The sequence below is a fragment of the Leuresthes tenuis genome, unplaced genomic scaffold, assembly GCF_036924035.1.
Source record: "Leuresthes tenuis unplaced genomic scaffold, fLeuTen1.0.hap1 SCAF_19, whole genome shotgun sequence".
In the NCBI taxonomy this organism is placed as follows: domain Eukaryota; kingdom Metazoa; phylum Chordata; class Actinopteri; order Atheriniformes; family Atherinopsidae; genus Leuresthes; species Leuresthes tenuis.
In genome coordinates this window covers 14,444,360-14,588,538 of record NW_027325373.1, presented here as the reverse complement: position 1 = coordinate 14,588,538, position 144,179 = coordinate 14,444,360, and the positions used below count along the sequence as shown (strand labels likewise).

Sequence of the window (144,179 nt, the reverse complement as noted above, 5' to 3'; positions counted from 1 at the left end):
TTTTTATTCATCACTTTCGTACAACTATGGATTTCCCAATGCCAAAGCCTTCTCTTAATCTTGTTAAATCTGAATTAGTGAGAATTTGTCTGCTCAATGTATCTAATCTAAAACGATCAGATATTCTAAATAAACTGAAAAGCAAAAAACGGCTTAAACTTGAGAACTGTGCTGAGAAGCTCTGCAGTGAGACACAGTAAGTGTGTTTCCAGATTTCCAAAGCTACCCACAATCATTACATTTGATTCCAGAAAAAGATCAAACAGAGCTGAAGGGAACCCGCACGGGGCACACATGAGGAAAAGCTCCTCACCAGAGGTCTATGAAAAGAAATGTTTTTGCATTTCAACCATTCCAAAAGATCAGTCCACATTTCCATCAGTGGATCTCCTATAGAGCACAATAAGTGTGCGAACTGAAAATAGGGTGCAAGACTTTTTGCCGCATTTGTTACAGCTGTGCATGAGAAACAAAGTTAGAGCATGACTTGTTTTATGGGTATCCGCTGTGGCACCAACCAGCATTGCCACACTGTCTCTACACAATAAAACAAAGTGGGAGTAAGTTACAACAAAGGATTTGGTCTCTGACGTTGTTACAAACATGGACATACCGAATTTCCAAAGAAGCTATATAATGTTGACGTAGCTACAATCCACCTGGATGACCCTTCATGTAAGTTTCCCTCTGACCTCTCAGATAAGTTGTATGGCTGTTCTGACTAAATAGAAAGTATTTTTCTCCTAATACTCATGTCTGCATATTTTTTAAACAAAATGGCATTTTTACTGCTACTGTTGGCTTTTAACTTTCAACTTTCTTCTTCCATTTAAAAACCAAGTACACTTTATGAGTGCAACAAAAGCACTTTGTGGGAAATCTTTAAAAGAACCACTAATTTTCGCCAAGTTTGTAAATGAAGGGCCTAAATTCCAGCATCTAGATACAGGTAGGAAATAATTCTACAAAAGCAATAGTTTCTGCTTTTGGGAGCTATGCTCATTAGCTTTGTTCCTGTTTGACTTGGCCAAGCGACAAGCCAGGATACATATTTTTTGTAAAATAGTTTGTAACATTTGTAATGTTAAGACATTCTATCTCACATGATTTAAAGAGATGTAACATAACATTTGAAGTAGTACGATGCCTCATTACTGTTGGCCATCAGCATGTATTTTCACCTTTGGACAGACAGAAATTCTCCATTCTTTAAAAAGCAAGCAAGAAAGAAAGCTTATTTAGCAAAATACTGAATTATTCCCTTAAGCTGCGTAGCTTAAGATAAGAGTATAAACAAAAAATATCATGCATGGACACAAACTCACACACAAGCTAACTGTTGAAGAGAATACTACGGTCCTGAATTCTGCGCTGGCTCGTCATTAGAGTTAACTCAAATGAACAGCCACTTCAGTAACAATGAAGCAACAGTGGAGGCAAGCTAATGAAACACTGAGCTGTTTCCAGCGTGCAAGTCTGACCCAGACTTCACTCACACCCACCAGCATACTTTCCCCTTACATCAGCAAACAAGAGAACTGCAAAGCTTTTTTATTATTCATAAAACAAGAGAATATAAGCTGTCACTGGCATTGTAGACAATAACGTGAAACTTCTTTTTTAAACTGCGTATTACAAACTCATAAAATCCCCACTTTTTATTCAATACAGCATGTCTAGACTATATTTTTATTATCATTATTGCCAGTAGCTAATTAGGATTTTATTGTGCAAGTCAATTGGGGTTTTGGTCTGCCTTTGTTTTTCTAAGTTTTTGTCATTCCTCGTGTCTCTGGGGGAATGCCAGTCAGCCAGTTTGTCAGCCACCCACTCAGATTCAGAGCTGATGAAGGAACCACAAGGAACCGGGAACCGTCTGCATGTCTCCCTGACTGCGACACCGAGAGGAGCTGAGCTGTGTGTCAAACACGCAGAAAGACAGGGATGAAATGAAGCTCTTTATCAAGAGTCATAAAAAATGCAGACCTTTTGAAACATGCGAGTGCACCGCAAGCTGGACCTCCTCACCCTCATATTCACCCATATCTTTACTGCAGTGAGAAGAGGCCTCAAAAATCTTAAATGATGAAGTCCACTATGCAAAGATCATTTTTATTAAGATGACTCAAGATCCCTGTTAATGGTTAATATGGCCTATTCTGACATGGTTACAGTTGCAAGGATCTTTGCCTGTTCCAGCATACAAAATCCAGAGGAATAGTCTGAACAAGTTTCCAGTTCTGTATGTGCTCATAAATCCAATTAATAGAGTTTCAAATGCTGTTACTTTTTAAAAAAAAAGTTAATTTAGAGCACAACAAAATTGTATAAGAATGTTTATATCTTATATACTGGATAAGAGGAGTGGACACTCCTCAGTGACAAAGGATTTATTAGTATTAATTTGTTTTTACTAGTAAGACATACAGAGTATATGCACCCAAGTCACTGTTCCATCTGGACAGCCGTGTTGTATGGTTTGCCCTGAGTAACCCCCCTAGCCATGGAATTAGGAGATCATAAAGTGAATATCAGCTAAATTTAGGATTGTTGGATTGCTGTAAAAGGTCTCATCATGGGTTTCAGAAACCTGGATGTGCTAACTGGAGTGCACTGTTAGGAACTATATTAATGATATGAATAACAAAGTTTCCCATAAAAATGGATCAAAACTGGGATAACTGTGTGCATATAAACACACACTGTTTGAAATATGTCCACCATTATCACATGAATTCTTAGATTTCATGCATATGAGCATTCGTGGTCCCCAGAGTCTTCTGGTTTTGGATTCTTGTAGCTCCACCCTCAGCTTAATATGTTTGATCTCGAGTGAAATTAAATAGCAACAATTAGGTGAACAGATCAAAAATAGAAGTAACTAAAGATCATTTCTGAGGTGTCATAATCTTAGAAATGCCAACAAAGTTTTTTGAAACAGTGGGCTGATGTTTTTATGTTGATTTGGCTGTTTTTAGCAGGAGTGAAATGCCTTCAGACTCATTAACCTCGATGACAGTAAATGTTTTCACACCATATTATAGCTGACTTCCCCCATGTGATTCTATTTTGTAAATGTAGTTTTCCTGCCATCAAAAAAGTGAGTGAGGGATAAAAAGAAAGGGCAGAAAAACTGAAACTGAAAGCGGCCCACAAGCTATATACATAGGACAGATGTGGTGCTGGTGAAGATTCTTATAATAGAGGTGGTGGTTGGTGTCAGGTTTCTCTCCTCCTCCTCCTCCTCCCGAGCCCCTGTTCTTGTTCACTCCCTGGCTCCCTTCGGCTTATAGCTCTTAATTTACCACCCCAAACCTCACATTTACAACACGATTACCCCTGAGGACGTCAGCAGCTCCACTGCGCAGCTGTTGGTGGAGGTGTCCAAAGAAAAGAGATGGATGGAGGGGGGAGTGGAGGACAGAGGTGCAAACAGAAGACGATACCCTGCGCATGCTTACTCGCAGTTTGCCACATATTGACTGTCAGTGTCTCATCTAGGCAGTTTGCTACCTTATGACAGAGAGGTAAACAGCAGGTGTTATATATGGGATGCCTGGGGGGTATGAACTAAGAAGGGATTACCTAAAATAGGGAACAGTGGATTGAATGACACAACAAGAAACTTGAAGCATTTTTTGCTGGCCCTCACACACACGCACACACACAGAAACAGCCCACTGAAAGGGACTTTCATATCTCTTGTTCTTACATTTGTTTTAGCTAGTAGGTGAAGCCCCAGCACACAATGTCCTCTTGTTTCTGTTAGTGGATACACAAACAAATTATTGGCATTTTTTAACCTCAAGAGAGCCATGAGGCTGCAATAAACTCCAAATATTTCATCATCATGTTGAAGATAGAAATTACAGACTTCATTTTGCAGCTCAGGGGTTTGGTAGAGAACAAGCATCTTAAAAAGAACACATACTGAACCTCAAGGCTCTATCCTTTAACCTTTAAGGCAGGGTACACCCTGGACAGGGCCAACACAGACACAAGACTAGCAGCCAAGCTCACATTCATTCTTAGGGTCAGTTTAGAAACACCAGCTAAGACATCTTTTTTTGTTTTGGGACTCATGAAGGAAGCTGGAGGAAACCCATGCAGGCACAGGGAGAGCATGCAAACTTGTGGAGATTCCAATCTGGAACGTTCTTGCTGTAAAGCAACAATACTAACCACCACACCACCAAGCCACACTCATAGCTTCACTCTGGGCATATTCACATTCCAATTGGAGGAAGAGCTTAGGAATTTCTCTTTAACATGTCTGGCCATAATTTCAAATGGATCACAAGTATTTAGACAGTTTAAGTCATATGAAGATATACTTTATCCCTTTATCATTTCTTCATGATTTAATCAGTAAAAAGGTCCAGAGTTGATTCCATGTACTACTTAACACAGGCAGAACAGGCCACCCTAAAGTCATCTACATGGTTTCCGCATCAACAAGTGCAAACCTATTGGCATCTTTATAGATGCTCATGCAATCCTGTTCATACTACATTTTTGATCAGCTGCACAAACCTTCCCATGCATACGATACGTAATTGAGCTACGGTACATTGTAGAGGGCTGGATAATAGTTAGCCTCCTTTTGCCCTCAGAAGAAGCATCCATGTTGTTGTTCTGCTCCCTGTCATCTTTATTGAGGTCGGTGCTGTACATTCAGAAAAAAAGTAAAGTAATGTGACCTGAAGTTCCACAGAAAAAAGCAGTACAACAGTGGTAGATGATAGCAGGATCCTTTCCATGGTAATAAAGAAAACAACCTTCACAACATAAAGCCAGGTGGAAAACACTCTCATCTACGTAGACACCTTATTATCATAGTCTACCATAAAAAGAAGAATTAACAGAGGAAATATAGAAGGTTTGCCACAATGTACAAACTATTCATACACCTCAAAATGAGGCAACAGATTTAACTTTATTACTACAAAAATATCTTAAAAATTCAAATCAGTTCTGAAAAAAATGATCAAATTAAAACAGAGACTTTGTTGCTCAAACCATGTCAATGTCTAGATATTCTCCAGTATAAGTGCATAATCAGAGGATGGTTGAGACTGTTTGAAATCAGATTCTTCACATTTGATTGGATGGCTTAAATGTAGGTGTGGTTAAGACTCTTTGATTCCATTCATTGGATCAGGAGGAGCTTAATTTGATTGATAAGCAAACTACACCTCAGCTACATTCTTTGAAAATGTTAACAAACTATTTGCCAGCTGATATCTTAATGCATACCTCCCATATGACATCACTCTGGGTAGCAACACTTATTCTAATTATTTGAGTATTTATGTATGCTTTCACTATCAAGCAACATAAATATTTGAAGTTTTACAGCAAAAGAAAAAGCTAGAGATAGCAACATAGCTGGAACACAGTGCGATATATACGGAGAAGAATTTATACAGAGACACATTTCAGAAACCTCGTGTTCTGCAACCAAATGCCAAACTTAAGTATGCACAATGTTTGGTTGGCTGAACCACAACAGCTAACTGATTGTGTGTTTTGCAGATATCAGTGTGCCTCAGATGTGATGAGAGGTTAAACCCAAACAGACATTTCCACTGGCAGAGAAATGATCTGTGCTTCTCCTATGTGGAGCTTTCTCTTTCTCTCCACACACACACACACATATGCACCACACACTGCATGCCAAGCAATAATCTGATGGGCAGAGCTGCACACAGATGGTTTGATTCATATTCCTGCTGTTGGCCACTGATCTTAAACAGGTGCTACCTGACCTTCATTCCATTGCTGCTCTGCCTTCATTCCCTCCACCGTATTTCCTTTGCCTAAAATCACAGTGAGTGTACTCCTCCCAGCCTGGCTATTTTTACTCCCAGTGGTGTTAACAGTGAAGTGCTGTAATACTTGATGCCCTTACTTTGCCAGTATTTTAATCAGAGGCCAATTCCTGTTTTGTATAAACTCGACTTGAAGACATTGTCTCCCAGACTACGATTTGGTGCCGTCAGTTATTATGTTCAGTTACTGTAATGAGATCCTCTTTCCACTGTGGTAACCAGCATTACTTTATACCTATCAAAGTAGACTTGTTAATGTTGATCAAAACATTACTATACTGCACTTAAGTGGCTATCTGGGCACAGACACACTGAGGCGTGTGCCCACTTTGCCTAATGACCCATGGTGTGATGATTGTTTGTCTTTCTCTCTAGGGGGAAACGATTGATTGCACAAATATTTTTTCTGGAAACGAATCTGATTGAAATTAAAAGGCCAAGTATTTCAGACTCCTTGAGTTCTGTGGTTTCTTCATGCTGAACAAATCAACACGTAGCTACCCTTATCTAACCTATGCTGATATGATTCAAAGTGGCACTAAAAAAAGTCTGCTCGTTCAATTAGTGGGCTTGCGGGAAAGCGGATACCCTCTATTTATTTGGCCAAACATTGCAAACAGATGAAACACGGTCCTGCCATCAGGCGCTGCTTTGCTGATGTTCTGTGAAGTTTTTAATTATGTTAGAAATTTATGTTCTGAGAAAGCGGATCATTCAGATTAGGTTTGTTTCCCAGGCCTGAGTGAACGGCATGCACAACCTCTCCCACTTCACACACACATGTTTGCATGCATATTTACTCATGTGAGAATGAACTCCCAGCACATCTTTATGCTGTGTTTTCTAATGTGATTCACAGAATTTAAGTTGACAACGAAGGGTTTAAGCCCCTTCCTATTTGAGTCATAGATTGTTTTGAGAATTTCACCAAGCCACTATGGTGTGAAAAAGACGTTAATCCCGCCTCAAGGCCTAAAATAATATCTCTCTCCCTGCTGAATGCAGACATGCACAAAGAGAAAAGAGGATGGTGGTAACCCAAGCCTTAGAGTGGTGTGACTGGTTAGAGTGTTGACTGTGAGAGGCCAAGATTGCATCCTGCGTTTCCTGTGGAAAAGAGTGAATTCTCCTTGCAGGTGTCACATATCTCTGGATCCAGTAATGCTATTGTTACCTATTTATCCCTGGGGCTGTATTTATTTTTACAAGCAAATGAAAACTTTACTAAATATCTTTATATTCGCATTCATTATATTTTATATGGTGCCTATGACTGTGGTGTACTTGAAAGTTATCAAGCTAACCATCAAGCTAATCATCCTACTTGTGATCAGAAAGAATGCTCTGAAAGAAAGTAACACAAAGCAGCAGGTGTGGGACTATGTGGCTCTATATATTCTGCCCAAGCTCTGACATTTCCCAAGGTAAGCATCAGTAGCTTGGATTTCCAACCGTCTGCTTGACCTGTGTGTGCAATGACTTTATTGTGTGAAAGAGAAGTGGAGGATGGGTAGGGTGGGGATAAAGGTTTCAGAATATAAGTGCTGCCAAGGGATGAGAAGAACAAACAAGCGTTACACATATTTCTTGAAAAGTACCAGAAGACATCATCTTCCTGGAAATTGTATTGTTTGGGTGGCACATGTCTCATGCAAATCCTCACACTTTCACTATCAACCCGATAAGGAGGATTGCTCTTCCAGTAGGTTAGTCATAACAAACCTGACAGCTGGCTGTGCAGCCAACTATCATAGCAATTATCTTTAATACTTCCAAATGCATAATGTGCTTAAGTGTTGGGTTAATCTAAAGGGAAAGATGCCAGTAAGATATGGTTCTAATATTTGAATGGGTAACAATGAAATGTAAGCTGAAACCAATTGCATCAGAATATATCAGATTTACCATGATTTTGATAACATGAACTGGAAAACTTTCATTTTATGCTTTATTAGTGCTTTATTACAATTTCTGGGGGATACTATTACATATATGAAAAGAAAATTCCCAGAAAGAGTTGCATGAAATTCTGTGGGCTGCAAGTTTGATGATTGCGATGATATGTGGAAATGATCTGCCCTACCTCTGTTACCCACTTATCATGTCCATTTACAGAAACTTTACCAGAAAACATGTAATATGTTCAGTGAAGTAGTGTCATAGTAAAGGCACAGAAATCGTGAGATCATATTGTTTTACACTGACTGTTGTTTTGTACAGGACAACTTAAAGACAACCTATTACCATGTATATATCAATATCTATCCATTGTGAATGCTATATGAGGCTACTGGTTTTTAATTTGGTTTCCTGTATGGTTTTGTTTAAATTTACTGTTAGAAGATAATGGTTTGGCATGAAATAACATTAAACGTAAACATGGCCAGCGCATTACAGTGTGACTCCAAAGGGCCTTGACAAAGCATTCCTATGTGATGAGTGAGAGTGAGTTGAATGCCAAAAAAAAACAGTTGTGAGGTGCTCTTGATCATAAAACACAAATCATATATAGGCACACTGACAGAGACACAGAAAGTAAACCAGTAAACCAATACTCTCTTCAAGCAATAGTCATTTACATGTCATTTGAAAATGTATTTTATGTTTTAATCATTCCTGAAAGCATACTAAATATGACTCAGACCCAGGATTTACTCTTCCTTTGCTGATAATACAGACAAAGCATGAAGCAGATGTTGCATTTACATGCTGAGACATGTGCAGAGACAATCTGACAGTCATTATTTAGCTTATATTTCACTTAATATAGCTCCTTTCAGTGGCACTGTATATTAGCAGCTTGTGGTTTGAGGATATATACGCTCACAAAGCTTTGAAGGGAAGAAAAATTCTTCTCTCTGATGTGTTTTAAGCTGTTTGGTTCAGCTTTTACCCCCTCTGGCCTGTAATTAGCCCTGGGGAAATCTGGTAGCATTCTCACAACAAAACACAATGTTGTGCATTGCTTGTGAGAACACATTGCTCTGCCACTGGACCTCACCTTTTAACTGTAAAGAATAGAGAAACAGGGTGGAACAAGATAACACTTAAAATAGACAGATGACTTGCCACACACCAAGTTGGAACTTAGCCCATGTGAATATCTAGCAGCCTCTTCTTCTGTTCACAACAAAGCATGCTGATGGCACTTGAGAGAGAGCAAGCAAATATGCTTACTCAGTTTGCCTCTATTGCCCCTGAACTGTTCCGGTGTTAGCTGCCAAATGGACAGCATGATTTTATCATTACGACTTGTTTCCCCCTGTCTCCCTTTGTTTCTCATATCGAGGCAGAAACCATAGCTGTTTACATACATCTTCACTGTGCATTTAATGAGAAAACCTAGCAAACGCTCCAGAATCTGCACTTATTCCAAAGAAGGAGATTATTTCAGGAAAAATATTTACATGAGATGGAGTGAGTCAAGCGCAAAAAAGGAAGAGCGTTCGGATCCAAAATGTCACAAACATCTGTTTCTCGATGATGCAATAGTAGAGGGTTAGCAGCTGAATGAAGCAGCTTTATTTATTTTTTTATGAAATGGACAAAAAACCTTCAATTTGAGGTCGCACATGGAAGTCAGGCATGGACAGGTTGCACCCAAACCTGAAAGGGATATCATAATATCAAGTAGTACAGATGAATCATCAGCAAGACAGAAGCATGCTTCTTTTACACGCCCTGGTATTCAGGGCAGTCCTTTGTGTGATCTTACTGATATAAAGCATGCTGCGATGCATTTACATGCAGGAAACAAGTTTGACGCCATGGTCACATGGCAAGATGCCCAGCATTTCCAGATCCGCATTCGTGCCATGATGCCAAAAAGAAGACTCCCCACCCCTTGTTCTGGTCTGAGTCAGCAGAGAAGGGAGGGTGCCGTGCAGATTTAGTCCATGTTCGTGTGAACAGGGCAGAGTAGACATGTTGGAGTGGTTGGAGACATAATTTTATACACAAAAAATGCAAGAGCTGAGCTGTATTTTAGGCAACTTTAATGACATAGTCAGCAAGACAGAGCGAAAAGTAGTTAAGAGGTAAGTGCATAATCATAGAAAAGTGTGGGTTTCATTTCTATTGTAATACAATAGAATAGAAGTCACTTTCATATAATTAAAAATGATAATAATCTGGTCTGGCAGAAACATAAGTATGAAATCAGCAAAAATTTCGGAAGAAAAATAAATTATAGGCGCATTCATATTTTTACACTTTTAGCAGAAGTAGCATGCAGGATGAAATATTTGATATTGCCAAAAGATTGTAAATATCAAACTCAAAATAACTGAATCAGATTACATGTTCCCTGTTAAACATTGCATATACAGTAATAGGACTCCTTTAAATGTTTTATATCACATTTAAAAAAAAAAAGCCTTGTCTGGACCTCACTTCACTTCTCTCTCTGCATGAAATTTGGAAACAGTGACACTAACATAATTTTATAACAGTATTTATTGCACCCGCTGAGACGTGCGTTATATGTCGCCTGTGTTTTGGGGGCAGAATGTCACTCGGCGCTTTTAAAAACAGCTGCTTGGCCTTTCACGGGCAACACAGGGCCGATGTATTTTCTGCGGCGTTTCAAAGCATTGTTTGGAGATATTAAATTTTTATCAGTCGTATTCTGGAACAGCTCAAGGAAAAATAACTGCTCAGGGTGTGTTACTGGGTTCACTGGTAATTTATGGACATACAAGTGTTGAACACTTCAGCTGCTTTGTGTTTATTGATGAATATCTGGAAACGAGGGTTGATCGGTGAAGATGTGTTTACACAGTGTGAAAACAATCACATCTGAGATGGAAATGAGCAAAAACATGCTTTTACAAGCCGTGAGAAACTTTTCTATTTCATTTTGCAATGTTAGAATTAATTTGCACTATAAAGTGTTGGGGTGGTCAGCACTGTCACAGCAAGAGGGTTCCTGGGTCATGTTTGCATCTTCTCCCTGTAAATGGTTCTCTGAGGGTATTCAAGCCTCCTCCCACTGTCCAAAAAGATGCATGTTGGGTTAATTATTGGATCTAAATTGACCCTTGGAGTGAGTGTGGGAGTGCATGGTTGTTTGTCTAGTTTGTCTCTTTGTTGACCCTGCGATGGACTGACGGCTTGTCCAGGGCTTGCCTAACCTAAGCTAGCCACCCTATGACCCATAATTGGATTAATTGGGTTTTGAAAATAGATGAATGGATAGACTGCATTTATCAGTAACACAAATGAATTAAGCATTTCTCTCACGGAAGCAGGTTTATTACAAAAGGTGTACAATGACTTTGCACTTGTTTTAGAATATGAATATGGGCTCATATGGTTGTTTAATGAATAGCTTGGCATTTTGGAAAAATGCTCATTCCTTCATACTCAGAGCTATATCACACGATTGATACCACTTTTGTTTAAACATTTAACTTGAAGCTATTGCATTCGAGTCAACTGGCTTAGCAAGAACGGAAGTGGGGAGACAGCTAGCCTGGCTGTGTCAGAAAATGACAAAATCTGAAAATAAGCTAAAATTCACCAACTGAAATCACAGAATATTAATGGACTAGTTTGTGGTTTTGAAGAAATGTATCATGCTCATGCTAAGCTAAGCTTGATTTCTTTTGGTTATTTTTTTTTTTCGTTTTTAAAAGCCTTTCTAAGCGAGTCTAAGCAAAAAGGAAAATAATTATTTTTACAAACCCCAATGAAGAAATATTCCTCTCTTAAGATGTAAACACAATCTGTATTTAATTGAAACTTTGGACTGAAAAAGGCTTTACATTGTACAGATGAAAAATTACCTTTAAATAGCCCTTCACTTCATAAAATAAATAGATATAAAATCACATGCATCAGACTTTTGATTTACTTTTAATCAGTTATGTCCAGTTATGTCTGACAGTGCTGAAACAGTTAAATAAAAACTTTATGCCTTAAATTCCTAACGTGCACACACTGAAATCATTGATGGCTGTAGACCTTTTAAAGACCTCCTTCTCTAACTGCAAAGTTTTTGTGTCTCTTAAGATGTTGAAATAGCCTTGGCATGCTGCAACCTCTTTGGATTTGCTTTGTTGTCTGGATAGATTTTACATTTAACTGTCTAAAACGACGTGTTAGAAGAACAGCAGTACAAGTTTCCAGTGAAAAGGAAGCACTTTGACAAGAATCATCAGCAATCAACTGGGATTTATCACAGTGTTGTGCATTGCTTGTGAGAACACATTGCTCTGCCACTGGACCTCACCTTTTAACTGTAAAGAATAGAGAAACAGGGTGGAACAAGATAACACTTAAAATAGACAGATGACTTGCCACATACCAAGTTGGAACTTAGCCCATGTGAATATCTAGCAGCCTCTTCTTCTGTTCACAACAAAGCATGCTGATGGCACTTGAGAGAAGCACTTTGACAAGAATCATCAGCAATCAACTGGGATTTAAAATTAGTGTTGGAACAACTTATGATTTGTGTTCATATCCTTTGCACCCTTCATGAATGATTGACCCATGACACTTAACTTTTTCATGAATTGATGTGAAACTGCAAAGTCAAGCAAGTTACTGGAAGAAGTAGTGAATGAATGAATAAGGAAGTGATTTTTTTCACTGCAGCGTTCACACATTTAGGGATCAGTCAGAGCATATAGTTCTATTGACCTGTGCAGCTTTACAGTGGGGGAGTGCAAAGACATCAGAACTGGTAAAAAAATGATACTTCCTATGTCTTTTCTTAAAAACCGTCTGTCCTTATCCTCCATTGAGGTCAAGGATAGGCAGGGCATAAAAGTTAGAGCATAAAGATAAGGATACTTATCTAAAAAGAATAGAAAAAAGAGAGAACAGGAGACAATACATGCAAATAACACATTTCTATAGATTTTGCATTGGTTAGCAATCTTCAGATAGGTATGTTCAATAGAGAAAAATATGGGAAAAAAACAGAGACTCAGCATTTTTATTACTTCACTGTACATAAATAATGTATTTGATAGTTCCTGTTTGACTTTGCTCTTTTTTTTACGTATTAGGCACACAATTGTCATTGAAATACTGTCCAAATGTTATCTTTTACCATGGGTCTAATGTATGCTGTAGGATCATCAACTACACTTTAAGGTCATAAATATTTAGCAATAAATCAGGCAGTAGGTGCTATAATTACCTTTGACTTTGTCAAATTGTGACTAAAAACAAGGTTACTGAGGTTACTTTTTACAACCACAACGGATGTAAAAAGTAACCTCTATAACCTTGTTTTTATCTTATGTGTTCTTCTTGATTGTGGTACCTGTACTATCATCGAGGAATTCTCCATTATATGTTATAAGGTGAGTGTGCAGATATGTTGTGCTACCTTTTAATCAATGCTTTATAAACTTTTATCCAATGTTTCTTCATTCTTTTAAAATCCAAATGATTTCAGTACACATGTTATGTTTGTGTTTAAATTGTGGTGGACACTGCTGTCACAGCTAGATATGAGCGGGGCATTTGTTAAGCGGGCCAGCTGATAGTGTGTTTAAATCGTAGCTGGTATGCGTTGGAGTACTAATGCTGCAGATGTTGACATAGAATTATCATATTGACTCTACGTCAAACTAACTTTTCAATTCAAAATCAGCCCTTAGATTGTTTTACGAAACATTCTATTCAATCCAGGTCTGTTTTGCTTTATATTTACCAATGTAATTATATATTAAAGGTTAAAATCAGGTTTTTGATTTGTATTGGTCTTTACACCACTGCAAACAACAACAACATGACTAGTCCACATATACTAACTGACTGTATTTGAATTTATGTTAATGAATAAAAGACATATGAATTGTTGTCTTGAGAGTAGTTATAACTGATAAATACTGTGTCCGTTGCTATGTACATTGTAGTGTTATTAACCATTTATTTAACATTTACTGATGTTTAAAAAGGCATGATTAAATAACTTAATGTGGTTTCAATAATGTAATTAACAGGGTAAGAAGGACCAGAAGAAAAGCTGAGGCACAGCAGGGGAATATGTGCCACAGTCTGATATTATAAAGATCATATTTGGCAAAAACCCTTAGAGTGTGTCATATGTGGACATTTGATAACTTGTCACAAACTGTTCCATGATTAAATCGGTTCTTTTAGAAACCATCATTACCAACAACACATGTCAGATCTTTTCAGTTTTCTACCACAAAGCTCTGAACAACATAACAGCTGAGGTAAAGGAAAATTGACAGACTTGTTATGGGGAGCCTGAGCTTTTACTTTTACTTACTTTTACTAATTTGAACAGACACGGTATCAGACTGGAGTTGAAATATTGTTTCTGTCAGATTACAGCATAGTTGTGTGGCTATTTCAATTATCTGTAAATGTTTGTGATTTATTGGATCTCTGTCATGTCTCCACCTGAATGTCACAGGACTGCATATTTTTTGTTTTATATCATATTGGTCCTCATATGTGTCCAGCAGTCTGAGGTCAGCGCTGTTTGTTAGAGAGATAGAGAGATGGTGAACAAGAGGAGAGAGAGAAGCAGATGCTTTCTCAGGAGGAGGGTTGAGCTGCCCACCTCCTCTCCCCCCTTATTTAATTTTAAGAGCATATGGACACTAAAGAAAGACTGCAGAACCCCAGGACATGCTGGAGAGGATAAACAAAGTGAAAGTGATGGAGGAAGAAACAAAGAAAGCGAGGTGAAAGAGTGCTAAAGACAAACAGAGAGAGGTGTGAGAGGGAAGTTTTAAATAAACATGTTTTCCTGAAATTAAAGCTGGAACGAGAAGGAGTGATGGAAAATAGCGAGCATAGCTTTGTCCACGAGACAGCAGGCAGCTGAGGCAGGGTGCGGTGAGGATCTCCTTGACTTAGTTTGCACCCTTCTTCAGTCTGAATCTAATCATTGTCAAGCTGTTGAAAGTCTCTGGGGCTTATCACTTTAATAAAACCATGTGCTTTGATTGGGAGATGCAGCATTTAGTTTCCATTGACAGTTTGCTCCAATAAGGGATTTAGCAGTGTCGATTTCTTGACAAACTTTCTCTAAGAGCCCTTAAATCCTTTTAAATCTCGTTTGATGCAAAAGGACAAGACAAGTAAGGCTGGTGTCTTGTTTAAAAATTCATGACTTGTGACATAAACGAATAGCTTTCAATTCAGATGAATTACATAGACTGAAGTTTTCAATCCACCCAACATGTGTTTGGCTCAAATGTATTGAAAATTGGAAGTGATATCTTTCAAAGTCAGCTATCATATGCTGCAGTTTTCAAATCATCCACATCTTCACTACAACTTTTCTATCTTTCCCATTTCACTATGTTAAATTGAGTCACGCATCTTCCAATAATTGGAGGATCAATAGACATTCATTTCTTATGACTTTTTATCAGTGATTGCCGTTTATGAAGATATTATTTGCATGTATCAGGTTGACATGAAATTGTCATTAACCGACTCTATTCAAGACAGAAAACACCACTCATCCAATTATTTTTCCTCAATATCATAGCTTAATGAGTTACCCATTGTCATAAAAGAACAGCAGCAAAAAAATCCACCACTGTGTCCTGCTTGATTTGCGTTTACTCTCTGGTTTAACACAGTGTTTCCCTCAGTTTGCTTACAAAACTCCGCAGCAAGTCGTAAAATCTTAAAGATTTTTTTCATTTTCATCACAACAATAAGTCCTGACAGGGGAACGAAAGGGGATATGTATTTTTATAGTACGCAAATTAAATACTGTCCCTTCTTTGTTTGCCTCTCTTACTGGCATTTTGTTAGAAATATGGCCCAATGTCGCATTTAAAGATTGTACTTCCAAAAGAATTCTCACTCTGCATCATACAAATGGTTTGGCTCGTATTCAGCAGCCCAGTCACACAAGAAAATGTGTTATGAATGCATTTCTCAAAAAATAGGCGCGTCATCATTTAATGTGGAAAATTGTGAGATGGCAGCATACATGTAGGCTGTTGATATATGAAGGCACATGTCCACATCACATTGTCATAATGGTGATGTATGCATATAAAATTGTGAAACTGTCCTCTGCCCAAATACGTCACTATGGGGCGACTTCCAGTGGTCATGAGATCAACTGTATGGCTGACAGTTGTTTATGAAAGAATCTATTTTCTAGCCCTTACTATGATGTTTCAAATTAAAAAAAAAAAAACATAAACCAACTAATGTTATTGCCTCAACCAGGAAATGACAAATGCATTTTATCATTAGTGCTGTTGTGTTAGTAACTAAAAGTAATGCAGTGAAGAGTGAAGAAGAAGTTGTCAAGTGTTGGTCTTGATTTAACCCCCATTTAAGCCCCTATAGCGTGCCTCGTCAGTGGGAGGTCTTGTTGGAAAATGTGTGAGCACTTGCCTTTCTTGTAAGTTAACAAATCAGCAGTATGCAACAGTGTGGTGAGTCATCACATAGTGAGAATATGGATGGACGTTGAACTGATCACGTAGACAAAAGGAAAATGAAAGTGGAAAATGTTTTAAAACTGCAAAAGTTCGTGCAGTGGATGAACAAAGACAAAATGTTTTTCCCTAGTTTCAGGCGGAATTTTCTTTTCCAGATCATTTACTTAAAAATACTCCTGAATACTGTAAAAATACACAAATGCAAGTAGAAATGTTTGCATTTGAAATGATCCAACATCAGTACAGTTATTCATAAACTAGAAAAAGAACTGTAGAATAATAAAAATACTATAGAGTTTTTGCTTGTATTTGGGTTTTTTTTCAGCCTGACAGTGCCAGCATGCTTGATGAGAATGAAAATATCTTACTGAATACAAATCTTTGTAAAGGAGTATTTTGACAAGCATTCACTTGGTTATTTTTTTCTTTTCTTTTTCTTTTTTCTTGTTTTTTTCTTCCGAAGTCTCGATAAGACACCGATCTCCAGAGACAGACCAAGATCCTGACCTGAATGACCTGGATTCAATATTGAAAGTCCCTAAAACGTAAATCTTCCACATGAACACATAATGTAGTTGGCGTTTTGACAGTTAGATAACGATTGTCATCCCAAAAGTACTATATTCAAATACATGTTTTTCTGGGGAATGTATGTGTAAGTTACTGTAGGTGAAAGGACGTTCTGAGAGAAATTCTGGAGTTGCTTATTACACCCCAGATGTTGCCTCATGTGGTACTGATGAGCTCATTTCACTGGCCAAATGACAAATCAAGCTCCTTTTCACTCGCAACAATATAGCATCTCAAGTGATTGCCTCAGGTCAATGAGAGTATTATTTGTCTGATGAGACTTTTTAACCTTTGACCTCAGCAGGCATATCATAAGAGCAGCATACGTTCATTTCACAAGAGGTATGACTCCTCTGAGCTGTGTCAAGGTGACGCACGGAGCCAAGAATGTGCTGATTTCAGATGTGGCGAATGGCAACCATGATGACTGTCAAATTGTTGCAGCGTTGTTATTGAAAACATGTTTCTCTCTGCTGGAGAGACTCGATCCATTTCTGAGAATGCCAGTAAACCACAGCAAAAGTCCAAATGAACAATTAATAGATCTGATGGCTGATTTAAAAGCTTGTGTTGACTCAGATCACCACTTGGATCAGGCAGTGGTGGCATATGAACATGTGACAAAATGACTAATTCCTATGATCCCTCAGTTTCAGCTTTTCAGATAAAGCAACATTCAAACCATTGTTTTATGGAACAATTAACTACAAACCCAGCTGGGACTTTATGTTGGCCCACAATTATATTTGTGCTGTCTGGAATTTGGTACTTAACCAGAATTGATAGCAGGAGTTTGTGAAATTCTTGTGGTTAAAAGCCTCATAGAAAATCATTGTTTGCAAATGCTAATTTATTTAGCCGGAGACATCGTGTCTAATGCAGTGTAACCAGTTCAGATGGTGTGCATTGCTCTGAACTGTTGCAGCTTATTTGAAATTAGGAATGTTTTCCTTCAATGGCAGTAAAATAGTTTTCACAATCTTATTGGAAAACTCACTTTATAAATGTCACAATGCGTCTTTGTTATATCAACATTGTAGCAGGGTTTTCAAAGGATTCCTTAGGGATCCATCTGACTGGCCACCATCAATCTTTCTCTGTCAAGGGAGAAAATTTGGAGGTACTTAGCACATTACATCATGATAGCAATCATAACTTTGCTTAGGCCGAATGTTTGTGGGCAAGTCACTGATCCTGTAAAGTGTTTTCGATAGAAATCCTAAACAAAAGCAGTATTAGTCAACCTGTAATTTTCTGCTATTGTTAATTATGATATTGTTATAACTGGCAAAATCATACAGTTATATATACATGCCTACATCAGTGCATATATGTAGATAGTTGTGTGTGTCTACATGTGTACATATGATTAGTGTGTTTTTCATATTTTCTCATTGCAAAACTTTTGACACAATTCAGTGCCTAAATTTGTGTATCTACTAAAGCGTGGGGTTGCTTTGCCTCTCCAGCCTGCATGTAGCTATTTACCCATGATTTAATAGAATTCTGTGGTTTTCAAAACAAATAAAAAACCCAAAAAATGTCTGAGAAAAGAGGAGAAGAAGACAATGCTGGACAGTGTGATTTTGTTGTGCTATATCTCTAATTGATGCGGCATGTATTGTCAATATCAACAGCCTGATGTGAGTCTTTGTACAGCAGTATTTTGAGACAAACGTACACTGTTTTTCTTAAGATAGGAACATATTCACTGTTAAATTATGTTCTAAAAGTGTATCTTAATGTTTCTGATGTTTTTGCAGCTGATAGTTTGGACATAACCAAAATTAATTCAGTTTCCTTTGACAGTGCTAACAATTATTTTTGGCTCACAAACTGGATATCAAGACTATAATAAAGCTTCTGATATATAAAGGTTTTTTTTTCATGATATTTGAATGAATAAGATGGTCTGCGTTTGTGTTCCTGCTTCTCTAAGGCTTAAGCGCACCTACTTTTAGTGGTAAATGCAAGTCAAAAGGATCATAGTGACGATGCTCAAACATTGATGCTTAACTTGCAAACTTTTGTTATGGTCACAATCATAGATTGTGAATAAAAGAGGAAAGCTGTCTTGATCTCACTCATTGTTTTATGAACCACTATTTTAAAGCCTCCAAAGCTGTATGTCTACAACCTGTGTACACACACACCATCCCAGTCAGGTGGAGGTTATATCAGAACAAAAAAAGTTACTTATTACGCTGATAATAAGCCATAATAAGAGTGGGCAATCTTCTATATTCTTTTTTTTTCACTGGATAAAAAAATATATAAACACAGACGTTTAACACAGATTTCTCCAGGTTTTGTTTTGGGTGCAGTTTCTTTTAGTATGTGATGTTTTCTCCTCTTATTTGACACTCAGAAGTTTCCTAAGGTTATATATTGCATATGCAAACGTTACTGAAATGGTTCTCCATTTCATTTTAAAACTGTGTACATTATTTATTGTCAAGCTCTGCCTCAAAAGAGAAAAGCTCAGAGGTATCACCAGAAGCACAGTCTTCATTTTCACAGACTGTATTTTCTCCTTTGGATTTGTACCTCCTCTTTTGCCTCTGACTTTTCATAAAGAAGGTGTTGAAAACACAAGAGCGACTCTGTGACTGTTTAATCTCTCCATCGTTGCACATGCTGAGAGTATGTATGCCAACAACATCATATGAATGCTATATTCATCCACAACGATGGTGACTGTGGAAATGTTGCAAGCTGAAAGGGGCAAATGAATAGCTCTGTGACATTTAATTGGGTGTGTGCCCTTCATCATTCATGTAGTTCAGTGAAGAGTTAGACCCACCGCACAAGAATCGATAGTTACTCTTTTGGGTATCCAAAGTGAATTTTACTGTATATAATAGCGGGTTGCTTATATTTTATTTATTGTTATATTTATATTTTAAGTCAATTACTGCTGAAACATCTTATTCCTCCGGAAGCAAATGATCCTATAAAACTAAATAGTATATACAGTGTTTTCACTTAGGGAGGTGATTTATAATTTCCACATTATTAACAAACCAGAGAACAGTTGTGTATGCAAACTGTGAAGAAGACTGTTTACTACACTCCAACTATTCGGATGATGTGCACATGATCCAATAAAGTGAAATGAGAACAAGTCAGAAATTCCAGTGATTGCATGTTGTTGACATAAATCATGTGAAGATTACTTCCCAGCAACAAAAATTATAGCATCAGGGATAAGAGTAGGGTTATGGTTGGACAAATAAAAGGGTTTGGTTTCGACTATGTTCAAGCTTGAGAAGCTATATTTCCGGTTAAAAGCAAGGTTAAGATTTTGAAAACACTGTGTAAGAAATACGTTTCATGAAACTCAAGTTTCTCTCACAGCAGAAAACTTCTCAGTTTGAGCTGGGAATTAAACTCAGGTCACCAGAGGCCACATCCACCCGTCTACCAGCCCAACCGCAACACCCTCACTTTCCACCATGCTTGTGCAATGTGAAAAACCACTGGCTGTTTCCTTCACATAACCCTAATGTGGTGGGAAATGTACAACTGTCACTGGTCTTGAACGTGAAAATATTTGCATTGAGAAACTTGCCGTACTCACTCCGTGAGCATTTCAGGGTAGTGCTGCGTGATAGGAGCAGTTCACACGAAAGTCAAATCAAAACATAAAGTGAAAGGTTTTATTTAGTGATGAATAAGGCATATCTATGATTGCAAAATTACCCACCTCCCCGGCTTTCCAGCTCTACTCTGTGCCTCTCGGTTAAGAGCAGCACTGACAGAATTCCTAATTAGAGCCAGATATGAGCTGCCAAATTCTTCTCAATGGTTTAGTGAGCACTGATGTCAGAGATGCAGTGGTGGTGAAAGTTGAAGCCAGTGTCTAAGAAGTTTGCTTTTTACAATATGAAAAGGTTGATGGAAAGTATGGCTTTAATTAATGTCCCTTATTTATTTTTGACATTTTAAAAAGTCAGCTTGAATATGCATGGCTGTTTATATTTCGAGATTCATTGTCTTTCTTTTTTATCAGAAAGTTAATAAAGATCCAATTAACTTGTCACCATTTGGTGTTCAGACACTTTTATGCCAAATGGAATCCATCAATTAAAATAATTACTTGTAAGTTACTTGGTCTTAGGAATTTGGGAAGATGAAATATCTTGACTTTTACAGCTTGTTTCCTCTGAATATGAATATCACATTTAACAGTTTGGAATTTTATCAGCACATCAAATACAGTTTTACCCTTTGCTTATGATTAAACCTGCTTGAGGTGAAGTCAGAGATACGCTCAAAGCTATTAAAATGACATATAGGCTGCAAACTCTTTGCAACAACAAAGGAGAAAAATGTCTGACAAAGAAGGCTTTTTACAGTTTTAACTGGCATGAAGACTAATAGGATCAGTTTTATTAGTGTTGTCTTTCGGCCACAAGTGGTTTAGATTTTGTGGAGGTCAGAGTTCATCGTTCATCTTAATCAGTCTGTAATAAGTATCAGCATGAACTCTCACCTCCGTCATCTCTAGCCTATTGCTCTCGGTGCTCCAAAGTTTTTCTCATTAAATTGCAGTTCTTAAAAGGTCCTTCTTCAATTTTGTGGCGATTTCTATACTTCCAAGTTTAAAGTCAAGCAGAAATGTCTCAGATATTAGGACAGGATTGCATAAGAAAAATTGGATGAAGGATGAAATCAGGGTGCAGAACTTTCAAATAGTAAAAGTGAGACGATATTCTAGCTGCAACAAATTCTAGCTGTGTTTTCATTTGAAAATGGTAAAAAATGGAGACTCGTGGAAAATAAAAGTCAACAAGGACTGTTTGGAGCATTTGTGAGACAGAGGTCGCATCAAGACAGAGCAAACATGACACCCTCAGGAGAAACAAGTTGGACAGACCCCCCAGACATCTGTGTATTCAGAAAATGTGATTAGGTGTCAATTAGGAGAGAAACATTTTGACACATGTCTTATATTTGAAGTGAGAAGAATCAGATATCAGCAGCAGAGGAAGGTGGGGATTGTATGGATGATATATAATACGTTGCTGATCTTAGGTCCACAAGGTGCCTTTAAGTTTATGGTGAGTTTTAGCCTGAGATTTCAAGTAAATCATATCTCCTCTTTAACTGTGCTTTTCTTCTAAAGAGTCCCGGAGTATAATGCTGGAGTATAATGTAAGTTTTTCAGTTTAACAGCTTCTCCCAAGCTATCTTAGAAAAATAGTATAAGACTGGGCTGTAATTTTCTCTGGGAGTCAGTCCACAGCATAACACATTTTGGTGAGAAAGTACACTTACAAGACTGCCATGACCTCACATCTCTACATATGTGCATAAAGTCAGTAATATATCCAGGTTTCCTACGTCACTGCATAGCTCTGTGAAACCACTAAAGCAGAGCTGTGCGTCTTGTTTTGGTAAACACTCCTCTAGAAACCATCCCGATCAGAATATGGCTCAGTGTCTGCTGCCAGAATTAATATGCGGTTAATGACATGGTTTGGCAAGCTGCCCAGCTCTATTGATCAAATGTTGATTCTTCCAGTCTCTCGCCCTAATGTAAAACATTTGTCACCCATGATTTCCTCTGTCCAACTCAGCTGAAAACTGTACAGTAAATGCAATATTGTCCCTTTGGCAGCTGCAGGGTTCTCAAGCAGAAAGAGAATATTTCAGATCACCAGATTTGCATCGGATTTACATACTTTAGTCCTCTACACCCTTAAGTGGGTTAAAAGCCATTGGCCTAGAGCCTTTTGCTGAGAAGGGGGCTTAAGTTATTCAGTAACATATGCAGCATATTCTCAAGTAACTATTTTTGTAGATTTCTGCAGGGCCAGGTAAGCTCAAAGAACTGCCAAAAACAACAGAAAAATACAGTTCACTGTTCACATAGAGTGCCTACATAAAGAGTATTTTCCTTGGTAAAAGTGGGCAACACATGACAACATCTGGAGGTGATCTACACAGAATTTCCCAAATGTTGCACGAATTGCTCTGAATGAAGCAATTAATCTGAACTCTGAAAAATCTGAAAATAAAGATCTGTCACAGACTTTGAGGTTGCAGGCTCATCCAGCTGTCTCTGTTTCTGTGTGTCTCTCCATCCCTGGGATGGGCTCCAGGTGTGTTGTAACACTGCGGTTGTTTCCAGGAGATACACACTGTGCTCAGGCGCCAGTGTGTTGCGGTTCCTCGTGATAAGTTTTCATGAACTGATGAATTAAAAGATCAGGAGCCAATTTAAGTACTAAGTACAATTCTGTTATTAAGGCAGAATCGGTTTCTGTTAATCAGGACAGCTGCATTATTTTTCTCCTCTAAAGTGCCAGTACATAAAAAAAGGTAATCCTTTTAACCTTGTCTACATTTCCATAGGTTTATTTATTTCTTTTACATTTTAGAAGACGCACCATTAGTCAACACCATGCCTGGAACTGCAGTAGAGTCTCCAGTGGAGTTTGAGAAACACATAAAAAAATCAGGGTTTCATATGTAACAAATTTGCAGTGTGGAACTCATCAGAATCAAAACACTTCAATTGTCTTTACCCTTGTGTATCCATGTCCAGGAAAAAATGAAATGTTATCAGTCAATAATGTTTAATTCTTGTGAAAAGAAGCATTTTGCAGGATTTAGCAAAGATGCTGTTGTATGTACCTCTTGCCTGGTTACAGGAAGTTAAACAGATTGTATGACGGGTGGTAGGGCTCCTCAGCGAAACTGGCACGGCACCCATAATAAATCTCCAGCAGGGAGGGCAGAGAGGCACAAACGATTATGCCTGCAGTCTTCACTATTCTGCTCAGCTGCTGCTGTTCGGCAGACTTGCAGGTGCCAAACCAGGAAGTGAGTCGATAAGTCACGGCGATTTCATTGGTTCCCCTCAAGATGGCGGAGAGGTCTTTGACGGGGAGATATGCCTCCTGTTAAGCATTTCTAAGGCTAAAGTGTTGACAGTAGCAGCCAAGTCATCTGCAAACGTACACACCAAGAAACTTGATATTGTTGACCTTCTACACAGCACCCTCAGTGAACAGGGGCATGGGATTGGTGAACCTGAAAATCTACTTTGTTTAGTTTAACTTTTTCTACACAGGTATGACAGTGGCTTTTTTCTTTTTCTTGTTGTTTTTTTTTCAGCTAAGCCCAGTTCACTACCTGAGCAAAACACTGAAAATGTCTGGAATGAACTGGAACTCTGGAACAAGGTTTCAGTAACATTAACAACTCATTCTTACATAGTTTAACTTGAAAGCAACCCTGCAGCCTGCAGTCTACCTGTCAGGCTGCTCCTCCATGTGCATGAGAATGTGTATGCACATTTCTGCCTTTGTGTGTACAGTTGTGGACATAAAACTACTCAAAGTTTTATGTATCTAGCCATTGTAAATCAACAAAGTCAATAAAACCATTTTCTTCTTTCTCTTCTCTCCTTATATCTTGAATCTCTTGAGCAGGTTAAATAACACGTGTGACTTATTGTTAGAACACTGCTAATAACTCTCCAGTTTACTATTTTGAGTGGACAAAAAAAAACATTCTGTGGTCTGGCGAATACAACAAGCAGGCTTATTGTATTTCCAAATGTTCCTAGATATTGCTTATCCATGGAGTTCTATTTTGATTCACAGTTGTGAAACTTATAATTTCTGTGTTTTGGGGATGTTTTTACAGGTGAAAACTAATAACAAGAAGCCTCACGTTTAAGGGGGTAAAGTCTAAGGGAATAAAAAATAAAAAAGATGAAATAAGAGATCCACTGGTGTGGATGAAAAAAAAAGAGTTAAAGTACACACAGCACTCAAAAAGTTTAAATCAAACTGTGATACTTGTTAAATATCAGCATTTTATTAGCTGTAAGAAGTTCAGAACCTTCTAATGTTGTCTCTTACTGATATGATATATACAGCAATAGAATACATTCATCACTGGATTAAGGTCAGTTATGAACTTTCAAATCCAAAATCTATGAAAAAAGGCAACCATGAAATGATATTGGAAGTATTGGATGATATATAATTTAGTTATCTAAAAGACCACAGTGAGTTGCACCATTGGCTCATCGTTATGCTGAGGATAGACATGCTGCATCTAAAAAAAATTTAAAAGTACTCAAATCCAGCCTCGCCTCTTTCCTAATCTCTGCACATATTCACCTATCCTGGTTTACCCTGTGTTTACCCACCTCACACTACTTCTGTAATTACATATTTATCCCCTCTCTCTGTATTCTCAGCCGCTTCGCATTCCTTTTTCCTTTTCCTCTGAAAACCCTGTGATATTTACCTCACAGCTGAAATATTGACAAACATTTTTATGAATCTGCCCAGAGAATGCTTTATTAACACAGCCAAGTGGCTAAAGAAATCCAAGCTCCGTCTGGCTTAGATTGAGCATTTGCGTCTTTCAGCCTCGCCTCTCCCTCTACACACATTCAGCCACGCACACACAGGCGTGTGCAAAGGATGAAGGAATTCTTACAGTCCAGCTGCGTCCCATCCGAGGCTCGTCTGCCACTGCCAAAGGATGATGATGCTGACGATGAGGTTGCGCTCTACAGCATGCCAGCGTTGGTCCCATGATGACATCACAGTCTGATGTCAAGCTGATGGGTGTGGTGATTAGACAGCCAGCTGAGAAGGGTATGTGTATTTGTGCTCGAGTACATGTGTGTGTGTGCATGTTAGGGCAGGGTGAAAGTATGCAGTGTCCTCTGGGGGTTTTCTGCAGTAAGAGTTTTGGATGGACACTCACTATTACGTTTGTACTTCAGGAGAATGAGACTGAGCAAGAGGGGTAGAGGGAAGTGAAGGGGGAGGAGGAGAAAAGAAAAATGAAGGAAGGAAAGCGGATTAGATAAGTGATTTGGAGGTGGAAATGGTGACCGAGACTGAACTTGGAGATAAGAAAAGAGCGTAGCCATTCACTTCGTGACATTATGCTTGTGCAAAGTGACGCTTTTATTTCCTTATGCTCCATTTATCCTATTTGATTTAGTTTCTTTATAGGTTGTATTGACCATGTCATTTGTCGAGATATGTGAAAATGCAGCATCTCTGGCAAGATATAATAGTCAGTGGTTCCATGAGCTAACGTCCCAAGATGTTTTCAGTCCTAACTCATCACAGTTTGCTTCTTCGGGAGCCCTTGAATCATATCTGCATGCCCTGAGTACCCCCTAAACATGACAGTCTTTGTGCGTAGTAGTGATCGACATCAGTATTTTGCTGGATGAGGTCTTTTTCTGTAAAAGTCCACACAAGGAGGTTAGAAGGCCATTAGGAGGCCATTTTTAATCCAGCATATCCAACTTGAGGCACACTTTGACAACATTCCCCATGGTACAGTCATCTCTTTTTTAAACAAACTTCTCCTCTATTTTATTGGTTACTGGGGTAAAGAATCCCGCAACACTCACACCATCAACAAAGAAAAAATTTGGCTGTGCTTTAACTTTAGGTGTTGAGGGACTTCTCTTCACTATTTCAGTACTTTTCAGTACTTCCCTGCACGTTGAAAAGGACACATCTGAGCATAAAAAAGTGACTTAGGGCTCCATACCAACACTATATCACCCACTGCATACTTAGACTTGAGTGCATATGTGCATTTACACGGTGAAGAATGACTGTAAGGGGTGTTCTATGAGTACTTGTATTGTGTAGTCATAAAAACAGAAATATTGAATGTGGAATACCATATACACCTCATGCTCTGGGAACGTTGTATGGCTTTGTAGCAGAGGGGAAGGGACCACCCACCAATTTTCAGACAACAAGATGAGGAAAAGTATCAGTGCTGATGACGATGCTAGTGCTAGTCAGTTTACCAACAACAGCAGATCACTGTCAGACAGTGATGTTACATGAGTTGTGTATGTTTGTAGTATGTGTGGTCACTATTCTGCAAGTAAGTACAGACTATGTGCAACATGGACATCTACGAACAGAGGTATCTGAAATGAGACGGTACAGGAATCTGTGACGAATCAATTGAACATCAACATACAGCTCTGACAATCCTGACAAGCTCTTTTTCATGATATTCACCATCTTAGTTTCCTGTGCCTGAATGAAACATTTCTAATTGATCACTTAGGCTTTACAAACATCTGCATATTAATATGCAGAATCTATTGGCAGGGGATCACATTGCTGGTTCCACAGGCTTTCTGGATCTCATTAGTAGACCAAGTACTGATAACCACATATTTGATTTGACTGTGGTTGCATCCTTATAAACATTTTATAATGAGACAAAGACCCAGAAAACACAGGCCCTGTAAGAATCTGAAAACCATTGATTGTTTAGCTTTTTATTAGGTTTCACATTCATTCTACACACTGCTACATAAAACAAAGTATCTTTGCCAAGATATCATTATCTTTGGACTAGATATCAATTGATATCATTTGGTTGGGGTTAGATAAAAAAAAATGTTCCATTTTCCCCTTCACTTGCAGTTTCTCTTTTGACTTCTAAGTTGCGTTCATGAACAAACCCCACATAGGCACGTTTTAAGGAGGAGGGGAGTCTCAAGAAACAGTGCTAACCCTTATGCTCTGACTCGAGCGTGGCTAAAGAACGAAAGTAATACAGGAGGAGTCAATAGAAGTGGGAAATATATTCAGAATTTACACTGGAAGATGAGTATGTTTGTCCAGCTGAATGGTATACAGGTCATTAAACAAATATGCAAACAAGCTGTAGTCAACTAAATTATTCAGCTCAAAGAAAATTCAGAACACTTTAAACAGCACGCGTGATAGCATGTGTAAACTAATCTCAGTCGTTTCCCATCAGTGACACAAGAGAAGTACTGTAGGTTTTACCTCAAGCTTGTTTTTCCTGCTCTTGTCTTTTCAGAGAGGTAAAACTGGTGTCTTGGACTTTGTATGGCCTCCTTGTGGCAGCAAATTGCTAGACAAACCTCCCACGCAGTCCAGAAACGATAAGGGCATATCAGCAGATTCAGCTGCTCATAATTTTATGTTGTGAAAGCAGTTATAGAGATACATAGTTACATGGGAATGACAGCACATGAAATAAAATGTATGATGGAAGGGGTAGGTTATGTGAAAATATCAATAGTATCAGGCAAACATGTTTCGTCATAATAAAGGAAAGGACAAAAGTCTTTATCAGATAAGAGGTAGCGATGACTCATATGTGGGTGAAAGTAGGACAGTCTAAGAATGAGAGACACAGATATCCAGGAGTGGGATGTTGCCATGGAGTTCACGTTGAAATCACCACCTCACCTGTGTATTTCCCATTGAGGAATACAAGGTGTGGCTATTGTATCATAAGACTGATGCTGTGTTTAACTTTTAATGAGGAAAGACTTGTGTTTCCGCTCCCTTTACTTGCAGTCTGATATGCTAGTCAGGGTCTTCTTGTTTTAGTTGTCCCAGAAACTCCATGCGCTCAAAAAACATGTTTACCTGGGTAAAGACTTTATTCTAGGTAAAGAAAATAAGTCCCATGGGGAATTAGTGTGGGTGGTAAAGGATGTTTTACAGTGCTGGGTGTACTGAAAGACTGCCCAAAAGGATGAAAGCATTCTCCCACAGTGGTGGTTTCTGGAATCTGTTTGTCATACACCTTTACTGGGAAGAACAAGATTTGAAATGCACATTTTCTTCCTTGATTCCTCTAACAGCCATACTTTGCATGTATGGGTGCTTGTGTATTAGCTCACTTAGCTTTGCAATTTTGATAGTTGGCGCCATTGCTAGAACTGGATCAGTCATTTAGAAAATAAAAACTTTAACAAATAGCACAAATCCGATGCAGACAATGCACAATAGCAATGAGTTGTGGATGTTGTGGATGAGACGTCTATCAGTGAGTCTGCTAGGACCAGGTATACAGACAAAACATGACTATGACAGCCCTGCTTTTATTCGCAGAGCTGTGCTAACCAGCCATGGAAGTGAGAATGTTCAACAAACTAAGAGCAGGTAAACCTTCCACACTCATTTATTGATAAATGTAATGTAATGGGACTCTCTTTTATCTTAATTACAAGTAGGTATTGTTTGTGTAATTCATTTCTGACACTGTCATTCCTTTCTGAAAAGATTACAAATATCTGAAATATAGTTTTTGGTATGAGAAATTTGTGATGCTTACAGTTCATTTAGTGTTTTTTTGTTGAAATACATTCTTGACAAACAAATAACTCTTCTAAAGTACAATTTCTACTCAGTAGAACTGAATTGTACCTCCATTATAATCTATCACAGTTAAAAAGCGGAAACACATTTAAATAAACAAGCAAGAAAGTAGCAATGAACTCACATGATATGATAAACATTTTCTAATCGGTATCTTTTATAACTTGATACCTATGGCTGCTTAGCTGACAGTACAGTGACATGTTTGTTCATTTTTTTAGGGTTTGTTTTGCTGGAATGACGCAACTTCATATATGGCCCAACAAAGCCAGGAGGTTTTTTTTATAGACATGTAATTTACTTTTATAAGCCCAGCTTTGGTAGCGTAGAGTCAGAGATGAAGAAAGAAAATGTTTGAGAAATGCTGCACAGCAAGACGATAAAAGATTATATGAGAAACTCTTGAAAATGCAGCTCTTAAATGTGTGTCTTTGCAGTTTATGCATTTACACTCTTGGTTACGTGTTCAGTAATGGATAACACTGAAACTGACATGCTCCGGTAAAAATGCAGATTTTCTGATACAGAGCAGTCTGTGGGTATTTGGACTGTGATATGTGATATCAGGCTTTCATGGTTTTGGCTCAAGTCCTGCATTTAAGTAATGAAATGAAACAATGATCCTGAGGTTGAGGTTAAGTGTTAATAGTGTTTTGGGAGTTCAAATCCTAACTGGAAGAACCGTGTAGGAATAGTCACACACTTTAACTTTGCTAGTTTTCACTTAATTTAAACGTTTTTTTTATTTATTATTATTTGTACTCAAGTTAAATAAAAGTTAAGCGGTGACAGACATTTTGTCTACAACCATCTGCCTTTTTGGATTTATGATATGTGATGTTCCAGTGTAATAAACACTAACAAAGACACTGATAATACAGCAATAGAGTGCTTGAGTAATCATGGATTTAGTTGAGTGTCTACTGAAAACTAAGCATGAAAGCTTTATGAAAACTTTGAAGGTTTTAACATACAACCTGTTCACATGGTGAAGGACTCAGACTGTTGCACTGACCGCCAAGGCAGACAGGTAGTGAGGTCTACAGTGGTTGACTGCTGGCCAAGAGGGTGTGGGTCCTCTTCCTCTGCCAGCTCTATGTCAGATCTCTGGCAGTGTCCATGTCCTCTAGTGGGTGGGGAGATTCTGTGTTGTCTGGTGATGAAGTGTCCCATCACGGCAGAAGAATGAGGGAGGGGAAGAGACTTTGTGCGGATGCTGTCTGAGGTGGGTTTGTAAAGCATCATTAGGTGTATCTTGAAGGTACTTGTGTTTGTATATGTGTAACCAGACAGGCAAATGGGTATGTGTGCATCCCTCCCTGTGTGTATCCCTCCAGCTGACAGAGGCTTCCTGTTGTAGTAATTGTCTTTTTATAGCTAGACTGAAGCGCCCCTTGGCCCGGTGAGTGCTTCAAAGTTACCTTAAGAAGAAAAGCAGTAAATTACAGCAACGGAAAGTGTAGAGAGAGAAGTAAGGACAAAAAGCTTTGAGGTGAATTTAGGAATGTTGTATATGTCATAAGGCACTGAGGCCAATCAGGAAAAGACCTCAATCAGCCTGAAGTGGCAGCAGTCGCTCATGGTGTTTCATAACTTTTCCTTCATTTAGTCCCTGTTGAACTTCACTTATCTGAGCTGTGGCCCTCGTAAAAGGAGCCCTGCATTGTTGCTGAACAGAATAGTAACAAGATTAGACCTGGCTTGGCTTTGTGTGCGCGGTAACTCCACCTCTATGGCATTCATAACACAGACCTGGGTCACAGTAAAGAGAGAGAAAGGATGAAATAAAGCAACGGCAGCACTCTTATCCAGTGCTCCCCTCCCTTCTCCCTTCCTTCCTGCGAAATCAGATCTGAGCTCTGGCCTGTCTCTCCACCCGGCCCCCCGAGAGGGAAAGGGGGATCTATCTGTCCTCGGCGCTTCCTCCGCAGCCTCGCCAGCATGGGTGGCGCTGGGATTGTTGCGTAACTACAGTTTGATAGCACAATGTTGTGAGGTATTCGGCCCTTGTCCGATATCATGCCTTGTTACCTCCGTCGATTCAGGCTCAAGCTCCAGTCTGCTCCCTCCTCTCCTGAGTGCGGGCTGTGCTGTAGGGACATAAGGTGTGAGGTTACGTTGTGGCAGGTTTTTTGCAATTCAAGATGTCACATTGCCCGATTTAGTATACTGCAACCTATAGTGTGTGCTTTGGGCCTCAATGAGAGCATAACTCTTTGTTACACTATTTTATTTAGGTCTGACTGAAATTGTCCCAGAAGGACAAATGTTACATTATGATACCTTCCCACAGCTCAGTCTTTACCCTCAATCTCTGGCAATATAAAACTGTGTCTTTGTGCTTATCAATCAAAGCATCAGCAAACTCAAACAGGAAATGTCTTTTTAATGACCATGCTGCCCTTGTACCGTAACGCTATGCTAGCCAATTAGCTGCCAATACTTACGTGCTTGTGTGTATTCTAGAAATGGACCTTGGCCCTGAGCACATTTATTAGATTTGTTTAGACAGTGAAGGGGACTATGTCACAAAAGATCTCTTTTAGAAGCTGCTCAGGTGCATTTTGCATCGGCATTCAGCAGCTCTGTCTCATTAAACTGAGATGAGGCTAGCATTCAGTGGTCAACTTTAATGTTTCCTAGTTCAGAAATTAGAACATTTTGCTCTGCAGCGTGCCACCGCATCAAGTGGAGACCCAGTGGCGCATTGAAATGCTGATAAGCATCAAATTGCTCCTGTCAGCGACAAAAACTGTCTCTGTTTCTCACATTTTGTGGCTCAGGCTTCGGTCCTCTAAAGAAGGGTGCCTTTTGAAAAGGGGCTTGAATAAGACACATTATGAAAAGTGAACAGAAAAAAAGCCATTACAGCAGTTAGTTAAGGAATGACAAATCCTTTAACACTTATCTTAATATTTACTGTGTAAGTGGAGGGTTTGTTTAGTTTCTTTGCCACATTTTCAGACTCAAAAGACCCCTTTTACTGAGATCCTAAAAACAAAGTACATGTCTGTTGATGAAGATTCTCTGTCATCCAGGTCATAGTAATCGTAAGAGCTTGAATAAGGGCAACTGGACTTCTTCTTGGATCTTGAAGATGCAAGAAGTCCTCCGCCTGATGACATCTCTATAGAGCATTTGTTCATGCAAAATTAATCCTTTAGTAGTTCTGAGAGCAACTGCATGAGCATTGTAAAAGTGGACATCCATGAAGGGGATGGTTATGTTGTAAAACTAATGAATTAGACAATACCACATGATCATTTTCAAATGTGTCTTGCCGTGTTATTGATGGAACGTAACTCAGAAGTGGTATGAACAATTTAGAACTATTTAGAAATTACAACCAAGGTCATTCCCACCCACAGCTACACAGTGATGTTTTATATAAAAAAAAATTAAATTCTGCTCAATTCAATTCAATGAGAGCCCAAACTCTGGACAACTGACATCCTATATCAAGCAGGAAGGTATATCATATACAAAACAATGAATAACTAAGAAAACTTGTGACAGCTTAATCTATTTATATTGTATCAATTTTCCAAATGATGAATTCCTATTACTTTCTAAACTCACTGAAGATGCTTGATCAGCACACTCTCTAACCTGACTGTGCTATAGTTTTTTTCCTGTTCTGTCACTGTTACACAGCCAGTGTGCACAGTTCAAGATACAAGGCTTCTCCTATCTGTGGGCAGAGAGTGTGTACACCACGATCAGCACGCACTTTATCGTCAAGGGAATATTTACCCTCTGGCCTGGTGCCCTAGCTTCTCTCTCACAATTACACATGGTTTCTCCGTGCTCACTGAACATATCCCAACAGTGGACAGTGCCTCACTTTGATCCATACCTAAGTCAAATTTTCACATTCTTTTTTCTTTTTAATTTTAAACTTTAATCAGCTTGTATTTGACCATATAGACAAGCTGATAGAATGAGAAATGTGATATTTTATGAGGCCAACTGTAATAGCTGGCAGAGTCGAATGTGACATTAAAAGTTAGGCAACACCCACATTATGGTTTAATGGAGTTGTAATGGTGACATAATACTATAGAGACTCCAAATTCAATGGAAAATCCCCCTCAACAAAGATCTTTCTTTGACCCAGAGTTGAGTTACTACTTTCTTCACACCTGCTGCTTGCATTCAGAATCTCACTCACACTCTCCTTATCCCTCTCTTGTCTTTATGTTCTTCGACTGCCTGTCCAGATCTATGCTTGCTTCTTTTATTGTCTCAGCTTCAGGCTTTTTCTTCCATTCTCATTTAATAATGATAATAATGACGATAATAAAAACACTGCACCATAAAAGAGAAGAGAAACTCAGCTGCCGAATATTTCCACGGACATGCATTATCTACATAAAAATGTAAGCCTCACTGCTACAGTGAGTTGTTCTCTGTTTCTGAACATAGTTGTCATTTCAACAACTTGGCACAGAGGACAAGCACTACAACAACGGCAACAGTGATGATGATGTAGGCAATAATAATGGTGAGAGTAATGGAATACTACTCTATGGTCTGTAGCAACTGCTTACGCACATATCAGAATGAGTCACAGGGACGGGAGGGTCCGTCCTCCCTCTGCAACTTTGTGGTGAGATATTTAAACTGTGAGGAGAAAAAAAACTGGTTTGACAGACAGTTTCACAATCTGGATTCCTCTGTTATGGAACGCAGGGAAAGTGGTGCTGGATGTGTTGATGGCATGCATGCACTTAAATGCACTGCATGAAAAAAATGAAAAATGAAACGGGATGGGCGGGCAAGAAACAGTGAAGAAGAGAGGAAAAGAAAGCTATTATGCTTTTTGAATCGCTATTTTCTGTCCATTCACCCTTCATAAAATGAGCGTGGTCGTGTTTTACAGAAATGTGAAACGACCGCAGTCTCTCTACTCTAGATTATCTGCTGGAGGATGTATTACAAAACTTTAGTAGAACAGTTGGATTGAACATGTCATCAGTGGTTTTTAAGGGACAGTCTTGAAAGTTTTGAAATTTTTTACTTATTACATTATCAATTCCTATCCCTGACAAGGTAGTTTCAGTGCTAAAATGTTAACAAACTAGTTGAAGTTCATTAAAGGTTTAAATATATCCACCCATCTATTTTCTATATCTGTTTAATCCAATTCAGGGTTACGGGAGGGCTGGAGCCTATCCCAGCATTCATTGGGCGAGAGGCAGGGTACATCCCAGACAAGTCGCCATAGAGACAAATGAGACAAAGAACCATCCACGCTCACACTCACACTCACTCCTAGGGACAATTTACAGTCACCAATCAACCCAACATACATTATTTTGAAATACCTGCAGAGAACACATGCAAACACAGTGAGAACATGCAAACTCCACACAGAAAGGCCCCAGCGGGGATTGAAACCAGGAACCCTCTTGCTGTGAGGCGTCACACCACAGAGCAGCCCTTAATAGAAAATAAAAATGAAAAAAAAAACTTAAACATCTGTTTTGCACATTACTTAGTGTACACGAGATTGGAACAGCTAAACGAAGGAACAATGGTCTCTCCCTGATATCAATCTTTGGTCTATTAGAGGAACATTTTCTGGTTGATGAGGCATATGCACATCCATGTTTCTGGAGCTTTTGTAGAGAAACACTGATTATAGGTTCTTGTGTCTCCTGGAGACATAAAGGGGAAAAGTTTTACAGTGGTGGGTGCTATAAAACTGAGCTCTCTAGATTTTTCTAGAACAGTTTTGTTGTCCACACCTAATCCTCTTGTGACAGTAAAATAAAGCAACAATAGCCCAAATGACAAAACAACAGTAGATCTTTCATAGTTGAATGTCTTGTATTATTGTACCCCACTACCAACACTATCTCTTCCTTCTGATTAAAGTGGACTTTGATAATCTTCAATCATTTCTGCTGATCACCATGGACCGTTCCCACCACAATAAAGCTGCTCACAGCATTTCCACTGACATTTATTCCATGCCACCACCACGACATGCAGTGGTGTCATGTGCTTGAGGTCATTTTTGTGAGACCAGGTTGGATAATTCTGGTCTAATACAGCTAGAATTTTCTCGTTTTCACTATTCTGGCTATCTTACCTCATTATATCATTGTAAACACTAAATCAAACACTTCAAGCGGAAATACAAGATCCTGCAGGTAGCAAAGGAGCTTACAGTCTAACCAGAATATCTAAATATGTTTGATAGGTAAAATGTACCTCTGTTTAGTAATACAGGAAAATTTGTTGTGTTTCAGCCAAAATATGTTTTTTAACTCTATGTGTGGCAGATCAGTTGAAGAAGGATGTTAACCTATCAGCAGTCTCAGATGTTTTCAGTTTTGGTTACAGTTTTATTATTTGCCTTTATTTTTCCAAAGACCATCACAGTTGGTATTGTGAGCATCAGTCCTAGTTTTAATGAGTTCTAATGTTGATTGGGATCCAGATCCATATTTTTGTTTTTCTTTCAGACTTGGTAGATGGGTGTATTCTGTGACTGCTCTTGTTTTTATTTTGTTGAAGCACTTATGCAGGCCAGGTTATTTATCAAACTGGTTAACAAACTTAGTACATAATTGGCAAAATGGATTTGATGGATCTGCCCCTTTATTTATTTTTTTTAATTTCTAGTATTCATAAACTACTTAGCCTTTGGATTTGGTCAAGACATAGACACGTGCCAGAGTAAAGCAAATGCATCAGAGAGAATGATGTAGTATTTGTCATGAAGGTGTCCAGATGTCTAGATCACTCTGTATCATGTATGGGAATAAACTACTTCATGTCCTTCTTCCCTGTTGATTGGTCACAATAACTAACTGATGCTGCTCTATTCTGTCTGTCTATTTGATGTAAGTCTCTTTTTTTATTTCAAAAATAGGAAACGGTCATATAAAGCTAACACCAGCGTGTTAGAGCTGCCATGTTAGCATTGTGATCTATGAGTGTGTCTCAGACCAGAGCAGGTGATGGCCTGAGTTCTCAGATCACAACATAACTATCAATACTTAAGAACTGAAATACAGTGCCAAAGATCAATGCACCATTAATAAAAAGTAAGCTCAATCCATAATCAAACTGTATTTGTCCTTCCGTTGCTGATGCTTTAAGTTTAATGAAATCCAGCATGGTTGTTTTCATGTTAACTAATAGACAGTCCAGCAGAACAGAAAACATTTTTCTTGAGCTCTCCACCATAGAAAAGTAATGACCTTAACAAACTAATTTTCTTTTAACAAATGCAATCTTTTTCATTTCAATGTTGTGTTTAAATTCCTTGGGGAAAGTCCTGAAGTCAGAGGTGAGTGGCTCCTCTATAAGCTTTAAATCCTCTCCATGGTGGTGAAACTGACACTATAATCTTTCAAGGTATATAGTTCACTGGTCTTCTATTCATATGTCCCTTTAAGACACACACATCCAGAATGAGGAAATGAGGATAGTCATAGCTCTTGGGTATGTGTGAGCACACAAACCATTCAGCCGTAATAACACCTCCTTCACAACAGGTACACAAACTGTTGATTGTTCCTCTCTTCACGTCATCCTGCAGACTGTGGAGCCAGCTCACGCACTTGTTTGCTCTATGCGGTAAGGAGCCTCTTACCCGTTTAACAAGAAAATACACGGCTGTGCTTGAAATAGCAAAATGACTTTCTCTTGCTGTATTTGAATGTGGCAACACTGATGCTAAGGCCTCCAAGACAAACAAAAAGTTGTATTTTTCCTTCAACACGCATAGTCAAAGTGTGTACAAGCGTGTGTGTGCATATGCTTACATGGTGTTTACATGGTGTTTGCATGGCTACGTCTTTCGGGCTTTTTGTGCAGTTCCATAATATGTGGACAGCACAGTACCCTGCATCAGATTTTCCCTGGCACAGATGTAACTAGCTCATGTCTGCGATGTATGTGAGCAGGCATACATACTGTAGCTTGGTATAATGGAGTAGTGGAATAAGTCCACGCACCGCTCTCTCTCACCATCAACAAGCTGGACAGCATCCACTCTGGCTGTAAGGTCTATAAACCAATGCAGGGCAACGGGGTCACATAGTTTGAAAGAACCGCTGAGTGAGTCACACGGTTCTCCTAAAAAGTCTGGTGGCTAGAGGTATTGTTGGAAAACCACGCTGGGCAGATTATACTAAAGTACTAAAACAGTTAGATATATTTAAGGACAGTTATACAAACTATAATATTGTGTCAGGCATTTATTGGGCACCCTAAACTGAAATGTATTAAGAAGGCCTTCTAATTATCGGCCTTTACTGGGACCTTTGGAGCAAAAAAGCTTTTAAATATTTGTCCTGCTGTAGAGAACACTCACTGTATGTCAAAACTTTGTCTCTACTGGTAACATGCACACATGAGTGTTCCACAGGAAGCTGCTGAAAAACATAATACAGGAAGTCACCAAGACCAAAGTTTGTGATCGTATAAGTTGCTTTTGTTCCAGTGGTTTTTGTTCATGTTTTATAAATAATAAAGTTGATTTTTTTCTCCTCTAAGCAGTCTTTCCCAACAAAGATCAATAAAATCTGCGGGTAGAAAAAAACGCACTATTCAGAGTACTATAAGATGGCCAAACTTTAATGGTTACCATGCTTTTGTCATGTTTATGGCCATTTATGTGCAAGGTTGTGCCAGGGAAACCCTAATTTAATTCTTCAGAACTTCTCAATGTTTTCTGAAGTCTACTTGATTACAGTACCATAGTCTACATGTTGTGTCATGAATGTCATTAGCAGCTGGTGAATTTACTTTAATGGCTTCAAAGTGCACTATTGATCGTGGTTGGTATGAAATCACAAAGTCTCTGATGTTGTTTCAAAAATGTCCACAAATGACGAGGGCTTTGCTGATGTGGCAAATTTCCCATTTTGGTTCTAAAGAAATCCATGTGAACCTACTAATTTAGTTCACTTCTAACAGCCAGTTTTCTTTTCAGACTCATTAAATCCATGTGTCTAATGAACAGCTTGTGTAGTAGCTCTCTCTCTGTAATAGTGTGTGTGCATGGGTATAATGGCATGGCTCTGACACATTATGTTTGGCTCAGGGAAATACCGGTAAACATACTTATTTCCAGTCTTGCTGCAACGATTGACACCTCTGTCATGTTTGCACCAAAACATGCTCAGCAAAATTGTGAGAAATGTGGGAAAACAAGCTATCCCAGCTTTCTCTAAAGACTGTAAAGACTGCAAACTTCACTAACACTTCTAAAGGGCACAAATTAACACATTGTACCTGGTTTGCCATGACATCAGTTCCCAGTAAATAAGAACAAAAAATGAATGTGTTTTCATGCTTGAACTTCAGAAAACGTTCTGAATCAAGTTTGGATTTTATTTTCTATCTAGAAGTGCATTGCAGAAATTGCAGTGTTTTGCTTACAGCAAATCAAGGATGGGAAACTGGGCTAATAATCATCAGTAATTATGTATGTATTTGCAGCGAACATCATCAGCATGTGCATTCACCAACAAACACACGGGCTCTTTCAGAGATTATACTGACTTTATACTGGGAATCTGACAGATGAAACTCTGATACAGACATAAAGCTCCTACTAATAAGCATGTGTGAAATAGTAAATTCAATTCAGTTTGTAACCTTACAGCGAAATATGACTAAATTAAAAAAATATATATCAGTAGTGTTATATTAGGTTTCAAAACTAATAAACAGCTCTCTTAGATCTGAAAAAGTGGGAGCATGTTTTATTTTAGCTGACATTATTAGGTTCACTGTTAACTAACTAAACTAGTTAAAGGCAATGTAAGCTTAAATAACAGATCAACGCAGAGCACACCGCTATGGTGTAGCCTATGCCACAGCTTCTGTATTTACATGTTATACAGCTCAAATATAAAGCTTCGGTGGAGTAAAAATATGAAATGTAATAGGTGTATAAGGTATGCTCACAATGCTAGCACTATAAATTGTATTCTGCCTGCTACTATTTTCTGTTTTCTAAGCCCTGCAAATTCATGAACAAACTGAGTTTTATATTAGGTACATTTGTATTGCAATCATTTCAGTTATAGTGACTGTTGCTCAACATTTATTAGCTCCCCATGTACTCATAGAGCTGGAGTTACATCCCCTAACTTCGATATTCGGATGTTGTTTGAAGGAGTGACATAGAAACCCCATCGCCAACTAGGTCTAACTACAGAGAGACAGAAACCGTCGCAAACGCATGAATGCTCATAGCACAGATTTCTTTGATTTTGAATTGATTGAACAAAGAAAGATAAATAAGTTTTAGAGATGAAATTATGAATGCACAGAGGGAGTAGGCAGCACATACATAGATTTTCTTTTCCTTCTTAATTTGCAGATGTGGCCTAAATTACCTATAATAAAAGAATAATACAGATACAAAATAAAGTGTCACACCACACCAGTAACAGTAGCATAATAGGAAGACAAAGAACTGTTTAAATGCCATGTTCACTAATAGTATTTTTATAAGTTAATCCTAGTTGTCTCTCATGAAAATGTGTAAGAATATTTACTGTACAATGGCAAGTGCCGTCAACTTCACAAAATCAGTCCACTGAGAAGAACTTATGTAACATCATTTCTTTGAGAATGTACCTGGCCACCATACAGGTTCATTACTTGACTCTTAACAACTTAAGGAACATTCACTGGCACACAGAGAAGATGCATTTGTGAGATGATTACAGTATATTTAGCTAGCTAGATAGTGAACACATACAGCATAGTTAGCTAGATGTTAAATAGCTATTTGCTATTGTCAAATAAAGTATGAATTGCCTCCATGACTAGTCTATGGTTTCTGTGGCAACCGAAAAAAAAAGTAATGTACAGAAAATAAAGACAAACACTCAGACGGTTTATGTCCACAGTTAAGTGTCCACATTGTTGTAAGTCTTTTTCCATTGTTTTCAGCAATTTTCTGAAATGACACAGATTCTAAGATAGAGCTGCTAACTTCCATAACATATAAGTGTGGTATCAATATTTTCATTGTACTTTCCAAAAAAAAAGCAAATAATCAATGTTCTCAAAATGTCAAATGATGCCCTCAAGGGTACTCATTACTCTATTCAGGCTGTTCCAAAAAGAAAATCTGATAGGCTATAAAATGCATGCAGTTAAACAAGCAAAGACAAACGATCACAAGTTACTTTCCCATGCCAGCTTCAAGTGTCTTTATGATAAATGGCGTGGCATCAAATTTGAACAAACAATATATATAAGTCAGTTTAATGATGCTTGATTTTATAGTTAAGAATTTCAATGAGCCAAAATAGCTTTTTAAGTGCAAAAGACAGAGCGAGAGAGCCTGTGGAGGAGGTTGGAGAGGGGGGTGGCTGTTAGTTCATGAGCTGGTGGCCCATCTGCTTTGAGTTACTGAAACCCCCCTCCTCAATTAGACTCAGCATGATGTCAATAAAACGTCAGACTGGAGAAGCCATCACTTAAATTGGGCCTGTCAAGTATTGTTCTCTCTGCGGCATTCCAGCAGGGCCGATCAGTCTACACTAAAATGATTTGTAGTTTGATTAAGGTTACCACAATGTGCCATTTCTGATTTGATTTGGCTGCTTGCCTCAAAAGCGTTGCCACAGACGTTTTACTGTTTCTGGGGTTAGTGTATACAGAGAAAATGCATGGATGTAGGAAAATGGCCTCAATGCTCAAAATGATTTTTGAGCAAGAAGCAATTATTTTTCTTACTGTAATTTTCCCCATCTCTAGTTCTTAACTATGACACTATTCTCTCAACTTTGGTAGCCATGTAGCTTTCAGATTTATGTATGGATATTAAACTGCATACCATAGGGAGTTTTGGAGAAACAGCAGTGACGTTTATGCTTCTCCTCACTTATTGCAGGGCAAATTTATTAGGAGTTCCCTGGTTTTTGTGACGGGAGTTTCCCAACAAGACTGTTTCTTCTCCCCTACAAAATATGGATCATCCTGCAGTGCCTATGTGCTGATGTTCAGGATTATTGTTGTCATTTTAGATCCCTGAATGGTTAGACCAACTGTAGGTTTCCAGAGAGTCAATCCAGGGCCTGAAAAACACTGATCCATGGAAAGGTCACACATTCCCAACCACTCCCACAGGGAAAACAGGAGAGTCCACACCTTCACAGGAACGCAGAGGCCTGCTACCCTGAGATCTGACAGTAATTACCACATGAATTTCAGCATATTATAATGCTAAGCACTTTATTTCCAGACCTCATTCAGTGTTCAACCCATCTGGTGATCATCAGCTGAGGACATGCGGGCAGTTTGGTACTGTAGTTTAACATAAAACTTATGCACTTAAGTATTTAGCCCTCAGCTAAATCACATGTGCTTAAAATTCCATGTGTAGGGGTATGCAGGCTCAAAGGTCAATAAATGACAGAAAAACCTACAGAAATAGGTAGCATATCTTTGTTGCTGAACACCACATCTTCTATCATGCTACACTTCACATTCCAAAATGCCTGAGGAACATATAGATCTAACCAAGTGTTGCAAAAATGTGACAGCGTGATGCATTGTATGCAAGAGGATCAGCAACCTGTCAGTTGCCTTTGTTTCATTGCCAAAGTTCTCTGAGAAATTAAAGGGTGCTGGTTATTTCCACGTTTTTCTGTACAGCGATGACCTGATACAGGCTCATACACTAAAAATGATTGGTTCGTAACATACTCTGCCCTGTGAGGGACTGGCGACTTGTCCAAGGTGTACCCTGCCTCTCGCCCAATGACAGCTGGGATAGGCTCCAGCCCCGACCCTAAATTGGATTAAGCGGGTATATGAAAATGGATGGCTGGATAGCATACTCTGTAGTCTATATGAATGTCAAACTTTGGCTCCAGCTTAATTCTTGTTCCTTTAGGGATAATTGGTAATTTTGACACAGCAAGCTTAACTTTTACTTTTAAATCTGCACAATCGGCTTTCTGTGGTGTCTTGAATTGTTCTTTTTGATAACTCTACAATGTAAATCTTTAAAACAAAAACATAGAAAAAAAAGTTCAGAAATGTGGTGGACAAATACACAACTGATGCTTGGCTAAATGACTATAACCAGACCCTTTTGGTAGTTTTTTACAGCTCTTTTTTGTAGAACTTGTAAACTCCACTCAAATCTGTTGGTTCCCTGGCACATACATTCCTGGTACATCTAAACATGGTAGATATATTTCAGATAGATTTTGAGCCAGGTATAGGACGGATATTCCTGAAGCTCAAGGTGATCCACTCCACAACCAGAGCTACAGCAGTCCTCCTTACACAGTCACAATCCTGCTCCCAGGCCATGACACATATAGAATTAAGCACAATCGATGACGAAAGGCATGTTACTTATTACGACCACGGAACTGTCTGGAGTGTGTTAGACAGTAGCTCAGTGACTCAAACATAGATGTGCGAGCAACGTGAGGTATAAAGTGTCATAAGAAAAACTAAATGAACAGAAATCGAAAAACATGCAAACCGCGGTGGGGAAGAGCCATAAAAGAAAGACTTCAGAGCTGACGGAATTTGTCTTTTTATTCTTTCTTCATCAAAGTTCAGTTGGTTTACCAAATCTGAATAGTCGCCATAAACACATTCCTCTGGTACCTTCATGGACACCAAAGAAAACACAGGTACTTGACTGACAGTTTCTACAGTCTACTTCGGATTGAGTGTCTCACCATTACTCTGAGGTGAGGCATTCTGCCCCATACCGTTGATCTTGATCTTTGCCTGATCTGACAAGAAAATATTCCTTCAAAGGTTTCCAACTTGTCCTTGTGGTTGGCCACAAACTAGAGGAGGGAATTCTTTCTTGCATGGTGGCCCCTCAGTCAATTTGCTTACTTGACTATAGATGGTGACATTGGTGTTGCAGCAGCTTCTACTTCATGTGCCTTTGTGGTCCTAAGCATTTCTATGAAAGATTCACAGAATGTTGTACACTGATTCTTCCCCATAAAAATGTAATTGAAAATTCCATAACACAAAGGTGAATGTATGAAAATGTCCATCCTCAACTGTATACCGCATATGACTTTTCAAGCGGTAGAAAGAATAACAATCATTAACATTTTTTGTGTAAATTCAACAAGCATTGCATTGAATTAAGGCTACAATAGTCTTGATACTGATCTATTCCCTGATATGCGACAACGGTATTTGGATGGGCAACAAATCTGTCAAACATTACAGCCTATGATATGTGGCTGGTGCTGATTTTAGGTCTCAGACAGAGACAAGAAGCAGTCCAAGTTCTCTGTATGTCAACAAGGTGAGCTCATGGTAAGTCCCTGATTCTCCCATGTTAGAGAGACAGAGAAACACTTTCTCTCCAGCTCTGGCAACCCGTCCAGGGCCTTTTCTTTTTAGAGGCTTCTAATCCTGGTGGGTCTGTGGCTCTGACGTCACAGGGCCCTCCTCCACACCCCTCTGTCTGCTGATGTGCTGTACCCACACTCTCATTTCCTCCGCAGCTCACAAACACCAATCACTGCTCCAATCCCTCTGGCTTCTGACGTCTGAGCATCTGATTAAAACAAACTGCCTCATCTGGCCAGCGGAGGGGGTTAAACTTTGGAGAAGGGAGGCGCTGCATAAATGTGTGGGCTGGTGTGAGTATGAAGCAGCCTACCAAGCTCCCCCAATCGCTTTTCCCAACTTCCCCTCTTGTATGTCTCTTATTCGGCTGTCTGGGCTACATCATGTGACCAGGAAGCGTGGCTCTCCTCCATTTCCCCTCCTGACAGAAAGGAAATATTCTAACAGAGGGGGGCGGCGCTGGGCTCTGTTACGTCGCCAGTTAAAAATAACTGGCATATTTAAGGCTGCTGAGGAATCCCAGGGCAGGCAAAGGCTGGACAGCTTGTCGCCCGGCAGGAGCTCTCTCCTCCTGCTCAGTCTGATTCTCGCTAGGTTCTTACTTTTCTGCTTCTTTCTGTACACCAAACCTGTAACATGACCACCACCACTACTCCACACCTCAACCACATTTTTCTATGCCAAAGGAAGCCCACTTCTCACTTAAACGATGTGATGAAACTGAGTGTTGCCTCGCCGCAACTTTGTGCAGTTTCAGAGGCTTGGCTGGGATAGTCCAAACAAGAAGCCCCACTGACTCAAACCTCATCCATATACATACGATCACACAGCTGAACTGTCAACCAGCCCATGGGTTGGCATAGTAGGCAAACAAATGCGGAAGAATGAGCTCATTTCTGCCACTGCAGTGATTTTTATGAGACTTTCCTTGCTGGTGCACATCTGGTCCACAGAAACAGGTGCTTTATACTGTGACCCACAAACTTTTAAATGACAAGAAAGGAGCCCTGTGTGTCATACCAGATCAAAACATTTGATCTAAGAAGGTTTTAAACAGTATACAATATCGAAAGTTAACAACAAAAAATGTGATAAAGTCTCATTAGAGAGTGCAATTTAAAATGTTCTTTTGATATAGAATATCTATTGAGTTTATGTTTGTAGAAAATATACTTCAAAATAGAACTTAACAGAAAATCAGTGATGTTTTGAGCTGAAGCCATTGTTCAAATTACTCTTAAATCGACTGACTAAATATTATTGGTCTATTTTAATGATTGACTCAATCCAGTAAATATTTCTGTCAAATGCGATCAATTTCTGCTCTTCTCCCCACAAATATGCACATATCTTTTGGTTTCCGAGTTGTGTGTTGACTGAAAAGGCCATTTGATGTCATCTTTGGTTCCTGGTGATTCTATGAGTTTGACATGCCCAGACATACTTTACAAGTACTAAGTCATTGGAATAAGTTTAATGGTGGACAGAAGGTGAAAGTTTTATTTGGAAATAATTTTTGGACATTACTTTCTCGGGTACAGTTAAACGTGAAGTCTTCTAATTAATTCAGAGACTTTTTGACCAAAAACACAGCTGTTCAAGTGACAGAGGAAATAATTCAAGTATAATGCAAGTTTCCAGAGCTCTTCAAAGGTAAATAATCAAAAAGCCATGTGAGCCTCATTCTTTTTTGGCTTTTCGCCAGGTGACAAAACATACAGAAACTTCTACATACATGTATAATTGTTTTAAAGCTAATGTGAGGTTGGAGGGGGGAAGTGCAGCACGTAGAATCAACAAAGTTTGACTCAGCTTTCAAGAATTAAGGAAGGAATGAAAGCTATTTTTTAATTACTGTACGGCATCTGGAAGAGAGCATAGAAAACCTCAATATCTGGAGTTATGATCCGCTGATACTCACATTCACTTGGATGTTTTCCAGGAGGAGGAACTTGACTGAAGGACAGTGATGGAAACAACAAGTGAAAATTCAAAACGCTTCATTTCATTTCATCTGCAGTTCATTTCTTGTTACTCTTGTCACACTGTTCTAACACGTCTCAGACCCGTGTAACTGTACTATGATTGTTTCAGCTAAGACTTTGAGCACAGCCAAGAACAACACCTGAGCTGAAGAGTTACTGTGACGATGGTACCTCTTCAGGTATGCGTCATGACAGCAACACTTTATTCATTAAGATCCTCAGGGCACTTAGTGTTAGATGCATAATATTTTCCTCTTATGCATTTCAACAAGTTAGTTATCATCGCCTATCCTTGTTGATACAATAACATTACCTTAGTATCAAAACTTCTGATCCTTCTGTCACCACATCCTTTAACATAATCACAGAAACTGTTTTGCTGTTGAAATGATTCATTGAGGGAAGAGTTCAGCTTTTTCCTATTTTCAACACCTTCAGCATTCAGTTTGTACTGTAAGTGTTGCATTAACATCTTCCATACAAGCACTTGGTGTGAGTTACTAAATCCTCATGACTTCATTGTATCAGGAAACGAACGCAGCACACAGTGGTGTCATCTTCCCTGCCTTTATCTGTTTTCTCTACCCTTCCACTACCTGCCATTATAGTAATGCACAGCATCCTCAGTTGTCAAAGTCAGGCCTTTGTTTTCAGGATCACTTTCGAAACCATTATCTCCCATTATAAAGAGTATGGCTATGATGACACAGCTTGCATTGTCTTCTTTCCTGCTTTAGGAAGCAAGTCTTCAAGAACAGGAGACACAGTGCAACCATGGTCAGTTTAAAGACATTACATCTCACTCCACATTTGAACAGGTGTGTTTAAGACATGTGTTTTGTTTAAATTCATATTAGGTCAGACAGTTATAATGTCAAACAATGAGCATGAGTAGCCCAACAGGATACACTCTCTATTGACAAGTTCTTGCTTCATTGTAGTCAAGATTTTTCTCACAGGTTTTGTTTGCCAACTAAAGCTCTGTGCATTCATGCAATTTCAAACTCTCCTTGAAGACACCAGCAGACAGTTAATGTGTCCTGTTGAAATGACGGCATGTTTGTTGACATGCCTAACAGACGAGATCCTGATGCAGCAGGATCAGCAGCGAGCCCTTTGTTTGCTCTCGCAATGAACTCTTGAGTCAATGTGTCTAATTACATTGAATAGCAGGGGGTTTGTGCTCGCTCAAAAGCCGTGAGCAAACACTGCAACTACTCAATTCAGACGCACCACAGAACATTTTAATGCTCCCAGGTGAGGTAGGACTTTTTTTTGCTCAACAACTTTCATATTACTGTACGTATTATTCAAGTTTTTGTTGTAAAGTGTGTGATTGCACCTCTGATGAATGGTCTCCTCCAGAATGACAATATTCCCCTCCATAGGACAGCATTGAAATAATGTGAATCGTGTATTATGGTTCTTGCAGTCACCAGATCTCAAGTTCGACTCCAATGGGAGATTTTGGACTGACATGACAGACAGCTGTTTCCAGTGTCATCAACCATACACCAAATGAGGGACTATCTTGAAAAATGGTGCTCTATCCCTTTAGTTGAGTTCCAGAGACATGTAGAATCAATGTCAAGACAAACTGTTATAGGGTTACGGAGTGGTCCAAGACCTTCCTAAGTTACTTTCAAGATAGTTTGAGATTTTAAATGGTTTTGGTTCCATAACACAACGTTCATATTAGTTTGACTGTTTTGACTGTTATATATATATATACATATAATATTCATATATATGACAATCAGTACACATTTTTAGTTACTGCTAACATTTTGGAAATAATTTACAACCAAAAGAAAAATAAACAATTGTCTAAATATAAAGATGATTTTAAGGAAAGTTTCAAGATGATGTCTTGTAATTTTGTTTTTTATTTACCCACTTTAAGCCCCAAATCTGTAGCCATTAGATTAGATTAGATCAGATTTGAACTGATATGTTTACAGAGGGCGTTGTCCAAGATGCCATCCGTAGTCTGATTGATATTGCCTTATTTTCATATAAACGTGACAAAGAAAAAGTTATTTTTAAGAATATTTTCAGAATTATGGCATCATTAAAAAGAGACACCCAAAATCGTTTCAGTTTATGTCTTTGACTCCTAAAAATAAACCAAGAATGGTTCTCAGATTTTTGCTCTAGGAATCTGGACATCTTGATCTAAATAATGCCTCAACTACTTATTGAACCATAACAATTCAGAAAAGTAAATAAAATAAAATAGAATAAAAAGCATGATAACACTAGTACTGGATCTTCACAGCAGCAGCCAAAGGCTATGACCCATGTTACCCAGTCATGGCCAGCCACTTCAGACATTTAATTGAAGTAATGCACAGGGGAAGTTTAATGGTGATGATATAAGTCAGTAAATCAATAACAGATTAACAATACTAGAGATGTTCAGTTCAAATTCATAAGCTGTTTTTTGTGTCTCACCTTCATTTGTCAGTTGTCTGTATATGTATAATGTGCTGTCTGAAAAATTAAAAATATAACACTAATTACTGAACAAAAATGGAAAATACCATTATTTCATTATGTGTTGTAATAGCATAAAATCGTAACATCATCATAAGAATTATTTTTGTTTAATTGAATTTGTTGAAATCCACTGATGTAGCCCAATAAAGCTACTAAGTACCTGATATACTTCGCACTATTACCTAAGAACCTTGTAAAATAGGTGCTTTTGGGCCCCTGGGTTACGTGCACGCCCACAGGTGGCCCCACAGAAATAATAACCGGTAATCCCGTGCCAGTGTGTGTGTGGCGACTGAAAAGATGCGCTTATTAAACCACATTTTACATAAATAAGCGCAGTAAGGATTGGTACTGTTGCTATGAATATAAACAAACCTCTTTCAGCCTCCCTCTCTCTTTCTCCCTCCTTTTCACTCCCCCTACCTCCTCCTTCTTCTCCTCCTCCTCCTGCCGCTAATGTTTTCCTGAGCTGGTTGCTGGGCAACGAAGGCGTTTCCCTGTGATTTAAGGATACCTCTCACGCGGTTTCCTCACTCTGTTCAGACTGCCGCCGGTCTCTGCTCGGCAACAGGCGGGAGGGATTCCCCTGTTCGTCGCCTCTCTGTCTTCCCTTTAAAAAGAGTTTTAGCGTTGAAAACCAAATCAGTCTGGCTGCTTTTACCGGCTCGCCCATCAACGGCGGCATGTCCACGAGCCAAAGTGTAGCGCGCGTCGCGGAGCACAAACTTTAAACCGTGGGATTTATTTAACCAAAAACTAGTGCAGTCAATTGGAAGAAAAGCAAAAGGACTCCACACACAGTTTCTATCTAATGAGGTGAAACTTCCTACAAACAACGTCTGACTGATTAACATTTCTTTTTTGGAATACAAGAGACCGCGCTCGCTCCTCCAGGACGACTCCGCAAGGATTTACGATGTTTTCTGTGTAATTTCAGGCAGCCTCCAAATGACGTCGAGATGGCTTTAGGTGGGACGCTTTTGCCATCCATATCCACGTTCGCCAGCAGCCCCACTGACAAGAGTAGATCAATAGGAACTGCGGATCTAGTGAGTACCGTGTTGCCACTTGTTTGTTTCGTGCCAAATAGCCATGGGCTTAAAAAAATCCGTTAGGGGAAGTATGTAGTCTATTTAGAGAGGGCTTGTTTTCCAGTGTAGCTCCCATGTTATTACTACAGTCAAGGCTTGACTCCACGCTCTGCTGGGGCGTGCACCAGTTTACACGGGCTTCTCCAGGAGGTTTTTAGAGAGCATGGAGACAAACACACACATGGCACACATTACTCCAAAGACAGACATAGAATACTGATGCCAAATGTTTTTTCATATATATATATATATATATAGTTTTTTTTTTTTAATCAAATACTGCAAAGTGATTTCAAGAATCCCTGAAGTCCATTCCAGTTACAACAAATACTTTTTGGACAGTGCTGGTTCCAACAACAGTTTCTACCGTGTAGACAGCTGTGTAGCTGAGCTGTCAGAACTATCACACTCCATTACTTATCCAGGCTCTTCTCTCCTTGAATTAGTTTGTGTCTGTTGTCCTCATCTCTTTTAAAAGAAGCACCGACTCTAAGGTTGGAGGGAAAGGACAGGCCCACGTGCGATTTTCTTGGCTGTGTTTTATCAACAGAGACATGACACAAACAAGCTGATTATTCCAACGCAGTCATTAATCTCTCTGTAACTTTCCTCTAGAAATGGAAGGAGGAGTTGTCCCATCTTAAGAGATCCAGCGTGCCAGCAGGAAGTAGCTGCCCTGACCCAGACCATCTCACTGCCACCAGCATAACAAGCACCAGCATGTCCAAGAAAGAAACAGAGCTAGACTTGGACTTAGACTACGACTTTATTTTGTCCAACTCCATTCTACAGCAACAGCAGCAGCAGCAGCAACAACAGCAGGAGGATGCCATGGCCTGTAGCTCTGCTCATGCCCTGTCTCCTTCTCCTAGTTCCTTCTCCTCATCTTACCAACTTCCCTCCCCTCAAGACTCTGCCAATGATCTACTCTATACCATCCCAGACATTAGTGATGTTTCGCCCTCTGGAGGCTTTGTGGCTGAACTCATGAGACCAGAGTTGGACCCTGCATACCTCCACGCCACCAGCCTCCACGGCAAGTTTGTCGTCAAGACAACAATGGACATGGGAGAGTACAGCCAAGGCATCAATGTAAGCAAGGCCTGTGTTAATGCGGTGTTGGACTCGGCTCCTTCACGTGCCTCGCAGGCCTTTACGTGCCACAGGATAAAGCAGGAGAACCCCAGTGACTGCACCATCTCACAGCCCATGGACCTGCACCTTGCAGGGGTCAATTCGCAGGGCCGAGGAGGCCAGCCTCATCAGCGCCCCAGCCACTTGGATCTACACGGGTTCTCAAGTGGAGGGCGGTCAGTGACAGGCAGCAGGTTATCCTCATCCTCTTCCCTCTCCCCAGACAACCCTCTCTGCCGGGAGCACCAGCTTGGTCATGCCCTCTCTCAGATCCCGCTACCTTCGCAGGGATACCACCACAGCTCCTCACAGGGCTACCCCTCCTACCCTCAGACGTCGTCTATGCAGTACCCAGGTCATTCTCGCATTATTTGGAGCTATTTTTCCTAGATTTTCTTGTTATTTCTTTTGTCTTCTTTATTCTAATTGTGCCCATTAGTCAAAGAAAACATATGTGCAGCTTTTTAAATAGACTGAACACAGATTAGACTACAGGATTGGCCAGTCAATGTTCAGTCTTTTAAAATACAACGGTAAAGTTTCAGCTGTTTCCCATCTATGAAACCAGTGATCCTTGAAAAGAAATTTATATAATACATAACCACACGCATACATTGATTTTGTTCCATAAGATCACCTTTCATTTGGGAAACATACAACTTCACCTGTGTAATGTTCTTATGAAGGGCGTCAGTCTGCAGACTTTTACACTAGTTTTGGTTATAATACCTATATTTAAAACCAGATATTTATATTATTAGAAATTAAATATCACGTTTTCCAAGCCATCATATTGTAGGCGACAATAGATAAATGAGCACGTTTTTCTTCCACTTTTATCTGAACCAAGTGCTCTTTTAAGTTAAAACCCGAACTACAATTCGATCCATTTATCTCTGTTTACATGGTAATATGTTAAAGTGTGATGTTGATCTTATTACTCCGCAGAGGCCCTCATGATCTCTGGCGGGGACTGCTTGCCGGAGGAGCCAAAGCCTAAACGTGGGAGACGCTCCTGGCCGAGGAAGAGAGTGGCGACACACACGTGTGACTACGTTGGGTGTGGGAAAACATACACAAAAAGCTCCCACCTGAAAGCACATCACCGCACACACACAGGTATGCAAATGACTGTGTTCTCTGCTGTATTTTTCCTAATTGTTCCTGGTGCCTTTTACCTCACTAACCTACAGATCGTAGCTCAGTTCATTCTCATTAACCATAGTTATTTAGCTGCCTGGAGCTATTCAGCTTTATGTTTTCATTGTTTAATAATCAAAAGAGCCACATCACATTAAGCACAAAACGTGCTGAAGTATTGAGCCATGAATAGAGGTTAGATGGGTGGGGGATGGGAGTTGTTTGTCAGGTGCAGTGAAACAGGTTGATACTTATCCCTGCCCAAATACAAACCCCAGGCTGATAGCTTTGGCCTTTACACACGAGCTGCAGGACAGGATGGACCTCTTTTCTCTTGGAGGTTGGGAAGCCTGGGCCATTTTAACCTCAGGGCCGGTGCTAACTGCTCTGTGTGTATTGTGTTTTCATCAAAGGGGAGAAGCCTTACCACTGCGACTGGGAGGGCTGCGGCTGGAAGTTTGCACGTTCGGATGAGCTCACTCGCCACTACAGGAAACACACGGGTCATCGGCCATTTCAGTGTCAGAAATGTGACCGGGCCTTTTCTAGATCAGACCACCTCGCTCTCCACATGAAAAGACACTTATGAGACTTGGTTGAAGGACCAGACAAGATGACAAAACTTGAAGGCTCCAGGAAAATATCTCTATATGAACACACATATATATATATCTATATATATATATATATAGATATATATATAGAGAGAGATATATGTACACATTTAAAACCGTAACTTGCCTTCAAGTCAGCGTCAAGCAACAAGATAAGCTGTGGTGTTCATTGCTAAAAGAGCATTACTCCTTTGAGAGCCTTCTCTTGCACATTGTGCAGGTGACTCTACGAGACCTCTCGGCCAGGGTTGTAAACTTTTATGAAAGGGACCAAACTGGAATTTGTCTTATTTAACCGACAAAACTTGGAGGACCAGGTGCCAACAGCTTTTAACTGGAAATGTCAGGGAAACCAGGAGCAACAGACAAAACATCTCCAGAGGCCTTCTACCAGCAACATGCCATCACAGGCTCTGTTAACTACATACTGTTCCAAATACTGTATTAACAAATACATCTATATTTATAGTCATATTTCACCTGCAATGCCATGGATTTCAGGTACAATGTTAATTTATACAGAATGGTGCTCAGTTACTCGAAAGAAGGTTTATCATTGTTAAAAGGTACCAAAGATTAAGGCAAACAGATAAAAAGGGTGAAATGAAAACGTGCCATAGAGTTGTTCTTGTGTTTCTTGGAAACCTCTTCCACAATCTGACTTCAGGTGAACACTTCACTTTTTAAATGGTGATGGCAATCTTCAATGCACTGCAGCTGCAAAGTGCAATTATTTATATGAGACATTCATATTTTTGTATGGAATGAGTAACTCTGAACAAAGATTTTTTTTGTTTATAGCCAAAAAATATGTAATATAATCTCAAAATTTTGTAGATTTGTAAATAAAAATGCTTTGTTATGGTTTTGTATTTTACAGTATGATAAAAAAAATAAAATGTATTTGAGATAAGAAAACCAAGACGACCCCTATACTCTCCTGCCATAGTCCCATTATTGTCGTTTGAAAACGAAACAAAAAAAAACAACATGTTAATTACATTAGCTGTATAATAAACGCCATATATGTGAAGCAAAGTTTCCTTCTCATCAGTTGCAGTGATCGAAGACTTCTCTCATAGCAGGAGGCAGCGGTAGCTCACAGTATCCTCCCTGATAATCGTGGGACCGCCGCAGGCAAGCGAGCACAATGTTGCAGTTAAAAGATTCTCAAAAGAAAACTCTGTCCTACAATGTCCAGTTTCCGCGGGTTTCTCTTTCCACCTGTCAGGGGAAAAGAAAGGACAGGATAACAAAGTTACTGGCTGATGTTCAGGGGTGACACCAGATCTGACTGCCACTCTGAGCTGGAGCTCTCAAGTGGACAATATGAATAAAAAACACGAAGATCCTGCAGTGAGATAGTGCTTCAGTGGGTTCTGCCAAAAGGTTATTAACAGTATTTATCATTCTGTTTAGTGCTAAGGGCTTATGTACATGTCACAGTACTGTAAAAATATTTTTAATTATTAAATACAGCACAGTCAGCAACATTAACTATCAATTTTAGTTTGAGTGTTTGAGCTTTAGCTGCTGATAGGACACTAAACACGTAGCATAGCTTCTCTACGTCAGAAACAAACAACACAATGAGTGAATAACTTTAACATTTCCAGAAAAAATAAGTGGGTATGCGGTGCAAAGAGTGAATAAGACTCAAATGCAAACTTTTGCAAACCTATTTTCAACTTAAACCGTCCGAAAAATACATCTCAAAAGTCTTTAGGGGGAAAACTTTGAACATTTTGAATTTACTGCCAGCATCCAGTTTCAGATAAGTTGGATCGGGGTCAACAAAGATCAGGAAAGGTTGTGAAATACTAAAGAAAAAAAAAAGAATCCTGCTCAAGCATCTCACCGGTTGATTTCACCGGCAATATGATAGCAGGTCAGAAACAGGATTGGGTAGGGCTCGGTTTTCAGAGGTAAATATGGGTTTACCACCTTATGAGGGACAGTGCTGCTAAATGATTCAGCAACTAAAGAACATCTTTCAATGTGAAATTAGACATAAATTGATCATTTCATCATCTAAGGCATATAATATCAATAACATAATAATATTAGAGAATGTGTAGGAACTGGTACATGTAGGACAAGTCTGAGAACCCTGAATAACTGGGATCTTTGGGCGCTCACGTAAAGCTGCATTATAAGCAGGCGCGATTCTGAAAGTTCACAAGGAAAGAAGAAAGAACGCAGACAACCAGATCCTGAAACACTGCTACCTTCTTTAAGCCCAGCCCATTTGGGATGGATTGAGGTGAAGTGGAAATCTTGTCCTGTGGTTTGATGCATCACGATTTGAAATTCTTTTTAGAAATCACAGGATTTGCATCTGCCGGGCTAAAAAGAAGAGGGATCGTCCCACTGGCTGCCGGCACGCAGTCCCTAAGCCCGCATCTGTGATGGTACAGCGGTGCATTAGAGCACATGGCGTGGGAACCTTGCACATTTGTGATGGCACCATGAATGCGTGGAACGTAATCTACGTATGCTGCCATCTTTCTCAGGTAAGGCCTTGCTTATAATATGGTTTAAATGATTGGCCGATCGTTGCTTTCTGCTTTAATGTTGAGTCACAACTTCTTCCTCTGAAGACATGGTACCAAGGCCTAATAAAGCAATTTTGTTGTGCCTGATCGCAATCATTGTGATTAAATTACCTAATTGTGACCTACTTTGTTAGTCTTTTCAATCGGAGTGTATCTTTCAATGGTCTAGCTATATAATGATTCATTTTTTGCGCTGTAATATATAGCTGCACGATAATGCCTCATGTAGCACCTCATTCAATTACTCAAGAATACAAACCAGAGAAAGAATCACTTTTATTCTTTACAATGAGGGGTTCAAATGACAAAGTGCCTATGTTTGAAGTGAGTTCATAGTCTCATGAGGTCAAATATGATCATTTCAGCTTTGTTCAAAGGTCAATCTAATATTACGGACACGTTACTGCAGATAAAGTCGCTCATCTTCAGGCAGGCAGGCAAAGCTTGATACCAAAAATGATGCGGTCTTGTGTTGCCCCCTATAGGTTTATTCACTTGAAGCACTCTGATCTCCTCAGCTCCGCCTCCAACTTCTAAATGGTTTATCACAAACAACCCAGATGTAAGACCAGAAAAAAAAAAAAAATGGTTTGCATGGGATGACACCAATAACTTATCAGTAACAGATTTTTTGTACAGTCATTTTAAGACATTATCAGTTGTTCCAAGGTTTTCAGAGGTTTAATGCAACAAGTTTGTGCATTTAACTTTTTTTTTCTTTTTCCATCAAGTGAATACCATAAACTGAGATCATTTAAATCAGCATAAAAGATGGTAATTTGGTGAAAGGTCAGCCGATTGGTCAACGGTGTGAAACTGTTAAAAGTTACTTTTAGGCAAAGTTCATCCAGTCAAACTGCTGCACAGCCACACGTTACACAGGTATGGTCTTCACTTATCTGGAAAACTTTATTTTCTGTAAAAAAACAACAACAACAAGAACAAAAAAAAAATAATAATAAATCAAGTCACTGCAACCAAGTCTTACCACACAAATGTGAGTTTTTATACACATTAGAATAGTGTCATGTATCGAGATCAGTTCAGATGTCTTAAAGGATCTGTAATAGTCATGGTTCTGTGTCACAGGAAGTTCAATTTTAAAAAAAAAAAAAGAAAAGAAGGTGCTATACGTGTTGCTTGTTTTGCACAACTTTAATTTCTTAACTCTCCATTAAGAATGTATGAATACTGTAAACTCAGATTTACCCTGAACTGAACTCAATTTTAAAGCAATACATAGAAACAAACAAACAAATCTTCAGAACCAAACTGTTAAAACAAAAATCATACAGGTCTTAATTCAGGAATAAAGAAAATAATAAAAAATGGCACAAAGGTGAATTCGGATGCAGAATTATTGGACTTTAATCATTCTTCCATTTTAACCTGTCAACAAACAACAGACTGTTTTGTACAGCAGCAATCAAGCTGATAATGATCCAGTGTTACTAAGAAAATTGAAATCTGGAAGTGTGAATAAAATACGTTGCAAAATAAAAGGGTTGTTGTACACAAATACTGAACATCTGCAATCAAAAAGTCGGGGAGGAAGCGTGAAAGCCATGACGAGCGTTCCTTCAATCGTCGTCAAAGTTCTGTTGTAAAAGGAAGTTGGCAGCCAAGTTCTCGTTCTTCTCGCAAGCGAAGTAGGCTTGTATAACAAGTCCCTCTGGAAACCCTAAGGCCTTTAGCTTTGGTGACAGAAGCAGAAAAGAGTGGAAAACTAGTTTAAACAGCTTTAAAAAGCAACTGACGGCTTATTGCTCACAGTTACTACCATCTATGGTCTGCTCATTTGAATACTATAAAAATGGTCACATTTTTCTTTTTCTTCAGCAAAGTCACGAGACAAACACACTCAATGGACCGTACTCCAGCACTAATGGCAAATATGGAAGGTTTTAAAGCGTTAAAGTGCTCCTGCTCACCCTCTCGATAGCCTCTTTCTCCTGTGGTGTGACCTGGATATAGCTCATGTGACTTCCACCAGGAGTATCACCTCCCATTCCTCCTGCTCCTCCAGCTCCACCAGCTCCTCCAGCTCCTCCAGCCCCACCAGCTCCTCCTGCCCCACCTCCACCACCTACTGGCACTGGTTCTGGATTGGGCTCATTCAGCATCTGAATGAATTGCTCTTGGTGGCTGCTGATCTCCTACAGTGATAAGTGAACAGCTTAGAAATGCTTTGTGCCTTTGAACAATGCCAAACAGGGGAGGCGTGAAAACAGTAATGGGAAAAAGACCTGCGTGATCACAGCTGGATGGAACCAATAATGCAAAAATGATCACAATCACTTCAAACAATTGCAGTTGCAAAACTGACTAACATCAATATATTCTGGCATGAGGCAGCATCACACGTGTTTATCTGTGATGGGCAGACCGGACGATTAAGCGCGGCAGCTAAACAACTCACCATTTCTTTTTGTTACAATACAGCTTCAGGTACAACACACAGGCTGTCTGAGGAAAAGGTATAAAAGCAGATCAGCGGCGTCTGCCGGAACTGATGCGCAATCAGCACAAAGGCCACCGGGACATGGCTTCGCCATCAGATATAGATTCTGTCTGCAGAAGTAACTGGTTTATTCTAACCAAAGCTAAAGTAAGGACATCCTAGATGGATCTCTCTCTCTCTCCATTAAGCGTCTACAGCTGTGGAAACATCCATTTTCAGTTATGGGGCTACAGGACTCTGACAAGTGTGCTGGAATATCTTCCTTGTATTTTACTGGGTGTAGCATCTTCAATTAGGCTGTTTGGCAGGTTAGTTATAGGCCACGTTCACATCTATCTACCTAAACATGTCTGCTTTTGAATGGCTCTACCTTTCGGAGCCAGTACTAAACACGTGATTGAACACAAACGAGTGCACCTTTTAGTTTGTTGTAACAGGCAAATAGATATTCATAGTAGACTGAGTACTTTGTTTTCCTGCCCCGGTGGGTGCTGTAGCCAGTATGCAAACCACTGCAATCATGCAGTTACTGTGTGTGTTGTGTGTAAAATGCGCACAGTCGTGTTTAATGGGATGATGTCCATTCTTGAGAGGATTGGCACCTGTCTTGTGAATAATCTTTTTCACTGTTGAACGACAGACTCGGACAGCCTGCCATAACCCTTTCAGTGAGTGCACCTCCGGAGTTAGACAGATCATTACTGAGCTCTTTCCACACGACTGAAGAAAGGTTTATTGGACACGCTCTCAGATTTGTAACACGTGCACTGGAAGAAGCAAATCCACGCGCCCACTCCATGCTTTATGTTTTGCAATCCGTGATGATTTGATTTGTTAACTGGGCCCACTGATTTGCAACAGAGAACAGGGAAGCGTATTGTTGTGTCCAGGGCTTCATCTCTGCTGTCTAGACGTTGTTATTACACCCACATGTGGACAAGCGTTGTCATGTTACTGTTGAGTAGTTAGAGGCATGTCGATGCTAGGTGAACTGTACTAAATAATGAAAAAGAGGTATCTGGTTCTGTTTGGATCTGGAGAACTGGGGAATTGTTTCGCTGAACTAAACTGGACAGTTCTCTGATCTACTCAATGTTAGATACACACTATATTTGCTCAGCTAGTTTTCAACAACATTATTTGGAGACTTGAACTCGCTAAAGTGTAGATTTCTTCAATCTTTTATCTTTAAAGCCAAAATTGTGTTAAATCTCAACTGTATCTTCAGGATTATCTTTTCAAAATGTGTAAAGCCTGTGATGACTTGGTTTGGTATTTATTTTTCATTCTATTCAGGTGCTGGCCACGTCTCTCTCCTGACATAAACGATTGTTACCTGTTGCCTATAAATTAACTATAACTTCAGTGTATAAACGTTAACCGTACTTAATTAGAACTGAAATGTTGTTGTCATTTAAAACAAACACTGAGCTACTTCACCTGCAGTAGCTCTGGGTTCTCCCTGCCAATCTCCTGCAGCAGGGCTGGAAGCAGGGCAGCATTCTGCTGGATCAGCTGCCGCATGACATGGAACTGAGGCTGATTTCTAAGGAAGCTCAAGGGACTGCCTGAAAGAAGGAGCCAGAAAGTGTAAACTGCAAATGGCAGTGAAAGGGGGCACGGGAAGGATAAATAAAGAAACAAACGTTTATTTATTAAGGCGCCGGGTAATTCAGAGAACAGGTAGGGTCATTTACCTCCCCCTGCAGTCGGTGAAGAGCCAGTGTTGGCAGGGAGACTAATACCAGCAACGGGTGTAGCTGGGGTTCCACTCACTGGAGGCGCCACTGCATCCGGTCCTGTTGCAGGGCCCTGATCTCTGCCTGGGATACCCTGTGGGGGAGGAGTTGGGACTTTATCCAATTAAAATGTCACAAAAGAATGAACAACCTTAAATTCTAGGTTACTAACTACCGTATTTTCCGGACTATAAGTGGCACTTTACATGGTTTTGTCCTGCAACTTAACAGTCAGGTGCGACTTATATATCAAAATATATATAATTTAACATGTTTTTAAATGTGAATTCATACTGACTGACATGAACCCAGGAGTAAACATTGCCATCTACAGCCGAGAGAGGACACTCTCGGCTTGTGACAACTATACACGGCTCCTCAAAATGCCGCCAAAAAGAAAATCCTCTTCTGCAGATTACAAACTGCAGGTAGGAAAATATGCAGCCGAAAACGCCAACCGATCAGCAGAAAGAAGGTTTGGAGTGAGGGACTGGCAAAAAAAGCAGTGGTTAATCTTACCACACTGAAGAAAACAAAGAAAGCTAATCGCGGGCTGAAAGCGAGATGACCAGAGCCGGAGGAACGAGTCCACAGCTGGGTGCCTGAACAACGTACTGCCGGGAGAGGCTCGTCAACGGTGCGGGTGGGTCTCCACGCCCTGGTACTTGTCAAGCAGATGAATATAAATGACTCTGCAGTCGGGCCTTGTTGGTGTTACCGCTCCATGCAGCCCAACCGCCTCTCCATCAGAGAACGTACAGCGGTGTGTCAAAAACTGCCGGCAGACATCCAAGCTGAGGTCGACAGTTTCCGTGTGTCTGTTATTGTCCTGTATTTTGTGAAATAAATTTCTAAATAAATGCGACTTACACATGTTTTTTCCTCTTCATGACGCATATTTTTGACTGATGCGACTTATAGTCCGAAAAATATGGTAATCATTTAAAAAAAAAAAAAAACAACAACAACAACAACAACAACTTCAGGTTCAAGTTTTGTGGCATGTGAACATCTTAAGATTACCCGAGTAGACAACTTGGGTGCTACTCTTAAGAAGAATTTATGACTGGAATATTTTGATAACCATCCTGTGGATCTCACAGGCAAGTCACTTGTCAATAAAGTAGCCAGTAAACCAAAAACACCACAAAAAGCATTACAGCTGGTATGTTCACGATCAACAACTGTTCACGAAAACTCAGCTTTGGGACTTCCTTGTAATTTACTCTCAGGCACACCCATTTCAACCAAAGACTGAGGTCCTCTTACTGAGAGCAGGTACTCCACAGCTCGGTCTGGGTTGTTGAAGCTTGCCCTCAGAGCTGCCACCACCTGCTCCCTCTCGTAGCCCATGAGCATCATCTCATTCACCATGGCATCGTATGACGAGCCCGTCACTAAACAGAAGGACAGAACACACACATAAACACTTAAGGAGTCAAGTTCTGCTTTGCTGTACTTTGGTGTTCCATCAGCCACCTCCAGGGGAATATAGAACAAAATTAAGAACTTAAGCCAAATGGTATCACAAACATAAACAAATGTATGCTCAAATTCCTGTGTCAGACCCAGCAACAATAAAAATATATATATATAAATAATAGAGACAATCATGACCATTATGGACGCAGCCTCACCTAGAGTTGAAACAGCTTCACTGATCAAGTTTGTGTTAGTCGAGGCCTCAGAGCTTCTGCAAGAGAAACAGCGACACCGACATGTAACTTCCCCAGACAGCCTGACATCAGACAGATACCGAAAGGCAAACATCTACTCATCTTTACCCGACAGGCGTGGAAGACGGTTCAGCTGGAGAGGACTCTTTCTCCTCTGGTTTGTCGTCAGTCGGGGGATTCTCTTCCGGTTTGTCTGCACTTGATGATGAAGGTGGGGGTGTTTCGGGATCTGTAGTGCTGGGAGCTGAAGCAGTTGGTGAAGGCTGTGGGGTGGAAGAGGCCGTTTTAGGCTGTAAAACAGATTCAAAGTAAGATACACTGACGCTTCAGTCGCCCGCAAGTCTTTTCCAAATACACCGTAAGTAAAATGTCGATTCGGGGGCCATACTTTAGTTTGATGGTCATATCTCTTATGATTATTCAGCTTTATATATCTCTTAAGGCCATTAAAAAAACAACATGGCCATCTTGAACCACATATCTAGAAAATAGTCTCAAATACTTTTTTGTGCGCGTCTCTGAGGCCTTTGAGAGTGTGCATCTGCAGGTGCAACCGCTAATTCAAGAATATTTCATTCATAGATACAGCTTCTACCCACAAAAACAACTGTGCAACCATGTTTCCAGCAGCATCCACTATCAATAGGAACAAGCCTGAGGTCTGGTGCAACATTAGGTACACTAGAGATGCATGAGAGAGTGTAAACAGGAAGCAATGGTTGCTAAGCTGTTAGGAAATGCAACAGAGGAAGAACAACAATAAAAAAGACAGCAGATGTTTTTTTTCCTTGGAATGATGATGACCAAAAACTTCAATAACTCTGTAACTTAGACCTTGCTGAAGACCCATGGTGGAAACAGTTATTTAGCTTGTTTAAGAAAAAAAAAAATGCCTCAGTCCGATTAAGTTCTGTTGTGTTTTTGCTCGAAATGCACCTCAGATTGGGAGTCCTCGCAAAGAACTGAAAGGGCTTGAGTCAAATGATGACTCAGCAATGAGGAACAAAAGCCACTGATGAAGCAAACATATCTGCCCGTGTGATCATTTCCAAAGGCCTTTCAATGCAACAATGCATCCCTGAAGTTTCAAAATGGCTTTCAAAGGCCTCTGTCTCAAGAGGGTCCTAAAAAAAATAAAGAAAAACAGGCTTATATACAGAAAAAAAAGAGGGATTTTAAAAGGACAGCATATTAGTGAAGACGTAACCAGAAATAGCTACATTTTATGTCCAGAAACATGTAGATATAATTCTGTTATTAAGCAGCAGTGGGAAGAAAAAAAAAGATGATTCCGATATGATGGTATCTAATAAAGGAGGAAAAAAGAAAGACTGAAAGAATTTTTTTTTTCGCAGAGACACTGTTCAACAGCCTTAACAGAGAAGTAAGTGGAGGGCAGTGGACAGAAGGTCACAAACCTCATCAAAGTTCAGTGTTACGGGTAATTATGTTCTAGAACTACTCATGGGAAGAAGAGGAGAGAGGGGAAAAAAAAAACGATCCCGCAAACAAAACCTGCAATTCTCTTATTCTCGAACCTTTGTCACCATGACGACCACAAAGTTCTTCTCATCAATTTTGTATTCCTTAAGAGCCGTGTCATCGCTGAGGATTTTACCTGCGAAGAAACACAAAAGCAAGGCCACTTTTAACTGGATTCACCTACCGTGACAGCATCACTGTGTTATTTCACAGAGCTTAGCAGAGCTGATCAATCACCCTTATTGGGTATAAAAACACGCGAGAAGAAAACAACACACTCTTCTTTACAAATGTTGATGCTTGTGCAACACATTCAAATCTGACATTATTAAGAGGAAACGTATGCCAGGAAAACGTGAACATTTGTCTCAACAAAGGTCACTTAAGGCTTGGTTGCTCATCCAACTGTAAACCAAAGAATAAAAAAAATAAATAAATATAATAAAAAAATAATAACTAGATTTCTTCTTATGTATTAGTTCAAAACCATTTGAACCCTACAAATGAATAAAAATCAAGTTTTAGAGAGAACTGGCTGATTTCAAGGTTTCTAACAGGTAAGAGCAAATATCATACCAGCATATATCAGTTTCTGCCCTGCAACTGAAAAAAGGTCATTTCCCTTCTCCTTCTCAATCCTCTCCTTTAACGTTTTCACCTGTGAAAGAAAGTGAGACACTTTTATTGTCATGACAGTTACTACTAAACCCTATAACAACTAAATGAATCTGCATTTCTGACACAATTTTTACTCAGTCCTTTCTACCTTGCATAGCCTTAATAGGAGTTCAAATAGAGTCCAAAGTGTGCACTAACTGCTACAACCATAAAACAAAAAAAAGTTAGACAGTGTACGGCTGATTTTTTCAGGGAAAAACAGATATCCTGCAGTACCCTGGATTCAAACTAAAGACAGAGATAGCATCTTAACTTTTCACACAATTCATGCTTTTTTTAAATTAGTAGTCGCGTGCTCTTAAATACAGTAATGTCAAGTATAATAGCTACATATTTAGCTGACGTATTCGTATGTAAGCTGATCGAAAGTAAAAGTGAAGGGTTGCCAATATAAAATCTTGAACATTGAACGGGCTCCGGCTAACCAATGACAACACTAACCACTTTTCTGACCAGTGTTTAACAAAATCACGCTAATCAATTAAGGACGGAACAGCAAAAACAAGCCACAGTAGCCCGAATAACTGATATATAACAAATAAACGGGTCTTGTTTTCGCAAACCTATCTATCGATCGTCCACACTGAGATAATCAAAAACTGTTCTTCGTTCCAGGACATACCCAACTCCCACTCCACCCCCAATCATAACTGTTTTTAACTCTCACCGATTCCTCTTCGTCGATGTCGATTTTGAAAGTCTGTTGTTGTAAAGTCTTCAAAGTTATCAGCATGTTGCCGGTTGAGTTGTTGCACCCTGGCCTGGTTCAAACTGCGTAAATCCAACTTGCAATAATCTTTACTGTTTTTCGTTGGCTCATTACAAACTGTCAGCCGCCATGACTTTTCAGTTGTCTTCTTCTATGCCTAATACCGAGGCTGTAGTGCCCCTAGTGGTTAGACCTATAAAAACAGCCATTTTCCAACTTTATTTGTGAAATCCATCCGATGTTTTTCATAAATAGAGTGGAGAAAGAATTCCAAACATTCCATAACAAGACAATATCAATATAGGAGTATTGTTGAGAAAAGCGGCTAAAATAGAAAAAAAAAAAAAGATTGATTATGGGAAATTGAGCTGTCAGAATGAGTGAAACTGTGAAGGATGGAAATATAAAAAAGTAAATGGGGCATGTATGTAAAAAGAAAATGGCTTGTAAAAGTTTGAAAACCTCTGATAAAGATTACTGCTACTACAGTGGTCTCCCGAAGGCATAATGTTAAAGACTGATACCTTTTAAGAAACCTTACTTTTACATTTATTTGGGATGGGGCCCAAAGTAAAGTTTGAACACCCGGCATGGTCAGTACTAACAGTCCCCTTTGGCAGGTATGACAGATTGTTAATGTTTTTTTTTGTTGTTGAAGGTGCTGTCAGACCTGTGAAATGTTCCTCATGTTACCTGCTGCAACACAAACCCAAAGACTGATTGAGCCATGCTTATTTTTCCCTCAGCCGGACAGATGTTCTTTTCTCAAAGTTCTGCTATTTCCAGACATAACCATTGGAGTAACCTGGCCTCCTGTCAGATAATAGCTGGGATAGGCTCCAGCCTCTCTACAGCCCTAAACAGGATAAAGTGGGTGTGTAGAATGAATGCATATATTTGGTGCCAAAGTTCTGTTTATCTTAATCACCAAAATTTCCTTCTGACTCTTCCATGAAGTTCATAGTTGTGTAAATGCCAATTCACAGTAGAATGGTTTGCTTAAAGGTCTTTTGCAGTCAAACAGAGGCTGTGGTTTCAATTTCTGTCTTATCAGCTGTTCTTCCGTGTTGTGTTGGATAAGTCACAGTGGGGCCATAACGCACAATGGATCGACAGAAGAAGTGGACCTGATCTGATGAATCTGTTTTCTTTTGCACTGTGTGTTTCTGCGTGTGAGCCGCGAAAAAGATAGCAAGCATGTGGCAAGTGTATCTGATCAAATTTCTGCGAAAACTTTGGTTCCTGGCATTCATGTGGATTTTATTTGGCAAGCAGCACCTACCTCAGAATTGTTATAGGCCGTGAGCACCACTTTCCGGCATCATTATTCCTTGATGGCAGAGGTGTCCTTTTCGGAGAACAAAGCACCCTGCCACGCTGCATAAAACTCAGGAGTTAGTTGTGGAGCTGTTCTACTGTGCAGTTTAGAGTGCTGAATTTGTCCCAATATTCCCCAGTTCATGATCTGACTGAGCATCTGTGGCATGTAAGGAAATACAAGTCTGATACAAGGAGGCCCACCTCACAACTTGCAGGACTTAAAGGATCTACTGCCTCGGTGCCTGACAACAGAAGAAATCTTCTAATGTCTTATGTCAGGGCTTTTTTGGTGACACAAGAGTAACCTACAACGTGATAGGCCAGTGGTTTTTAATAATGTGGCTTACATTTTCTTCTGTACTCAGTACAGCTGTGGTGTTCAGTTCTGACTCTAAGATGACTGATAAGTGTGGAAGGTGATGTGTTAGAAGCTTTCCCAAGCCTCTTCTCTCTTATTCTCATCCCACTCTCTCATACTTTTGGTGACTTCATGTATGAATGTTCCCATTCGTATCTCCCTCTTCTCTTTCTGTCCCTGCCAGTCTGTTCCTACACCTCCTGAATCCTGATTTCCTCCTTTGTTTCTCAACTCCTTCCAGTTGTCACTGAGGAAGCACTACTCTCCCAGGCCATGGCCTGAGCACTCATCAGGCATTCCTTATGTTACTCCACTCAGCAACAGCAGCAGCAGCAGTGGCATTGTCCTCCTTTTCCCTCTCCCCACCGTGGCTGTGCCTCTTGCTCCTGTCTCCAGGGGTCGTCAGTCTGCCATCGGCCCCCTCTGAAGTGGTGAGCCACAGAGATTACGGTCTGATCCCTGGTGACTTGGAGATATTTTTAAGAGATGATGTTAGACATGTGAAATAAAAACTCAGCCCACTCTAAAATAGGCAGGAGAGGAAACGCAAAGGACGTGTGATGTTTTGGCTTTTAGCAACAGTATCACTGTAGTGGACTAAAAACATGAAAGCACAGCTAAATGAAGCTGCTGGTTCCATTGACTTGTGGTATATAAAGTGCAAGAGCTTCAACATTTCACGCCTGTACATTAAATAGACACTCAAAGACATGCACAAACTTATGCTGACATTGGAGGTCTTGGTCAGCAGAGTTCATGTAACGTGTGAAGGGAAGTGCAGAGAAAAAAACAAGAGGGGGAAGGGAGAAACGCAGAGTGAAGGCCTCTGAGATGCCTTCTTAACCCAGAGCTATTTCCTGTGTACAAGGTGCTGTGTTGTTCCATGCACTCCATGGTGAAATGATCTGATATAAATGGATATCCATGACGATATTTTACTTGGTATATAATTAAAATAACCTTTAAAGGCTGGATAAGACCTTTAACATGTCAACTCCTCAATCTGTCGCCCGATATTTTCACTATTGTTGGCAAATACCAGGGCTGCATGATGGTTGGTGGTTAGCATTGTATGCATGTATAACATGTATCTTAGGCTGATTGATAATTCTAAATTGAACATAGTGGTGAGTTGTTGTTGGTTTTGTTTGTTTCTGCTCAATATATGATGGACTGGCTACCTGTCCAGGCTAACCGTCCTTCCACTCCTTTGTGATGTTCATAGTTTAATTCATTTCTGACTTAAACTATTAAACTCTTAAAGAGTTTTTCTAAAGGGCTGAAAGTGTATTGTTGGCATAAGCCAAAGCTCAAAATGATTTTTTACAAGCAAAATTGGAAGCTGACGGGACATTCAAAGACAAACCTGAAAGTAATGCTTGAAGAAGGTCAAAGGCTAATTGATTCAATTCTCAAAGATTGAAAGGTTTTTACCGTTGGCCTACGTGGAACTTAAAACAAAGGTGCATGGGAGAAAGTGGAAGGTGCCTGAACTGCTCGAAGAAGGTCAAATCAAAGATTAATCACCAAAATACAATCTTTAAACGTAAGTTGAAGCAAGTTTTATCCATAAAAGCTGAACATGTTGAACTCTCGGTCAGCTGAACGACCCAAACTGTAGGGCAGTTGGTGAAATTAGAAGGTGAATCATCATTCATGGCAGTAATAATGGAAGCCACGGTGTATAATTTTAACCAACAATAAGGTTTTTTTTGTTTCTTTTCAACATTTGAAAGAAACTTCCTGTAATTGACGTAGTACCTCTATAATAAAAACATGACCTTTCATTTTCTTGTCGTCGTCTGACAGTGTATTGACCAGCTAGTGAAATATAGTGCATTGTATAGCTTATGACTAGATGCCTTTTAAGCGGTAGATACATTAATTTAGAATTCAATCCATTTGATAGAGATTATGTCCCAATCTACACATAGTAAATGTCTGTGTTACAGTGGGGCTCATGTGTTGATTTGCTAAAAGCCCCCTAAGATACTGAACCTCACAATGTCAAGACGATCTGTATTTAGTGTGTGTGTGTTACTTCTTCTGTCTGCTCACACAACATGATAAAAGTAAATGTATGTGACCCATGTCTTTGTTAGAAATGGGGAGCTATGTTGGTCTACACAGAAGTCCCTACTATGTGAAATATATGTCTATGTGAATGTTTGTGTGTGTTTAAGTCTATGTCTGCCAGAACCAGAGGAATGTGTGAACCTGTTGGGTCTTTAGTCTGTTATGTGTCAATGTGAACCTTGTGATGTACACTCATCTCTAAATATCATCTGAAATGAGAGAAGACCAGTGTGGATTCAAATGATCTGAAGGTCACAAGCGGTTGGGAAAAGTATGTATGAAAGAAAATCATCAGCCAAGTTGTAGCTAAGCTACAAAAACAACACCCCAGTTCGTTCATGGTGATCTCTGAACATTTCAGCTTTCCTAAAGCCATGTTTATGATTTTTGTTCTATTTTCTTATCTATCTGTGACAATAACAGACTGATCCAAATGATTCATACTGTAGGAATATAATTTACCTTTGGGATTTAATAAAGTATTAATGGATTGAATTGAATTTGATAAATGTCTATCGAAGGGGTAAATCTGCGCTGCTTCGTGAGAAGAATTTATAAATTTTTCAGATTCAATTGTATTAGAACTCAAACTAACATATAATTACCGTTTATAAAGTATCCAAAATGTTTTTTTCTCTTTTTTGTTCTTGTGTTGTTTAATCTATTGTTTATTGGGAGTTATTATTATTATCCCCAGGAGTTTTATTTACAGATAGTTTTTTAAGTCCTCATCAAGCTTTTTGCATTTTGTTCATATTCTGTGTTGTTATTGGGGTTATTTTCGTCTTGTGTGACAATCTAATTCAACGAGGTCTCATAATGAGGCATTTTTACAGCATATCGAGTTATGTTGTGCGTTGCTAGAAAGCATTTTTGTAGTTTTGTATGTACTGGAAGGTTAGGTCACTTTGGCCTGTACCAGTAACCTACCGCTCACCATCTGATGTGTTCTGTTAATGGTGTAATATAACAGGCCCCAGCCTAAAATGCCTATAAATGATAAACAAAAAAATTATTACATGCTATAGTTTGATTCAAGTAAGAGAAAGTACAATTCCTAAACAACATATTAAAGTAGCTGAGAGAGGAGCACAATTAGCTGTTATCTGATAACTTTATTATCAAGTTAAAAAAAGACAATGAATTACAATATTTACAGAATATCCAGAGATAAATGGAATAAAATTGTAAACAATCATTCTAGGCAACATCACAACCCACCATCAGGTAATCAGATTTATATGGGATAAAAGGCAAGAAGGAGAGATTCTAATTTCAAACTATGGAGACAACAGTCTGAAAAGAGAAATGCATTGGAAACAAACTAAACATATATACAAGTATCCAGTGTGTTGTCAGCAGGGGCTTAACTTTGGGTAAACTGGGAATATTACAGTCTAGAGACTGCACACAGTGAGGGATTCAAAGTCATTTTCCATTAAAATGATCACAGAACAACAAACAATGTCGGGGTGACAGCTTCATTACCCATATTGTCCCGATTCATCATCTGGTTTACACCGGGCTGGGCGACAAGCTGCCTCACAAAGCTTATTTCTACAACAACTATTTTCAAACTGTTTTACTTTCAAGAAGATACAAGCTGGTCCTGCGAAACAGAAAAACAGATTTGAAACTCAGCACCAACCCAAATGGTTTGAAAGTATTTCTAAGGACTGACAAGCAGAGTAGGACTGCAACATCTTCACCTATTGTCGAGTGGGTACACTTGGAGTAAGTGAGCTAATGCTCATTCTTGTCAATGATACTGTCTTCCTGCCACAAGACAGTGGAGTGTCAGATTTTTGGACTGGACATTAATGGACTAGATCTTATTTGTAGGAGGACTAGAAACCCAGATGGTGGCAAAGCTCAGAGAAGGAGTGAGCAGTTCAGCTAAACGCTCCCAAAAGAAATGTTGTTTGCACGTCTCTTTTTTTGCCATTTTTTGCTTCTTCACAAAAACAGCCCTGTCGGTTTGTAATGAGGGAATGGCATAAATTTCTTTTGATGCTTACTTTTTGTACAACCACACCGAGATTCCTTTTTTGGTCATTCCCATTACAGTCAGAAAAGGGATATTTTTTTAATTGTAACCAGACATTGTACAACAGCGTAATAATGTTGGATTGGAGATTTAAAAGCCCCCAAAAGGTTAGCTATCATCATTTCTTTATATTTCATTTTTTCCTTTAAAAAATGAGCACACCTAAAGGAAAACGAGGTTAAATAATCCTTTCTGAAACACCACAGTTCAAACACTTAACAAATAGTTTTTTTTCTATACATGGCTGCAAACATGTAGTTCATCTGGGTTTTACCCTTAAAACTGTCGAAGTTCCACGGCCAAACCCAGATTTCCTATTTCTGTCAATAGTTCAATGTTTGAGAATGACAATTACAGCAGCAAACACAGCAGGCTTGGTAAATATTTTGGTACCAAGAACACAATTGCATTAGTTGTGTTCTTCAACAACTTTGATGTCAGAGCTACTAGCCATTTTATTTCCGATTGTTTGACGTTGCTTATTGGTTTTACAGGAATTGGACACAAATTTTGACTTAATTGCTATTCACTTCTGGTAAGGCTTAAGGGCATTCAAGCAGCAACTTCTAACAAATACAATCTCTGCCTTTTGTCAACATCAACAATAAGATACCTTTGTAAGAAAAAGAAAAAAAAAGAAGCACACAAATGCGGACAGGTTTGTCAATACAGAATGAAAATTTCACTGGGTGAAGATGAGGAATATGACACATTTTAAAAGCTGGTCATCTTTATCCTACAGTCCTGTTTACACTTGTCTTTTCAGCATATCCTTTCAAATCAAAGCGAGATCATGGACTACAGCAAAACATGGCATTAGTCATACCTTTATGACATGCAACGGGATATATTGGAATCACCAAAGCTGACGACTGAAAGGCAGAGACATCTGCCGATATTGTAGGCGTGGCTTCAAATTTACCAATAATGATAGGAGTTGAATTTGTTGTCCCCTTGACATTGTAAAAACGCACTTAAAAAAAAAAATCAACAGCTGCATTTCTTTCCACAAACAGCAACCCCCTCATTACAAAACTGATGTACTTTGTCAGTGCTGCATAAACAACAAAATTCCATTCACTTCTATCGATCACTGAGGAGGCAGCAATCTCATAAAAGATTATCTCGAAAGCTTGGCAGACAAGGTATGAGATGAGAATTATTATTATTTTTTTTCAAATCAATGTTTTAAGCCTCCCCGTCATTGCATTAGATGCTAAATTACATTTCATTGCACTGATACTTAGCTTGTTCTGTTATAACAAACACAAATTGAATTGGATCTTATCTGATCTTGATTAAACAAAGACCTTCCAAGTATGCTAGCATAGCACACTGTAGACTAGGTTAAACTGGATGCTGAGATGGGTTTGTTAACTTTTCAGAGAGAATTTGAGCATAATCCCAGTTACTTCAAAAGAGTTTGTGTGTTTCTTAAAGCAATTAAAGCCATACAGAATGACTGTATTGAGTTGATTTGTAAGGCACTTAACGCACTGGTTTCAAAACGCAGACGAGATGGTCAACCTCGGTCTGAACATCATGTGGCCCGATCCTGTGCACGGTGTAATCAAGTGAGCCTGATCACACCCAGAGGTTCATGCTGTCTGGACCTTTGTAAGCTCAGGACACCCCGCCTCCTCAGAACAATGTGTACGGAGCAAGAGCCTGCACACCCAACCACACATTTTGCATTGAAAAGACAAGTGTAATCTTTGTCACTTGGTCAACCGGCCATCATTGTTAAAACCTGTTGTTCAGTTCCAGGCTAATCCTGAACGGATACAGATACAGTCATGACACATTAAACACATCTGTTGTCTCACTGACTTAAACTTGATCTACGAACACCATGACATCTTACAGGGAAAGGGGATTTCTATGATTTCATCAGTGAACTGAACAGCAATAACAGCACAGGTAAAATGAGCCGGGCATCGAAGGTTGAAGGCTTATACGTAGTATAATTTAGTTTGCTACAAAAAACTGGGGCAAATGGTCAAAACCTGTACAACTGAGGAGAAAATGATTTGTAACTTACCAAAATAGATAAGGTGCGACTCTTAAGGATTTTTTCCCCACACATTTAACACAAGATGGAAAAAAAAAAGTCCTCTATTTCGCCAAAAAAATAAGAACTGGTAGCTCTTCAGTGTGCCATGAATGCTTTCATACCTTGTTTGTTTGCTTTGAATGAATTCACAGAACCCCTGTTTTGGATGAGCAGGGTGGAGCGTACAGTAAAAGGTGCTTCAAATAACAAAATGCGCAATTTCATTAATTGTTTTGGACAGTATTGTTTATAAATAGCTTAGTTTTATCTAGGTGGGATCTTTCACTGTAGATTTGACCAGAATGTCAGCAATAAAGAGTTCTGTTCACTATTGGTTACCAATATATTAAGATCTGTCCTAGGGGACTGCCCATTTAAAGAGCTCAGCCGTTTTATGCAGCACAACCTAATACTTATATATGTAACACCTAAAATCTACTAATGCACCAACTCATAAAAAAAGTCATTTTTCTCTAAGTTTCAGCCTCTCTGTCGATTTAATTTCCGATCCCACTCAGCACTGATTCTCCCAAGTTTCAACACAGTCTCCTGAGAGGCCACAAGTTCAACCAAACTGTTGATCCTTTTTGGTGTCAAGCATTTCTTTGTCTTCCTCCTGGCTTGGACTTGTCAGTGATAGATCAGCAGGACTTTCGTCCTCTTTGCTGTTGCTGGCCGGGTCCAGTCTTGTGTCTCCAAACACAGAAGAGCCGGTGGAAGATGGAGCTGAGGCCTCTACTGCTGAAGTGGAGCTGGTGTCCAGCCGATTGTTGTTAACCACCCTGAAGATGAAGGAGGGATGAGTGTAGAAAGAAAGGAGCAAATTTAAGACAAATGATAAACGACGTGGGGTTTTGTGTAAATTATTCAAACAAGAGTAAGAATCCAAAGTGTTGGACTAATTAGCTGCCATACCTAGAAATATGTATGAACCATCTATCTCCTAGAAACAAGACTGGAGCTCCCAAGATCTATGGAGCCATGCTGTTTGAGTAGCTTAAACTTTTCCTTAAGAGGTATAAATTCATCTCTGTCGTAAAACTAAAGTCTGAAAGCACAAACTCTGGTTTTCACCTAAAGGTCTTTGCCAAAGGAAGAGTAAATCTGTTCAATGGTGAGCATGTGAAAGTGAAGGCTCGGGGAGCTGACTGTTTAGGGAAAGTATACAAGCTCAAACATAACCGGACAGAAGACAAGAGGGAATTTAAAAAAAAAAATACTAACATGCCATGTCGAAGGACGTGTCGCTCCCATTCGAGGCTGTTGGTGAAGCAGCGGCCACAGAACTCACAGGGAAGACGCTTCTCTACACTGCTTGGCCCAGAGCCAGTGCTACTGCTGCTGGGAGATGCAAGGACCTCTGGGAAAAGGGGTTCAAACAACTGATCAACGTAAGAATGCAGTACTCGCAGGTATTCATGCCCGCTTTCTTAGAATAAAAAAAAAATGGAATCTTCTGTTGACCACTGTATATATAGTAGATGATCTGTATATCATCTACATTATTCTAATCTTTTATCTTAGCTCCAGTTTACACTTTCTGACCTTTCAGAAACACATGTATGTATGATGTGTGATATGATAAGTTTGATTTTGTTTTGTCTGGAAATGCACACAATCTCTACAAGCATGTACCTTTCCTCTTTTTTTGTGCACAAGGACAACTAACCTTTTACTCCATCCAACAAAAAGGGTCTTATTAGGGGACAGGTAGGGTGGCTCTAACATGAAGACTTTGTTCACCTGCGAGAACAGATTGAATCCTGCAGGAAACTTGTCTTCTCCCCTTGATTAAATGGTTGATTAAATGGTAAATAGGCTGACTGTAACTAGCTCTTTCCTACATTTGCTGACCACCCACACAACAAGCCACAGGGAAGCTGACCACAGAACCACCAGATAATGACTCTTCCCTCTTAGCTACACTAACTTCTATTACAGTTGTGATGTCTTAAAGATGTCTGTACTATTATGGAGTAAATAAGAGTAAAAAATTAGTGTTACTTGACGTGAATTTACCCGGCATGGGAAGCTTTTCCTCCACCACCTCCTTGACTTCCTCGTCCTCCTCTTCTTCCTCCTGCTCCTCTTCTTCTTCTTCTTCTTCTTCCCCTTCAACCTCCTCCTCTTTGATGTTGTCCTCCAGGTCTTCGCCATCCATGTCTCTCTGGTCATCCACCATGTGCTCCATCATTTGCATTGCTTCATTGTCATCCTCTATCTCCTCCATCTCCTCCACATCTTCTTCCTCCTCCAGAGCAGCTTCTCCGTCCACTATCATCTCCAATATTTCTCTCTCCTCTTCATCTTCTGTGCTGCTCCCTTGTCCCTTTATCATCTCCAGCTGGTCCAGGTTGACCCGACCCATCAACTCAAAGTTACGGACAACCTGATCAGAGACAGGAAGTGTTGTTCAGTTTAATGCTATCATTATGGCTTTAGGAGCTTTAATAGTATCAGCTAAAAACAATTCAGGTCGCCAGTTTTCCTTTTTTCTCGAAAGCCAAGTAAAGGTAGCACATGTTTCTTGTTGGAATTTTTGTCACTTAAAAGTCAAACAACAGTTGGAATGACTGGTTTTTGGAAGGGTTTTGAAGCTAAAGGCCTGACTTAGCGAACAATCATTAGCTTTCCCAAAATAAATCTAATCTTCATGACAGTGGTCTCATTTATAGGAATCAAGTGACTGAATTAGAAGCGTGTTGATGATTTTGTAGAAATAGATGATAAAATACAATCATGTGAAACACAAAGTATTTTAAGGAAGACGATAAAAGGCAGAGTCCTCTTGTTTCTTCTGCATCGTGTCACAAATGATCACACTGTTTCTGAGTGATTTCCTCCTCCCATACTCCCTGCAGACTCAGAGGAACAGCAGTCTAGATTTTCTCCAAGCAAGATGACTCTTCTTTGACTCCTCTGCATCGCCCAGAAGGAACTTGGTTCTCTTGCACTTCCTTTAAATAGCATATTTACAATAGACTTCTATGTTTTTCTATGACAGAGATCTCTATTTATATTAATCTGTAGGAAAAATGTAATTAAACTAATACCTAAGTACTTCACACTTCTAATTTATTAAACTTTAGATTCATAATGTCAAACTACACATGTGTTGTCTACGTTTTTACGTAAATTGACCCTCTTCACACTTTCCTTTCTGCTAGATTTTAAACAATCTAGCAGAAAAACAACAAAAAAAAAGTCATTTAGAACTACCCCATCAGTTTAAAATGATGCTGAGCAGACTGATTATTAGAACATGCTCTCAAATGTTGCCTACATTTAGCATGACTCGGTTCTCAGTCGGTTTCATCTGAAATGTAGCTACAGAAAGCGTCATCATTTGTGGACTGCGACTGACCTTGTGCTCAAGGCGTAGATGCTCCTCCAGCTGGCTCCGTCGACTGCTGTCGTAGTAGCAGAGCTGGCACTGGTAGGGCTTGATCTCATCGTGCTTCTGCAGATGCAGCTGCAGGGCCTGGTCACTGGAGCACGTGAAGGTGCATTTGTAGCATCGGAACACCAGGCCCTGAAGGTGGCGCGACAGCTTGGAGCGGCTGACCTCAAGTGGAGCCACACGCTCCTCTGATGGAGAAAGCGGAGAAAGTGAAGTGGATTATTAGAGAGGAGAAAACAGGAAGCAGTGTAGAGGGGGGAGATGCACAAGTGTATGGTGCATACGCACAAATCACACACAAAATAAAGAGCAATTCCACTTAGCGTTTAATGGTCATTTACACACTTTCTATAAAAACTATTTTCTCTTGATAAGCAACCCATCAAAGTTGTATCCACTGATAAAAATGGTTCCATTCATCTTCGCATGCTTTTGATTGTTATCTCTGAGTTTTAGACCTATAGAGCGTTCTCATATACGTTATGAAAATCACAGACCTAAACAAACAGAAAATACCACATATTGCCTGAGTTACTGTTTGTGTTTCTTACAATGGAACGGAATTTGAATATCAGTGCATTCAGCAGAAAATTGGGATCATATCTTTCAATATTTGATGATTAAATGGTTGGATTACTTTCACCATTTTGATAACAATCAATAAATGTTTTTTTCTCTTTTTTGTTCTTGTGTTGTTTAATCTATTGTTTATCGGGAGTTGTTATTATTATCCCCTGGAGTTTTATTTACAGATGTTTTTTTAAGTCCTCATCAATCTTTTTGCATTTTGTTCAATTTTTTCAGGAAAGAAATGCTTCATCATTGCTTGCTGAGTTCGATGTGAACTCATGTTTGTCTATGAAGATCAACAGAAGAATCAACTGTTGCCAAAATGGCCACAGAGCTGACGCCATTTGTTGTCTAGTCTAAATAAAAAAAAAATAGCTGCACTGTGTCGCATTACTGTGAATAAAGGCAGGCCGAGCGCAATGACTGCCAAGCAACCAGTGTAACTTGAGGCCAAGAAGAAGTGCAGAAGTCGCAGTTTCCCATGTTTTCAGTCTTTATATGAAGTAAAGCTGTTGATGTGTGTTTTTGTTACAGATGTCCACAGCATTATATTCATGAGGAGGCACAATATTAGTTACGATAGCGCGCCAACTCTAATACCTGCTACGAATCATTGACAAATACAACGAGGAATTGTAACCTTTTAGAAAATAAATAATAGGAATAAACAAAAAGCGAAAGTCTAGAAGCTCCGTTAAAAGTAGAATATATGGCAGAACTATTGATGTAAGTTTGTATATTTCACAAATGAATTCAACATGGTGCAAATATCCACCTACTGAACAAGAAACACAAAAGAGTACATACTTGAAAGACAAACAAACAATAAGTGAATGATTTCTGCCTTTGATTTAATGACTGCAAAACAGTCATTCAATTACCAACAAGGAGTTTTGTTGTGGATGTTCGACACAAATGTCAAGCCAGTCTGGTAAAAAAACGAAGTAATCGGAGAGGCTTAGAAGGAATTGTCTTCACACTTGAAAAATGAATAGCTAAGAAAACACACACATAGCTAAGAAAAGCGTTCGGTGAGTCGGCATAGGCTGACCCGATTTAGACACGACATGCTATATCTACTAAACTGCTCCTTCAAAAGCTAAATTTACTGTGTGTTTGGTTCCATTTTTCAGGAAGAGTACCTCGGTGCAGAACAATGTGGTCAATCATGTTGCTCTTGTGTTTGGTGTGGTAGAGGCAGAGAGGGCAGCGCAGGTCTTTAGGAAGCTCCTCGGGTGCATTGTTGTTGTGACCGGCCTCCACATGCATATTGAAGGTATTCCTGAGATGGATTTACAGGCAGTAAATTATTACTTCTTTTTCTTTTGCTGCATGTATATTCTGATAAATGTCATACAGGAAATTGCAGTGAATGTCAGGAGGGTTTCCATCAAGTGCTTTCTTACTTGTAGCAGGTGAAAAAGGAGCAGTCTTTGCATTTGAAGAGCTTCTTGCCACCGTGGCGGTCCCTGTAGTGCCGACGCAGACTCTGCATGTATCCAGAGCTGAACTCACAGAACTCACATGTGAGGACGCCATCTGGACGACCGTCAGACGCTGTTGAGCCGCCAGGTTTTGAGCTGGAAGACATTTGACTGCGGGAGGCCAGCTTGTAATGACTAAGCTGCTGACGAACATCCGCTGGCTCAAGGTATGATGGATCTGAGAGAAGGGCAGAGAGAAGGAGATAAATTTTGTGCTTATTGCAATGTGACATTGTGTTTGGAAACGTGTGAACGGGTCCTCCAACTCATATAAAGAGATATCATTTAGAAAAGTAAATAAAATAAGGTTTTTTCTGGTAACCTAAATAGCATTCACACACTAGTTTTCATCCCACAAGAGTCCTCCCAGCCTGATAATAAAGTGCATTAAAGTCAAGTAGAGGAAATTTTGCACAGCAGGATGGAGTTTAGCCTACTTTATATACTTCTTTCAAATCGATTTGCCTGCCTTCTTATTTCTGTCAATGTGAAATGTTTGGTGAGATCTTCAGAAACAAAAATACGAACAGCTCACAAAGGGCTTTGACAGGAGAATCGTGACCAATGCAGGAGATGGTTTGGTGTTCCTCTCAAAAGAACCCTAATTCACTTTGACATGGGTTCCACAAAGTGTCTGTTTTTTGCAGATTTGTCTGCTGCACATTCCTGCTGACCATCTCTTGTTCCATCACCAGATCCAGCTGTAGTGACTGAAGTGCACTGACCGCATTTATGGGACCAGTTTGAAACAACTTTTCTGTTGTGACATAGGGGAGGTCACCATTAAAAAAGCCCCAAAGGCATGCACAAGCTTAGCAATAATACTCAGATCAGCTGTGACGTCAGTGACAAATTAGAAATGTAACATGGTAGCAGTGTTTGTCTACTACTTTCAAGTAAAAATGATTCCAACAAATAAAAATCTGCTCAAAAATGGTAGGTTAACCATTATAACAACCTTATGAATCAGTTTGTCGCAAAAAAATGTTCAGACTGGCTAACAACTTTGTGTCTGATCCCAATCGTCTCCTAAACAGTGACTAGAAACGGTTACCATCAAAACAAAGACAAAGGATTAGATTGAAACAATCCTTTGTGCATCAGTCATTTCTAACACTGAATTAAGAGCTTAAGTCCTGAGCAAATGCAGATTTGAAGGAGGTAAATGTCCTTTGTGAGTGTAGTGTGTGCTGTGATGCAAATTATCATCCTCATCATCCTCATCAGCTAACTGAAGTGGAACCTGAGATGGTTGTCAGATGTTGAAGCCCATCTGCATCAATGGTCAACATGTTTTGCATTCAACGTAGCTTTTCTAATCACCACGGCGACCACAAAACCTTGTTATCTGAGATACTGTGGCCTCTCTGTCAGCCCCAAAACAGCAAGGCCATTCTCATTTGACCTCTTTCATCAACTAGACGTTCATGTCTGCAGAACTCAAGCTCACGGGAGGTTTTTTTTATTTTTTTAGAAACTCTACAGACTAAAACCATCAGGCTGGGCTGTGTGGCAGCAACAGTTACACGTCACTGAGATCATATCTCTTCACTGAGATGTCTGACATAACTGCTAGCAAAAGCTTCTGTCTTTAGCATGTATCTGTAGGATTTTACTATTGTACTTGTGCCAGATTGCGGCATATTGGTTGAAAGCATGAATATACATACAAATACGTTATGTTTGATAAAAGGCCATCAGCAGATTAAGCTAGACCTTCTGATGGACTACTCACATATAATGAAGCAGAACTGTGTCTGTCATCACTTGTTCCCTTCTTCCTTCTCTCTCTCGTGGGTCTATGATATCAGTGAGCAAGCTTGTACTCTCGTCCTACTTTGAGCCTCCAACACATCAATAAATAAACCAGAGAGACACTAATAGAATATCTACCCCTGTGAAAAATGCCTCAATCAGCACTCAAGAGTGGGCGGAAACATGCAAGTAAGAGGCAAATTCTTTTAAACTTGTACTTTTTGAAATTCTTCAAATCCAATTTCTGACTTTTGCAGAGGAGGCAGAGACATTCAAATGACTCAAACAACGCACAGTTGATTCATGCTTTTAATATCCTCTCTGCGTTGTGTAGATGTATGGAGATACGACAGCAGATAAAGGGTAAATTCTGTAGTTTGGTGGTGATGTGTCTTCTTAAAACAGTTTATTGCTTTGCATGAATTAGAGGTGGAATACTTGTGTAAGAAGCTGAAGGAGACGAGGATAACATCGCTTGATAGGTAGCTCTGTGAGGATGGCTGGACTTAAGACACATGCTTGCACCTAAAAGCTACAAATGTCCTGTTCTGTGTTCTTTATTTAGCATGTTCGTGCAGAAATATGTACAACTGATGATTTAGCAAAAAAAGTGACAGACGAGCTTGTCTTTTTGCTAAAAGATTGACTATTAAAGACCTTGGGTTTAAATCTCATAGGTCTCCTCGGTGCAATGATGAATGCCATTTTCCAGAAATTTAGGTAAACATGGCTGCTAATAAGAGGCAATCCAATGGTAATCTTTTCCAAACACCCCACCAAGAAACAAAAACCTGCTCTGTCTGAATTTCAGACGTTCAGCTGAAGGTAGCTATTTTGGCACAGCAGGGAGACATTCAATATGTCAGCCCTGCTCTCTCTGAATGCTTCATTTGTCTTGGTAGTGCACAGCTGACAGTGGTGGATGGTGCATTGAGGAATGCTGCCCTGCTTCAGCTCCAGGGAAGATTCCAAAGCTCCAGCAGCAAGGTGACAGCTGCTGCCAAGAACAGTCTCCGAGCTAAAGCTGCTGCTGCTGCTGCAAAGCCACAAATACACCTAAAACATGGACTCACATCAAGGAAGTGAACGCCACAGCGACCTACAGTGGAGATGCCTCTGTGACTGAAAATATTCTCTCAAGAAAGGTGTCAAAACCAACACTTAAAAGGCTCAAGTGATCAAATCTGATCACTCTGAGAGTAAGACGAGGAGATCGATACTATTCTTATGTTTGCATGGTTGATAAAATGTGTAAAAATGGTACTAAACAAGTGCAAGCCCTACAGGAAACATGCTACTTAAATAAAAGTTAAGTTTTAGCAACTTAATGAGTTGCAATAAAATGTAGCTGAATTTTTAAAAATTCAGTTTGACTGACACATCATGTGAGACATCAGGTGGATAAGAGCATTAGCAGCATGCTACTTTTGTAGCTGAAGGAGGAGCTCGCTTGAATGACTTAATGTAAACTTTGATATTTGGAGACATCAGATAAGTATGCAGATCGGTGAAAAGAATAACAGGAGACAAAAAGTGAATAGGATTTGATCCATAAATCCGTTTTTGATCTTCTCTTTGGTGACATATTGGGTCATTGGGGCATATTGTCAAATGTAAAATGTCAGAGACCAAAAAAGTTGGAAATCACATAATTTAAGAAGAAAAATAGTACTTATAACAAGCAAAACTTGTACTTTAAAGGCTCATCAAATTATCCGTTGTGTTAATCATAAAGAGCTGTAAAATAATTCGAGAAATTACAATACTGCCCTCATAAATGTAGTGTGAAAGTACAAACTAGCATGGCAAGGAAATACGTGGTGAACATAAATGAGACTAATGAGTCTTTTTGTCCAACCCTTCCAAAATCTAAAACGAGAACCTCATTAGGATTTTTTAAATCATGCTTGTCAAACTTATCACATGTTCTAATCATATATTCAAAGAGACACTGCAGATGATCTCATACCATCTTGGGCTAAGGAAGCCTGTTCTGCGTTAGTGGCCAGACGGGAGGGCTTGAGGGCAGCATGTGCAGCCTGGGTAGCAGCTCGGAGTTTGGGGAGAGTCAGAGCTTCACCATGGTCCCTCAGAGAATGCTCCTTCAACTGGCTGATGGTCATTGTTGAGAAGGGACATGACAAGCACTTGTATGTGTACTGCTCACCTGAAGGAAGATGACAAACATGAGTCATTTGACTTGCAGAGCTCAATAAATGGTTACACTCCAGAAAAAAAAATGGTTTTGAATGAACAGACTGAATCTTCCACTGCAAACACAGCTCTCTGAGCAAATCTGTAAACGTATGCCACCATGTAGTCATTATTGGTCCTCTTTGAAATGAAAAAATATATATTTTAAGGCCCACATACTAACTCACAAGCACAGGAAATGTGTGTGTCAAAAGAGTTAAATTCTATCTTATATAAATGCAACAAATACTGCAAGCTGATGTTTAACAAGTCTAAATCAAATACGTATTTCCTCTTTGATTTACACTCCTTCAGCATCTGACTACACTTTATCAACACATATTTTGCTTCTGTGTGTTTTTCTCATGTTTTCAGTGTAACCATGAGAGATTTATAGCGCCTTGCTTCCTGTTTCTGCTGAGTGTGTTTGTTTAACCTCTTAAAGCAAGCAGCATCCCGAGGAGTGGAGCCACTACATCCACAAGTAGTGGTTCAGTTTGAAAAATACAAAGTAAGAACAGAAGTTCCACTTCTCAAATTCCTAAATAACTTAAGGCTTGCAGCCGCTGCTAAAAGTGCCTAGTTGGTTTGACAGTTTTAAGTTAGTTTAATTTGCATGTACATCGATGCCCAGGTGGTGGTTTTCTGCACTGGATAAGCTAGAATCAAGTACTGCATCTTTATGTAAAGATATGGTAAATAGGGGGTTGTCATTAGAGTCTGAGGATACCTTGTTAGTCATGGATACAGCTGTAAGGTGTGACTTAATGTAAGTCTGAGTTTGTCCGTTTTTACCTGTATGAGCCTTATGCAGGTGGCTTTTCAAGCGACTCAGGTAGGCAGATTTAAAGGGACAGAACTTGCACTTGAAGGGCTTGTGGTGCCCGTGGTGAGACTGCACATGTCTGTCTAGGCTGCGGTGACAGAAAACATTAAAAAAAAAGAAAGAGAGAATATGACATAAGAGGATAAAAACAGACAAAAATGGATCAAATGAGGACAATATCAAACAGATAAAGAGAGAACATTACAAAAATAGAATTGAGGAAACACATTTTGATGGTTTCAGCAGCAAGGTTTTTTCAGTGGCTTCTGAAGCGCTCAATTCTGTTTACCTCGCTAACAACAGCCACACATTTCCAATGACTACAGAGCAAGGAGCCGTGGGGTGAACTCATCTACCCACAATCCCCAGCAGGGAATGAGTGTGTTTGTGCCTGTGGGGACAGTAGCTATGTTTTTAATGCCAGCTTCCTAGGTGGCATGGGAATGCAGCTTCTTTCTGGGTCAGGGCACATACAGTACAGAGGGATTACACCTGGGAGCTCAGAGGAGATGAGGATTCTCTCTTTCCCTCTCACTCTGTGTCTCTGTGATGGATAAAACAAATCACACATCCAAAATGTCTGTCTCACTCTAATGTTTGTCTTTCTCTCCTGGCAGGCAAGGATATCTTGGAGAAGATTGGAGATTCAGGGGGATTGTGATGGGGTAAACAGAATGAGGTGTAAAACCTCGCTCGGTACAAAATGAGTTCAACATCCACATGATCTGAAGAGCAGCTCATGCAAGAATGACAAGGTACATTAGGGTAAAAGTTGAACATGTGGTGCTAACAGGGCTTTATATTGAACGTACTGGAATGGCTCATGCTGTTCATCTGTTTTTAATTGTAATTTAATTTCATCAATATGAGACCCACTGTCGAATGCCAAGTTACTGCTAATGCAAACCAAACTGCTGTGTGTCGTCATGTCGCCAGTGTTTGTGAAAAACAATTGCACTTGAACACATGGGGTACAACAAACCTAAAACTCTGTTTGTTTAAATCAGATTATTATTAGTTCAGTTATTAGTATCCATCATAGATCTCACTCAGGCATGTCTTAATGCTTTTAGACTTAAATCCCTGCATTTAATTTTAACCAAACACACTATGTGGATTGCTTTGTACATATATAACACGTGGGCAGTCAGAACATACTGATGTTTAATGATTGTGCTTCTTCCTACTTACTTGTGTCTGAAGGGTGAGACAAACTGACAGTACTGGCAGCTGTATTTGTCCTCTCTGCTGAACAGAGCCATGGCAGAGTGGCTCCTCTCATGGGACCTCAGCCCCTGCATGGACATGAAGACTCTGTCACACTGGGCACATGGGTGACCCCCTGCTTCTAAGCGCTGCTTCAGCTGGCTCTCCGACACCACAGCCCTGGCTGCAGCCACAAGGGCTGCTGCTCTTCCCTCAATGGCCTCTGTGTCCGGATCAAGTGTCTCCATGGCAACATCAACGCCACCCGAAGCTGTGGAAAATGGTGAATCCATAGTCGATGCTGCAGGTCTCTCGAGGGCATCAGCTTCATCCCCCTCCAGGTCGCCATTGGTTATGGTCTTTGAAGGCAGGGTCAAGGGGACCTCGCTGACTTCCTGCTGTGAATCAAAGAGAAGTCTCATGTTAATAACCCTTTCAATGCTTGATATTGTCTGTTAAAGCCTTTTGCTGTGAGCACGCAGAGCTTTGAAGTAAAGAGACCACAGCAGTCCATTTACAACTCTGTTTCCAAAAATTATTTTTACACATGACGAAACGTACATAAAAATGTACATTTCCAAATAATCGAACCACAGCATTAATCAGAAAAACGACGAAGTCAACATATCAAATGTTTTTCTTTTGAAAAATATATGCCCGCTAACCACATCCCTCAGGTGGGAAGACCAGATACAGCAACGTATGAACCATTTGAATTCATATTTTTGTTCCTGAATGCAACAACTGCTTTCAGTGTGTGAGGCCTGGAGTGCAGCAGCCCAGTTTAGTACCTGGACTCCTTTGCTATTGAGTCATGCTGCTGGAATATGTACAGAATGTTGTTTCCCTGGAGAGACATCACCTGGATGGCAGCAGATGCTGCTCCTAAACCCGTACGCATCATTCTTCATTATTGGCTCCTTCAAAGATGTGGAAGATTTATGTGGAGATAAGTTTTCTCCTCCTCTTGCTTCTCAAGACAGGGGGACGTAATAACCATTATTCTTATTTGGTTAACACAAGAAAGTCTTATTTTTTTTCTTCCTGCTTATAAAGTGAGCTTGAGTGAGCACAGGGCGAACGGCAGACTTTCTGGGTCTGTTTTACACATGATTCTTGTGTCTACGTTTCACAAACATGTTGTCCTGTTCCAAATCAAAGACAGAGCTTAAATGATCAGAAAAAAAACGATATTCTGTTTTCAGTGACATTTTACTATCTTTTATCAGTGTGGACACATCATGTTAATAGGACATAAGCAACAGTTAAACATCTGTCTAACACCTCTGGTTCATTTCAGTATTTAACAGTTGCGTTTTAGCTGCAGGTGTCCCTTCCTCAGTGCATCGGAGTCTCAGTTCCTCTGCAGAGCTTCAGCTTGTGAAAACAAGGTAAACTTTAAACGTCACCTGAAATCATCTGAGTCTGATGTCTTTGTCTTAACCATTAAACACCAACAGTTTTTCAGTTGATATTGAAGTGACTGCGCCAAGCAAAGGAAATGTGAGAAACTAATCAATCCAGCTGATTTTGGTTTTGTTAAGTTCTTCATTATATTGTCAAAATAGTCACCATGAGCATTTCTTCTCAGCGATTAACTGTGTTTGGTGAAAAAACATGCACACATAGACAATTACACAATTCAGCTGCCGAACAAAACCTCTCCATCTCTTTCTACCTTTCTCATCTGCTAGAGTGCAGGAGTGCAGGCTGGTCACTGCAGCCATCACGGGCACACAGACAATCACCATGACTTTTTATTGCCTCGAGGAAACTCATTCTTTCTGTGGAAGGACCTGACCCTGCACTTCATGCAGCCATAAATAAGATGTGGCATCCACAGGCCCAACCTTGCCATCCAGTCCCTAAATTCTCTGTCAGCCTGCTCTCCATCCACCTCTGTGAGAAGCCAATGCAGTTCCTGAAATAAAACTGCACTTGAGATACCATAAACAACATTTGGTTTTACTTCACGCCATGTGCAAAAGGATTTATTCCATCTGGTGGAGATGCTGCATGTGTTTATAGTCATTGTTGTTGACCATAAATGTTGACAGGTAAAACATAACTCTTGCAGAGTAAGAGCTGTTAGAAAGAATAGATCTAAAAGTCAAACAGAAACATACTCATTTCATAAAATTCTGTAGATGGACCTCAGCCACCAGAGACAAAAGTGAGACTGCAACACTTTCACTTTTTCACTCTTAACTTCTCTCAGATACATAAAGTCAGTCTGAGTGTTTGATGGAAGAACCTGGCCTCCATTTGGGTGAGGCGTTGGATCCTTAGGCCTTTTCGCCTCACTGGCAGCCTCAGTGGAATACAAATATTCGAATGGTTACCCGCTGCTGCCCTAAAAGTTATGGCTCACCAGGCCAAGCTCCACTCAAAAGCAAAGGGACGGCATTGCTTGCTTTCTATGGGGGACGCTGACAGACTGTCCACTCAGACGCCTCTGTCAGTAATAAACAAAATGGGAAACAAAAACAAAGTCCATTAAAACAGATCACTGCAGTGCTGGCGGGATGAGAGTCAGAAAATAATGCAGACGCAACAGAGACAGAAAAAGTGCTACTTTCTTCTACTGCTGCATTAGACTTTATGTTCGTCCTCCTTTCGCAAGAAAAAAAAAGATGCAAACCATGCCTTTGCTTGAAGTCTCATTTTGTTGATACGGTGTGAGAATTTTATCATAGACTTTTAAACATACATACAGGAAATAGAATTGCACATTTCAGATGACATCTGAGACACACAATATATATGTATGCTTGTCAAGTGGTAGACATTTTTCAGTAGCACACCATGGTCCATTTTTCAAAATAAAACAACTGGAATCAACCATGAGGTGGAGCACAAATGTGAAGGTGGCCTTGCATCACTTCCTCATATGGCTCTGGTCATGCTCCCGTCTCGTTTGAACTCTTACAAACCACTATAACCCTTAGACAACATTTCTCCATGTTGCACTGAGTAAGTCTACATCCAAACAAAGTGTTGCGGCCTTCATCTCTTAAATGGAGATTTACTGCCTTTCTTTAGCTCAAAATGGATTAGACAACATTTTGTTATGTCTCAGTGTTGGAAAAACCTGTCACTCCACTCAAAAAGTAAGTGAATAAGTTCTGCAGCATAGTCTCATGTTGAGAAATGTCAAATTGTCACTTTTGAGTAAAGCAGGATTCACACACATGTTCCAGGTTCCAACCGCCCTTGCCCCTGGTCATTCACTCGACATCTTGCATTGCTAAATTAAACTGGTGCTTTTCTTTTCTTTTGCTTGCATAGTTTAAGATAGAAAGCTGAGAGTAGTTAAAATTTCTAAGCTCAGGCACCAGCCAATCCTATTACTATATTGACTGCTTGCCTGATCTCATAAATGATTGTCATTACCGTTTCAAGCATCAGGCTGAGTATTAATAGCTTATGCTAGCTATTATAGAAACTCACCAGCACCCCTTTAAACAGCTTCAATTTATCATTTACACTTTTCATGCTCTTTTAAAACTAAGCTAACCAACATCTGCCAATTGTGTTATATTAGGATATGCTAAGGAAAACGGAAAAAATAAATGTGTTTTTTTTCTAAATATCATGCTCACCCTTTAATACAGTTAAGAAAGTGACAGTGCTAACCACTGCATCACTGTGATGCCCTTTAATAAAGAGTACTTCATTTATACCGAAGTAATTTGCTTGCAATTAACTACTTTAATTCTGTTATCTCAAGACCATCGGTTGTTTTTTAAAAAAAATTTTTTATCTGAAGATAGCAAAGATCGTTTGCACGTGATAACAAGTCAGTGTATCCCATCATATTAAGAAATGAATCCTTTGATACCTTGACATGACATAAATGTACTTTTGGTTAATTTAATCACATTTGATCTAAGCTTTCTAGATCATTTTTCGAGACTGCAGAGTTCTGCTGTCGATCTTACAGCAGACAGTTTCTCCTTACAGTGGCCTCTGCTTCAGCAAAGAGCAGCTCGAATAAAACCTGATGTCAGTTGCAACCGCTAAAGACGTCAGGCCATCCCTGTATGCCATTTGACATTTTCAGTTTTAATCGGTTGCAACAGTTGTCAGGATGATCTGTATGCACTCTGTGGCTCTCCTGATGTCTGATAACCATAAATGGAAACCCTTTTGTTTTCTCATGATCACGAAATAATTAATTTGTAACCAAGAGAAATGAGTCTCCCTATCCCAAGATGCTGAGATAATCACCTCATGATCTCAAGGTGACTCAATTAAAGAGAAATTTGAAGCATTTCTTGATTTGTGTAAATTTAGTTTTGTGTTCACGCTACCTTGACATGACCTTCTTTGACTTCTCCATATTGGACGTGCTTTCGAAGGTGGTTGCAGATGGCTCGGAGGGTTGGATGTATCTCTACGCAGAAGTTGCATCTGAATCCTATGGGGGTTTTATTACCGGGGTTTTCCTGATCACAAAAAAAGCAAACAGACACAGTCAGTTTCATTCACTGCTTTTTCTTTCTATTCTTAAAAACCTTTCTGATGTGAGATCCTTAATGGACATTAAAAAAGTAATGTACTTGCAAAGTTTAATTAATGCCAATGAATTTTGTAAATCAGCGGATGTATTTGCCATAGCCAGAAGACACTATTATCTTTTCTTGAATGACCTTTTTACCATGAAGTTAAAAAATGTAACCATTCGCTAAATTACATCACGTTTGATAAATTATATTTCTAATGAACTCATGATGAACCCAATTATAATACCTCGTTATAAAGTACTATTACTTAAATACTGACAGTAAACGGGCAAATTGAGCTACGTAATAGTCTCTTTAATTGTCTCCTCATTTCAGTTTTAGCAGAATATTATTATGTTGTTATGACCGCTATAAATGTAAGTTTGTTAAGTTGAGCTTCTTATCTATACATTTGTTTTTAAAAACCAAGGCTCACCTTGTCAAGTTTATTCTCTGGCAGCTCTGAGGCTTTCTGTTTGCTGAGAAGCTGCCTCCTTCTCTCCTGCCTCATGGCCCTCTTCTCAAACTCCTCATTGTGATTCAGTAGATGATTAGCCAAACTGGGAAGAGCCAGGAACTTTAGCTCGCAGTGGGAACACTGGTATAACTCAGACTCCTCATCCTCTGGGGCGGGCGATACCAAAAAGTCCCTCTTCAAGTCTGAGCTGTGGTGATCATTGTAGTGCATAGAGAGCAGCTGGCCAGTGCTGAAGGACAACCGGAAGCATTTCAGACACTTGAACGGCAGCCAGTCGTCATCTCTGTCCAGCTCAGGCTCTAGCGGAACCTCCAGTACTTCCTTGTCTTCCTCTGCCAACGGGCTCACAGCAACGTTCTCAGGCTCTTTGGCATAAATAACGGTGAAGTAGCGACCAAGTTTGCTAGAATGCTGCTTCTTGGGGAAGACACCTGGGTGGCGTTTGATGTAGTGTGAGACGATGCTCTTCCTGCTGAAGGCCTGGAAGCCACAAAGATTGCACTGTCGTCTCTCCACCGCCAAACGCAAGTCTTCGCTCATTTCTGAACTTTCCCCTTCTGATGGTGGTGCTGCCATCACTTTGTTGGGCTTTTCGCTCATAGTCTTAGAGGCAGCCAGGCAATGGGTGTAATAGGCATCGATATCATGCCGCTTCTGGTAGTGTGCTGCCAGGCCTTTGCGTATAGGGTTTGTGTATGAACACAGAGCACACTTGAAGACGTTATTTTTGCCCTCTGGCTGAGCACGCACATTGTTATGCTTGATACGGTAATGCCGAGCGATGCCTTTCCTGGTGGAGCAAAAATACTTGCAGAGCTGACACTTGAACACTGCATGTTTCTCTGTCTTATTGACAGGTAACTGAGCAACATCCAGTTCATTCATCTCGTGGACTTTTGACATATTACTGGCACTGCATTCAGCTGTTGGCTCTGAGTCTTTTCCGGTGCAAAAATTTGTCAAAGATGGCGTGAACATATCAGAAGCAGACTGATTGTGATATTTCTCATAGTGGATTTTGAGTTTCTCCAGCGTCCCATGAGTGTACGGGCACATCTTGCATCTGTATGCGCCATAGCCCTGCCTTTGAGTTTTGAACTTGTCATCTCCTTCATGCAGCTCAGTGATTTGCTCTATATCATCTGCAAAGTCTTCTGCAGTGACTTTCACCAATGGGTGTCTTTTCTGATAGTGAGTAAGGACTCCGTGGATGCGGGAGTTCACATACGGACAGTGACGGCATTTATACACAGAACTGGGGTTGATGTCTGCCTCTTGTGCAAAATCTGCAGCTTTTACTTTCATGCCTGGATGCTTCTTACCATAGTGAGTAAGGAGTCCGTGGAGACTATTGTACTCTGACAGACAGACAGTACACTGATAAGGATTATTAGAGAGGGAAAGGCGTGGATAGGCAGGATGGGGATTGGTTTCTCGAGGAGGGGTAGCAATAACTAGTGCTCCATCCTCCTCAACAGGCTGGCAATTCAGAGGTGCATGCTCTTTGGCCCCCTGCTGGTGGGTCTTTTCAGTTGAGCTGCTCCCTTTGATGATGTCCAAGAGCACAGATTCGTCCCCTTTGACAGCCCAGGGGTGGACAGCCTGATAGTGACTGGTGATGTCCCATATGGTACAAGCCTCAAAGGCACAGTCTCTACATTTGTAATGTTTAGTTTCCATATTGCCCCCTTGCTGAGTGGTTTCAGGCCCAGCCCACAGCTTGCTGGCCATGTATGCATAATCAACATTATGTTCAGGGTGGCGTCTTTGGTAGTGGAGCAAGAGGCCTTGGGGTTCAGCATGAGAGTAAATGCACCATTCACAGTGATAGCCCGCCTCCAGAATGCCATCTTGGTAAGCCCAGTGTAAAATGGTCAAGGCTGTGGCTTTCACAGTCGGGTGCTCTTTCTTTAGGTGCTTCTTCAGCGCATAGACATAGGGGGATGTATAGGAGCAGTGTTTGCATTTAAGGGAACGCAAAGGTGTATCGTTTTCAGGGTCGGGAGGAGCTGTGATTACACCAGAGGAGGCACTGCCTGACTGGACCATCTGTGCACGCTCACGCTGACTTCTCACAACTGCAGTGTGACGACGGACCAGGTCAGCATTGGCCTTGGTTTCCCTATGCTTTTTCTGGTAGTGGATAAGCACTCCTTTTACGGTGCGGTTGCCGTAATCACAGTGCTGACAAAAGAATAGCTCATCCTCACCTTTCTCGCCACCTCCCGGTTTAGGACTTGGGTTACTGGAGCCGTCGTGACCATTATTTTGAAACTGCTTCAAAAACTGTTTGGGAGCAGCAATTTGCAACTCGTCCATTAATTTCATCAAGCCAGGAGTTGGAGCGCCGTGTTTGATATATTTAGCTGTCACTTTTACTTCTGGGTGTCTTTTTTGATAATGGACCAACACGCCAACAACAGATCTGTTGCTGTACACGCAGTGTTTACAGTAGTACATTTCCTCATCTGATCCATACAGTGCGGCACTCGATTGCTTCGGAGTGGTCGATATACTGGGGCTGATTGAGGAGTTGGCTGCAGCCTGTGACTGATCCACAGACACCACCTTCATGGTTTTCTGTATGCGGAAATAAGACGCCTTTTGCTCTGGATGTTTCTTTTGGTAGTGGACCAACACTGAGTGCATGTTGGGGCTGGCAAAGGAGCACACGTCACAGTCGTAGACGACAACATTTCCACTCATTGTTTCTTTGAGAGGTTCTGCTTCAGCACTAGCCTCTGGAGACTTGGGAGCGGTTTTCAGCACAGGACTTGAGGAGGATCTGGGCATTGAAGTGGAGGAGTTAAAATTTTTGGGGCCAGAGTTTAATATTTCCCTCAGGGTTTGCGATTCACCCGTTTTGTTACTCTGCTCAACAATATAGCTGGAGAAGATCATGGCATTGTTGATTTTTACAGTGGGATGCATTCTTTGGTAATGGGGCATTAGGCTCCTGACATTGGGGCTTGTGTACGAACAAAAGCGGCACATGTATAACAGATGTGGTTGGTTGAAGTTGAGCACATTGCTTGCTTCAGGGTGGTGATCCATGTAGTGTTGGTGTAAATCGTTGTAATTCGTGTATTCAATGTAGCACTCCAAGCAGCGGAAGACTGCACTCTGGTCTTCTGGGTCCAGGATGTACTTAAAGCTGAACTTGATGTACGGGTGCATTCTCTGGTAATGAGTGCTGACGCTCCGAGCTGATTTGTTGTGGTAATCACAGTGTTTACAGTAGAAACGTGTAGTTCCAGAACCCTCAGAATAGTCCATGTTATCGTGGACAGCGCTGTCATTGGGATCAGTTGAGATATTCTCACTGTCGTCTGAGAGAGTCAGAGATATAGGAATGCTTCTTGGCTTTGACTTAGGGTTGCTTTTTCTTTTCCCTATTCTGCCTCCCTCGTGAGCATGAAGTTGCTGTGTGTTGTAAGTAAAGACGGGATTGCTGTTGTCATGGTTTCTACCCTCATCAGCACTGGCATTATTTTCGCCAGCGTCTTCATCGTCCATGTCATCCAGATTTATAATTGCATCCTGTTGGCTTTGGCTTATCTTACTCTGAAGGTTACTGGCAATTTCATCAATTCTGGTTCTCTTTTTGACTGAGGACAAATCCAAAGGCAAATCATTAATAGACTTCCTGGCTCTTTTCCCTGTTACTAAGGGCTTTTTGGTGGCAAGTCCTAAAATGGGTGTCTGAGTTTTTTGTAGAAAGATTGGAGAAGCTTCCACTTCAGAATCTGGCTGGTCTGTCAGCTGGGTTTCAAAGACAGTGGAATCTAGGTCATCACAGTAGGAATGCTTATGCTGCTGGTGGACCCTCAGACCTTTCAGAGTGGTGGTAGAGAAACTGCAAAGTGTGCAGCGATGAGGGTTCTGCTGGTCATTTGATGTGCTGGTTGTCTTTTTTCCGTTTATTCTGGAGCTTACATTCCCCCCGTTAACAGGCTCTGCAGCATTATCATTCTGAGGCTCTGGACTATCACCTGTAAGGTCCAAAGTCTCTAAATCTGAGGGATTATGGGTCTGTTTGTGTGTGCCTAGTTTAAGAGGGCTGGTGCAAATGAAGGGGCATTCATCACATTTATACACTGTGGCTTTGCCAGAGAGGTGAATGTTTTCAATGTGGCGGGAGATGCTCCGCCTGTGCATGGTGAGGAAGGAGCAGAAGGGGCACTGAAATCGGTTCATGTACTTTCTGAAGGGTATTCCTTTAGTTTCCAGTAATTTATTATCGTCATCTGTCAAAAGTTGCTTTACATCTGCGGATAGGGTTCCAGTATAGTTGGGATCATCTATGTCGCCCAACTCTTCGTCATCATCATCATCCTCTAAGCTGCTCCTTGAGTCCTCCTCATTGAGTAAGTTAGAATCTATCTCAGTGGCATCAGCCGAGGCAAACCTCTTTGACAAAATCGAGGAGCCGGTACTGTTCGGAGTTACTGCACTTATTTGTGCATACTGAATGGATGAGATCTCTGAGACGGACTTTTCCAAGGTGCTTTCTGGTGTTTTCACCACTGATTCCTCCTTTACACTGAAACCCGTCTTTGATCTAGTTGGACTTTGGGAAGAAGAGGGAGAATCTGGTTTGGGTGAGGTTGAACTCGCCTCTCCTTCTGCCTCTGCAATGTTGGAAATGATCTTGACCTTATCGCTGTGCTCCTTGACCACGTGATTTGTCCAGTTGACTTTCTGGTCAGTCTGATAGTCACACCACTCGCAGGGAAACGTTCCCTTCACAAGCCCACAAGCTGCATCAGATTCCTCTTCGGTATCAACGTCCTCTGAAGGATCTCCAGCACCATCCGAGGGAACTTTGTTATGATACATCAGTTGGTGTTTCAGTATCCTTGCTTTGCGTGGAGACTTGTAAGTGCAATATTGACAGGAATACATTTTTGAGTGATCATTGTGCATTATTACAGTGTAGCTGGGCTGCTCAGCTGTCTCCAAGGAGATACTTGCATCTGAATCTTCCTCTGTGACATTATGAACCTTTTTGGTGTGGTTTCTTAAGAATGCCTTTGATCGGAAGTAACGGACACAGAACTTGCACTGATAAAATGGAAGATGGGTTTCAGCAGTCTGCTTTTGTGATGTTTGGTTGGGGCCATCTGTTGAGTTGGGGCCTAAAAGAGAGAAACACATGAGACATATTTTAAAAGAAATAGTAAAACATCAGCATTTCATTGCTATTCAAACTTTGTCAATGTCTACAATAAATAATCTTTAGGTTTTTTTCTGCTACTCAATAGGGCATATGATCATTCTGCCTTGAGGGGTGAATTAAAATAGACAAAGAAGTGTTTCTTAATCCTCAACAAAATAACAGCAACATCTGATTAATGTGGTAGGCATACTCATTCCAGCTTTAGAAGGCGTATAATCCTTGTCATCCTTATCCTCATATTCCTCTTCTTCCTCCTTGTCCTCATCCTCATCTCTCAGAGAATCAGACTCATCTGCATCTGCAGGCTGCAGGAAAACAGTGTGCACTTCCTGAATGTGGGTCTTTAGGTCGTCACATGACTCTGCACGGAAGTCACAGCCATCACACTGCAATACCTCCATCACTGAAAAGGTGTAGAAATCCCTGGAAAATCAGGGAAAGCTGTAAAAAAAGAAAGAGAAAATGATCAACTCATGCTGCAATTTCTCAAAGACTACATGTTAGCGTAATTAAGTCATTTGGTAATTATCTTAGATTTGATCTAATATCTTTGCATTGCACTGTATGCATAAAGACTGTAAAGCTTATAAACCAAAGACTTCTTGAGTAGGATCATCCCAAAGCGCTTCTGTATTCAGAGCATTAAATGTGCCCTTTCATAAGAATGAGATTGGTGATGTTCTTAGATGATTACAAACGATGACTCCTGCTGAGAACAAAGAATGATCAGGAGCTGGGTGATGACACACTTTTACGCATAAGTAAGATAATGGCCACAAACAAAACCCTCTAATGCTTCCAAATGTTCATCATGTGACACCAAAAGATATCCTGTGACAGCAGCATCTCATTTTCAAGGTTTAAGAAAACCATGCAAAATATTTCTTGAATATAAAAGCGCTATTTGTAATGATTTGAATAATGAAAAGAGGTGATATGGTAATAGTACTTAATGCAGTTTAAATATAATGACACTACTGAGACACAGGCTGTAACATCTGAATAAAATATATTGCTGAAATAGCTCTCAAACAAACCATGAAACATAATGATTATCTAGTGATGTTGCCATAAAAAACAACAACAAAAAATGTTGTAAAAAATAGTTGAAGAATCGTAAATCCATACAATGTTTTTTTTATGTCTTTTGGAGTCGTCTCTGAACTCCAAAAGCCCAACATAACACAACATAGGGGAGGATTCAGCAGATGCTGCAGGTTCCATTCTTTAGTATAGCATCATTCCAAGAACAATGGAGGGACAGAGGACGGATTATGGGTTGATTTGTCCCATTTTTATTACCTTGGGATAAGCAACAGCTGGAGAACAGCTCCACAGCACAGTATTTAGAGCGGGCTTTTCCATCAGACTGTATTAACTGCATTGAAGATTGAATGAATCAACTAAGAAATGAAAGCTTTATATCTTTGGATGTCTCTGCAGTTTGGACATGGCCAGAAAAAAATGGAATCTGATGGAGTGACAATCATTTCAGAGCTCTTTCACAATGGTTTTCTAAGCAGTCGTTGTTTTGTCTTGAAAACATAAAAATTGCAAGTCCGACTTCTAGCTCACACAAGTCGTTGAATGGGAAGCCGTCGGGCCTGTTTATAACCTTGACTCGCAAATCAAAAGCCATTCAACCTGAATTTTTCACACTTTCTTTAGAGCACTATAACAAGCAAATCAAGGACATTTTCTGGCAAATTATCATATCTGAATAAGAAAAAAATGTCATAATGTGACACATCCCATTTTTATGGTGGAAGAAAATTAAAGATAAGAGACGTTTTGGAAGGCGGTAACTGTAAATGACTCCAGCACTCAACGATACATACAGCTGTATTCACAGATTTGTATTTGATCTGTGTATCTGCTTGGGTCACAAAACTCACTTTCTGTGGGTAAAAATGAGGGTGAGGCTATCTGTGAGGTAGAGACGGCCAATTCAGTTGCGGAGAAACTTGCATTCTGGGAAATATAAAAAGCCCCGTTTGGATTTAATAGTTTTTGTCACATTTTTGTGTTGACGCGTCTTTAACTTTGGGAGATTTAAAACCCATTTAAGTCCAAATAAACACACTCACATTTCCAATGCCTCACCTTTTTTTTTTCTTCAGGGAATTTACAAACATAATTTCTTGGCTGATTCTCTGAGGCTCTAAAAATGAAGAAAATGTATGCCCACAAAGCAGGCGAAGGCTATAAAAAGATATCAAAGTGCTTCCATCTAGCACTTTCCACTGTCTGAATTGTCATTAAGAAATGGTAGTGAAGAAAAGCTATGGAAGTCTATAAGATTTGGGTGAAAAAAGGAAACAAAATATACAGATAACAACAGACAGATAAACTGCACATTTGCTGGATGAAAAGGGCAAAAAATAAAGTATTTGGATGTCTTAGGTGACAGGGGAGTGGTGGTGCAGCGTTAATACACAAACACGAAGAAGTTTTAGGAAGAAAATAGAACCTGCAATGTCAACACTTAAGTCTACATTTGGAGAAGCCACAGCTCTTTGAAAACATGTGCCATGGGCAGATGTTCAAAATTTGCTTTGTGACCGAGGTCACCCGAGACACACAAGTCGAAGCTTTCAAGCTCATAGTCTTCTGTCTTAAATGTAATTGAAAATTGATGTGCATATCTCAAAACTTTAAAAACTGTTATACGGCCAGAAAAGCTGCGGATTTACCAACTGATTTTATGGGAAATCCAAACTGTCGCACAATTAAGTTTGTCTTTCCTTTTCCATAAGATCACGAAATTCAAAAAGTAACAGTGCATCGACATTTGAAGAATGGACTTTAGTTCCAGTTTAGATGGAATCCGATGAGATCAAATAGCAGCGCCCAAACTCACCCAGTCTAAAAAGGAACCATTGTATCTTCTGACTTCACCTGGAGTCATTTTCTCTGTTGTTTTGCCAAGTTTCTCCCTCATAACCAAAATGCTCTTATGCAATGTCCCTCCACAAGCACACCTGAAGAATATGTGACTAATCTTGAGGTGTAAGAATATGGATAGTTGTGGGACTTTTTCTAATATTTCAGGAAGATTACAGCCCTAACGTACGGTGTAAGATGAGTTTTGTGAACACTATGGAAGTCTTGCGGGTCTGAACACATTTTAATCTATACTATTTTATGATTGATTTGAGTTGTTCTTACTCAGGGGAGAACCAAAATTATTTGGAGAAAAGTAAACTCAAAATACATGGACTGAAACAACAATAAGCACATACTCACACACAAACACACACACTGTGGACTCTGCAAGCCACCTATGATTTCATGTGTTAAAATGACTGAAGCCCGAGCATGCAACACCTGTCGTCTTTGTTGCATTTTGTTCATGTTTTTGCCTTTACTGTACAACTTGAGAGCGTAATGGCAGGGTCATTGACAAGTGACATTCCCCACACTACTCTCTGGCTCTACTCAAACTAAGGATGCCAAGAAAGTCAAGGTTACATCAACAGAAGGCATTTTTTATTTGCAACAAATGAAATGTGACCCTTTACTCTTGCAATCTAAGAAACGTGGTTGCGCCAGTTCCAAACTGAAACTAATATTTGCTGAAAGCAGAGGTTTCTGCCCTTAAAAAAACCCTATTCATTGCTGTATTCTATCATTTAGAAGAAAAATGTTTACATGCATTCAAAGAGGATTGATGGTTCACACTATGAATGTAACCCTTTGCTAATGAATAGTTTTCTGAGAAAAAATATCCTCATTTTGCATTTGTATGACTAAATCCAGTCTTTCTATCACTTGTACTGTGATAGAATTTAGCTGAAATGCAACAGTTAAAGGAATTAAGCATCTTACAACTATGTTAAGTCACTTTCATACAGCAGATGCATAGTGAATAAAATACGTAGGGCACCACTATGTGTTTTTTATTTAGACAAGCCCTTCCATACCCTTTCAAATGATCATTTTTGACAACTTCAAGAGATGGAAAACATATTTTTCTATTATCAATCAACTGTTACATAATTCAACTCAAACGAGCAAAATAAGTTCACAATAAGGTTACGTGAACACATCACTGAGTGTTAATATGTCTTGTGGAGTACTGTGTGGAAAACCACAATGGCTACCAAATTTCAAGAGGTGTGTGTCTGTGTGTGCTCGTATGAAGAGGTCTGTCTCTATCTGTACCTGTGAAAGATATCATTCAAAGAGTATGAAGTTGTTTCTTTTTGAAGAGAATATTTCCAGACTTTAAGACTTGAGGACATTTGGTAGCAGTGCTAACATTTAACTCTTTGGTCACCATTTTGCTCTATTCTATAATACAATTGGAACAATAAGTCCAATAGATTTATGATTATTGATCATTATTATTGATCATTGTGAGTTGCTTTCTTTGAGTTCTTAAAAAGGCCAACAATGCGCTCTCTCACAAAAACGATCAAAACCGTTCACCACAAAAGGAAAGAAGCTGCACTGGACAAATCTTAGCTATTTCTAACTTTTGGTTTCATTGAGCTTTGGAGCATGCACAGAGCACCTAAGCCCAGTGTATACATGCAGAGTGATTCAATCCCCAATCACATTATCTGGGTGTGTTTGTCTGGTTTTGAGAAACTCAATTCCCAACTATTTCAGTTGGACTAACATGTTTACATGCATTTCAAAAGTCCGGTTCTGGTCACATGAACACAATAATTAGTTTCTTCCTAATGTCAGATAAACATGCTTACTAAAACAAGCAGTTTCAAGCTGCAACAGAGAGACACAATAGCTAGATGTGTGACTGTTAAATTGTATGTAAGGCAAATGCAGAAAATACAAAGGCACGTGCCAAAGGCCATTAATGTAAACGCCAAACTACTAGGTGTATGTGTGCATGTTAGCAATAGTTATGGCCGTAAAGTGAGGTAAGTTACCAGAGCCCTCCTTATCTGGGTGTTAGAAAAGCTAGTCAGGCTATATTAGCTGCCACAAGCATAACACCTGCATTTTAAATGAACTCTCAGAAGTTGTGGGTAATGTAGGCTTCAGGAAGAATAATTCATAGAATCAGATTTTTTTTTTTTAATTGTTCCTACGTTAAATCAATGCTCTTCTCAAAATGCAGCTCATTCCTGAAGTTTGGCAGGTTCAAGAAAATAATAACTGAAATATCTGAGACCCTAACTGATTTATTTGTAGCAAAGTTAATGAAATAAAGGTTAATACCATGTGTCCTTGAAATAAATTTAATAGCCCTCAATAAATATTTGATTAGGAAATTACAGTAAGTAATATTTCATTAGCATATAATATCAGGACCCACAATTTCACTTCATTGCTCTCACCCTCACTGAAAGTGCAAGTGAGATCCAGCCAGAGACAGTTGGAAATCCCACCCTGCTTCCCACACCCAACTGGCCATCTAGTGGAGAGCTCAGTGTGAGCCAAACTGCTTGCATGTCCCTGAGCAACCAGGGGATCCATTGTTGTTCGGGGTCAGGTTACAGCCTCACCACATGGCCCCACCCGACTCTCTTGGCAGTTCACTGCTGTTTTGAACAAAGTTGCCTCCTAATGCCAGGTTCCTTGACATGGATATCAAGACAAGCCTTTTGGAAAGGAGGGGAGAGGAATGCCCATGAAGTGGAAAAAAAAACCTCCTACACAACAACCATCTGCCTTACAGTTGGCTTTGTCTTTTCAGACAGTCAGTCTAAGCGCCACACCAAGTTAATGGGTGAGATTGTGCAACTGCTTTCATCTAGTCAGCTGGGGCCCTAACAGACAGCGGCTGAGCTGCTCAGATCCTCCTCTGAGCTGAGCTTCAAGGGCAGCCATTTTAGGAGCTGACTATGTGTGCTTAGGTGTTCAGCTAGCACACAACATGGACCCACAGATCTGATCCTCTTCCTCAAAGGCAGGCAGCCTGTCGCTGTAGAGCTGCTGACAGAAATCTATCTGCCAGATGTACAGCAGTGTACCCAAGTCTGCCCACACAGCTCAGCAGAAAACATCTCCTACTCCCGCCAGCCTGACTTTGCCTAGTCCTTTCATTTCTCGGGAACATTATCTCACATATCAAGAGACATTCAGAGAAATTCTAGATACCCCTCTCCAAGGAAAGAAAGAATTGGTCAGAGCAAGCCTTGTGCACCACAAAATGTGTGGAGAAAAATACAGCTAATGCATTTGTAGAAGCTGCCAACTACTCTCCACGAGGGGGTCTAAAAATGTGAGGCATGTCTGAACTTCTTTATCTCAGGGCTCTGCAACTCTGAGCCCTGAGGAGAAGATGAAAAAGGGGCAGAGAGAAGCATAAAAGGGGAGAGCAGGCCTGAAGGGAAGGGAAGGGTGGGAGGAAAAGAGAGACAGTGAGAGAGCATAACGAAGCCACCTGGAAGACCTTCAGTGGTAAGCAACAACAGACAAAGCCATCAGACTGGGCTCCCTAGATTCCAAAGTCTACTGACATTTGTTAATCACCAACCGGTCTCTCTGCATCAGCAAGCTCTGCCAGCAGTCACACCCTCTACTCAAACTGGCTGACAGCAGCTGCTCTGTCTGAAAGAGAGCCTTTGAATAAGCCAGCATTAAGCTGATTAGTAGTACAGAGGTTTTGTCCTTAACTGTTGGTTAGTGCGACCATCTCATGCCGTCTGGGAGAGAAAAGTCCACAAACATGCTACATTAGTATAAGACTAGCATTGTGGCTACAGATGATTCATCTGGCAAACAAGACAGGATGTGCATCATGTCAACTGGCACAGCCTCAATAATGAATGATCCACTGATTGAATATGACAGCTTGCCTTTAAAAGGAAAAATACAGTGGCAATAACAGCAGGTAGGCAGAATCGTGGAAATTGATTTTTGCAGAAATGAGATGACAACATCACAGAAAAATCAATACATTTTTAGTTCAAAGAAAGTTATTAGAAAAACAAAGAGAAACCACAAGATACGTCAACTTCAGATTCCTTTAGCCCACATTATTCATCATATTTACCCAAAAGGAGAGAAGAAGACAGTAGAGAAAGATCTTATTGTATCTGCAGAGGAGCAGTCCCACTGAGAATTTGGCTTCTTGCTCAAAGAGGAGATGGGGTAGTGGAGATCAAGACGGCTACTTCTACCCCGATGTTTCGGAAAAGATGATTTGATATCCAGCAAAACAATCACATACAGCACTGTGCAAATGTCTTAACATATTGCCTGAAAAATCTGGAAATACATACCCAGATTTCTTGAAACATGCAAACATAAAAGGAAGCAAAGTATGAAAGGCAAAAAAATATATATTTGTACAATTTATTTGTACGTCAATAATTGGTATGAGCGCCTATATTCTTCAACACAGCCTGAACCCTCTTAGACAAGTTTTCTTGTAATTTCTTTAAGTAGTCTTCAGGAATAGTTCTCCGGGTGCCTTAAAGGCCTTTCCAAAGCTCTTATTTGGATGCTGGCTGCCTTTTGTTCTTTTTTCGGTAAAACATTATTCCACACTGCTTTAATAATATTGAGGTCTAGGTTCTGGGGAGGATTCATCTCTCTGTAAGACCCCTATTTGCTGACTGTCAGTCCAGTTCTCGTGTAATTTGGCATACTTCAGTGTTTTTTCTCCCTGTTTCCCTTCTGTAAGAATGTCTTCCTGACAACCGCTCTTCAGAAGCTATTTCTGATTAACTCAAGAGCCTGATGCATCTCTTAGGTCCCAAGTCAGGTGAGATAGTTTTTTAGACCTCAAACTTTTTCTAGTTTCCTCAGATATTTCAAGGACACACTGCAGACCATGAAAAATAAAATCCAAAGTGCTTATCTCTTTGGCACTCCAAATTTTAGGAATCACCTACAATTGTGTTCCTCTCAAACTGTGTTATCCTGGCTAAGCTGTCTGTTATGTGTAGACGCAGCACTGGTTCATCCCTTGAGTTAGGTGCATTTCTAATGCTAGAATGACTTTTTAAGCAGGGTTGAGCTGTTTAACAAATATATTACAAATATATTACTCAAGAAAACCTGACTCCTTGCAAGCAAAACATAAAGAGATGCTGGTTAGTTCAAGTAATTTCTCAATATTGCATACATATATGTATACAGAATGGCAATCTGCACTTTTAAAAAACACATTTCAATACATGAGTTTACTTGAGTGAAACCAGAGCATGGATTTACCAAAGCTTTGACACAGCAGCTCTCTGTTCTCAACAAAATCTTGCCTTAAGTGAAAACAAAACTTGCAAAGCTGCTTTACAGGAGAGATATTGTTACTATCCACCTTCTGGGTGCAGATATCTATGGAGCTATTTGGGACTAGGCTTACAGAGCTGACAGAGGTCTACTGAGTAATCTACTTGAGCACAAATTCAAATGGATATTTTTCCAAATGAGCAAATTTATGGTTAAATAAACTAAACACATGACCTTTCAAAGTCCAGCCAATCTCCTATCCAAAAACACATGATGACCAAAACTGAAAACAGAACACTGATTATTGAATCATATTCATTATTTAGAAAACCTTATCTGCTCAACATGAACTGGACCTCGCTAAGGCAGTAAACCCTCTGCGTTGATATCCAAAACAGAAAAGTCTGGCTTTAACTTCTAACAAACATGGCTTCAAAATCAAACGCTGGCTCTGCAGCAGATTGCACTGCCCAACATGTAAAAGTCTGACATTTGTGGACATGGATTCTAAGCTCTCCACTGTGATTATTTTATCATAAAGGTACTGCAGCCACAGGAGACAAGATGTCTGCTGCGCACCACTAGAAAACAAACAGGTTCATGACCAGGGGCCTCTATGTACTGGCATACCAGCTCTCTGTGTAAATAACTACTATTCAGGTCCTGTGATAGGAACGTTTTAACAGGGATCCCAACAATAGAGCTTTTACCTTTCCTCAGTAAACCCTGCATCAGTATTTTCCTCACTTTTATCACCTGTCTTTTGGACGCATCATTGCACTTAAAGCATTGTTATGAAATGTGACACATTATGGCACTGCAACAGAGTATGTTACAAGTAGGGACACAATGGACACAGTCTAATTTAAACGTGTGGCTGCTTTAAGTCTGAAACAGCTACAAGTACATCAATGACACTCAAGTGGTTGGTCTGTATAACATAAAAAAGGATGACCGTCACGATTTCCTAAAGGTAAAGAAGGCTTTTCCAGATGCTCAATTTATGTGAATCGACTAAATTACTAACTGTAGCGGATATATACCACTGTATAACATTATGTATAACTGCATTTGCACATATTATATTTTCGTAGTTTGCTAAAACACAGGTAAAGGAGGACTAAACACAACAAGCTCCTCTGATAAGATAAAGGCAAAGTCAGATAATCTTTCTTTAAAACCTACCAGCACCAAAGACTCCAAATAAAAAAGTGTGATTGAAAACTGTATCTTTTATGTAGCAATATTAATCCCATGATGTAATGCTGCATTATTAATGAAAATCCAAGTGCAAAACACATCTAATGCTGACAAACTAATCTGTCACCTAGAAATTTGGATGTGTCTTGAAAAGTGTTGCAGAAAATAATAGAATCTTTGGTTCGTTTCCCACAATTCTGTCTTAACAGCTGTATTTTAAGGTTTGAACCTCAGCACACCTTTGGGATATAAAACAGCCTGCAAATGCTTTTTATGTCTGGCATATGCTTGCAGGCAGCATGCCCTCTCTTGAACGCTTTTACAGATGCATCACACTAACAGAGCAATCGCCTTTGCTACCAAGTATGAACATACCCTCACTCTATATGTTCTCACCCAGCGTTTCGTGAACGTCACTTTAAACTCCCGAGATATTTTCTGGCTGCTCTGCAAGCACCCACAGATTACCCACAGATTTTCAATGAGCTTCATGTCAGAGGACTGGGAGGGACACTGAAATGAAAGGTTGTGCTTTTTAGAAGTAGTTCATCGTCGATTGGGCAGTATTTTCAGAACTCTTTCAAGTTTCACTGTCATGGCTGACTGCTTGACATTTGCATCCAGGTTTTGCTGGTATTAGGTGGAATATATCTGTGTGATGTGTATTGCATTTCCAGTTGTCAGACAATGCTAACTCCAATGTATTACAATGGGGCGAGGTGATTTTCACTAGACCTTTGGTGATTGTATCCAAAAAGCTTAATTCAAACTTGATTTGTCCACTTATTCTAAAAAAAGAAAAAACAGCTGTATATGCAGATTCTGGCTTTTGAGATGAGTTTGCACACATGGTCTCATTCTTATGACTTTTCCATGTAGAACCTGTTTTTGCAAGCAACTCAGCACAGTAGAACAAAGCCCAACCACTCCTGAGTCAGCTAAACCTTCCATCGGGTGCTTTGCAGAACATATTTGAGTTCGCCTTAGCTTAGATTTTGTCTTGACTTCTGCAGCTGCCCTCACCTGTCATGTTTTCCAGATGATTCAAATACTCAAAAATGAAAGCAGGAAAATATCCTCTTATGTTATTTCCCTGCTTTCTGGGCTTTAGACAGCTCCCCTTTCATGCCTTGAGTCAAACTGGCAGAAAACTATGGGTGAATGCTACTGTAAAGTTTTAAAAGTTAGACACTTATCAGCTTGGGAACTGAAATCAGTTGACAACTCCAAATATCTTAGGAGACTTCCTTTACACGTCCTAACAAGTCAACACAGCTCTTTCAGTTCCTGACATGAAGAGTAACAGTACAGTGACATTAACAAATGCTTCAAAGGGAGTCACAGGTCACAGATATGGAAGTGACAATGTTTTATACTTCATTGATTTCTGATTGAGTTTGGATGCTGATCAGTTCAATCCCCAATAAACAAGCATTCTTTCAAAGGATCCTTTATGTGGTGTTATCTTTCCAAGCAAGCCACTCATTTACAAAACATATCTTAAGCCAACTGTTTCTCATATTTTCATTATTACCTTATTGTGGCATGTTTTCCAACACAGTAATGATACATCTTTTCAGCTTTCTTTCTAAATGGATGATGGAAAAAGAAATGAGGGGGGGGTATTTTCATCTATAACATAACTGAAAAACATCTGGGTAATTTGAAACAATAAAGATCATTTATCTCTGAATGAAAAACCTCTGTACACTAATTGAACGTGAAGGGTCAAATCATCGTCCTGAAGTCAAGCATCTTCTGATGCAAGCATGGGCCAAGTCAAGCATCAGTAAGACGTATTTATCTTGGCACCTAACCTTTAATCATTCTCTTTACCACATACAACTAAAAGACTCTGAAAACAGAAAAGGCTGATGCAAGGCTGCAGTTTCAAAGACAGTTCTTCCTCCTCATCCTACACCTGGTGACTGCATCATTAGATGAATGACAGATGTGAAGATATAGAGCTTGTCAGTAACTTCACAAACAGTATTTTGTAGACAAACTGTTGTAATCACACAAAAACAGGAAAATCTATCCACTTGAAATACTAATGAGTATTTGTTAAATGAAGTCTAGCAGTTTGGTGATAATATGCAATTACATTGTTGCCTAACAAGGTGATGAATAGTTAAAGATATGTGGTCATCTGTAGCTCTTAATCCTATTACCTTGAACCGTCTGATGAACAGAACATTATAAGCAACTATTGTAATAATTGAATAAACAATAAAAATGTGTAAACAGGCTGAAGGTGGCACATTCGTCTTTACAGAAACGGTGATGGGCACCTCTTATTATTTCAGATATAAAGAACAGCTGAAGCTAAGACATGGGGGAAATGGGGAAAAGACGGAAACGGGACGTTCTGAGCAACTTGTTTTGGCCAGGTTGGGGTGCTTCTGCAATAAGATGGGTTGCAGCAGTGGTGAGAATTGACCCACAGTCTGGGGCAGGACAAACCATGAACCTGCAGCAGAGTGTTGGGGGGGATTTACTGGAACAAGTGTGATCCACAGCTGCCGCAAATCAACATACAGGACTTAAAGGATCTGCTGCTAACATCTTGGTGTCAGATACCACAGGGTACCTTCAGGTCTGGTGGAGTCCACATCGTGGTTGGTTGAAGCTGTTCTGGCAACTTGCAAAGGACCAATTGGGATGAGGATGTACTGGCTTCTCAGAAGTATTTTAAGTAGCCTCTTTTCTGTAAAACACTTCATATTCAGCATTGTTTCTTATTCCAGTGACCCCCTGCACCCCTTCTCTATTACTTCTCTATCATAAATGAGACCAAACAACGGACAATATTTGAGACTACATGGGACTCAAACAATGCTATTCAAACCTAAAAAAAAAAAAAACAGATTGAAGAGATGCTCACTCAGACTGTACACATAGTTGTACAGACAAGGTGACTTCCACGATCAAGGCTGCCCTGAGTCGCAAATAGAGCCACCACAGAAATGACTGGAGGACAGCTGAGTCACTCCTTCCACATCTGTGAGAGATTTTAATACACTCTTTCTGTTAAACTCACTCAACTTTACTTCACAGAAAAACATCTCATCTCCTGATTTCCTTTCTGTCACTCGCAACAGCTAAACCATTATTCCAAGTGTTTTTAATAACCATCCACTGTTCATATGTTAGCTGTTTTTACATTTTGGTACATCTGCTTTTGCACTGTATCTGTGAAAAACGCATTCCATCCATTCAATTCAATTTATTGATATAGTGCAAACTACAACAAAAGTCATCTCAAGGCACTTTAAAGAATTTCAAGTTTGTTGCTGATGATCAACACCGCTGTTCCCTTGTAAACTGTCACCATTAGAAATGTGAAATATCATCTCCAAATAGCAACTCAGACACAGACAAACCATTTTCATATGTGGGATGTGTAATATCAAATGTTTCCTGAATCTGTTCAAGCAAAGCACAAATTGGACAGTTTCTCAGGTCATTTTTCTTACTTGAACATATCATGTTCATATCAACCTGAGAAGAGCTCTGTGGCTGAGTAAAACATACTGTAAATGGACCGAAGCAGTCAACTCTATCACGTTTCTACATGCTTAAGCTTGCTGAACAGGTGGCGTGATTCTTATTGGCTTCTTACTTTATTGCACTTAAAGTAATGAGTATAGTTATCTTTCACTTCACCTGAGGTCGCCGTCTCCAATGCTTCCTCTTTGCTGTGTGTGTTTCTCACAGACAGGAAAAGCTGCAGTGTTTCCAGATCCCAAATGCAGCAGAGACCATTCAGCATAGTGTTTTTTTGTTAATTTGGCTCAAGAGTTGTGAACAAAAATGCCTACTCTTCCTCTTTCCCTGAGATCGCAGTTGCAAATTGGTGAATGGGGTCCTCAATAAGACATGAGGCCGACACATTCAGCAGTTGTCATATTAACGGAGAAGAGTGAACGACCGAATGGGGCTTAAATGTCTGACTAGTGGACACTGTGGAGCATTTAGCAGTTAAAGAGCCAGATATTTCCCTCAGGAGTTGTTTGAAACCAAAATCAGAGTTAAAAGAAAGTGACGATTAGACTTACAGTTACTAGGTGGCTCGATATATGACTCCAACAGAACTGCTGAAAGTGCAAACATTTTGCTAACAGTTTGTCACATCAACTCAAAAGGTGATGATATGCCAGTGCTGTGTTCACGGCGTAATAATAACTCAGTAAAAATAAAATATGGTGATGTTGTTAACACTGTGATGAGGCCAAACATGTATTATGCAATCTATTCTTCTATGGTGAACAGACACAAGGTGTTACAGGCCTTGAAACTACAGCCAAAGGGTAGCTAGGAAGTATAAGTAATGTTTGCACTGTCAGCTAACACGCACCCATATGTGTCTTAATTCATTGCCCTGCAAACACAACAGTCAACGGAGATTACATGCACACAGTCACTGAGCACCATTGCAACCTCGAATATACACAAAGCAGAGTTCCAGCATCAGCTTGTTTTGGATTTTCAAGGCTGAGCTTCACCTGAAGGTCTCAGAGCAGGCGCTAAACCCATAGGTTCTGAATATGTCACAGAGCATTATTCCTTGAAAAGGATCTCCAAGACTTTTTTTAATACACGATAAGAAAGTTATTTTGGTTCAGCAGGAAAGGGTGTCCTAAAATGAATCCCAGCCAAAAAAAATAAAATAGTGTCTAGTTTGAAGCAATTCATCTGCGTGCAGTTTACACTTATGCTGGCTCATAGTTTGGCTGTTATCTGTGGGCACTGTAGCAGATAACAACACTTGTTCAAAACAGAAAAGCTGGTCTGACCCGACTGACCTTCCTATTCCAATACTGTGCCTCATCCCATGACAGAAGAACAACATATTGGCAGATGCAGCTACAACACAGCCTGGTGGTCTCCCACTGCATATGAAACCTTGTAAAGTAGAGAGTGTATTCTTTTAGAATTACTGCTGTGAGTAGTTTTCATTCATCAGTTCAATTCAATAACAAAATCAGAAAATAGTTTGACTACAGTTTGGCTTTGAAACAGCAACAATAGTCTCATTCTCTTAACTCTATGCAACTTGGCAAACTTTAGAATTTTTCTGTGGATTTAGGCTGTTTCAATTGTTTCTGCTGCTTTATAATCCCTGACTGACTCAATGTGGTTGAGATCCGGACTCTGGAGAGGGTGGGGGTGGGGTGAGCTCAGAGCACCATCTGTTGCAGAACTCCCTTTTCTTCTTGTTGCTGAAGATACTTTGTCGTGCGTTTTGGGAGCCGCACAACAAATTTTGGAACCGACTGGACATTCCATGGCGGCATCACAAGACGTTTGAGAATTCAAAACAGCAAAAATTCCTGAAATGTGTGCATGCTTTGCTTGAATAGATGTTGAAATTACAGCAGTGAAAAACAAAAAAAGAAGAAAACAATACATTTCTAATATGGGAAATTATACTCTAATATAATAGTGTGTTAATAATACAAAGTGAAAAATAACCACCTGACACTGAGAGATATTCATCTTCTTAGTGAACACTTGATGAGCATATCTGTCCCATTACGACAGCATTTCAGCTCGCGTGTGATAAGACCAGATAGCTGGTCGCTGACCTCATTCCTGTCTGCCTGTGATCAGAGCAGAGAGCTTCCTTAAATTATGCGATCACATGGTGCTGCTCATTTGAGGAAGTCTGAATACACAGAGATGGAACATCGATCCCACCTGCCCAATCAATGAGCCAGGTCTTTTCAGAGGAGACGTGAGTAATCAATATTGTTCAGCATGAACATTTTGTCATAACATTCATCAGAAGACTGCTGGAATCAAATAAAAATGATGGAAATGGCATGAAATGCACCAAAAAAAAGAGCACAATAGGGCAGAAAATACACATAACTCCTCGAACAAAGTTTGAAGTCATTATTTTGATTGTAATTATCTTTTCAAAAATCAAACAGTACTTTAGTTTTTTTTTCTGTGGAGTCATTACTATATGCTGAATAAAACTGGCATGTTGAGAAGGATTAACTAAACCACCACCTATTCAGCTCTGGATCCTGGTCTTAGCAATCCTGGATACTGAGGCCATGTGATGTCCACAATGAGCCAACCATCTGTGGCCAGTCCAAAATGTCTTTGAGACTGTCTGGAATCATCACCATTGTCCTGAAATATTACCAGCCACCTGACTAAAAATACTGACATTAATCTGGCAACAAATCTGTTTCAGGAGACATATGGCATCCAGAAAAGTAGGTCAACTATCAACCAGGAAACACAGCCTTGACTAGAGACATTCTTCTTGCACCCCTTCATCAAACATCTGTGAGGCCTGACTTCAAGTAAAAGACTTTCTATTAATGTAAGTTCTGAAAGGAAAAATGACTCATGGTTCCTTTTACAAGTCAAAAGTTCAACTCTTCCAGAAAAACACATCTTTAATCAATTCAGAGCATTATCCAGGTTTGCTTGAGTTAGCAGGCTAACTTCAAAAGGCACTTTTGTGCCATGAATGAACAAAGTTAAACAAGGTCACTTTTAATATAGAATTCAAAGGTATGGTCATTATTATTATTTTACACTTCGAGGATAGATAAGATGTTAGCAGAGTTCCATACAGGCACCTTTTCCTTTCTAGATCTGGTGTTAGACACTTCTCAGTTTTCACAACAGTTAGCTGCCTTTGCACAAGCTGAAGCGGTTCTTGAACCATGAAAACCTGGATTTAGGACCTTACTTTGCAGCCACACTAAATTTCAACCTTCCTGATTAGATTCTCCCTCAAAATACAAGGGTATATTTTATTACCCACCAACTTAACAGCTAAGTGTTGACCTGTGGTGTAAGTGCCATTCCTCTACATTTGGAAACTAAGATCAAAATGTTCTATGTCAATTCCTTCGGACCACAAGACCTATTTCCTGCAATGGGCATTAACCACATGCTTGCAAAATGAAAATGTGCCACTCAGCTAGAAGATGCCTTTATGCTGTTGTCCTGATGAGAGCTCAGAAGTGTGCAGAGCACATAAAACTCCTGCTGAGTACATGTTGTGGACAGACTTTACTGAACTGTCCTTCGGTTATTTTTAGCTTTGCTGTTGGCCTCTTGGTACTTTTTCCTTTAGTGCTTCCGCTTCATATGACCATCCATCACAGAAAGATGACCTGATCTAGATATGGTCTTCATTTAGCCATTTCTTGGCATTTTCTTGATGTCACTATGTTTGAAGATTAACTTTGAAGGTCTTAGATCTAATTTCAAACCAGTTGATAATCTTTAAAATGTCCCATTTGGCTCCCTACTGTCCATGTTCATAACTGTACATGTACGAAAAATCAAGTTATGTTTTATCTAATTGGGATCAGTTTGAGCAAAATTAGATCACACATGATTTTCATTCCAATTAATTAAACGTTTATGTAAAGTCTGCATTCTAAACTCCATTCTTAGCATAGACCGACAGTCGTGTTTCACTGTTCTACTGAACAGAATTTTTACAAAGGCAGGATTTTTGGGAACAATCACAACACAAGCGCCATTATCCCAGTGGGTCTCAGAGGGCACGTAAATACAGGTGCAGAGCATTTCAGGCGCTGCAAACCAACTTGCCTTGCTGATCTGTCTGCTGCCTGACCTTCACAAGTGTCACATTCAGAGGGCGTAAAAAAGAAACAACTCATGGCAGGAGGCTCAGCAACCCTTAAGCACTGAAAGAAAAGGAGAGAGAAGACCAGGTTTACTACCTTCCAACTGTGTGTTCTTAAAACTGCTTTACATAGCAGTATCACGCTTGGCCCAAGTTAATGCATTACACAATGTGAACATGTAATGGAGGACAGCGAGAAGAGCCATTTTGATCTTTGGACCTGAAAGTATTCTGCTGACTGAGGCCTTCAAGCAAGTCCTCAAATAAAAAAAACAAAGAGAGAAACTGGAAGAGGGAGGGAGAGAGGAATCTCTTGAGCATGGCTCCTGGCTGCTAAATACTCATCCAAATACTCATCCAAGAGATGATCATTTTCTATTCTACGTCTGGGTCACAAATACTGCAAAGTCAAACAGCGCCTGTGTCAGCCTGTCTGTCTATGACAGATGGTTACCTGGCATCACCCATGCAGTCAGATCAGTGCACTCAATCTCCTCTTTTTTTTTTTCCCAAGCAAACCAAGACATTTTCTTTTTCAAAGACATCCAGCACACTAATTCCATGTTTCTTTCGAAAGCTGCACTAACAGAAAAAGAAAGAAAGAAGCTGGCCATCATGAAACCCATAACCTTGCTCCAAGGGTAGCCTTTGTGCTCAGCAAAAGGGCTCAGATTGTTCCTTCTAAAAAGGGGGACGGCTGCAACAGAGAGCGCTCGGTAGCAACATTTGGCCTCTTTTGCACAGATGATAATGACCAAGCAGATTACAAGTAGGTAGGCATGAATGGCCATCTTCTGCGTGGTTACTGTCTTTAGGTTGTCATGGTGAAAACTCATCACCCAAAAAAAAAAAAGGGAAAGATGCAAAATGTGATGATGACAGTCTTTTAATCTCCCGCGTTCAGTCAAAGCCTCAAAAATATTTATGTGACCTTCAAAGCAGACATTTTTTTTTTTTTACAAAGCAACTAGACAAGGGGGCTGCTGAATCTCTCTGTGAGACACTCCTGGTTGTGAAGGTTAGATCATGCATACTCTTACATATCACTCTTCATTCGTGTCTACAAAACCAAAAGTAAACCTTTCTTTATCTTAGCTGATCATGTTTCCAGCTACTGCTTGTCTTTTCAATGCAAAAAGCACCAAATGATGATTACTACTAACAAGAATAAAGATTAGAGATGGGAAGCAAGCAGAGAAGCTTGAGACCTCTGAAAGTCTGCTGCTAAGCCTTCTTTTAGTATAGTCACCTCACTTGGCTGCTCTGTCGTCTCTCCCTCTCAGGGCTGACAGAATTATCTTCTGCATCAGAGCTGAGGCTGGGCCAACGCTCTGCACAGAGGACTCCATTTCACACAAGCAGCCACACAGTGTCCACGGAGACACAGCCAATCACACTGGAGTATCAGTGGCATGGCCATCCACCATTTTGTGCTCCTCAAGGTCTTTGACTGTCCTGCTCAGCAGAGTGGAGCTCGCTCAGCTATCTTATTACACAGATGGAAGTGTTTAACTTTAAGAGACCTGAGCGAGCAGCTTCCCTTCCTGTCGGTTCCTCTGCAGACTGTCATGGCAGGCAGCAGAAAGCAGAAGTGAGATGTGTGGTTTTGTTCACAGCAAAGATGGCTCCTCATGAGTGTGGCTTTGCTGTTCGTCACAAGATGAAGACAGCATCAAAAAGCTGAACACTGTGCCTCTAAATACGAAGCTTTCAACCATCCAGCCATCCAAACCTTTCAGAAGACACGTGGAAGCGTCTGTAAATACCATCAAATATAGGTGACCCATCATATTTTTAGTGCTTCTATGAGAAAAGCATGGAAAGCGTGAGGGGAAAAACTTGGACAACCCTCAGAAACACGATTACATATTCTATCCAAAAATGATTAAGTGCACAATTTAATTAATAGCCTCAGGCGTGATTATTTATACAATTTTATAAGGGAAGGAATAGGTAGATATATTTGATTTTCTCAAAAGGTTTCTTCCCTTGAGCTAAAAGAGACTAATTTAGAGAAAAATAATTCTGTTTAACAGTGTACACAAGTAGGCTACAGTAAAAAGAAACAAACAAAAAAACCCCACAACACATAAGTCTAAAGAGAACATATCCACAGTCAGACATATGGGTTGAGTCATAGCTTCCAAAACTGAAACACATAAGTTCGTAGGCTAAAAAAAAACACTGAGGAGAGTCAGGCAAGTGAAGGACAGATCTTGGAGAGAAACCAGGAAGTGTTTTTCCACAAGGACAATTACTCCAGGAAACCTTACATTCCATGCAGCCTTGAAGTTCATCTCTCCTAGGAAACCATTTCCTGACATAAATCAATCTGCTGCTGTCTTAAATAAAAATCTGTTTTATATCTGAAAACAGAAGAAATACTGAACAAACGACATGGTCAGCTCTGCAGGCACCATATCACACCAACCATTCCATAATTGAGTATTATTAACACATCTCAATCAAAAATGACTTTATTCCTGTTTTTCCTTTCACTATTAAGATGCCGTCAGCTGCATCTGACTCCGCCCACACACTATTAGAAAAAAAATAAAGAGCACAAGAAAAAGCTGCAAGATGGACTGAAAACTCTTGTGAGTGGTGCTCAGTGGACAACTGCCAGACAACACTGCAATGCTGACTTCCTTGTAAGCCTGACATGGCAGTTACTACAGTTACAGGGTGTGGGTGAGGTTACATGACGGTGAGAATTGAGTATTTCAGAGTAACCATGAGAGGGCTCAAGAAGCAGTAATAAATGTGTTCCAAATTCAAAAATCAGCACAGTTTTACTCGAGACCATTTTGGGACAAAAACTGTATTTGCAATTTGTTAAAGCAGCCAAGTGGTTTAAGAAGAGAAGAGGCGAGGTTCCTCTCCAGATCCACCAAACTGACCTCTAGAGGCAACTCAACAAGTTTGAGAAGGGAAAGATGAGAGACCCATCAATATTAACTTACCACTGAGACCTCCTTTCCAAGCTCTTAAATATTTAATCGTCCTTGGACAGCTCTGTTGCTTCGGAGGCCGAGTCAGTGTGGATCCCATCTACAAGACCACTCCTGTTCCTGCTCAATGAAGGCCTTGTCTGGTGGCACCACACTGCCCAAGGAACGGGCGTCTCCAAAGAATTCAGATTTTTTCTTTTTTTTTCCACCGCAGGCCGCTTCAGACTGACAGAGTTGGTTCACTGTGTCTTATTAAAGAAGGATATAAAATCCTGAATTTAGGCCAGAAACCTGAGAACACTGTGCAAATGGCCTCATTTATCCTTTTGGGCAAACTATCTCATTAATATGCCACTTTATACCTTTGATTTCAGTAAAAACTAGTCCCATGCAGTTACATGCATGCTGAAAGGAGACGCTTCACTAAGCTTCACTGAGCAACAAGCTTTTTTCTTTTTTCTTTCCAGGAGGGGAAACGCAGCGTTCAACTGTTGATGTTCTGGTGGAAAGCAGAGAGGAGGAACCAGTTTAGCAGCAGTGTAACGTGGCAACTGACAAGAGAAACTGGAATGACACTTCTACCATGCAACTTCCTTGTTTCACCTAAACATGATGGTGCACTTTAGTTTTTCAAATGCCCAGAACATCTAACATAGCCCTAAAAAAAACAAAACATAGGTCCTAGTCTTAACACAACTTTGCAGACTTTAGTTTTATGTCCACGCAAAGAAGGAAGTCAGTATAATGCAAAAAACGGTAGGGAGGTTTCTGCTGTAGCGTCATGGTCAGTGCTTTGGATCGGGGTGTTTCAGCACACTTGCAAGTGTAGCAGCAGGGCCAGGCTGCATCTCATGAGCCATGCATCATGTCAAGAAAGCACTCACTGGAGCATTTCAATTTGCTTTTGTGTGTCTCCCTGGCCTTCTCCACTGCCCCAGGTAGAGAAGAATGGAGCAGTGCATCACCCAGTGTGGCTGAGTGGGGGAGTGAAGGGGGAGCTACTGTGTGTGTGTGTGTGAGTGCGAGCAAGAGACAGAGTAACAGGGTGAGTGATGAGCTTCACCACTGCTTCCTTCCAGCATTCAAACCATCACAGAGGTCTCTCTTGTTTGATCCCTTGACCTCCCTATCAAGCTTCTTTTGGGTGTAATCCTGAAATACCTTGCAAAAATCCAGTTATGTAATTTTTTTTTTATCTGACATGCTTCAGTTCTACCCTGTCACCTTAAAGCTCAACTGCCGCACTAAATGTTTCATGCAGAAGTCAAATTCAAACCGTCTTCACTGGGTAGATTTAGCAGTTTGTAAATGCTTGGATATTCACAGATTTGGACCATTAAATCACAATTAAACCGACAGTGGTCGATGCGAAAATAGATTTGAATGTTTCGTGTTCAGACAACATTTAATTTCAGTACCCTGCACGGTAGTTTTGATCATTCACTCTTGTCTTAAAGTGTAATAAACTGTGATGGGGGTTAAATTCTCCAGTAAAAGTAGTCATTTCAAAGTGTACAAATATAGTTTTAAGTTAACTTTTGTAAATACATGTAGATGTTATCAGCAAAAATGTAGTACTTACACATCTAAATATGTTCTGTCAGTATTCTGTTTTAGATGTTATACAACTGGATGTTTAGACTAATGTTTGCTATGTGTTAACAATGCAACATGTGTCAGGCTAACTTCTACCAAATGTCTGTTTCAAATCAGTTAATCAATTAATGTGCTGATTTAGCTATCTAAAATCCAGCTATATTAATTCAATTTACAAATGAAAAAAACCCTTAAAATACATATAATACGTTTCACTTTAAGGTGATTTTTAATTCATTTCTGGACTGTCAGATAACTGGTTAACAAACTGATCTGGTTCATATGTAACACAATGCTTCAACACTGCGTATAAATGCAGGAGACACCTGATGAAAATGTGCTTTTTAATCTTCACACCCCATTAGCGTGGGGCCTATTACCACACAGATGTGCAGTTTTTCTAATTAAAAGAAAATAAATTGACACACTGAGAAATTGTGGACCTCAGGGACCTCAGAGACTCTTGAGCCCCTGGGCAAAATACTATGGACCACCTGCTTGTGTTGCAAGAACAGATAAAGAATGTGTTGAAGACTTGTGAAAGTTACTGCAAGAGCTGGAAGCGCAACGAGAGCACACAGTGCTTCACAGATACAATCTGTGAAGAGTCAAGAGCTTTCTCAACTAAAACATCCCAATCACTTCCAGCTTTGAAATTACTGAGCTCATTTGCACAATATCCAGCAGACTGGATCCACTGCACCCGTCTGCCAGAGAAATGTGTCGACGGTAGCAGATTCCTGCCCGGTCGTCCTCTATCAGCTCCTCCTTGAGAACCTGTCTGCCCTGCCACGCCAGGGAGAAGGAGCGTCGCCACCATTTTGATTGCTCTTCTCATCCCCAGCATTGTCGCAGCACAGTGTGTCAAGCTCACAGTCTCCTTGTCAGCAAGATTTCACACAGTGGCCAGGGGAACTGCAGAGCCGAGCACAACTGCACACACACACATACACGCAGCAGCTAGCAAACACTCTTCTTTCACTTTCCTAGCAGCCTGGACACCTTTAGGATAGTATGTGTGAGAAGACACCTAAGGCTGTGCAGTGGACACAGGGAGCACTGCAACATGGAGCCTGTTAATAAATGACTAATAACCTAATCCATTATTCTAAATAACTTTTAAAGTACTTTAAAAAACAAGTAAATGAGCGTAATCATGTAATAACACAAACATGTGTGGCCCAGGTGTCCACTGTCCCCTGTCTAAACAATAAGTACAAGTTATAACAAATTACTTTCATTTTTAGATTTAAAGCCACAACAGGGTGCAGATAACAGCAGCTGAACCCAGAAACTCATCCAAAACAAGAATCATCTTGAGAACTTCCTATAAGAAACTGCCTGCAACAGTTATTTCTTCACCCACACACACATGCACATGCACACAGATTAGTGTGTGTGTGTATGTGTGTGTGCTGACACCACTTCGTTGAACATTAACTACCTGCACGGCCAAAACACGGCCCTACTCTGCATTAAAATTCCTGTCTCATCCACATGTCCTTCAGCCAACCAACAATCACAAGATTTTCCAAAAAGTCTCAGCTGCAGATCTTTCAAACCAAAGCCGCACATTTGTACAGCCAGGCTCTGCTTCTTTCTCTCTTTTTTTTCACGTGTATTACAGCAGCAAGCTCAAGGAGTTGGAACAGAGAAGTTAACCTTGTAAGCACCACTAAAAGGGTCCAAGCTCACTTTTTAAGAGTTCTTCTGCTTCCTCTATCAGGCTAAACTTCCGAGCTGAAAAGGCAGAAAAAGAAGCAGAAGAAGAGGAGGAAGAGGAGGTGGCCGAGCATTTTTTTTAACACAACCTTTGTTCTGGCGTGAGGGATCCTGCCTGCCTGACTCCAGGGCTCTCCTTGGAGACTCATCTGCTTTCCTCCATTTTATGGTGAAGCCCTACTAGTATGACATACCTGACTTGAGACCAGTGACAGCAAACAGACGACCAAGCAGTGCAGGGGGGGGGACAAGCGGATAATAATGTAGCAATAAGCACCCTGAACAAAAGCTTATAATAAAAACATTTACGGCCAAACTGCGCTTTTACATTCATTTCACGACCATCAAGATATCTAGCTTCAGCGCCGTGGAGAACCAACTCAAAGATAAGGTTGCTTTTTCCAAAAAAAATTGAGAGAAGCAGAGGAGGGGGAGCACGTATAGCCTCCTCACGCTGGACATGGCTTTCATGGTGAGTGTGTGTGTGTGACTGGATCAGCGGCTATGCCAGCTCCTATGTGTCGCTAATGGAGTCTGCTTGGGAGAGGAGAGCAATCCGTGCAATGGCTTCTCCATGAAGCTAACGCGCAACAACACGCGCAGCAGGAGAAGGGGCGCACGGCCGCGGCCAGTAATTCCCCTGACCAGCCATACCGGAATAACAAAACACTCCGCTCCGGTGCTTCTCAAACACGCAGGCAAGCCTCTTAACGCCGCCGCGTCCATTTCCTTGTGTCACTTTGACAACAAACCGAGAGGCGACATAGCGAGGAAGCGGTGTGGTTAGGATATAAACTGGGAAGCGAGAAGACCCACTTGACTTTGGCTGCTTGGGTCCCAGTCACAGCGACTAAATTCTCGCCCCGACTTCCTCGTCTGGACCTGGACTAAAGCGAGAAGCCAGCTCTTTCCAGGTCATTCACGAGGCGCTCTCCAAATTATAACCCATGATCTACCATACCGACGTTCTCACAGACCTTGAAAGCCCAGCCGAAATCTTGACGAAAACTGGAAATATAGAGCAAGAGGCAAAAACTCACTGGTACAAGCTTCTCCTCAAGCGATCCTCCCAAAAGTTGTCCTCGTATTTCATACGTGCGCCCGGTCGGTCTAATGGATGATCGCCATCTTTCCTGCTTCTCCTTTGCTGCAGCTGCAGATGACCTGAGATCCGTCTGTCTCTGAATAATGAGCAACCACACAGACAAGGAAGACAATCTGCAAAGCAGGCTACACAAAGAAGTTTGGGAGACTAGCAAGCACCAGAGGGTGCACAAGAGTTTGCGATGAGACGAGGGAGCATCAGCAGCATGGACAACGTCTATGCCTGAGAAGCTCATCCTTCATCTAGACTGAAGTCAGATGATCTGCAAAGCCTTATGAGCGGCTGAAAGCACCAGCAGATACATGCGGCCGCAGTGAATTTTTATATAGGCTGGCATACTATGTCTGCCACGTCATGAGGTTATCTGCAGTTCACTTTGGTGGTGATGGTGGTGCTTCACACCTCAACCAGATAGATAGATAGATAGATAGATAGATAGATAGATAGATAGATAGATAGATAGATAGATAGATAGATAGATAGATAGATAGATAGATAGATAGATAGATAGATAGATAGATAGATAGATAGATAGATAGATAGATAGATAGATAGATAGATAGGTTTTCACAAACATTTCAACAAGAGAATGAATCTATAATAACAAATATGATTCAATGAACCAATCATTTTCACCTAATATTATGAGAATTTCCACAACCCCTGATCCCAGTTCCCAAAAGGTGTATTGTCTTTCTTCAAATCAAAGCAACATATCCACAAAAACCTCAGTCCTCAGTCCTCATTTGTGTTGTGCTCACTCCACTCATAAAAACATGGCTGATGTCATTACACAGTTACTGCAGGCTGCAGCTCTGTCCAGCAGCTGCTAACAAAGAGGGAGCCCAACACAAAAGGTGCAGGGTCCTGCTCAGATGTATGTCAGCATAAAGGATGGGGTGGGTGCCCAGGGGGCTGAGCTGCAAGAAGGGGGCATGCATGGATGGGTGGGCGAGTAGTGAGGAGAAGAGTAGCCTACCTACCTTGCATGATTGAGCAACTACAGTGTAATATCTGGGAGCAGGATGACATATGCTTAAAACACACTTGTGTGTTGCTCATGTTGAGCTGAAATGTGTCTTTATATCGTTACTTTTTTTATATCACCACAAAATATCACTGATGGGATGACCGTACTTGAGAAATACCCGTCTTATTTTGAAACAGTTTATGTAGAAACACTCCAACTGTCTTAAGGCTCAAGAACTGAACGCATTAAGTGATGAAAATCTCCCTTTTATCAGCTGTCTTCTTTGTGCAGCCTCACCGTACCCAGGTTTTAAGGATTTGTAGAAATGATTAAAATGTCACCCAGGGTCCTTACGTTAAGAAAGAGCTGTAAGTCAAGTGAGAAAAAAACAAACAACAGTGAAGCGGAAAAATTTGTAATCCTTTTTTTGCATGCATATGACCTAAAACACATTTTCACACAAGCCCAAGAGTTAGGGGAATGGTTTCAGTGACTTCATTTTGGGTGAGGTATAACTGTTGAGTATATAAATGAAATAATGTTTTATTACAGAATAAATGAAAGAATGGTTCATAAAAGAATAGGAAAGGTTGATTTTAGGAGAGAAGCTGCCAGCATTTAAGTATCGTATGAGTCGGGGCCAGGAATGACGAAAAAGCCTCACTCTGGACAGCTTGGGTGTATGAGTCTTCAGGATGGGTTAGAGGAAGGGGTTACAGCGGGTTTAGTTACTGTTATGTAGCTACTTGCAGCTCAAGGAGAGCTAATGGAGGGAATTCTACATACACCTCTCCTGGGACCACTTCATCGACACGCAGGGCTGCAGCACAGCTCATTCACTCCGATAAGAACGTCCATCTTCCTCAAAGTCGTCTTTCACTTGTCAAAATCTTTTAGTCAATAAATATCTTGCCATGTTGCACAAAACTAGCAGTATCAAACTCTGTGTGAAGTTAGCTGACTGTCACAGAGAAAGGAGTAAATAAACTGTGCTCCAAGGGGGCGTGTGGATGAAGTGGTCCCAGTAGAGTGCCTGTGTAGAAATCCCTCCGTTAGCTCTCTTATAGCCACATAACAGCACCTATGAGCTAACAGAGCTATAGTACACGTTCATTCATTCATTCTTCATAAAGTATTGGTGAAATAAAGACAGATAATGCCTTATTTAGAGGCTGCATCGTCCCTGCCCCATTAACTCTGTTATATGGATATACACTGATCGCGAGTTTTCTAAATAGCTTTCGAAGGACGCCGACTTTCACCAAACTGTTCTCGGTGAGTAGATAAACGTATTTCATGCCAGAAATAAGGTCTAGGTTTAAAAAATGGAGTTCTCCTTTAAGGAAATAATGTTGGAGTTGAGGTCCATAGATGTAACGAGCAGGATGAATTCCCAGAACTCTTCAGCAGTGAGTAAAATATCTTAATAATGAATATATATCTATGTATGTTATGTATACTTATATACCATCATAACACATTTCTAACTGTTATTTTTCAGAACCTGATCCAAGTGATTTGGAAGATTTCGTGCTAACACAGTCAGATTATGGTACTGTTTATGTAAATATCTATAACCTCTAACGATTCAAATAATTCAATAAAATAACAACAACAACGCTTGTAACTATTTACAGATTTAATAAATAACTCAGAGCAAGGGGTTTCCAGGAGGAATCCGGCCGTGTTTGAAGGGGCTCTAACTACACTCGTGCTGGATGGTAAAGGTCTTTCATTGAAGAAAAACAGGATCAGAAGACGCATAATCTCTGGTCAAAATAACCCATTTCCAGCGGTTCCTCCAACAGCAACCAGCCTGCTCCCCGGTTCCGTTTCCAGGGGAAAAGAAATAGAATCGGGCGTACTGCATACACCGCCCCGCGTTATACTCAGCCCACGGGTGGAGAGGGCCTCCTCAGCCTGTCAGAGGTAAATTGACGGGAAACCACAGCGCTACACTCCTATGGGAAACCTCGCTCATGGCATAAGCGAAGAAGGAGAAAGAACCATGGAAATCACAGAACCTCTTGAGAAGCCATCGGATGTTCGAGGTAAGTTAAAACGTGTCATTCTTTATTTATTGTTCCTGCTTCTTCTTTCTGTTACTGGGAAATGTTTACATTTTGTGTTTGAATGTGGAGCCGGATTTCCTACATTCATTCTTCATAAAGTATTGGTGAAATAAAGACAGATAATGCCTTCTTTAGAGGCTGCATCGTCCCTGCCCCATTAACTCTGTTATATGGATATACGCTGATCACGAGTTTTCGTGTGGGGATAAAAAAATACTAAAAAAAAATAAACACTTGACAGAGGTCCAGAAGGGCATCAGCTTCATGTGTTCATTGGAGATGAAGAATGGCAAACATGGACATCTGGAGAAACACCCCACCCCACCCCCATGCTTAACTGCCTCAGATAAGAATGTCCAACCATACCAGGTATATATAGATATACATATAGCTTTCAACCTAACTTTTGAACCCATCCAGGCTCAACCCCATGGCAGCTTCTCTTAGGTTCATGTGTTCAGTGTGTCCAGATAGGAGATGAAGAATGGTAAACATGGACATCTGGAGAAACTCCATCAGATATACATATAGCTTTCAGCCTAACTTTTGAACCCATCCAGGCTCAACCCCATGGCAGCTTCTCTCCTAAAATCAACCTTTCCTATTCTTTAATGAACCATTCTTTCATTTATTCTGTAATGAACCATTCTTTTTTTTATACACTCAGCAAATGTATCTCACCCAAAATGAAGTCACTGAAACCACTCCCCTAACTCCTCCCCCAACCCCTCCCCCAACTCCACCCCTAACCCCTCCCCTCTACTCAGGTCATCTAAAGGTCACCTGTCAAAATTTGAAAAGGGTGTCCCCTTTAATATATAATAGATTTTTCATTAGTTTAATTTGGTTCTTGTTGTCCACATGTAGAGCTTCCAAACTGAACCTGATGTTTTAGGTCTGTGTTAAAGACAAATTCCAGAGGGTTCACAAACTCTCCGTAAAGCAGGTCACTATTTGGGGCAGCATCTCTTCATCTTTAGATCAAAACCAAATCCTTTAAGACAGTGATTCTCAACCTTTTGAAGTCCCAACCCCTACCAGAATAATCAGGTTGCAGTAAGCAGTCCACTCTCTGCCCTGAAAAGATTGAACCAAGTCTTTATCAACACAAACAATATCACTTGCATAGTTAATGTAATGCATAAATCATTTACCGTTCTAAAATGTTTTATTTCTATGTTGTATTTCTTTTTTTCCTCCTCAAAGCCTTTGGGGTCCAGATCACCAGGTTGAGAGTCTGTGCTCTCAGGTGTGTGGCAGGTCGTTTGTTCAAGACATGTTGAAAAACTTGCCAGATTTCCTCAGTAGATTTAGGCTGTCCCACTGGTTTCCGCTTCTTCATGTAATCCCAGACTGACTCCACGTTGTTGATTTGAGGGCCCTCGGGGGATTGGGAAGGGTGGAGGGAAAATGCCATCTGTTCCAGGACTCCTTGTTCCTCTTGTTGCTGAAGATAGTTCTGTAGGAATCTGGCTATGTATAATTTGGATTGATCGCAGGCCTCCCTCCTAATGCTCTGTGAATTGGAACATCTTATGTTTCTACATTTCAAATTCAGTTTCATTAGATGTTATCAATTCAGTGACGTATTTTTGTCATGCAGATGTAATCTCTAGGAAACATTGATATTTTGCATGTTATCTTTTCAAGGCTGATTTCTTTACTTTTTAATGCTTACTCATAATTCCCATATTGAATGATCGCAATATACAAATTGAGATGCTTTTTTTTAACCTTGCCGTTTACAGACAGAAGATGGCAATAACATCTACCCTGATTGTTCAAACAAAGATGTAGGCAGTTTTGTGTGATCTAAGACAAAATTACATTTTTTAGATGCCTGTAACTTTGTCCTTTCCTGCTTGTGTCTCATGAAAGTCCTCAGCCATAAATCTTGTGAGCGGGCTCTCTGGTGATTGTTGTCTGATTTTCAAGCAGACACACAAAGAAAATTAAATTTGTGTAAGATACAGATGCAGTTAATCGTGTTTGACAAGTGTTGCTTTTGCCCCTTGCGAGGCTCAGTTATGAATTATGGATTGTGGAATGCATAATTTTGGCCAATTTAATAGAAAGCTATAGATGGAAAAATAACATCCAGTCACTTTTTGCATTAACATCAAGCTATCTCTGCCTCTAAGACTAACACTCAAAGATGTGCACGACAATGCTGATATAAACAGTGTCTACAATATGACACCTTTGGAGCTGAACGTGTAAGAATATGAAATATATAATGTCTTGATAAGCATAAGGTGACAGATGGGAGAGGAAAGAGGCTTTGTTAATGCACTTCCATAGTGCCAGTTCTCCTGTTGCAGTGACGTACATAACCCCATGTATTTCCCAAACAATGTGGCAAATGATCACTTGGCCCAAAAGTGACTTCCTCCTCTTTCAGTTTTACCTCTGATGCCATGCTGTTGTCTTTGTTTTTTAACCCAAAGCATCTTGGAGAATAAATTCAGAAGAAATTAAAAATCCTTCAGATATTCATTTCAAACATATTCGATGTCTCATCATCTTTGGAGGAATGTCTCTGGAGGAACGATGCATGTAATGTAGACACATGCACACTGTGTTGACAGTGCGTCCTGAGGGTGCCAGGTAGCAGCCGGGGTTTATCACGCTGCTTGGACATATGGCTGCTGCGGCAAATCTGATTAATATGGGATGGCCAGGAGTCCAGTGTACAGTGTAGGACAGACTGCAACAGGACATCCCAACTGGTCCGGCCTCCCCCTCACACTATGCCAGACCTCCACCCGGCACGACTAAAAACAGACACATAGTCAGGGATTCAGATGGTCTTAGCAGTGGGAGAGTGGGAGAAGAGTGGGTGCTGTGCAGATTTAGAAGGTGACCAGAGGCCTGCAGCTTTTTGGATTCGTTAAGAACAGCAAAAATGTCATATAATGAAGAAAAACCCACTTGAAAAGTTGATAAGATTGTAATTGAGACACAGTGGAGTGCAGTATGGGTCAACACACATCAGTAGAGGTCTCACCTACACGCCTGCAGAGAAGGAGCACAGGAGACAAAAGAACATGAAATGGCTGCTGCTGTGACAGCGCGAGAGTACCTTTAATTAAAAGTCTGGTTAAACTGCTGTTTTTGGCTCTTTATTACATCTCTTCTTTTAACACAAACACAAACAAAACCAATCAATCACAATGAAGACATGTAGACTGGCATGAAAAAGTTTGGGTCAAATTCAGTTACTGTGAGTTAACGCATTATCCACCTTGTGAACGCAACATTTCAAGCAAAATAGAGTGTTATTTTAATACTGTACAGTTTTATGGAGAAAAAGAGAAAAGAAGCACCAAGCAAAAGTTTGGATATCTCAAGAGAGCTTTGAGATAATTAACGCCAAGGTCTTGAACCTTATTTAGTTTATCAAAGCTATGCGTAATTCACAGTCATCATTGGGAAAGGCCAGGTGATGCACAATTTAAAACTAAAACCTTGCCCCAACAATCAGCAGCCAAGGGCTTCTCTGCACAGGTACCTAGAACTCAGAAAATGTAATTAATTGATGTCCACAACGTATAAAGTGGTTATAATAAGATACCAAAAACTTTTCTGGAAGCTGTTTGCCCCATTCGTCATACAATTGAGAGGCAGCAATTAACAGGAACTGTGGAGGTCAAGCTGAGGTCTGGAAGACCCAGAAAACGTTAGAGAATTGCTTATTGCAGTACCAGTGAGACAAAATCAGACCTGTACTTATTCTAAATGGAAGAATATGAAAAAAAAACCATCATAATGTTTATAACATCTTGAAACTTTTCTATGTATTATCAAAAAGAAATCACTATACATCTTGATTTTTGAATATTCTTGTTTAATTTAGTTAAGCTGTTCGAGGGTTTGAAAAGTTTTATCAAGATCTTCCTCGATTTAGGATTTACAAAAAATTGTTGCCCTTTTGGTGGTCACATGACTTTCCCTTAACTGCTCGCCTGTATTCCAAAAGTTTAAGTGAAAATGAGGGAATGTAGATAACACAAGCTGCTGAAAAAAATATGCATATACAGTATGTGATTATTTGATGGATGGATTGCAACCATAGTGGGACATCTTATTCAAAAGTAATGACAGGCTTAGGCTTTATCCAGGTGTCTCTGAGCACTTTTGTAGATGGATTTGCTTTAACTGATATAGTTTCAAGTCACATTTTTCCAGCAAATCAAAAGAGAACACACCCTCCCTTTTGATTTCACTGCACTTACACCGCATGTCAAAACGCCACAATAAAAAATACATACACCTTCAGTGAAATGTGAATGCGGTTCTCAGCTGTCGAAATACACTTAGACTGCTATTTTGAATAAGAACACTTTAAATGTTTTGTGCTGCACAACAATTTTTTTCGTTGGAGACAAAAGAGCAGAGTACTCAATGACTGCTTTCAAGATTTAAGAATACTTTTGTTTTTCCAAATAAACGAACAGTCAAAACATTTCAAAGTGCAATATTTTTATGTGACAGGTTTAGTTATTATTGGATAGCAGATTGGAGAGCAAAGCAGGGCCCTGCTTTGTTTAATCAGATGACAAGTTAAACTACTTTTTAGTCAAGTGATTTTGAGAGAACCTAAAAAAAAAACAATAAAACTGAAAATAAAGGAAAAAACAGGCATGGTGACTTGCTTCAATCAACCCCAATTACAAAAGGATTGGGATGCTCTGTAGAACATGAAGCAATGATTTGCAAATCTTGTAAAACAATATTTTATCCTCGATAGAAGACAGAAAACATGCCAAATGGTGATCAATGAGACATTTTACTATTTCATGAAGACTATTAACCCTTCTTTAAGTTGATTACATCGTACATTCTGAGTGAAACGCAGATGTTAAAATTATTTCAAGATGCATTTCAAAAACATATCCCTCCTGCTCTTGAGGATGATTTTCAAAAATGAATGTTTTACATAACATGACAACAGTAAATGCACCATTATGCTCCTAACAGAAGTATTCCTTACTGTTAGTCAGTGAAGGTCTGTTGTGCCGTCACACAGAAGCAGTGGGTGCACATGGCTGACCTGGTCGGAGTAGATCTTCAACAGTCCCAGAAGCGTTGTATGATAGTCATCTGGCTGTATTGTCTCAAATTTAGGTTCCATTTGTAGACCAGGACCGAGCAACTTTCAGGGGTTCAAATGATTTGTCAACTCATCAGACACTGCTTAAGTTGCAAGTGAGTGAAGTGAAGCCATTTATGAGGCTTCTTCAGTTGTGAGTAATAGAAAAATAATAATATTATAAAGAATTAGAAGTCACTATTTCTTTTTTTTGACAAAGAAGAGTGGCATGTTTGGGCTAAGACTATTTACTTCTGAATCTGTTCAAACAAGACAGAAGCAGCATGGCTGCTGCTCGTTGATTTCCACAACCAGTCCACAACTCCTTGTTATCATTGAATGTATCTCCTTTTCAAAGGGCTGAAGGATCATTCTAGCATTCCTGATTATCCCCTTCTTCTATGATTTTACAGCAGATCGCTACACTCCGTGTTTGATGTCGATTTTAATTGATTTAGGATTTGATTCTTAGTAAAATCAAAGCTACTTTGAAAATAACTTCCTGCTGAAACACACAGACATTTATGCAGTGCTATATATTTATACAAAACTCAGTAAGGCTGTAAATAAAAGCGACCCACTGAGCAATACATGGGAATAGAAATTATTTTAGCATTGTGTTCATACTTTTGCTCTGAAATTTACTACGTAAATATATAATAGATAATTTTCGTTATTAATCCAGGCTTCTTTGTATCTGCAAATATCTATGTATGCGTATGAGAGTTAATAACACAATAACAGTCCTTCTAATGTGCTTAAATAGATGATGGATGTATTGCTATGGCTGATCAAATGTACTCACAAATACTGATAGTCTTCATGTGAGGCTTTCAAGTAACATAGGTAAATTATAACCTCACCACTCACCAGCCCAGTCTCAGTCAGTGGAGAATATTTAACTGAAATCTGTGCCCTATTAAGAAACTATAGCTTTGACCATGTACCCCTAAGCTCTGATTGATTGCTTCAAGGACAGTAGAAAATATTTAAATTATCATTTGCTCTGCTTCGCTCACTTCAAGCACTCCAGTCAGTGTGTGTTTAAAGCAGCAACCATATCCTTAGAAAAAAACTGATACTACTTTCGCCTATTACTTATGCTTTCACAACATACTAAGTTTAGAGTAAATCAAGTCTACATATAGTATACATGTGAGATGTTTAGGGGACATCTGCTTATTGTAGCTACAGAAATAAATCTGGATTAGATTGTACCGCACCACGTTTGACCATCTGCTCTGCTGAATACAAAAGTCAGTGTAATTCTTCTGGGGATCATAAATGGAAGAATTTTGTGGGAAATTCATCAAAAAATTTCAGTCAGCACCATACAACTGACGAAATGGAAATTTGGAAAAATTTGGGGAAAAAAAAGTTCCCTAGAGCATATTGTTTAATAGAAAGTTAATTTCTGTTTCCCTTCCTTTTTTTCCCACTTTTTTTCTTTGTCCAACAGAAATATGAGCATATGTGTGTGTATGCATAGCAGATTTCTCATTGTTGGGACTGTTATGGCTTTCAAGTCCTCATTGTCTGACCTCAGTGAAGTGATTGTCTCTGATAATGCCATTAATTTTGGTCCCCTGCAGTTCTCGAGGGCACAATCAAGAGACTGAGAATAGAAAATACTTTTATTTCTGAGAGAGCCATCGATGTTTCCCACTCTCTATTCATCAAAAGTAAAAGATGACAACAGCTAATTAGCTTCTGACGAACTGAATCATACATTGATTGTCCTAAACCTTTCAATAATATGCTCGTGGCTAATTGAAGAAAGGGGGTCAAATTAATTGTTAGCAAAAATTTACAATCAAAAGAGCTAAGGCCTTCTTATGTTTGTTGTTGCAATAAATCAGTGCGTAATTGTGATCATAATTATTCACAACAAGGAAAATTGTGTAAATAGAATGAATTTCCTGTATATTTACTATTAAGTCTCAGATGATAGTATGGAGTACTAAAACAAAAAACACACGATAAAACATTTAATTCAGTTTCCCTTTTAAAACATTTTAACCAATAAAACAGTATGGGTGTATGTATACTAGTGTTGATGAGTTGATCAGACAACCTCCAGTCTGGATTAAAGAGTTTCAGTATACTCAGTGGTTATTGAGTAATATCACTTTGATTCCAACTTTGCTCAGCTGCAAACTTCTCATCATGTGACTTTGAAAACATGTAAAATTGTCTCAAAACTAGTGACACTGACATAGTTTTTTGTGTTGCGGCTAAATTTGTTTGTTTATTGTGGTTTCTTATTTCTAAAATTAATATGCATGTGTACGTCGACTGTATTTTGGTTATTATTGCACAATCATTTCACAGTTATGCTAACAACGGATCATTTTTTCCAAGTACAAGTCAAATCTCAAGTCTTTTGTACTCGAGTCCAAGTCAAGTCAGAGGTCTTTGAGGAGCAATACCAAGTCAAGTCTCAAGAGAGAAATTAATATTCTCTCATCGGATGCATGCCATCTGGTTGATACCGCTTACGGCGACGGTAAGCATACTGCATTGCTGTATGTTATTAATTGAAAAGCAAGCACTGTATTATCAGTGATTATAATACACTACAGTATCAAAATTAATCGGAGTATGATCACTTAAGAGGCAGGATGCAGGATTTTTTGTGAAAGGTGTTGTGAAAGAAACAGTTCTAAACTGATATTATGTTTTAATATTTTTTCTGAATGAAAACATAGGCAGCTAAACGTGCATATCAACCATTGTCAACATGGAATTTTGTCAGGCATACTGATATCATAATAGTAGCCTATTTTAAAGTAACCATTATTGGCTGTATCTCGACAGACTTCACTTAGCAATGAGCATGGTAACTATCTGGTAGCCTATTTAACACACTACTATAACCCCTCAAACGTAGTGAAATGTTTATGTAATAAAACAGTAACGTCGTATAGGCAACAGTTAAGCTGTAATCTCCATGTAGCCTGTGTTCGTACAACTGTTTGCATCAGTTAGCTTGATAGTGATTACTGTCCAGGTTTTTTTCACATTTCACCAAGTGAGATGAAATTGTTCGTCATTTTGCGTTTTGAGGCGCCTGATGAAGCTGGATGTCATTCAGCCTGCAACATTTATCACGCCATATACTTTGCAAGTGGCCATTCACTTGTCTTCTGTATGCGCAAAGTCTATATAACCAAATGTGATAACAAATGGCATGGCTACAGGGAAGCTTACAGCCACCATGGTCAGTGTTGTTTAGATATCTGTGGCTGCAGGCATGCTATATATTACATATAATATCATGGGAGGGAATTAGATTCAGCCTGCCACCAATTTCCCCATAACGTCAATACATTGGAAAAACTGAAATTAATTAAATAAACTAACATAAGCAACAATAATGACATGAACTGAAGATTGTTCACCAGTTCCAAACCTTAAGTCCAAGTCAAGTCTGAAGTCATGTCTCTAGACTTAAGTGCGACTCGAGTCCAAGTCTAAAAACTTGATTCTCCATCTCCAGTAACCCTGATCCTTCTCAGTGTTCATGGGCAACCACTGGCAGGAACTGATACTTGCAGACTGATGATGCAAACTGATGATGCAAAAGTTGAGTAAATGTATTTGTGTAGGCCATACGAGTGCAGGTCAAATGTTTATACTTGCATCTTCTTTTCTCTGTCGCTCCCTCCATTTTATCTTAGTTTCTGTCTGCAGGCAGAGTCCAAGGTGCCCAGACTTTATCCCCATCTATGCAACAATAAATCTGCTCTGCCACAAGAACTTAAAAGTCCCCAGGTGAGAGCCGTGCAAGGAGGCCCTCCTATCAGAGAACAGCCAAGCATACAGTGGACAGTGGCATCTCTGGGATTAAAAACTGCTGCATCCACTCTTCCCCTGGCCCATTGACAGATGGATAAAGCCTTGGACTTCACCTTATTGAAAGAAAGAGAGAGTGCCCGGGGAGCCATGAAATCCATAGACCCTTCTTTAAATGGGTCTGTAAGAGGCTTCCGCCTAGCAAACCACGGCTGAGAGAGCCCATTAAATAAAGCCCAGCTCCTCAGCAAGGAGCTGAGGCAGATTCATCAGAGAGAAGAAGGCAAAGATAATGATAGCTCATGGCCAGATGTGAGACTTAGGCTACACTCACATGTCACATGGGACCATGTCTGTAACAACAACAACAGACAGATGAGCAGTGTTTTCCCACTTTCTTCTGCCATATCCCTTTGGTAATTTTGTCTGTACATTCTATCACATAATGTACGTACTCAACAAGTTTGGGCCACAAGGACTGAAAATGGAGTTAATCAATTTTGTTGCTTAAACAGCCTTACAAGCTTTTAATTACTGTGAGCTTGTTTGATCACAGATTGTGGGCTATCAGTTTGGATTACCCTTGAATCCACAAAGCACAGCATGTCCTGTCATTTCTATATGTCCAGCTGTGGATTAACAATCAGGCTCCAAATATCAGTGAAACTTCTTTCTCCCTTTGTGTTTTGGCAAGACCTTCAGAGAAGGTGGAATGCAGCTTGGGAAGATTTGAATATCAATGTGGTCAGATAGGATGGGAAGCTGCTGTAAGGAGGGAGGAAGGAAGGTTGAGGAGGGCCTCCGGGAGGACAGTGGGAGAGATGGTGAGAGAAAGATGCAGGGAGGGACGGAGAGGGAGATTTGTCATTTGCTCTCCGTTCCACCTGCTCCCCTGTCATGCATCCTGCCAGGGGGGGAAATACACCCTGATGTCTGAGGGAGACACAGGGAGAAGGGATGCATGCGGTGGAGGGGAGGGGATGGGGTGAAGAGGAAAAAAGCAAAAGGAGGAGGGGAAATGACAGGCAGGATTGAGAAGAAGACAAAGGAGGGTGAAATGAAAAAGAAAAAGACACAGAGATGGAGAAAAGGGGGAAATATATGCATACCTTTGCGCATTTGAGATGCCAAGTCCTGAAATGCTGTAGCTAACTACAGGGTCTAGCAGGTATGCAAATAGGAGGTTGTACCAGTGCACCAACAGATTACTTTTCCTGCATTTGCCATTCATATATTTGCAAGGTGACTCACTTCAGACAAAGCAGGTGATCAAGAGCTCTTTCCTCTGCCTCTTTCCCCTCTTTCTTCCACAACTGAACAGCAAAGAGAAAAGGAGAGCAGGGGAGGCATGATGGATCCACAGCCTCAGCAGAAGTCATAAGCCTTCCAAATGCCGCAGCCCACGACTGCATGTCATCAGATTTGATATTCATTCTGTCAGCAAACCCCATTTAATCCATTTTGCTGTCATCCCCCCTTCTTTAAAAGCATATCAACTAATATGGGGAAAGTCTATAGTCCGGGAGAGTGGCAAACAAGGTAGCAACATGCATATGAAACAATCACAGCACAGTCACTGAGAAACATTCAATTTATTCTTCTTTTCACTCTGCTACTTTCAACCAATTCTCTTCAAATCACTGTCTTTGTCAGTCAGACGTTTGAGCTTGTGTCCACAGGGTTTACTTTTCTGAGAGCATGCAAAAATCCAGTATCGTTACTGACTAATGGCACAATTAAAGTTTCTGACAAAATGCTTTTGGCAACTGAAGAGTAAGTTTTTGCTTGATGTTTTCCACTTTGGGAGCACGCTTCGAAATGCTGTTACAACTTCTGTTGATAACTGAGGGAACTTGTAGTGAAAGAGACCTCTGCATAAAATAGATAATTATATTGACATTTGTAAACTGTATTTGTGTGTCCTTGGATTGAACTGAATTCATACTAAAGTGCTAAAATAGTTCTTCAGTGTTTTAGCTGATATTAGATTATGTGCTCGAGATTTTCAGCGTATTTCCATAAATCTCTTGAAATGATTATCTCAGCGTTGAAGTGCTTTCCACATCCTCTAGTTCCTTTCCCAGTCACATTGATTCCTTCGTCTTCTCCTAGGTATTGTTGCCAGTTGGGACAATATATTTTTCTATTGTTGTATTTTCCCTTTTGTCTATTACTGTGCTGAGTGGTTATATGGCCACTCTAGGGCACATGCACCTCAGTCATCAAAATGTATTATAGATACCTTTATCCACTGAAGAAAATGTAGGAGCTTTGCAATTAAATTCCTAAAATTTTCAGAAGCCTGTTTTTAGGGAGTACTGTTGGGGACACCTGTCGTCCTGGCAACATGAAGAAAGAGAGAACGGAGCATTACTACATGTGCTTACATTGTAAAAGATAATAATGGAACCCAATTCAGGGTCTTTTTCTAAGCTTAAACTTAAAGTTTTGGCGCCTAATCCCAACTTTAACAGCAAGATAAAATTTAAGTAAATCAAAAGCAGAATTCAATAAGTTCTAAAAATATTTAAAAACCCATAATAATGGGAAATAAAACCCAGTCTCCTGGGTAGAAGTCCTCCACTTCAACCATCACCACTGTCCTACGTTTGAATGTGATCTTTGTGGATATTCTTTGTCCACAAAGAATAAATGGACAGAACAAAGTGGAACTCCTACTTATTGGTAGGTTGGAAAAAGGATATTTCTCACATGTGGCAGATGTTGTGAGAGGGTCTATACTAAGGCAAGCTTTGATATTTTCCTAACCCTAACTAACTTCTTTTTTAATGCTTTACTCAAATGCTTTTGGCAAACAGCAAATGTAAAAAGCTTAGGCAAATAAGGCACTGAGTCAGTAAGGTTCAGCTTTATTTGCTGTTTACATGTTAATTTATTCATTTAAATTTTTTGCAAGTTGAAGTAACACCAGAGAATTAGGCTTTTTTCGTTTTTGCTCTGTGGCTCCCCCGACAATTATGGGATGTAACACCACTGCCATGAAAACACCAAGAAAAGAGTCATGAACTCAGTCGTGTCGCATGTACATAAAATAATAAAAAATCATTTCAACCCCAACTACAGCACCATGAAGCCCAAAGCAGAAATAGTATATGTCAACTGATAAATATGTACTTTCCAACATATTCAAAATGCTCTGCATCCTGACAGACTGAGTTGTTTCTCTATACCAGAATCCCAGCAAGTCTCTGAGGGCTGCCTAAACTTCTTCTTTATTTTACAGCCTCATAAGCTGTCTGTAAATACAAAAGGAAGCACTGTGAGAACAGCATTGCACACTTCCTTTTGAAGTCATGATTTTGTAGCATTGTGCCTTTCGTTTGAGTGGATGCGGCACATACAGAGGAAGTCTGTGATGTACGCACAGTGCAACAAGATGCCACAGTCTCTCCAAGGTCACATCTCTCCACCAAGGATGTCATGCAATCATGAGAAATAAATGAAAAGCATGCCATATCCTGAGGGGGCAACCACAACAAACACTGGGCTGAGACTGAAGGAAATCCTGCATATGGGGTTTTTGAAAAAACATCTTGCATTAAGCTTCATGAATCTGAATATTTTTTAAGTCTATCTATCTATCTATCTATCTATCTATCTATCTATCTATCTATCTATCTATCTATCTATCTATCTATCTATCTATCTATCTATCTATCTATCTATCTATCTATCTATCTATCTATCTATCTATCTATCTATCTATCTATCTATCTATCTATCTATCTATCTATCTATCTGCCAACCAGTCTTCACATAAATCTGTTTGGAAACCTCCATGTGTTTTCAAGATGACAGCTTGGATAGAGTATGTGTCAGTTTTATATAGTGGGGTAAATTCTTCCTTTAGGTCAAATGTCAGGAATCAAATCCAAGACTCTAGGCAACATTGTGCCCCATATTTTTTGGAGGTCCAGTTCCTTCTAATTTCCTTTGTGAGTAAAGCTTCTTTATCTGGTCCCTGGTCCTACACAAACAATACAACTGTAACAATTCTTCCTCCAAAATTAATTGTAAATACAGTACAAAAGTAAAATCAACCAAGTTAGAGAAGGAATGCTATAAACTGAGCAGGAAGGCCTTTTTCTTTTAAACTTCCAAGAAGCTAATCGTGACATGCCCAGAATGTAATTTGATGTCATTTGAATGTTTCTCTGGCCAAGTTTCTGGCTAATTTCTCTTATAAATGAAAAAGAAGAAAAATACATAATTTATGAGCACTGTAGTGTAAAACAAATTGCGATGACTGAGTCATTCCTAATGCCCAACATGTTCAAGTTTCTTCATAAAATTAAACACATGAAAAGATATTTAAATAACCCATTCTACTCTGTGTTATTTGACTATCATCAGAGGTTTCTTTGCAATCCCAAAAATGAGGAGTGATCAGTAGTCAGGGTCCATGAAATAACACTTCGTTATGTTGTCTGTTTCCTTGACTATTTGAACTTGGTTCTCATAAGGTCAGACATCAATAAATAGATGTGGAAGATATGGAAGCAGGTATGAAATATTAAAGCCAGAGTGTAACTCCAGGACACACAGAAAAAGTTGTCGGCATTTAATTTCACTTCTTTGTTGAGATTTCCTTCTGACACAGTTGGCAGCGTCAGCAGATTCCCGTCGCTGGCACGAATTTCATGGGACAAGTGTCCATGTCAGCACTTTCTCCCCCCTCAGCCGGTGTGTAAAGGACATCACACTTGTCAGCCACAGTAAGCCAGAATTATAAGGACAAATAAAATGGTGTGTCTTGAAAGTGGAGCTTTTCAAAGAGGGTGTCCTTTTGGCTGAACAAGATGATGACTTGTAAAGGGTTCTCACATGAGCTGACAGTTCTCCCGTGTGTGCGATGTGCATTTGTGTGTAAAGGAAGTTGTGCGGGCAAGCGTGAGGGTGTCTTTTTGTGTTTGTTTGTGTGAACTGGTTCATTCTGCCATCAAAAACACATGAATTTGTATGATCTCTGCATCGAGTGAGTATGTGACCCTTGTGTGTTTGTTTTTTTATGTGTTTTCAAGCTGTTGTTACCGTCTGTGCTTGATTAGGTTAAGGGGGAAAAAAACACACCAAAATGTCTTAGTTAGGGTTAGTAAAATAAATGTTTTGGGCCACCTAACTTTACCTGGAAACATATGATGGAAATCAGTGTCTTTTCTCCTCTTCTCCCCCTGAAAATCGAGCAGGCAGGTCTGTCATACAGATGTGAAATGACAATAACCTCATGGTACATGGAAAGCAACATGGTAAACAAAGTAATTGGAGAAACTTGCCTACATCATTTTATGCGTAATATATAAAGTGTGGGAAAATTAGAAATTCTGGATATGTCTTGATGATGTCATGATAATCTGAGAGCATGGGGGAGCATGCTATTGACCAATGAATTAAGGCAAGAAACACAGATACAATTAATTCACTTTTATCTTTATTTTCTATGTTGGTTTAGATTACGATTCCTTGCATATTTCTTGCAGTTGGGCGCAGTGTCATCTTGTACAAAATACACTTAATTAGGCTGCTTAAAATGCATGTGGTGAAAATGCAAACAATATGTATATACTGTGCAAGTTTTTCCAGCTATTTAATCAAGCAGGAAGTGGAACAACCAAGGAGACCGCATGGCTACAGGTGAATGCATAATAAATGCCAGAGGATTGGGATCGGTGCATAAAAAGAGGATGTTGTTCAAGGAATTATCAACCATATATAGCAATACACTCCACAGGTTCTTTCTTGTCTTGTTTGACACAGGTTACAATGACTGTGGCTGTACGTTATTAGTATTCTTTTGGCCACTCATTACCATTTGCTGCAATAATAATTCATTCATTAATTTCACCTAAGTACACATTGCTTTCTATCAGCTGCAAAATGTGACTTCAACAGCTTACCTAAACGATTAACTTTGCTTTCTAGTCATGAGGAAACTATCTAACACGATACTGCTGAGGCTTCTTTTACACTTGATAAAGAAATAAACAAAAAGACAGGTAAACGAGCACAGATTGACATCTGACTTTTTTCAGGCCCTGTATTGAAGAATTGTGAATTTGTCATGTTAATCAGTTCCAGCTTTATTCTTCAGTAATGAAAAAATGAAACCGGTGCAACTGTCATGACAGATACAGAGATTTCTCGAAGTGTTCCTGAGCCCATGCAGTGATTTCCATGACAGAATCATGAAATATTTCATCAACATTTGTTATATGTGTCCTATTATAATTAAAATACTTGTTTGTAGGGTTTGTAAACAATTGCATTGTTTTTATTTACATTTTATGCATATCCAATATTTTAAAAGATTGGGATTGTAAAACGTGCTGAAACACTGGCAGCTCCTGCACACACACTGCTGATTTAGAGCAGGAGATGACTTTCAATGTGAACTCACACTTGTTTAGATGTAGTGATAGTGAATAAGGAAATTGTCAAAACACAAATCAAAAGGTGATGCTGTGACTTCACAGCTTTTTTTATTATCCTGAGCTGGTTAAATGTTCATGTGGCTGCTTGAGTTTAAGACACATTTGAAACCATCTTTAGAGGCTGACCAAATTAATTTCAACAATCAAATTTCAACATTATCAGTAAGAGCACGAGGAGTTTGGTTATCCAAAAGGGTAAAAAAAAAACAGTTGATCTCATCTGGTCACCTGGTCAAGATGTCTACTAAACACCTTTGGCTGTGTTTATGAGGTTGTCCCACTGAGAGGAGGCCTTGGGGCAGACCCAGGACTAGCTTGTGAAATTAGATCTCTTGGCTGGCTTGGGAATGTGTTGTTGTTCACTTGAAAGATAAGGAGGAGTTGGTCAGGGGGAGGGTGGTTTAGGGATATTTGTTCAGACTATTGCCCTGATCACCTGGCACCACATAAACTGTAGAAAATGGATGGATAATCTTATTATTAATCTTGGTTGCTTTGTCCTAACTATTCTAGTTCAACTTTGAAATAGGGTGGTAAGATCCTTCATGAACTCGTGTCATGCTGCCATCACACTCTCTCTCAGCATTCGTTTCTGAGTGAGCTGGAGAGGTGAGTCAGGAATTAGTTGAGGGTAGGTGTGGATTAAGGTTTCTGCTCATTAGACAGGGGTAGCAGAGCTATAATCCTACCTCCACAGTAGGCCTGTAAACAATGCAGACACAAAAACACTCAGCTTGGTCCATTAAAAAAGTTTGCGTTCATTAATTTTGCATGACCAAATGGCAGAAGCTTCTCTGTCAGATAAGTTGATGATGTAACTGGGTGAAAATGGCAGGAGGGTTGCAGCAGGTAGATTTTATCAGAGAAAACTGTGGGTTAGGTTGCAATATTGCAGTGCCTGAAATCCTCACAGGGCATCATTATGTGGGTATTGATTTGACTAGATGGCCATGCTGAAAGTCACAGCCAAAATAGGAAGGATTTTTGAAGATATTGAAATTGGACAGACACAACACAAAACAAGTTAGTACAAAAACTGAAACAAGGGAATTAAGCTGATGCGGATATCTGGGCTGGCCTGAGGGGAAGGTTGGGGTGCAACATCTGTCAAAATTATTCCTGCCATCTTGTATATATTTCCTGTCATATTATTCTGTACATATCCCACCTCAATTGTATATAATTTATTCAAATGCACAACTTCTTTTTTTTACTTGTCTCTGCTATTTTAACTTTTATTTAATGTTCTGTGGCGCTGGCACACCAGGTCAAATTCCTGTGTACATTGTACATTTGGCAAATAAAGAGATTCTGATTTTGATTCTGATTACTTTGTAGAGTCAGCATGAGTCCTCATAGTAGAAGTGTGGTTATTCCCTGTAGTCTCTCCACACCTGGATGTGGATGGCTTATCACATTCCTCCTGACACATCCTATCAAGCTCTGTCCAAATAGATAGGAAGCATCTGTGAAGTGCCATCTTTGGCCCCTTTCATAGATGTTTAATAGGATTTAAGTCTGGGTGTTTTTGTTGGGCCACACAAAAACAATCAGCAACTCTGTCAGTTTATTGGCTGTACTCTCTGATTTGCTGTATGCTGCTGTTGCAACAAATACAAGTAGTATGCGTGATTTGGATGCAGGTTTCCCTCAGCACTTACTCGTCTCCCTGCTCCTGCTGCTGAGAAGCATCTCTATAGTATGGTGCAGTCACCACCATGCTTCACTGTGGTGATGGTATAGATTAGTCCATGGTAGAGCTCGCCACCATGCTATGATTCTTTGACTTACCAGAGAATAATTTTCCTCTTGTTCTGACAGTCTTTTACATCAGTCAGGATGTCATGTGGCTAATAAGTGGTTTGTTGGTCTTCAGATGGCCAACCTAGCATGAATGCTTGTGGTTGCATACATCTTCCATTTTACAATATCTGAGACCACAACAATACCAGGAACACTAACAGGTTTATTACAGTGGTCTAAAGAATTCACTTTGTAGCTTTGGGTTTCGCTTTGACATATAGTTTGAATTATTTTTTCTTCTTTTTACATACTCTCCAGTCAGCTCTCTAAAGATGGAATCATCTCCCTAACACATCTTAAAGATGCTTAAAGCAAAAAGGTCACATCTCCTCACAGTTTTGAGTTCCACAGCAAAGAGTTTTTAATGTTTACGCATTTACGTTTTTAATTTTTAGATAAAATCACTATTTCTCTTGATTAAATTTAGAGCCCTCAATACTATACAGCAACTACAGATGTGACTAATCTTTTCGGAAATACAATCCTAATTTTCATGAATATAGTTTAATTAAATTCACTTAGCAACGCCACATACTTCCTCACGTCATTGCAATAATAAGTTAGATTAAATCAACAAAATCATAAATGTCTAGCAAAGAATTACACACTTGTCTCAGCTGTTTAAAAGCAAAGAATAATCACAGTATCGTATTTGCTTGCTGGTCTTTTTACATATTGGAAGGAATAATGGAAATAGATGCAAGGATTTATTAAGAAAATGTGCAATCATAAATGGAAATACAGTATATTAAGCTGAATTGATTTTGTTTGTACAATTCTAAAAAGTCATATAGTCAATATTGGGTATGGGTAACTTTTTTCTTCAACACAGCCTAAACCTTCTTAGACAAGCTTTCTTGTCATTTTTTTAAGTACTCTTAAAGAATAGATCTCCAGGCTTATTGAGTGACATTCCAAAGCACTGCTTCGGTCTGGGCTCTGGAGAAGATTCATCACTCCATAAGACCTGTTGGCACTGATTTTCAGTTATTACTATTTCATAAGGACATTGATTTCAGATACTATTCATCTGCTATAGATAGTATATGGCCTGCCTCTTCTCCATTTGTACTCCATTTGTCAAATTTCCACAAACTCTTAAATAATACTGAAAACCATGCTGTGGCTTGCCATGTTCTCAGTTAATAGCTTCCTGGGACTCACATTGTTGGTGCAAAAAATACAATTCATGTCTGTCAAACTGTGTTATCTTTGATAGTTTTCATCGATACACTTAAAGCAGTGGGAACAAATAATGTGTCTCTGTGACAGACTGCCAGTAACAAAGTACCTAAAGGACCAATTCAAAGTTGGTAAATTTGTTTGGTTTTCACTTATGTGTCGAGACAACACTGGTTTGCTCTTCAAGATAATTGCCTTTTTTATGCTTGAATGAATCCCAGGTCAGCGTTAAGTGCCTAAACAAACAAACAGAACAACCCCACATTCCTTTGAAAATGGTGCAATGAAAATTTGTGGAAAATGTTGCCAATGTCCAAAGAACAAATTAAAACTTCCTTCAAAGAGCTCGAGGAACTACTGCTAAACCACTTTAAAGGGTAATCAAAAAAGGTCTGCCTCCTTGGACCCTAGACTTCAACATTACTGAAGCAGAGAGCAGAACAAAAGACAGCCAACATCCAAAGAAGAGCTTTGGAATGTTCTTCAAGAAGCCTGAAGAACTATTCCTGAAGAGAGCTTAAAGGCATAACGAAAAGCCATCACAACAGGGTTCAGGATGTGTTGATGAATAAAGTTATATATATATCAAATGTTGACTTCCAAACGTATTAAGTTGTATTACCTGAAAATGTATGGATATGCAGTATGTGTATGGAAGGACAAACATCAGCAACAATCATAGAGAGGTAAATCATGCACATCAATTTGGGAAGGGTTCATTGTTCAGAGAGAAAGATTGTCAATCAGTGGGAAATTGTCCTTAACAATTTCCAATCTTCCCAGTAGTGGGCATGACTACGACCTTCACTTTAAGGCCAGGCTGATGATTTGGGCTTGTTTAGCAGCCACAGAACCTGGACAACTTGTAGTCTTGAGTATACCATAACCAGTATTATATTATAGAGTCACATGTGAGGTCATTGGTCAGAATGCTAAGGCTTAACTGAAATTAGGACAATGATCCCAAACACAGCAGCAAAACATTGAAGACCTTTTAAGTACAACATTTTTTTCTTTTTTATTATTTCTCTTTTGTCTAATGTCTTGACACCATCCATTTAAAATGGCAGAATTGAGAGGATGTATACTAAACAAATTATCTTGTGGATTTCTTCTATCACAATAGATATCGGATGCTCATAACCAGGATTGTCCTTTTTCTTTGCCACCTGTTGAGGATCTTAAAACAAACTCAAATCCATTGTTTTAGGGCCCGTCCACACGAGTATGCAGCGTCACCCAATACGCTGTCGTTTTGAAAAAAGTCTCTGTAAACACGGTGTTGTTTCCAAACATATCTGCATCCATACGAATTCACTTGAAATGAGCCAAAATGCTGTAGTACATGTGCCAGGCCTGTATGTGACGCTGTGACGTCGCCACACCAATACACTAAAACCGAAAGAGAAGACATAGACAGAATCTTTATGTCTATGTATAAAGGTACATAGACTTTATAAATAGTAGACGCCGCATAATAATAATAAATAAATAATGATAAATCACATACCAGAATATTCTATTACTGAATACGCCGAATCATGTGTCCGGTATCACGCCTACATGTATGACGTTTCCAGAAACCCCCGCCCCCCGTGAAAATCGGTTTTGTATTCAGCGAGTTATGATTGATTAAATGCGCTGACACTTCATTGCGCCTGTCAGCCAGATTACACTGAGTGGAGCAGGTGACCGGTCCAAGATGGCGGACCCACGGCTCGCCTGCGCCATAGCCAGTAGAAGTCGATGCGGCGTCTATATATTACATGTCTATGTAAAGGTAGTACAAGCCTGCAGTCCGCCATTGTTGTTGTTGTTATGACCATAGACATTATAAAGTTTGGAAAAATACAAGTACAATGAACTTGTTAAAGTTTTATTCTTTATATGTCTATGGTTATGACGCGTCTTGCGACCGTGGCTCAGATTAATGGTTAGAGAAGCGGGGCTTAAACGTCATCGTTTCTGAAAAAAATCCGCATTCGCAGTCCACACGACTCCAGGCTATATTTTAGGATTTTCCCACTCTGGGACCCGTTTTCAAAAAATACCGGTTTCACACCTCGAAAAAGCCGGATCCGTCAGGACGCGAGACCGAAACGATAAAGTATTTATGCGGATTCGACAAAAACGTTCTCGTGTGGACGGGCCCTTGGTTTGGCACATTTGATCATATTGAAGATGGGCAAGATAATGACGTGCTGTTGTGTTGTTAAGAGCCTAAAAAGCCTTTTGAGAATTTGTCTCTAAAACAAAGGTGTCTATTTCTACATGCAAATACATACTAATAATAGTTAACAAATAACAAATAATAGTTTACAGTTTATAGTTTCAGAAAAAGTAAAGAGTGCCTTTAGAGCCAGTCCTGACGGTACTGCTTGTGTTTTTTCTTTAAAAAAAAATTGACTACAGCCTTCCTCTTTGTTCTTCTTAATTATGTAAAAATCTAGTAAGACTTATAAGCATGCAGGAATTTGCTTTTTGTTTGGTGAAACAACAGCTGTATGAGCTCGATGTCAATAACAGTGATGCAGGAATGAAAAGAAGCAAAACAAAAATTTAATAATCCAGACAGCTTGTGAACTAACTGGCATATATCAACGATGACAGCTGTGAGTAAAATAACTGCATGACTTTTGAGCTACAGGTTAATATACTAACTTGCTTAAATACACAGACATTGTATGCACATCAATGGGAAGTATATATGCCATTTAACACTCTTAATTCCTTTCTTGATAGAAATATTACCTTCTCGATGAAGCCACTTTGCCTACTTTTTTTTCTTGTTTCTGTGCAGAGTTCACAATCATAGTCCTCTGTCTTACACATATAATCATGTTAGAGAGTACAACTGCTCACAAAGGAAGTGTCTGTGGAAAAAAAACAAACAAACAAAAATCTGAACAGAAACACCCAAGACAGTTTGACAAGCTTGTGATGTTTAATATTCAGGGGTAATAACAGGATTCAGATGAACAGAGGAACCCAGGTGCATCTGGTCACTGTCTGTGCAGAATTCAATCAAAGCCAAGTCAGATTTGTTCCATCCTTCTTTCCTTTTCCTCTCTTGCCGTTTCTCTTAATTTCCACTTCAATTCACAGTGCTCTACTGGCATGAATGAACAGTCCTGCCACAGCATCAAACAACAGACATCTTTTTTGACCCTCTTTATGATTCTATACTCTATATGTATGTGTTTTTGTGCACCACACACTCAATAAAGTTGTATCTTCATTTCCATATTTTCCATCTTCCACTGACAGACATGAAATCACTTCAGACACAAGTTATCATTATTTGGTTTGTGAATCCAAAACAGGTTAACTCAGTTATATTGATGCAGTACAGTCTTGTATTTCTGGTCTCTTGTTTGCTTCACTTTTAAGATACATTTAATGTATTTGAGGTTTCTCTATTATTTCTACATAAGAAAGTAATGCATTTGCATTTATATTTAGCATTACATATGCTAAATAGTTCCATTTACACTGTTCAGTGTGTGAACTTGTGTAAGAAGAGTAATTGAAATACTATTTAAAGAATAAATAAGACAATGTATCATAGGTTGTCATTTGCTCATTTGGGGATATTATCCAATAGTATATATCTGATTATGGCAAAAGTATGCGAACCCTTGCTTTCGGTATCTGGTATGACCCCACATGTTCAGCAATAATAATCATCCAACCGTCCATTTTCAATACCAGATTCAACCCAGTCAGGGTCTCAGGGGGCTGGAACCTATTTCATCTGTCATAGGGTGAGAGGCAGCGCACACTGTGGACAGGCTGCCAGCCCATCACAGGTCTAACACAGAAAGACAACCATGCACGCTCACACTTATACTTTCAGTCAAATTAGAGTCGCACAGAAAGATTGGGACTTTCTATGAGGTAACAGTGTCAATCACTGTGTCACCTGTCCGGCACATCAACTTGGAGGACTTTTAGCCCATTCCTTTTGTACAGAACTGCATCAAATATATTAAGATGGTGACTTCTCTCACGTGAATGGCTTGATACAGGTCATTCCAAAACATTTTTATAGGATTATGGTCAGGACTTAACTTCATTCTCCTAAAGTGTTGCTGTCCTGCTTTATGAACCAATTTTGTTCAGATTCAATTCTTAAACAGATATCTATTGAGAGCTATTTGCTGAAAACTTTGTATGTCTCAACTTGGCGTGCACTGTGTCTGAAAAAACAAAAGATGAAGACTCAAGATGAGTCAAGGACAAAAGAAGGCCTAAAGAACGATCTACAGCACATGAACAGTATTTGAAAGGAACATGTTGAAGAGATAGGAAAAAAACATCCAGCAAAGACCTGACAGAGAACCTTAGAAACGCACCTGGAACGTTGACCTTTAAGATTTTATTCATAAATAGTTCACTGAAGCCTCATCAGAAATGGTCTTCATGGAATGGTGAATAGAATAGAATAGAATAGAATAGAAAAATATTTTATTCATCCCCCAGTGGGGGAAATTCAAAAAGGGAAGGGAAACAGGGAGAAAAGCCTAACGTATGCTAAGTGACACAAGAACTGGGCTGAAAATCAGTGGCAATGAACTTATCGAGTGAGGAATCCTCCCCAGACATTATTCAAGAAGTGTGGGATCATCTTGACAGAGAACAGAACAAAAGGCAGCCAACATCCAAAGAAGAGCTTTGAAATGTCCTTCAAGAAGCCTGCAGAACTATTCCTGAACACTTCACAAATTACAAAAAGCTTGGCTAGTTTTCACACTGTGTGAAGAATATAGGTGCATTCAAGCTCATTAGAACTGTGCAACCGCTGATCTTTCCTTATAGCATGGCGGTGTGGTGGGTAGCACCGTTAGTACAGCAAAGTGTGTTCCTGGCTCAAATCCTGACTGGGTTCTTCTCTTGGTACTCCAGCTTCCTCCCACAGTCCAAAAACAAGCATGTCAGGTTAATTGATTATTATGAATTGGCCCTTGAAGTGAGTGTGAGTGTGAGCGTGCATGGTTGTTTGTCTCTGCGTGGCCCTGTGATGGAGTGTTGACTTGTTCAGGGTGTACCCTGTCTCTTGCCCAATGACAGCTGGGATAGGCCCCCTGCAACCCTGAATTGGAATAAGTGGGTGTAGAAAATGGATTAATGGATGACTGTCCCTTAGCTCTTCTAATAATTAAGTGAAGAACTGAAATTATTTCAGGTTACATTTATATAGACTTACAGAAAACTGTAAGGAGTTCACAGACTGTCTAGCACCACCTGTACTTTACTTGAGCAATTTAAATATTTGCTATTTGACAGTCATATTCCAATCACTTCAAGACAATTTTTTTATTTTGTTAACAATCTGCCAATTTTAAGTGAACTGAGATGACATTTGTTGTTCTTTGGAGCTTTTTCTTTTTCTTTCCTTTAGCAATTGTGGCATCCCTTGTAATATCAAATATTGCCAGCCTGAAAGAGGGGAAGCTTTTCATGCAGCCAGGGTCTGTGGGGCGCATTTGCTTTTCCTTGTGCTTTGGATCACACTTCATTGGGAGAAGATTGGATTTTCTCTCTCCATTTGGGCCACCAGTGATTAGATGAGTCTATGTCTGAGAGTTTAATCCTTGTTGGAAGGAGCACCAAGTTGCAAGAGGCATGCTGGCGCACACACACACACACACACACACATACATTTGCACACTCGCTCTCACAATTTGAGATCCAGATGTATCTGTTTTTTTGAAGGGCTGTATCTGCAAGGAGGCATGTGGCCCTCATGGCACTGGACCAAGCTGCTTACTGATGGACAGATTTAGCCTCCATTTATTTCATTCAAACATTCCTTTGTCAGGGCCGGCGACCTCTCTTTTCCTCTCTCACAACACACACAAAAACACAACATGTGTCAGATGATGCCAGTAGGGGTTGGAGACTTTGTGTAATGGGCCAGAAAAGGATCATAATGCCTTTAAAGAAAACACAACA

General features: G+C 39.8%; 3 protein-coding genes and 1 long non-coding RNA gene across 9 annotated transcripts; 2 read left to right on the top strand and 2 right to left on the bottom strand.

Annotated features, from left to right (window-relative positions):
* Window positions 1–48,307: 48,307 nt before the first annotated feature.
* Window positions 48,308–52,684, top strand: klf4 (Kruppel like factor 4). The gene is made up of 5 exons (XM_072371699.1): window positions 48,308–48,599; window positions 48,721–48,832; window positions 49,490–50,363; window positions 50,957–51,127; window positions 51,562–52,684. Exons 1-5 carry the CDS (start codon window positions 48,595–48,597, stop codon window positions 51,735–51,737), a joined length of 1,338 nt encoding a protein of 445 aa, XP_072227800.1. The 5' UTR covers window positions 48,308–48,594; the 3' UTR covers window positions 51,738–52,684.
* Window positions 52,685–54,576: 1,892 nt separating this feature from the next.
* On the bottom strand, window positions 54,577–63,220 carry rad23b (RAD23 homolog B, nucleotide excision repair protein). 3 transcript variants are annotated; one of them, XM_072372289.1, is made up of 10 exons: window positions 63,021–63,220; window positions 62,252–62,333; window positions 61,732–61,811; window positions 60,302–60,483; window positions 60,155–60,210; window positions 59,787–59,914; window positions 58,476–58,611; window positions 58,219–58,346; window positions 56,249–56,473; window positions 54,577–56,011 (listed from the first exon to the last, which is right to left on the bottom strand). In XM_072372289.1, exons 1-10 carry the CDS (start codon window positions 63,084–63,086, stop codon window positions 55,898–55,900), a joined length of 1,197 nt encoding a protein of 398 aa, XP_072228390.1. In that variant the 5' UTR covers window positions 63,087–63,220; the 3' UTR covers window positions 54,577–55,897. The 3 variants fall into 3 exon arrangements, with proteins under 3 accessions (XP_072228390.1, XP_072228391.1, XP_072228392.1); XM_072372290.1 differs by having other exon boundaries at window positions 60,155–60,207; XM_072372291.1 differs by having other exon boundaries at window positions 60,302–60,456.
* Window positions 63,221–67,911: 4,691 nt separating this feature from the next.
* On the bottom strand, window positions 67,912–117,138 carry znf462 (zinc finger protein 462). Of its 4 annotated transcripts, none has more exons than XM_072371390.1 (13): window positions 116,797–117,136; window positions 92,703–92,953; window positions 87,292–92,471; window positions 86,664–86,798; window positions 82,336–82,748; window positions 81,114–81,232; window positions 80,095–80,292; window positions 76,293–76,548; window positions 76,029–76,168; window positions 74,281–74,504; window positions 72,936–73,305; window positions 72,141–72,276; window positions 67,912–71,698 (listed from the first exon to the last, which is right to left on the bottom strand). In XM_072371390.1, exons 2-13 carry the CDS (start codon window positions 92,911–92,913, stop codon window positions 71,482–71,484), a joined length of 7,599 nt encoding a protein of 2,532 aa, XP_072227491.1. In that variant the 5' UTR covers window positions 92,914–92,953; window positions 116,797–117,136; the 3' UTR covers window positions 67,912–71,481. The 4 variants fall into 4 exon arrangements, with proteins under 4 accessions (XP_072227491.1, XP_072227493.1, XP_072227492.1 ...); XM_072371392.1 differs by having other exon boundaries at window positions 82,336–82,745; XM_072371391.1 differs by lacking the exon at window positions 116,797–117,136 and adding an exon at window positions 112,451–112,620.
* Window positions 117,139–117,654: 516 nt separating this feature from the next.
* On the top strand, window positions 117,655–119,892 carry LOC140276626 (uncharacterized). Its single transcript, XR_011909043.1, has 3 exons — window positions 117,655–119,383; window positions 119,469–119,552; window positions 119,640–119,892. It is a non-coding gene; the product is annotated as an uncharacterized lncRNA (long non-coding RNA).
* Window positions 119,893–144,179: the final 24,287 nt, after the last annotated feature.

What these genes read in the sequence shown, in the direction of transcription:
- klf4 (XM_072371699.1), top strand. An exon ending in CAATAGGAACTGCGGATCTA is followed by an intron (nt 48,833 to 49,489) that starts GTGAGTACCGTG and finishes ACTTTCCTCTAG; the next exon opens with AAATGGAAGGAGGAGTTGTC. An exon ending in ACATCACCGCACACACACAG is followed by an intron (nt 51,128 to 51,561) that starts GTATGCAAATGA and finishes TTTTCATCAAAG; the next exon opens with GGGAGAAGCCTTACCACTGC.
- rad23b (XM_072372289.1), bottom strand. Translation starts at nt 63,086, where the DNA reads ATGCTGATAACTTTGAAGACTTTACAACAACAGACTTTCAAAATCGAC. An exon ending in GCAGAAACTGATATATGCTG is followed by an intron (nt 61,812 to 62,251) that starts GTATGATATTTG and finishes GTTTCTTCGCAG; the next exon opens with GTAAAATCCTCAGCGATGAC. An exon ending in CTGTGGAGTACCTGCTCTCA is followed by an intron (nt 58,612 to 59,786) that starts GTAAGAGGACCT and finishes CCTCCCCCACAG; the next exon opens with GGTATCCCAGGCAGAGATCA.
- znf462 (XM_072371390.1), bottom strand. Translation starts at nt 92,913, where the DNA reads ATGGAGGTATTGCAGTGTGATGGCTGTGACTTCCGTGCAGAGTCATGT. An exon ending in TCCTTTTTCACCTGCTACAA is followed by an intron (nt 76,169 to 76,292) that starts GTAAGAAAGCAC and finishes AATCCATCTCAG; the next exon opens with GAATACCTTCAATATGCATG. An exon ending in ATCTACGCCTTGAGCACAAG is followed by an intron (nt 73,306 to 74,280) that starts GTCAGTCGCAGT and finishes GTCTCTGATCAG; the next exon opens with GTTGTCCGTAACTTTGAGTT.